The sequence below is a fragment of the Eleutherodactylus coqui genome, chromosome 4 (assembly GCF_035609145.1).
Source record: "Eleutherodactylus coqui strain aEleCoq1 chromosome 4, aEleCoq1.hap1, whole genome shotgun sequence".
Taxonomy (NCBI): domain Eukaryota; kingdom Metazoa; phylum Chordata; class Amphibia; order Anura; family Eleutherodactylidae; genus Eleutherodactylus; species Eleutherodactylus coqui.
The window spans coordinates 111,467,036-111,611,214 of record NC_089840.1 but is presented as its reverse complement, the minus strand read 5'-3'; the positions used below and the strand labels follow the sequence as shown (position 1 = coordinate 111,611,214).

At 44.5% G+C, this 144,179-nt stretch overlaps 3 protein-coding genes across 4 annotated transcripts in view; all 3 read right to left on the bottom strand.

The window, feature by feature from the left end:
* Window positions 1-24,141: 24,141 nt before the first annotated feature.
* SLC19A2 (solute carrier family 19 member 2) lies at window positions 24,142-38,942 on the bottom strand. Its single transcript, XM_066599999.1, has 6 exons — window positions 38,670-38,942; window positions 37,856-38,440; window positions 35,637-35,868; window positions 33,342-33,534; window positions 29,914-30,055; window positions 24,142-27,554 (listed from the first exon to the last, which is right to left on the bottom strand). Exons 1-6 carry the CDS (start codon window positions 38,844-38,846, stop codon window positions 27,432-27,434), a joined length of 1,452 nt encoding a protein of 483 aa, XP_066456096.1. The 5' UTR covers window positions 38,847-38,942; the 3' UTR covers window positions 24,142-27,431.
* A 14,781-nt stretch (window positions 38,943-53,723) lies between these two features.
* On the bottom strand, window positions 53,724-132,978 carry F5 (coagulation factor V). Of its 2 annotated transcripts, none has more exons than XM_066599996.1 (26): window positions 132,672-132,978; window positions 124,249-124,331; window positions 115,299-115,421; window positions 110,547-110,759; window positions 110,000-110,158; window positions 107,410-107,631; window positions 104,324-104,489; window positions 104,072-104,210; window positions 103,325-103,421; window positions 102,865-103,076; window positions 101,726-101,870; window positions 98,042-98,251; window positions 93,637-94,774; window positions 87,491-88,255; window positions 85,699-85,873; window positions 84,068-84,304; window positions 81,647-81,866; window positions 79,962-80,141; window positions 78,351-78,467; window positions 75,244-75,315; window positions 74,883-74,977; window positions 63,928-64,083; window positions 60,895-61,039; window positions 60,175-60,326; window positions 59,012-59,194; window positions 53,724-54,174 (listed from the first exon to the last, which is right to left on the bottom strand). In XM_066599996.1, exons 1-26 carry the CDS (start codon window positions 132,824-132,826, stop codon window positions 54,031-54,033), a joined length of 5,703 nt encoding a protein of 1,900 aa, XP_066456093.1. In that variant the 5' UTR covers window positions 132,827-132,978; the 3' UTR covers window positions 53,724-54,030. The 2 variants fall into 2 exon arrangements, with proteins under 2 accessions (XP_066456093.1, XP_066456094.1); XM_066599997.1 differs by having other exon boundaries at window positions 87,491-87,982.
* A 9,319-nt stretch (window positions 132,979-142,297) lies between these two features.
* The window catches only part of ATG3 (autophagy related 3), a 34,443-nt gene continuing 32,561 nt past the window's right edge, over window positions 142,298-144,179 (bottom strand). Inside the window, exon 13 of the mRNA XM_066599995.1 lies at window positions 142,298-142,531. Within this exon, the coding sequence (XP_066456092.1) occupies window positions 142,450-142,531 (82 nt within the window). The 3' untranslated portion in view covers window positions 142,298-142,449. The remainder of the gene's footprint in view (window positions 142,532-144,179) is intronic.

Sequence of the window (144,179 nt, the reverse complement as noted above, 5' to 3'; positions counted from 1 at the left end):
GATATGATAATAATTTAGCTGCAAGGGGCAAAATTCCCACTCCATACCCCATCAGTTAATGGTTATATAATTCTGCCACTGGTGTAAATATGGACAGATTTGTCGCAAAAACCCAGCAATCATGAAATTTCAAGGATACTAAGTCATTTTACTCGCAAGAATCAACATCATCAAATATTAAAAGCAAAGTTAAATCAGGTACTAGAGTTAAGAAAAACATAATACAAAATATGGCATCACAAAAGGAAAATACATTCAAAGGTCACCGGAAAGAGAAACTCTAGATGACACAACACCACAGAAATTCATAGCGGGATACAGCTGATACTATTGTTTCAGCTGTATCCCACTCCCTGAGCACAGGAGGGGTATGAAGAACACAGATGTCCAGCTGCGTTCTTCATTCCTTGCTCGGAGCGCTCGGCTGTATAACAACCGCGTGCTCCGAGCAGAGAACAGCGGGATGCAGAAGACAAGCGGCCTGGCTTGTCTTCTGCATCCCCAGCTCGGAGCGCTCAGCTGCATACCAACAAGACAAGCTACAGGATCTAGGAAATAGGGATCATAGAAATAATTGGCATTTTATGGGTATCCCAGAGATGGTGGATGGAATTGATCTCCTCTCTTTGCTTCTCTAAAACCTAAGTGCGTCTTATCAAGTGAAAAATATTTTTTATTTTATTCGGAAGTAATTGTGAACCACTCGCCATAATCTTTGAAAATTCCTGGAGAACAGAAGTGCCAGAAGATTGGAAAAGGGCAAATGTTGTCCCTATCTTCAAAAAAGGGAAAAAGGTGGATCCAGGAAACTACAGGCCTGTGAGCCTGACTTCTATACCGGGAAAGATCTTTGAACAAATTATTAAACAGCAAGTATGGAAGTGCTTGGATGAAAATGTAGAAGATCAAATAGAGGATGATAGAGGCTATTACTTGTTACATAGTATGTTAGGCTGAAAAAAGAAATGTCTATTTAGTTCAGCCTATTACTCCCCTTCCCATCCCCAATGTTGATCCAGAGGAACCAATTTTCCTCATTTAAGAGAAAAAATATTTCCTGACTACAAACTTCACCAGCAAGGGGGTGTGTTTCACTGTTGCAGTCGGTTCATCTGAAGCCCACCCTTATAAATAGAATGTCGTCACAGAGCAGAAAGAACACCTAGAAGATGTGAGGAGACTTATGAGGCCATCCATAGGTGGCACTGAAGAGGTATTGTTCCATCTTCCCATTTGCATATTTCCTAAAGGAGCATGGATGTCCTCTTTAAGGAGAAACGATACAGTTCCTGACCCACATCTATAGGCCTCTCACTGTACATGATTGTTTTCTCCTTCTGGAGAAGACTCTGACTATGGCTTACAATTCCCAGTCATTGTTACAAGGCTTATAAAAAACACTGACATTAACTTGCAGGAATGGCGCCTTCCAATAGGTGGCACTGTAGAGGTATTGTTCCATCTTCCCATGTGGAGATGATGACAGCTACGTCTTCTTACCTTCTAATATCTGTAGTTGTTCTGCCTTTGTGACTGGCAATGGGAGAATGTGCTAAGCCTGGACAAGACATTATGCAGTCCCCTCAGATTGGAGCTACTTACCGTCCCTTGGTACTGGGTCATCTCAAATGAGAGTTTTTTTTGCATCTTTTGTAACAAAGGTCTTCATGACCCGAGGGGAGGTTTTTTTGTTATGTTTGCAGAGACACCCGCACTCCTCAATCATAGTAATATTTCCATTCTATTTGTCTGATTAGGTCTTCTTTTTTATTAAGAAAGGAAATGTCCCAATGAGCAGATTCAGTAATGTTGGATAATTTGAAGACACATTAACCTGAATATTTTCTCTTTCATGAAGTGAATTTCTGCCCTTGAATTTTTTTCTAATTTAAGGTCCAAAATTCTGTCCAGATTCATTTCTTAACCCCTTGAAGACCTGAGATTTTTAGTTAGTTTTTTTTTCATTCCTGCCCTTCAAAATCCATACATTATTTTTTTGTTCTCATAGTCCTATGAGGATTCATTTTAGGGGACAAGTTGTATTTTTCGATAATATCATTTAATGAACCATAAAATGTATCGCATAACTTTTTAAAAATATTTAAGCCTGGTGAAAATGCAATTGCACCATAGTTTTTGTTCTTTACAGCATCCATGGTGTAGTAAAAAGGACAGGTTCAATTTATTCTGCGGGTCAGTATAATTACAGCAATACAAATTTTATATAGTTTTTTATGTTCCGCTGCTTCTAAAAATAGAAAAGCCTTTAAGAAAATAGCTTTCTGTCGCCATATTCTAAGCCCTATAACTTTTTTCATAGATGGCGCTGTGTGATGGCTTGTTTTTTTGCAGAGCAAGCTATAGTTTTTATTGGTTCTATCTTTGGGTAAATAAGGCATAAGACTTTTTGATCACTTTTTATTTCCTTTTCTTTTGGCAACGGGGTGCTCGTAAAATAGCAATTCTGTCACTGTGTATTTTTTTATTTTACTGCGTTCACTGTGATGGATCGATAATGAAATATTTTAACATTTCAGACTTTTACAAACATGGCAATACCAATTAAGTTTAACATTTTTTGCTTTGTTTTTTTCCATTTGAAAAACAGGGGAGACTTTTTTGAACATTTTTAAAAATATTTTTTTAAAAACTAAGTCCCCATAGGGAATTTGATCTTCTGGTTATCTGATTGCTTTTACAATATACTGCAATACTTCTGTATGTCATACTGTTAGGGCTGTGGGTGTGAACCCACTGTGCTAATCAACCAAACCTGGGTTTTAGACCAGACCTGGGTATGGCTTGCAGCTGCCCCCAGTGATCAGAGGTACCGAAGCAGGGAAATCCCGGATGGGTAATTTGCCCTTAGCCAAGCAAGAAGGCGGAAAGACCCCTGCCTATAAGCAGGGTAGGCGTTCTAATAAGAACTGCTCCGTGCTGGAACCTTGGGGCTGACTATCCCTGACAGGAAACAGGGACAGTGTACACAAACCACAGAACAGGACTGACTACCACAGAAACAGAAACGATGCACAGACTTGAAACAGAGACAAACACACATCAATTCTGAGGCAAAAAAAGGAGGGTCCCCAGTTCACTTAAATAGAAGGGTAATTCCTATTTAAGCTGCAGCACTGAGAGCTGTGAGCACTGAGAGGGGTTAACGCCCTCATTGTTGGTAGAAAATAGAACAAAGAGTACATTTAAACAGAAGAAGTAGAGCAATGCCCACATCTGCCCGGAATAGCAAAAGGGTGGCAGAAATAAGTAGCAGACCTAACACATACTTACTCGTATACTTCTATATTGCAGTATATTGTACTTTTACTGGCAGCCTGTTAAGCATTACTGCAGGGCTTAATAGTCTGAGACCTGTGGCAGCGGTGGGAACCTTCACTAGGTCCCAGGCTGCCATGGCAATCAGTCAGCACTGTGGGAAGCCGATGGGGTCATATGCAGGAAAACCACCTGAGATGGCTGTGATCAGCTACCTCTGATAGCAGTCAGCTATTGAAATCCTCCAAATACCCCTCCATGCGATCTACAGATTAGAGTTCCATCACAGAACACCCTAAGTCATGATGGTTAGTATACAGTTATTTGTGTAAAGCTCTGATTTTCTATTACAAAGCTTCAAATCACCTGCATACACCTAGGGTACCTCCAGGGATGCATTCAAAAACCTCTTAAGGTATGCACCTGCATCTCAGGCTGCTTTCACAGGAGCGTAATACTACCTTTACCACTTGGCACACCAGAGAAGTGTTAGGTGAACGAGGAAGTCAAGAACTAGTGCAGGAAAGAAGGCTTCTTGAACAACTGGGCTGTCAGGCTCTTCAGTAGAGATGAGTGGCGCCTGAATGGTAGGGTGCAGTTGTATTTGTGGAGGAGATGACAAGAGAAGGTTGGAGAAGTGTTCAAACTGGATTCTGGGCAACTGAATAGAGGCAAGAATAGATCAAGAGTGTCCAAACGAATGCTTATAAGACATAGGCATATTACCTGTGTGTCTTTGAATCAAAGGTGTGTTCCCACGTTATATCCCTTTCACAGGATATGCCATAAATGTTTGATGGGGTTCCACTCCTGAGTCCTCTGTCCCACTATCCTGCCTTGTGAGGCAGCTGAGGGCTAATTCTGGAGAGAGGTGTAGGTCCCAGAGGTGGAACCCAAATCTGTCAGATATTTGTTGCATTTCCTATTGAAGTGAGGGAAATGAACATGTGGAGCCTGTATGTGTAAAAATATATGGTGGGACGTCAATTACAAAATAAAGAGAAAAAAGTTTGGTACCGTGTGAGCCAGTAGAGCAAAATGTGATTGTTCTTAGCAAGAGAAACCAAGTAATCTTGTAGATATGATACCTTTAATGGCTAACAAATATACATGATGTTAATGCAAGCTTTCAAACCTACTTAGGGTTACCTTTCCAAACTAGTGCAGGACTCAACTAGAGGGAGGGTACTCTTAGACGTAATATTAACCAACAGACGTGACAGAATAACAAAGGTGCAGGTCGAGGAGAGCCTAGGAAATAGTGACCATAATATTATATATGTCCACTAGAGATGAGCGAGCACCAAAATGCTCGGGTGCTCGTTACTCGAGACGAACTTTTCGCGATGCTCGAGGGTTCGTTTCGAATAACGAACCCCATTGAAGTCAATGGGCGACCCGAGCATTTTTGTATATCGCCGATGCTCACTAAGGTTTTCGTTTGTGAAAATCTGGGCAATTCAAGAAAGTAATGGGAACGACACAGCAACGGATAGGGCAGGCGAGGGGCTACATGTTGGGCTGCATCTCAAGTTCACAGGTCCCACTATTAAGCCACAATAGTGGCAAGAGTGGGCCCCCCCCAACAACTTTTACTTCTGAAATGCCCTCATTAGCAATGCATACCTTAGCTAAGCACCACACTACCTCCAACAAAGCACAATCACTGCCTGCATGACAGTCCGCTGCCACTTCTCCTGGGTTACATGCTGCCCCCCCCCCCACGACCCAGTGTCCACAGCGCACACCAAACTGTCACTGCCCAGCCTTCAGCTGCCCTCATGCCACGCCACCCTCATGTCTATTTATAAGTGCGTCTGCCAGAGGAAAAGCAGGCACACACTGCAGAGGGTTGGCACGGCTAGGCAGCGACCCTCTTTAAAAGGGGCGGGGCGATAGTCCACAATGCTGTACAGAAGCAATGAGAAATCCAATCCTGTGCCACCTCCATCTGGAGCTGCACACGTGGGCATAGCAATGGGGAACCTATGTGCCACACACTATTCATTCTGTCAAGGTGTCTGCATGCCCCAGTCAGACCGCGTTTTTTTATAAATAGTCACAGGTAGGTACAACTCCGCAATGGGAATTCAGTGTGCACCCACAGCATGGGTGGCTCCCTGGAACTCACCGGCGGTACATAAATATATCCCATTGCATTGCCCATCACAGCTGAGGTAATAATGTCATGTTTAATGCAGGTGGGCTTCGGCCCACACTGCATGCCCCAGTCAGACTGGGGTTCTTTAGAAGTGGACACATGTAGTTACAACTCCCTGTGGACCCACAGCATGGGTGGGTGCCAGGAAGCCACCGGCGGTACACAAATATATCCCATTGCATTGCCCATCACAGCTGAGGTAATAATGTCATGTTTAATGCAGGTGGGCTTCGGCCCACACTGCATGCCCCAGTCAGACTGGGGTTCTTTAGAAGTGGACAGATGCATTTACAACTCCCTGTGGACCCACAGCATGGGTGGCTCCCTGGAACCCACCGGCGGTACATAAATATATCCCATTGCATTGCCCATCACAGCTGAGGTAATAATGTCATGTTTAATGCAGGTGGGCTTCGGCCCACACTGCATGCCCCAGTCAGACTGGGGTTCTTTAGAAGTGGACACATGTAGTTACAACTTCCTGTGGACCCACAGCATGGATGGCTCCCTGGAACCCACCGGCGATACATAAATATATCCCATTGCATTGCCCATCACAGCTGAGGTAATAATGTCATGTTTAATGCAGGTGGGCTTCGGCCCACACTGCATACCCCAGTCAGACTGGGGTTCTTTAGAAGTGGACACATGTAGTTACAACTCCGTGTGGACCCACAGCATGGGTAGGTGCCAGGAAGCCACTGGAGGTACATAAATACATCCCATTGCAGTGCCCAACACAGCTGATCTAACGTCAGCTGTAATGCAGGTGGGCTAAAAATTAATTTGATTACACTGTAGGCGAGGGCCCCCAAAAATTGGTGTACCAACAGTACTAATGTACCTCAGAAAAATTGCCCATGCCCAACCAAGAGGGCAGGTGAAACCCATTAATCGCTTTGGTTAATGTGGCTTAATTGGTAACTAGGCCAGGAGACAGGCCAGTTAAAATGAAAATTGGTTGAGGTGAAAGTTTCAACGCTTTAATGAGCATTGAAACGTCTAAAAATTGTTTATAAAAATTATATGACTGAGCCTTGTGGGCCTAAGAAAAATTGCCCGTTCGGCGTGATTATGTGAGGTTTCAGGAGGAGGAGCAGGAGGAGGAGGAGGAATATTATACACAGATTGATGAAGCAAAAAGGTCCCCGTTTTGGATGGTGATAGAGAACGATGCTTCCATCCGCGGGTGCAGCCTACGTATTGCTTAGGTATCGCTGCTGTCCGCTGGTGGAGAAGAGAAGTCTGGGGAAATCCAGGCTTTGTTCATCTTGATGAGTGTTAGCCTGTCGGCACTGTCGGTTGACAGGCGGGTACGCTTATCTGTGATGATTCCCCCAGCCGCACTAAACACCCTCTCTGACAAGACGCTAGCCGCAGGACAAGCAAGCACCTCCAGGGCATACAGCGCGAGTTCAGGCCACGTGTCCAGCTTCGACACCCAGTAGTTGTAGGGGGCAGAGGCGTCACCGAGGATGGTCGTGCGATCGGCTACGTACTCCCTCACCATCCTTTTACAGTGCTCCCGCCAACTCAGCCGTGACTGGGGAGCGGTGACACAGTCTTGCTGGGGAGCCATAAAGCTGTCAAGGGCCTTAGAGAGTGTTGCCCTGCCTGTGCTGTACATGCTGCCTGATCTCCGCGCCTCCCCTGCTACCTGGCCCTCGGAACTGCGCCTTCCGCCACTAGCGCTGTCGTATGGGAGTTTTACCATCAGTTTGTCCGCCAGGGTCCTGTGGTATAGCAACACTCTCGAACCCCTTTCCTCTTCGGGTATGAGAGTGGAAAGGTTCTCCTTATACCGTGGGTCAAGCAGTGTGTACACCCAGTAATCCGTAGTGGCCAGAATGCGTGTAACGCGAGGGTCACGAGAAAGGCATCCTAACATGAAGTCAGCCATGTGTGCCAGGGTACCTGTACGCAACACATGGCTGTCCTCACTAGGAAGATCACTTTCAGGATCCTCCTCCTCCTCCTCCTCCTCCAGCCATACACGCTGAAAGGATGACAGGCAAGCAGCATGTGTACCGTCAGCAGTGGGCCAAGATGTCTCTTCCCCCTCCTCCTCATCTTCCTCCTCCTCCTCCTCCTCCTCACTGCGCTGAGATATAGACAGGAGGGTGCTCTGACTATCCAGCGACATACTGTCTTCCCCCGGCTCTGTTTCTGAGCGCAAAGCGTCTGCCTTTATGCTTTGCAGGGAACTTCTCAAGAGGCATAGCAGAGGAATGGTGACGCTAATGATTGCAGCATCGCCACTCACCACCTGGGTAGACTCCTCAAACTTTCCAAGGACCTGGCAGATGTCTGCCAACCAGGCCCACTCTTCTGAAAAGAATTGAGGAGGCTGACTCCCACTGCGCCGCCCATGTTGGAGTTGGTATTCCACTATAGCTCTACGCTGCTCATAGAGCCTGGCCAACATGTGGAGCGTAGAGTTCCACCGTGTGGGCACGTCGCACAGCAGTCGGTGCACTGGCAGATTAAACCGATGTTGCAGGGTGCGCAGGGTGGCAGCGTCCGTGTGGAACTTGCGGAAATGTGCGCAGAGCCGGCGCACCTTTCCGAGCAGGTCTGACAAGCGTGGGTAGCTTTTCAGAAAGCGCTGAACCACCAAATTAAAGACGTGGGCCAGGCATGGCACGTGCGTGAGGCTGCCGAGCTGCAGAGCCGCCAGCAGGTTACGGCCGTTGTCACACACGACCATGCCCGGTTGGAGGCTCAGTGGCGCAAGCCAGCGGTCGGTCTGCTCTGTCAGACCCTGCAGCAGTTCGTGGGCCGTGTGCCTCTTATCTCCTAAGCTGAGTAGTTTCAGCACGGCCTGCTGCCGCTTGCCCACCGCTGTGCTGCCACGCCACGCGACACCGACTGCTGGCGACGTGCTGCTGCTGCTGACACATCTTGATTGCGAGACAGAGGTTGCGTTGGAGGAGGAGGAGGAGGGTGCTTTAGTGGAGGAAGCATACACCGCCGCAGATACCACCACCGAGCTGGGGCCCGCAATTCTGGGGGTGGGTAGGACGTGAGCGGTCCCAGGCTCTGACTCTGTCCCAGCCTCCACTAAATTCACCCAATGTGCCGTCAGGGAGATATAGTGGCCCTGCCCGCCTGTAATTGTCCACGTGTCCATTGTTAAGTGGACCTTGGCAGTAACCGCGTTGGTGAGGGTGCGTACAATGTTGCGGGAGATGTGGTCGTGCAGGGCTGGGACGGCACATCGGGAAAAGTAGTGGCGACTGGGAACTGAGTAGCGCGGGGCCGCCGCCACCATCATACTTTTGAAGGACTCCGTTTCCACAACCCTATACGGCAGCATCTCCAGGCTGATAAATTTGGCTACGTGCACGGTTAACGCTTGAGCGTGCGGGTGCGTGGCGGCGTACTTGCGCTTGCGCTCAAACACTTGCGCTAGCGACGGCTGGACGCTGCGTTGACAGACATTGCTGGATGGGGCCGAGGACAGCGGAGGTGAGGGTGTGAGTGCAGGCCAGGAGACGGTAGTGCCTGTGTCCTCAGAGCGGGGTTGGATCTCAGTGGCAGGTTGGGGCACAGGGGGAGAGGCAGCGGTGCAAACCGGAGGCGGTGAACGGCCTTCGTCCCACCTTGTGGGGTGCTTGGCCATCATATGTCTGCGCATGCTGGTGGTGGTGAGGCTGGTGGTGGTGGCTCCCCGGCTGATCTTGGCGTGACAAAGGTTGCACACCACTGTTCGTCGGTCGTCTGCACTCTCAGTGAGAAACTGCCAGACCTTTGAGCACCTCGGCCTCTGCAGGGTGGCATGGCGCGAGGAGGCGCTTTGGGAAACAGTTGGTGGATTATTCAGTCTGGCCCTGCCTCTACCCCTGGACACCGCACTGCCTCTTGCAACCTGCCCTGCTGCTGCCCTTGCCTCCCCCTCTGAAGACCTGTCCTCAGTAGGCGTAGCAAACCAGGTGGGGTCAGTCACCTCATTGTCCTGCTGCTCTTCCTCTGAATCCTCTGTGCGCTCCTCCCTCGGACTTACTGCCCTTACTACTACCTCACTGATAGACAACTGTGTCTCATCGTCATCGGCCTCCTCACCCACTGAAAGGTTTTGAGACAGTTGCCGGAAGTCCCCAGCCTCATCCCTCGGACCCCGGGAACTTTCCAATGGTTGGGCATCAGTCACGATAAACTCCTCTGGTGGGAGAGGAACCACTGCTGCCCAATCTGAGCAGGGGCCCGATAACAGTTCCTGGGAGTCTGCCCGCTCCATAGAATGTGTCATTTTCATGGAGTGAGGAGGCTGGGAGGAAGGAGGAGCAGCAGTCAGAGGATTCTGAGTTGCAGCAGTGGACGGCGCAGAACTGTGGGTGGACGATAGATTGCTGGAAGCACTTTCTGCCATCCACGACAGGACCTGCTCACACTGCTCATTTTCTAATAAAGGTCTACCGCGTGGACCCATTAAATGTGCGATGAATGTGGGGACGCCAGAAACGTGCCTCTCTCCTAATCCCGCAGCAGTCGGCTGCGATACACCTGGATGAGGAGCTCGGCCTGTGCCCACACCCGGACTTGGGCCTCCGCGTCCTCTAGGCCTACCCCTCAGCATGCTGTATTACCAGTAATGCAGAAACAGAACGCTGTAATTAAATGTGCCGCTTATTGGCCTGTGGTTGGAGGCTGACTTTGCTTACGGAACGCCAGGAAATAATTTGGCGCAAGCCTGCTGTAACACTTAGCTGGCTGCGTATGATTTTGTAGAACTACTACACCCAGCACAAACAGACCCAGAACACTAAGCACAGTGACAGGCAGGCCAAATAGATTTTTTGCCCAAATTTTTTTAGCAAAGGCCCACTGCCTATATTCAATCAATAATATTAATATGTCTTCTGTCCCTGCCTACGCACTTCTGTCCCTGGAGTATGTCACAGAACTGCACAGTGTTGCACTGTGAACTGCAACACAGCGGTGATTTGAGAGCCCAGACAGAGCCAGGAAATAATTTGGCGCAAGCCTGCTGTAACACTTAGCTGGCTGCGTATGATTTTGTGGAACTACTACACCCAGCACAAACAGACCCAGAACACTGAGCACAGTGACAGGCAGGCCAAATAGATTTTTTGCCCAACTTTTTTTAGCAAAGGCCCACTGCCTATATTCAATCAATAATATTAATATGTCTTCTGTCCCTGCCTAAGCACTTCTGTCCCTGGAGTATTACTGCAGGGCGCAATGCTCTGCACGGCCGATATACCAAAAAAAAAAATGTGCAACACTGCAAAAAGCAGCCTCCACAGTACTGCACACGGTTAGATGTGGCCCTAAGAAGGACCGTTGGGGTTCTTGAAGCCTACAATAACTCCTAACACTCTCCCTACAGCAGCTCCAACACGATAGCACTGTCCCTCAGCTATGTCACAACGCATCTGAGGCGAGCCGCGGGAGGGGCCGATTTTTATACTCGGGTGACACCTGATCTCGCCAGCCACTCACTGCAGGGGGGTGGTATAGGGCTTGAACGTCGCAGGGGGAAGTTGTAATGCCTTCCCTGTCTTTCAATTGGCCAGAAAAGCGCGCTAACGTCTCAGAGATGAAAGTGAAAGTAACCCGAACATCGCGTGGTACTCGTTATGAGTAACGAGCATCTCGAACACGCTAATACTCGAACGAGTATCAAGCTCGGACGAGTACGTTCGCTCATCTCTAATGTCCACTTGTCTTTAATTAGGATGATTTGTCGTGGTGAAGGGACCAAAAACATTGAGCTTCAAGAAGGCAAAATTTGATCAGCTTACAGATGTCCTTAAAAGGATTATTAAAACTGCCATTTATGCACAACAAAAATTTTAAAAAAAACAGTACCATTGGTCTTTTTGTTTACATGAGGACCGCAGTAATGTTTTATACTGGATTTCCATAATATGCTCCAAGTCTGGATGGAAATTCCTCAAACCTTGGCAGAATTATTCAAATGAACTGATTTAATTTGTGTTAACAGTAGTGCTATCTTAGTACATGGTATGTACATGACACAGGTTACATACAGAGCTACAAAAAAATGTATATTAACCCCTTGAGTGGCACGCCCGGAAATTTTCCGGGCCGAGCTCCACTGCTCATAGCGACATAGCCTGGAAGATTTCCGGGTTATGTATCACTATGGGAGCTTCAGAGCATAATGCCACAAGCTGTGACATTGTGCTCTGCCTGCACAGACCCACAGAGAACAAAGCAAGGGCTTTGAAAAACCAGCAGAAGATATTGCCGATATGCTACAGGTTGCCATAGAGACCATCGGCTTGTCAGAAGCGAGCCAATGGTTTCTGTGGCAGGGAGAGCTTGGTGCTTGGCTGCCAGAGGACAGCTAGGTACCAGCTCTTACAGCAGAGATCAGAGAAAACCTCCGATCTCTGCTGTGTTAACCCTTTACATGCTGCAGTCTATGTGACAGCAGCATGTAAAGGGCTGTCACTGCAGCCTGTAAAGGGCTGTCACCATCGGACCCCCGGAATGTGATCAGGGGGTCCTGATGGGTCCCTGTGGAAGTCCCCAAAAGGGACAAAAAAAAGTTAAAAAAAAAAGTAAAAAAATAAAAAAAATAATAATAAAAACACTTGTCTCCATTTACTTGGGAAAAAAGCAAAAATACAATCACAAATGTGGTATCCATGCGTCATAATGACCCAGAGAAGGAAGTTAATGCATTATTTAACCCCTTAATGACATGGCCCCTTTTTTTCCCCATTTCTTTTTTTCGTCCCCCCTGTTTAAAAAATCACAACTTGTCCCGCAAAAAACAAGCCCTTATATGGCCGTGTCAATGGAAAAATGAAAAAGTTATGGCTCTTGAGACGCAACTGCAAAATTAGTTGAAATTCAATGATTAGACCATTTTAAAAAACCTGCCCTGGTGGGCACAACAGGGTGGTAGGAAACCCGCCACTCAAGGGGTTAAAGGGTTATTTCCAATATATATACATTTATTGCATATTTATCAGACACCCATTCAGGCAGAGAATGAAGAGAGAGATGATCATGTGTGCGCTCGGCAGTTTCCATAGGAGCTACGTAAACATCCCAGCATGCCGAAGTGGTGGGACCCCAATTCTGGTAATACGTGTGGTCCCAAAGATGGCACTCACACCTATCAGAGATTTACCTGCCTTGTACGGAGCAAAAACAGACAAATTTACAGATTTGCTGCCTCAACTACAATGTCCACCCCTGATACATTGGCGCATAGTTTTTTGTTAAGAATGCTAAATTTAAGGTTAAAGGCGTTATCGGCAACCGCAAAATTAATGGCCTATCTGGATAGCCCATAAATATCAATCAGTGGGGTCCAACTCTTGACATCCCCCTTCCCAATCAGCTGATTGAATGTATTGTATACTAAAGCTCTGTACCTCTAGCAGTGGAAATGATTGGAGCTGGGCTTTGATGCCACTACTAAAAGTAAGCTGGCAAACAACAAAGGGGAGTGGCACAGCCCTTTCAAACAGCTGACTAAGAGGGGTGCCGATCGTCAGACCACCAGTGATCTGAAATTGCTGGCCTATTCTAAAGATGGGGGAATCAGGTTTGTAGTCCCCCCAAAAAATGAAATTAGATTCAGTTTTTAATATTTATGTTGAGGATTTAAAGGGTTAATGTGTGTAATTTACTAATTCTGAGTATGTCAAGGGTTGATTGGACGCCAGTGACTACACATCATCCTTGAGAGCTAGATGCTATTTTGACTTGCTGAAGTAGTTGTTGTGGTGGAAATTTAAGTGCTCCACATTTCTCAATGTATTTACAGCAGTTCTTGGCAGAAGTTCTCATTAAAAGTTCAGTTCAGTTTTTTTAAACTTTTCTTCACTCATTACATCTGAAAAACGACAAAATAAAGTGGGTATTGTCTTCAAGGAATGATGTATAGAGTTCACACTTCTTATAAAAAGTAAATCTTTATTGGAATACAGCCATAAAAAAGTAAAAACGCTTGTGTGTGCGAACGGGGGTGGGGGTGGGGGGTGGGGTGTTGAGGTAGGCTAAAAAAACTAAGCTTTTGGCAGAATGCTGAGGATCAAGATTTTTGATCCAATTGTATTTTACCTTTCTTCAACAAAACGGTTTAGGACATATTTATTAGGCCGAGCTCACACAGACATGTCGGTATAGCATGTTTTGTACGCGGAACACACTGTATCAATCTCTCATAGGCAGCCATGTTACTGCTCACGCGAATTGCGTGAAAAGTATGTGCAAGAGAAAAAAAAATCGCAGCATGTTTTGTCTTGGAACATATTACGCATGCATACACGTCAAGATAGTGCACAGCGATTGGTGGCATGTAGAGATGAGCGAACATACTCGTTTCGAGTAATTACTCGATCGAGCACCGCGATTTTCCAGTACTTCCGTACTCAGGTGAAAAGATTCGGGGGGCGGGAGAGGCGTGGCGGAGCGGGGGGTAGCAGCGGGGAACAGGGGGGAGCCCTTTTTGCTCGAGTACGAAAGTACTCAAAAATTGCGGCGCTCGGGCGAAAAAGGGGCGTGGCCGAGTAGGTTCGCTCACCTCTAGTGGCATGCAGCCCGTACACAATGTCCTTGTGTATTTACTGCGTGACGTGCGCGTATATCTTACGGCCTGCACACTGCAAGATACGATCGTGTGAACCCGGCTTTAATAAATTTGGCCCAAGTGTCACCGTCTACCCTCTCTACTTGGACTACTGCAAAATATAGCCCCTGCCTACACAAAATGCTGCTTCGTTGCTTATTCCACTTGAGGTGTATCTGCCTCACAATCTGTCTTTTAGGCCTATTTTAGATGAAAATATAAAAACAGCTCCACAATATGAATCTGCATTACAGGCGCGTTTCAAAAGACATCATGTCCATATGCTATCAATGTTTCATCCATATTTGCCCTAGTATTTTTATTATTTTCTACTGGGCAAATACTACTCTGTATTTGCCCAATAGAAAAAATACAGATATGGGAGCAAGTACGCAAAAAATAGAGCATGCTGTGTTTTCGAAAAATGGCTTTACAAAATACGGTCATTTGATTAGCTCTATGGATTTACATTAACTCCATATTACTTGGTCCTCAACACAGACCTAATGCGGAGCAAAAATACGCTTGTCTAAGAGTGGCTTCACGGTAGGTCCACACGGGCAATATTTCTGTCCTATTTTCAGGCCAAAAAAAAAAAATCGGTTTGAAATTTGGACAGCAATAACACCCATTCATTTGTCGGAAAGTCCCGAGTTTAAAAAAAAAGAAAAAAAATCGCAGCATGACAATTGTCAGGCAAAAATAGTAAATGTACATAATACGGGGTCCAATCCGAATTGCACCTGATAATCTCAGGCGTAACTCTTTTTCAGTCCCTGTGCATGTAGCCTAAGGCCGGCTTCACACAGGCGAAATTTGTGTGTTGCGAGACGCACGACAATGAACCCCATTCTTTTGAATGGGGTCGTACACGAGTGATGTTTTCCTGCATCGCGGCATGTTCTAGCTTTGGACGCGCCATTGCATCGCCCATTGTTTTCAATAGGGCCATGTGCTAGGTCCACGCGATGTGAGGTCTCCCATTGAAAACATGACAGCCGCGGCGGAGGATCACTACTTCCACTCTGTGATGTGATGTGGATATAAAAAAAGCCTTGCATCCACGGGGGGGGAGAAAAAAAAAAAAAATCGCACATTCGCGTGATTTCGGACTGTGATTCACGCCTGTGTGAAGTCAGCCTAATTGCACTTACACATCTGTATTGGAACCTCTGTTCAGACATTCCGCTGCAGATTCGACTCATAATACCAGAAGAAAAAGCGCTGCTCGTAGTCAATATAACAAGCCCTGAACAGAGACTGGAATGTAGTCATGGATAGCCAATGTCAGAAAACCAGAGAATCAGAATGAACTTGATAGCACCTTGAGTGAGACCACAATAAATGTTCCAGTACTCTAAAGGGGAGGGTACCCGATATATCCACAGATAGAAGGTAAGTGGCAGGGGAAGGATAATGGTGTGCGCATGACCCCCCCTCTGGGCTGCTGTGACTGAGCCAGAGGTAAGCTGTATGCACATCATGGCGACCAGAAAGGGTAAGTCAGCTGCTGCAAATTGTAGCAGTGTTATTGGGGTATGGGAGAACATATAACTCCATGCAGATGTTACTCTTGGTTGGATACAAATCCTAGACAAGGTAACTGCGCCAACCACTGAGCCTCCAAGCTGACTTTAATACTAATAAATTGTCGTATAGACGGGAGCCACACGTACTCACACCATGATTTCTGACTGGTTTTGAGCAATCCTTCCTCATGCATCAGAGTGCTTCGTGCATCTAGAATAAATGCACACAATAAGGTCCTGCATAGTGAAAATGACTTCTAACAAGGTAAATCACAATAAAAAATATACACACAGCTCCAGATGTAATAGCAAAGTGCATATGAACTAATAGAAGATGCTGCAACTCGAGCTTTATCTGCAGCTTTTCCTCAAAGGAGGTTGTGCAAAATAGTTCTGCTGTAAGTGAGCATTACAAAAGCCTTATTACCAATGGCTGGGCTGCATCCTCCTATACACTGGCTCAGAGGGCGCTTGCCATCGCTGTGTGAACTTCCTCATTTCAGGCTAAATGCGAGTTACAAATTCTGCCTTAATATTTGTAAAAAAGTTTAAAAAAAAATTATGACAGGAGTTTTAATGTGTGCAAAAAGGAAATAAAGAAAGAAGTCAATTATTGTGTCATTTCCATGCAAATGGCTTATATGATGCAGTTTAGAGTATATTCACATTGGTCGTGTCTTCTGCAAAAATCCCTTATGGCAAGAAAAGTAGGCAAAAGTATTACAGAGGTGATATAATCTTGATGATTAGCCAATAAAGCTATTGAAAAGCTTTCGTAGCACAGAGGCCCCTTCATCAGGTAATTTTCATGCCTGATGAAGGGGCCTCTGTGCCCTAAATACTTCCAAATATAATGTTACTGATTAGCCAATAAAGGTGTGACCTCCGTAATACTTTTGTCATACAAGAGTGCTTAACATCCCACAGATTTTCTGGCTAACACTATTTTTGCAGTAAAACGAGAAAATAGAAGCTTGTCAGGGACATACAGTCATGTGTCAGATACTCCGCTGTGGTATGGCAATCAGAGACGTCTCTTGTAAGGGGTCGTTCATCACATAACCAAGGGAGATTTCTATCCACTGGAAGTAAACAATTGAAGATTTCTATTGAACAACAGCAAGCAGAGTTCTTAAAATCCATGAGAAATTGATACAGAAAGCATAATATAAAAAAGCATAACTCTTCATCATGGGAAAAAATGTAGCTGAAACTGGAAAGGTAAAGAAGTTTTCCAACCATATAATACTGATCATATTAAAGTAGTCAATTTAAATAAGACTCAATGGGTATCATAGCCTTATCAATCAGGTATGCCTAATTATTATTTGATGCATCAGAAAAGAAGAAATACACAAGTGATGTTTCCAAGCTCTTGTTTTATTGTTCCAATGCAAGAGGGTATATATAACAACCCCACAAAGTAAACAATTCAAAGTCTACAGCATGTGTGATACTTCTCTCCTAGTAAAACATTACAAAGGTTAATTATGACAAATCTGCATGCTTAACATCTGAGACCTGTTAGTTAAATTTCCCTATAATGCGTGTCTTTGCACACATACTTCTTGCTACACACACAACACTGCTGCGTAAAATATAAGGCAATACTTTCGCAATCAATATCTGATTGGTGGAATTCCGATGCCCAACACCGCTGCCGATTAGCTGATTTGAAGAAGTTGTGATATCCACTGTACAATTGCCTAGAACGGTATTGCAACTCTCTCCTATTCACTTTAGTGGAAGAGAGCTTCAGTATCATTGCAGCTCACTAGACAATGCTTTAACTCTTCCAGGGCGCCACAGCTCCTTCATATCAGCTGATCGTCAGGGGTGCCATTGCCCTGCCGATTTGATACGGATGCCCTAACTATATAATGGTCCTGCTAAATAATGAAGAGAGGAGATTATAGAGGCACTGTCTCTTAGGGTGCCTTCACATAGGCGTAAAAATCGCGCAAGATTTGTGCATTGCGAGACACACAAATATGAACCCCATTCTTTTGAATTGCCTGATACACATGAGTGATGTTCTCCTGCGAGTTTTCAATGAGGCCAGCAGCATCGCACAATGTGCTATATGCACACAATGCGATATTTCCCATTGAAAACAGCCAGAGGATTGCTTCTTCCCGGAAGTGATGCAAGGCGGTTTTGCCATGAAAATGCCTTGCAACCTCGGGTATTCACATGGTAAGAAGCGCAATATGGGGACGAGATTCACAGGCCCATATCGCGCACGCCCGTGTGAAGTTAGCCTTAAGCTAGCTACATAAATTAAAAATAAAGTAAAAATACTTCACCATTAAAAGAAACACGCATACATTTTTAGGCCTCCTTCCCACGAACGGATTTCCGCCGCGTAATTCGCGGCGAAAATCCGCTGCGTTGCCCGCAGCTATTAGGTTCTATTGAACCTAATAGCACAATGCTCACGATGCGTAATTCCACCGCGGAATTACGCACCGCGATTTCTCCCGTCCTCACCCGCAGCATGCTCTATTTTCTGCGGGTGAGGACGGGCTGTACGCACTGACGGCTTCCATTGCAGTCAATGGAAGCCGTCCGTTCACGCTATCTCCCGCTGTAACCAGCGGGAGATAGCGTGAAAAAACGCTATCCCGCCCACCGCCGCGCGTCATATGACGCCATATGACACGGCCGGCCGTGCACGTGACACGGCTGGTGACGCGGCGGCGGTGGGCGGTGACGGGCGGTGACGCGGCGGCGGTGGGCGGGGAAGCGATTTCACGCTATCTCCCGCAGGTAAGTATAGGGGCTCTGGGGGGCGCCGTGACGGGCTTCGCAGCGGAATATTACGCGGCGGAGCCCGTCACGCTCGTGGGAAGGAGGCCTTAGGGTGGAATTGGAATAAATAGAGGTTAGCCGACAGGTATTGCAAGTGCATGGCCAGATTTAGGCTTCCACACACGGTACAGGAGAGCTGTTGTAAAACTCCTATTGAATGTAAAGGATGCTGTCTGACAGCTCCTTCACACAAGTGTGTTTGCGCAAAATCTGCGTGCGCTAAACACAGAGAATAGAACTCAAGGTTTTCAATGCATTCATTCTCATAAGCACGTTTTGCATGCACATTAAATGCACAAAAACGTAGGAACTGGTCTTTTTGCATTTTGCGCAACGAAAGTCCCATAAAAGTCTATGGGTGGCGGGCAAATACGCAAGAGGAAGGGTGTGACACTCAGCAAAATGCAGGAAAATGAAGACAGCTGAACCCCGTAAGGCTTTAATAGCTACTCATTTCCACGAAAAGGGTGTGTCATACGCGCATGTGAACATGGTCCTGTGGACAAAAATTAGAGTACTATGCGCAGATACGCATGCAAAACCCTGATTATAGACCTCTACGATGCGCATTCCTGCGTACATAGGCTGCTGCAGCAAGTATATTTGTGCAAACACTCGTGTGAAGCCGCTCTTACTGTGATCACCGCTGGGATGGCTTGTTGCTCATCTGCACCTAACAAGTCATCCTGTGTAAGGGTGAATTCCCACGAATGTATATCGTCTCGGTTTTCACGCCGAGCCGATATACGTCGTCCTCGTGTGCAGGAGGGGGGGGGGGGGGGAGGATGGAAGAGCCAGGAGCAGGAACTGAGCTCCCGCCCCCTCTCTGCCTCCTCTCAGCCCCTCTGCACTATTTGAAATGAAAAGAGGTGGGGTGGGGCTAAGTTTCGGCAATTAGCCCCGCCCCTGCCCTTCCCCATTGCAAATAGTGCAGAGGGGCAGAGAGGAGGCAGAGAGGGGGCGGGAGCTCAGTTCCTGCTCCGGCCTCTTCCATCCTTTCCCCCTTGCACGAGGACGACATATATCGGCTCGGCGTGAAAACCGAGCCGATATACGTTTGTGGGAATGCACCCTAAAGCATAGATTTGGTGTTGAACAGAGCAGTCACCACTAACATTTCACTTGGTCAGGTTCCCATATGTGCAAAATAGCAGCTGTGTAGGGTGAAAATGTAGCTGAAGAATTACCCGTTTTGCTGCCCAAGCTCATTTTAGCCAATTTTTTTCCAGAGAATTTTTGAAAATTAAAGCTGCAGTCTGATTGGTTGTTGTGGGCATTAGAATATATTATACATTGTCTGCCGATATACAGCGGTGTCAAGAATTATAACTACTTGGTTGATTTCTTCTTAAAACAGCGCCACATTGGTCCAACATTGCTGCTCAACTCCATTGAAGTGAATGGTGGCTGATCGCACCGTAACCTGTGGACAAAGTGTGGAGTTGGGGCCGTTTTGCACCAGTGTTTTTGCTCTCCGTCTAGCTGTTCTGTCATGGGAGCAGCCAAGTGGAAAGAAAACGTTTCCTTTTTCTGCCCATAGAAATGCATTGCAAGGACCCTTTGTTCCAGTGTAAAAAGCAGACTGAAGATTGAAAATTGAATATTGTAACTAAACAGATGGATTTTATTTTTTACATTGTAGTCAATGAGAGGCTGAAAACACTAGTGTGAACTCAACAGGGCCGCCACTTATAAAAATGGTGTTTCATGATGTGTACTACATTCTGTTTACTAGAGCTACCTTGGAATGTTCTAGAACTTAGTTTGCCGTTCAAAATTGTGACAATCTATGTATGGGTTTCCAGTGCGGCACAATATTAAGCACTTCAGGACTACCGGACTATAAACATACCGAGGTCTTGTAGTGCGTATGGGGCAGGCTCGGCAGCAGAGTCTGATCCATACCTGGTGGCAAACAGCTATTTTTGATAGCTGACAGCCTCTAGCAACTGCCGCAATCAGAAGAACCTGTTCAGGTTCGGCAGTAAAAGCTGACTACATGTGTAAAGTCAGCAGGAGGAGGGTGCACCCTGCAGCGCGATTGAAGGGTGCCATTAGGCTAGCACAGCCGCCCATAGCGGTATCAAAAATCGCAATATACTGCAATACTGAAGTATTGCATTATATGGTACAAGTGAACAAAAGATCACAAGTTCATGTCCTCTGTGGGGACTAAATAAAAGTGTAAAAGAAATGTAAGTTTAAAGAGTTAAAATAAAAACACAAAAAACAAAAAACACACCTTTATGATTTTTCCTATTAAAAAAACAAAAAGAAACACATATTTAGTACAGCCATGTACATAAAAATCCGAACTGTTAAAATATCACAATATTTATTCTGCACAGACAGAATGCCAGAATTGTGATTTTTCTTTTTTTTTGGGGGGGGGGGGGGGGGGAAATGGAGTAAATCGTACTCAAAAAGTGGTCATAAATGTCTGCACATCCAAGTGGAAGAATGCATCAAGTGGGGTGCCAGAAGGCTCTGTCCTAGGCCCAGTGTTGCTCAACATTTTCATATATGATATGGGGGGAGGGAATTGATATGAAACTGATCAAATTTGCTGATGACACAAAGCTAAGAGGGATAACTAACACTAGGGAAGAGAGAGAGTATTCGAAAAGATCTAGAAAAGTTTGAGCAGTAGGTGGTGACTAACAGTATTTAACAAGGAGAAATGCAAAATGAAAAAAGCACATACAGAACGGGAGGAATTGGGCTAAGCAGCATCACGTGAGAATAAGACTTGGGTATACTAATAGATCAAAGACTGAACAAGAGTCAACAATGTGATGCAGCAGCCAAAAAGGCAAACACAATTCTGGGATGTATTAAGAGAAGCATAGAGTCTAGGTCGTGTGAGGTTATTATCACCCTCTATTCTTTCTTAGTCAGACCTCATCTGGAATACTGTGTCCAGTTCTGGGCACCCCACTTTAAAAAAGACATAGACAAACTGGAGCAAGTTCAGAAAAGAGCTACCAAGATGGTGAGCAGTCTGCAAAACATGTCCTATGAGGAACGGTTAAAGGATCTGGCAGGGGCGTACCTAAGGGCTCAGGGGCCCGGGTGCAAAAGTTCAGCTCGGGGCCCCCCCTTGGGCCTCCACCCTACACTCCCCCGTTCCCATACCTAGATCGTGCTGCATACATGATCTCCCCCTCGGCGTATTTTTTCCAAACAGGACACATTTCCTGCACATGAACATTTGTTTGTAGCCCCGCAGGCCACTCTCACACACACCGCTTTTTACTGCTATTAGCGCGGTGTCCCGAGTGCCGTACTAACCACGGTACAACACTCCCAGAGATTTTAATGAGCTTACTTAAACCTGCGCTCGAACACGGTGTTTCTAACGCTGTGATTTTCGAGAGCTGTCTGTTCTATTTTTGCGTTGTCGTGGTTTTTAACACACCTCCTCACAACGATTGGGGGGGGAGCATTAAAAAGCGCTGTCAGACGCTGTAACCTGTCTTCAAAAACGTTGCTCGAAATCCTGGTAAAAATGCCACAATTTCAAGCTGCGTGTTCTGAACACGTGTCTATCTATCTACATATTATTTATCTATCCCATATCTATCTAGATACTATCTATCCCATATCTATCTATATACTATCTATCCCATATCTATCTATATACTATCTATCTGCTATCTATATACTATCTATCTATCTCATATCCATCTATATACTATCTATCTATCCCATATCTATTTATATACTATATATCTATCCCATATCTATCTATATACTATCTATCTGCTATCTGTATACTATCTATCTATTAATCCATCTATCTATACACTATCTATCCCATATCTATCGATATACTATCTATCTATCTCATGAGATGATAGTATATAGATAGATAGTATATATATATATATATATATATATATATATATATATATAGAGATAGTATATAGATAGCAGATAGATATAGTATATAGATAGCAGATAGATAGATAGTATATAGATAGCAGATAGATAGTATATAGATAGCAGATAGATATGGGATAGATAGATAGATATGACATGACATGGGTAGATAGATAGATATGACATAGGTAGATCGATAGAATAGGATATAGAAAGATAGATACAAGCATATAGATAAAGGAGGGAGACAGACAGACACACACACACACACATATGCACTTACCCCAGGGCCGGGTCTACTTCTCCTTCATGCAGCAGCAAGCCAGCAACTCAGAAGCTTCCCGTTCAGCAGGAATCAGGGGGCAGCACATGATCACTGTGCTGTGCTGCCCCATGTGACTTCTTCCCTCCTCCCCTGCCGTCCCATGTGACTTCCTCCCCCTGCCGGCCCATGTGAGTACCTCCCTCCTCCTCCCTGCTCTGCCGAGCCTTCCTCTCACGCTGGCCGTTCTGGCTGCCGCATGATGAGAATGTTGCTACAGTCAGAACGGCCAGCGATTAATGCCCCAAATGTGCATGTTGGTATTGCAGAGGGCCGCCTCAGGGCCCCCTGAGCGCACGGGCCGGGTCGCCATGGCGACCCCAGCACCCCCTGACGCTACGCCTATGGGATCTGGGAATGTTTAGCTTGCAAAAAAGAAGGCTGAGAAGCGACTTAATAGCGATCTACAAATATCTGAAGGGCTGTCACAGTGCAGAGGGATCAGCCCTATTCTCATTTACACAAGAAAATACTAGAAACAATGGGATGAAACTGAAAGGGAGGAGACAAAATTAGAAATTATACAGTGAGGGGAATCAATGAGTGCAACTGGTTATCACGGGTGGTAGTGAGTTCTCCTTCATTGGGAGTGTTCAAACACAGGCTGGACACATATCTGTCTGGATTTAGTAATCCTGCACTGAGCAGGGGATTGGACCCGATGACCCTGGAGGTCCCTTCCAACTTTACCATTCTATGATTTTTTTTCTACTTAAATTTGTAAAAGTCTTTCTGTACATTATAAGGTACCATTAAAAGAAATACAACTTGTCCTGCAAAAAAATAAAAAAAATAAAAACCCTCATACGGCCAAGTCAATGTAAAAAGTTATGGCTCTTGGAAGGAGAGGATGAAAAAGTGAAAATAAAATGATAAATCCCTGGTCCCAAAGTGTGATGTTTGAATTACATTTTTGTATCAATGTAAAATAAATGAAGACTGCTACCACTGCGTTCATGTATGTGCCAGCAAGATCCCCCCACTAACCTACCGGACACACATGATCAGGTTATGCCAGGAGGACACCGGCATACACACCAAATATAGTGTGCGTTGATCCTTACAAAGTTCATAACCTAAATGTTCACGCTAACATCTGTAGAAATGAAACCTTATGTGCAGCCAACCTCTTGTGCTCCAGTCTTCACTTTTTGGGAGTGGAGGTTCAGCAGTTATGTGACACCTACCACTGCCATCCCTTTTATCGCTTCAAGGGTGCATGCACACAACAATGGTGTACTTACGGACCCCAAACAGGGGCAGATGGAACGGCTTCACTTGAAATTCAAAACAAAAAGATGCCTGGAAGACGGAAAAAAAAAAAAAGAGTGAAGACACAAAATCACGTTTGACTGTACGGACCCGGCACTCTGAGGTGTCACTTTTGAAGAAATTTGAGCCACAATTTGTGGATTGTCATAGGTGATCCTACCGCACCCTAGACTGATTAGTACAAAAGAAAGCACTTTCCACTAATAAATGCCCCATCACCTGTGTAAATGTTCAGCATTGGTTTGTAGCCACCATACTGCACGCGTCTCATTCCCTGCAATAAGCCGCCCATGAAGTTACAGAACAAGTTTAGTTTTTAAAAAATGGAATTTTATTTGATCGATTAAGGCTAAATCTGGATAGAAAACCGCCACAGTGTGTAAAAATACACAATTCATTAATGTCTACAGTATATTACAATAAATACACATTTTATAAAACATTTCTCCATAGCAAACAAAGGGCAAATAGATTTGATGACCGTATATCCTTAAACTGACTGCATGCAGATAATACTTTTCGGGTGGTTTCTCACAGGCGTTGTCCCTCCGGCCGGAGGGGCCGTCACAGATATGGCTGCAAATACTGGAAGAAAAAGCGTTGCATGCAGCACTTTTGTTTCCGTCCAAAAGCCGGCCAGCTGAATGGAAAGCGGGCGGACCCCATTATAGTCAATGAGGTCCGCCCGGCGCTGTTTGGTTCCATCCAAACATGAAGCCGTTTGGCCGCTGGGGTTCACCTTTTCTGCTTCTCGAACGGAGAAGGAAAACAGAACTCCCAACGCAGATGTGGAAGCACCCCAACTGCAATTTACTTTCAGCAGTCAGTACCCTTGTACAGTAATCTAAGGCTTTGCACAAGATGGCATTCTATAAGGACAACAGAGCCACGTAAATGGATGCGACCCAGTGGACTATTAACACATTAGCCGAGAATGACTGAATCGGGGTGCAGATTTTGTTAGCACAGCAAATATTACATCCAATAGGTAAATAAAATGATTTGGAACTTTATAGGCAGTCATTTCAACCTCCTTAAAGGGGGTTGTCCGATTGTAAACGATTGATGGTCTGTCCTCAGGATAGGTCATCAATAGTAGATTGCTGGAGATCCGTCACTGAGCTGATGTGCTTGCGAGCAGATTTCTGCTGGAAACAGACAGCTCTGTTCACACAGCAGTGGCCAGGCTTGGTATTGCAGACCAAGTTACCATTTATTTGAGAACTTTGCCTGTAATACTAAGACAGTGGGAACTATCAATACTGGACAACCTCCTTTACAGGTGCTAGATGTTCAACTAGACAAAGCAGTCAATAGATCTCAGCCAGAACTTACCACTGATTGAGCATTATGGAATTAGGAAAGTTTTCGCCTGACCCACTCCATACTTCATTGAAGGAGGGGTAGGAGTTAGGGGGTAACCGAAATGTACAGAAAGTTATGATTCACTTTATACAGGGATCCACATTAGTCCCAAATTAGAGGGTGTGATTATCTATAAAATACTTTCCAGCCAACAGTGTACAGATGTCATAGGGGAATTTATGAAGGGCTGTGCACCCCTACTGTGGTGTAAAACAGTTGCTAATTTTTTGTGCAACCTGTACTTGCGCAAATTTATACAATTTTTAAAGCCCTCTTCTACCATTAATTCGAGCCTTAATTCTCCTCTTAGCGGCAGTGACAGGCGGCGGGCTGCATTGAAGCAACCAGTGACTTCCTCTTCTCAATACTGTACTTTACAAATATATCCCATATTATTAAAATGTGATGATAGTCTATATAGGGGTTGTCTCATGAAGAAAATAGAAGGCCAGCCCAGCAGTTAGCTATCTGGCTTCTCTAATACCCAACAATCAGCTGAGATGGCTAGGCAAACCGACATCTGGCCACACATTTGTGATATTAGACTGGGTTTCCATGCTGCGGTGATCACATGCATCCTAAACACCGTCCACCCATGGTAGTCAATTACTGATCACCACAGCCTGGTTGGGTTTCGGAGGCATGCGGTTACCACAACATGGAAACCTGGCCTTATACGCCGGCCATTCAAATGAATGGTAGACCATTAGAGATGAGCAAGCACCCAAATGCTCAGGTCCGCGTTATTCGAGTCAAGCTTTTCATAAAATTCAAGAGCTCTACTCGAGTAACGAACCCCATTGACTACAATGGGAGACTCGAGCATTTTTGTATGTGGGACGCCGGGTGCTGAGATTTTTTTATTTTTTTTTCTTGGTTCGTGTGTTCTCTCTCTCTCTCTCTCTCTCTAACAAGCATCAGGCTCGGCAGAGTATGTTCGCTCAACTCTACAGACCATATAATGCATGGAAGTCGCTCTTACATGGGTCTTATGCGTATATGGACAGGACATTTTCTGATGGGACAATCCCTTTAAGGCAATGTGAAAAGTCAGCAAGAAAATGATTGTTGGTGCATCAGTTTCATACATATCCCAAAACATCTGCAAGTATAAAAATAACCTAAATAAATATATTCTGAATATTGAGTAAATATAAAATCTGTCTGTAAAAAAGGAGCCATTTATTGGTAATCAGCCAGGCTCCAAATAGTAACCATGGAGTTCTACCTGAATGAGTAAAATGCCCAACTTCAAAATGTAGCAACCAATGTCATCAAGGGCAAAGAACCAGCTCTACCCAATTAAATTAGTGTCCATGGTTTTGCACATCCTGACAGATGAGCAATAGAGATGAGCGAACGTGTTCTTAACGAACACTTACGCACCCAGACACCGGCTTTAGCGAGGACTTCAGTGTCCGCGCGTAAAGATTCGGCCGGCGCCGGGGGGCGGGGAGAGGCGCGGCGGCGCGGGCGGCAGCAGCGGGGAACAGGGGGGAGCCCTCTCTCTCTCCCTCTCCCCCCCACTCCCCGCCGCACCCCCCCGCGCTGCCACGGCGACCCCCGAACTTTTTTCGCCCGAGCACGGAATTGCTCGCAAAGTTCGGTGCTCGGGCGAAAAGGGGCGGAGCCGAACACGTTCGCTCATCTCTAATGAGCAACTATGGAAAATAACCTTCTATATGGATCCATTAACAGTGCAAATAGGGAAGATGGAACAATACCCTCTGTAGCGCCACCTATCGGATGGCAGCATTCCTGCAAATCAATGTCCAACCCTTTATACAGGTTTGGGTGACAATGATTGGGAATTGAAAACCCAAGCCAAAATCCATACACAGACAGCTGTTTCGGGGTGTTTGCCCCTCATCAGTGTGCAGTTGGATCCTGGCTTAGTAGTGAGAGGCTTATGATGTGAGTCGGGAGGGGTATCGTCACTCCTTAAGGAGAGCACCTAGGAGGCGAGTGAGGAGACTTATAAGATTCACCTTCTAGGAGCTCTCCTTAAGGAGTGATGATACTCCATTAACAGTGACATCTACCATAAAACCATTGAGCTATTATGCCAACGTTATCCCCTTTCCATTATTTCCATACACAACACCCCCCCAATTACAGACATGTACACCATCTGCAGGAGGACATGTGCCAGAGTAAGATGCTGTATACTTGAGGTGCGGGACACAGCTCTGCATCCTGAGATATACTTCACTAACAGACAGTCTTTTGAGGCATCTTTCAAGTTTCTGAAGAGTTCGGTTTATCCTGCTTTGGTTTTTGACAATTTTTCAAAATATGGTAGACTCCGCTCACAAAGAAGATGGCTGCGATGACCGCAAAATACCCAGCGTAAATTTTAAACTGCAAATATAAAAAAATATATGTTACTTGTTAATAACTGTATTTAGGACTGTGAAACAATATACTCAGGGCAATTATACGCAGTACAAGGAAAAGTAAAGAAAGCAGGTACGCGTGCATGTGGAATCCGACCCCCCCGTGTGCATGCAGCCTTAGGGGATGATCCAGACCAGATCCCTTCCCCTCAGTAAAGTTCATTAGTTTCCATCCCCAGGTACATTGCATAAGGTAATCTGTTATGATCTATAAATGTACAAGATTATAAAGAACATGTTAGGAAATGACAACCAGTCAGTGGTGTGGAATCAGAGTCACAGTCCCATTTTGGAGGAGTTGTCAGAAATTCGCCACCTCTGGCTTATAAAAAAATTATATATATTTATAATATTTCCTTTCATAGGAATTTAGTAAAGTTTTGAAATGCCTTATAAATATGCGTTCTGTTTATCCAAGCCCCTATTTATCAAAGACACTGATAACTAAGATGTGGAAGCAGCAATAGCACATCAGTTATTGCCTTTCCTCTCCTTATGCTGCTTCTTCAAGGCTTTTGCCAAATTTACAGTTTCATGTTTTTTTTTAACGTTGGATTACTTAAAAAAATAAAAGTCTTTAAGGAAAGAAAAATTACTTTGCTGACGCCTTCTGACACACAACCTTTTTTATTTTTCCGTCGATGGAGCTGTGTGACCTGTGGTTTCTACTGGTACCATTTCTAGGTACATGTGGCTTTCTTTAAAATCTCTTTTAGAATTTTTTTCCCTTGAAGACGGGAGTGACCAAAAAAAGTGCAATTCTGGCCTTCATTGTGCAGGAAGAATAATGTGTTATTCTATTAGATTGCACTTTCATGGATGCAGTAATACCAAATACCGTATATACTCGAGTATTAGCCGACCCGAGTATAAGCAGAGACAATACGTTTACCACAAAACACTGGGAAAACTTACTGACTCGATTATAAGCCGGGCTATACTCGAGTATATACTAGGTAAAAAAAAAACCTCCATACTCACCTTCCAGCCAGCGTCTGTCTGTGCGACAAGCTGCTTGAATTCTCCCTGCTGTCATCCCACACCGTCCTCTCTGCTTGGCTCTGTCAGTGCTGTGTAAGTAAGCGCTGTGATTGGATTGAGTGCCAGCCAATCACAGCTGGCGCTCGATCCAATCACAGTGCTTGCTGACACAGTACTGACGGTAGGGGATTTGAAAGCCAAGCAGGGAGAATTCTAAAAGCTTGATTGGCTGTGAATGATCGAGCACTGGCTGTGATTGGCTGACACTCGATCCAATCACAGCTCTCACTGAATGCCTGTGATTGATTTATAGAGCGCCGGGTGTGATTAGCTGGTGCTTGATCCAATCACAGAGCTTACCTACACAGCGCTGATGGCGGGGGAATTCTCAAGCAGCTTGCCGCACTGCCGGGGGGACCATTGCGTCGGGGCCACAGACGCCGGCTAGGAGGGGAGTATTGCATTTTTTCTTTACCTAGTATATACCCGAGTATAGCTAGGCTTATACTCCAGTCAATACGTTTTACCAGTTTTTTGTGGTAAAACTTATTGACATGGCTTATACTCGGGTTGGCTAATACTTGAGTATATACGGTAATTAAAATAACTTTATTTTACACTTTTTTTTAGTCTAGTGATTGATTCATCATTTACACAATATACTGCAATACTTCAGTACTGCATTATAGTGTATTTTAACAGGAGTTCTATTAAGCACTTCCACAGTCTAATGGAGGGCTAGCTGTTCGCGTTCCCTCCCTCTGCTAGGCCCTTTTAGATGAATAGAGAATGATATCTAACTGTTAATGCCTGCGATCGGAGTAATCTACAATCACAGCTGCTGCAGCCTGGCATCAGCTGTCACAGATAGCCAACAGCCGCCGCATATGGGGCGAGCTCAGCTCCTGAGCTTGCTCCATACAATCTACATGCATGTACACCGTATATTGCCAAAGGCATTAAAAATGTTTATCCCAAGATAGATAGTTACTCCATTTTCTGTAGATGGGCAATAACTATCTAATTGGTGGGGGCTGCCCTGCTGGGACGAACACAGATCACAAGTACAGCGGTGCTAGTGTGAATGGGTTGGTGGTCAAGCATGCATGCTGCCACCCCATTCATCTCTATGGGACTGCAAAAGATAATTGAGTGGTTGTTGGGGCAGCAAGCTAGACCTCTACCAATCAGGCAGTTATCCCCCGTCCTGGGAATAGGAGAACTTTCCATCTTGGAATAACCCCTTTAAATGATGGGATTCATAAAACACATTCTCACCATGAACTGTTGTACACTTTCCACAGATAGAGTATAAACCATGAGCAGCAGAACAAGGAACTTACTTGTGTAAATAAATCTAAGCCAAGGACACTGGAATCCACAACAATCACAGTCATCAACGTTTGTAATAGCAAGGCGATGAAAGTGTTCACTCCGAAAACAAGGGCGTAGCACTCCATGCTGAGATTAGCAGCAATCTGAAATCTATGGAAAGAGATGTTATTGGATGCTTACAGAAATGGTTGGGCACAGAATAACACAGATTTGCTAATTTACTAGTGCAATTAAGTTAGTAACAAAATCGCTTTCATGCCAGGCGCTTGTTCCTTCCTGAAGGTCGCTTGTGACACGGCCAGCTTGGAAAGAATGCGGATTATGTTCCAGTCACACCGAGTGACGTTCGCTGCTCCTGTGATAACATTTATTACGGGTGCGGATCATGTGTCTCCGAGGCTGGAGCACCCGTATACCCCTGAATATAACACCGTTATCTCTCCGAGCCAACTAAGTATGCTGTACGGTCGACTCCGCAATCGCTCCGATTATTCCTGTCCGATCACGTACATAGAGTCATTGGGTCAGTAACATTTCAATCTTAAACAAAAAGTTTCCAGACATGATGAAAAAAGAAAATCTACGGAAATATAGTAACAACCGCAGAAGCCATCAGGTTCGTCATGGAGCGGCATTAGGAGAAAGCACAAGTTACGGTACAGATATTATTAATATAGGCCAACTATTCTGAATATTAAAGGGAACTTGCCCCCATGTTCATGCCGTGTGAGCCGCAGGCGGCGTCAGCTCAGGGCAGCCAAGTTACAGAAAGAGAAACAAACTTTGAAAGACTTTTAGTAACGGGGCTTGGAGCCGTGAGGATGGGCCCTCTCCCCACCCGCATCCCCTAGATACAAACACTCTCGGTGATGTGGGCCATCCCCAAGCCTCCGAGACACGTTCCCGGGTGATTTCCAACGTTTTTTATGAAACCTTGCAATGTTTCAGAATATAACATAGACGACTACAATGTGGGTGCACAGAGTTCGTGCTGCCCGGGGTTCAGACAGCGTTACCTGGTGACAAGTTCTAGTTAGCTCCTTGGCGACACCCACCATACATGTACGCAGGGACTGTAGCGAGCGGCTCCACATGCAAGCTGAGATTGCAGAAAACGGTTTGCGGTTATTATCTATTTAAATACTGCTATCAATTCTGTCAACAGCATTTAAATGACCCAAGAAAGAGAGGGAGTTCCCTGTCAGTTCGCCTGCAATTAGATTGTGGGTGGCCATTCCTAAATTATGGAAGCTTTGGGCCTTCTGAAGTCTCCTTGTGGCAGGGTTTAAAAGAACTCTTGTCAAAATACAGTATACTGCAATACTTTAAGCGGTACTCCCATCTCAGGAACCCCTTTCCAATGTGCTCCAAATAGGAAAGTAAAGCACTCACCAATGTCATGTCTGTTGCAAAAAATTTTTGTGTGTGTGTTTTTTTAGGTTTCCTTTAGGGCCTATTTAGACGACCGTATATCGGCTCGGTTTTCACACCGAGCCGATATACGTTGTCCTCATCTGCGGGGGGGGGGGGGGGGAGGAGGATGGAAGAGCCAGGAGCAGGAACTGAGCTCCCGCCCCTTGCCACTATTTGCAATGGGAGGGGCGGGTTGGGGGCGGAGCTAAGCGGCGGTACTTAGCTCTGCCCTGTCTCGCACCCTCCTATTGCAAATAGTGGAGAGGGGCGGAGAATGGGCAGGGGCTCAGTTCCTGTTCCTGGCTCTTCCATCCTCCTCCCCCTGCAGACAAGGACACCGTATATCGGCTCGGTGTGAAAACTGAGCCGATATACAGTCGTCTGAAATAGCCCTTATACTAAAGATGGGAAAATGTTTTTTACCATTTAATTTTTTTGTGGTAAATAAGCTCCAACTTATATTTTTGTCTCCATAGCAGACTTGAACTTGTGGTTGCTTGCATGCTTATATAGAATATTTAAATGGATATTCCCATCTCAGGAACCTCTTTCCAATGTGCTGCAAATAGGAAAGCACTCACCAATGTCATGTCTGCTGCAAAAATGCCCTGTTTTCTTTTAAAGCTGTAGACTTCCTTAAGAATGTTTACTGGTTGTTGCGAGGGGAACATTTTTAAGATAGTCCACAGCTTTGAATGAAAACAGGGCACATTGTACTGGGCTATCCAACATGGTGAACGCCTTAAGAAAAAGATATAACACCAGTACTACGCTTTTTTTTGGTCAGCCTCTCCCAAGAAAAAAAGAAGTAGTGACTTTCTGAAAGTTGGGAAAGCAAAAACAAAAAAAAAAAAATAATAATAATAGTTGTGTCCTCAAGTGGTTAAAGAGGCATTTCCCACCTTTAGGCCTCATGTCCACGGGCGGATTGGATTTCACATGTAGATTTCCGCAACAAGAGACATGCGGAAACCATTTACGAAGATCGCGGATGTAATGGTTTTACCTTGTGGATGTAGGAGCATGCCTAAATTCAGTTGCGGGTGCCGATGCTTCCCTACGGGCACTTTGAATTGCGGATCTTTCGCATAGGTGACCTGTGCAGATTACGCAAATCAAATCCGCCCGTGGACACTGGGCCTTAACGTTATCAGTGGGGCTCTCCCATCGGAGCCCTCCACCATTCCCAAAAACAACAAGACTGTTTATTTAGCTTCTTCACTGCTCACTCCTGCAAAAGGGGCAGACGAGAGCGCCGCTGTGCAAAGGGGGGGAAAAAAACGCTAAGAACCTAGCAGTACTGCACTTCAGGCTATTGGGGACCGTGACAAGATGATAAAAGGAAGACCCGTCACATCCTTGTGATAGGTGATCACGCCCAAAGGCCATATGCATGCAATAAAGTGTTGTTTCTACACAAAGCCATACTGTATTATGTGTACCCGAATGAGACCTAAGAAAATAGTAACTCATCAAGACCTGAAAAACTCCTTTTGTGTGTAGAGCTGCGATTCTGTAACTTGGAACCAATGATCACAGTTCTTTCTCACAGGCGCACAGCTAAGGACGTTAACAAACAGCAACCCCGTCCTCAGCTTCCTGGAATCTAATGAGCATCATCTGGGAGATCAGAGCCATAACATCACAATCTACAGATCTGGTATTGGGCAACAGTTTTCTAAAGGCCCTTTTACACGGGCCGACAGTCATTTAAATGCTCTGCACGAGTGCTGACGTCACCGCTAAGGTAGTCAGCGCTCTACCACCTATGTGAGCGGGAAGTGTTTACACACAACGAGAAGCCAGCGATCGTTCTTTTGCTGACTGTTAGTCAGCGATAAACAACTGCCAACGAATTGTGAGTAATATTTTCTCGTTTACACTGAACAATTATTGCTCACATTTGTTCATTTCGACAAATTTTGAGTGATAATCGTTACGTGTAAACGGGCCATAACGAATAAAATATTATGACCCGATTGTATATAATCAACGCTTATTAATCTGACAAGGGATTACTTACGTGGCTATTGTGATGAGGATCATGTAGAGGATTCTAAAGAGGACGTACATGATGTAGCAAACCCAGATGTTTCCGATGACGTCCATGATGTACACCGTCACGGCAATGATGAGGTTAAAGGCAGCCAGCAGCAGCTCGCCCCACGTGGACCAGGAGATTTTAACGTAGCCAACAATAAACACGGCAACGGCACCTGGAGAAGACAAACGCCAATGAAAGTCAACTCTTGTAAAAGGCGGTTGGTGAAACGCCAAATTACCCGTTTACGGCATGGCCACGGTGGCATACTGTGAGGCATTTATAGTTTGCACACGTCTGAAGAGACGGAGCAGAGCGGCTCCTCTTCACACACAAGTCCGTCAGTCTGCAAACATTTCTGCAAGCTCCTCAGGGCTCCAGATATTAAAAAATACAGAAGAGCCTCTGGCTGCAAAACTGGAAAATGTAGTCACCAAATAATTATTTCTAGTCACCAAATTTAAATACAAATCCAATGCTGTGCAGAAGTTTAAGGCAGCTGTGGGGAAAAATGATGAAAAGATTTTTTTTGTTCCCCAAAAACAGAAGAGGTCTGACTGAGGTCGCTGTCCTGCCGCAAAATACATTTGGAGCCAAACATCCAGTCAGTGTCAATAAGGGTCATCCTCAGTGTAAAGAAGAACAAGGAGTCCTGGAAGTGATGATACAGCTACAGACCCCTGATCTTAACATCATCCAATCTGGGATTACATGAAGAGACAGAAGGATCTGAGCAAACTACATCCTCAGAAAATCTGTGCTTAGTTCTCCAAGATGTCTAAAACAACCTCCCTGCTAAGTTCCTTCAAAAACTGTGTGCAAGTGTACCTAGAAGAATTGATTCTGTATCGAAGGTAAACTGCCTTAGTCTAACTGATGTGAAATAAACTCTGTGGAGTACTTTGACTACGTTAGATAGAAAACAATCACAAATGTCCCATTTAGACAGGACAGCAGCCGTCTAAGCGACTGCACGAGCGCTGACGTCACCGCTATGTCACACGCTGAGCGGGGATCGTTTACACTCAGCGAGAATCCTGCCATGTTTTTTATGCTGACTGAAAGTAGGAAATAATGAGAAGTGAACTAACAGTAAAAGACTTTTTTGTATTTACACGGGACGATTATCACTCACTTTAGTGTGTTTGAAGGAATTTTGAGCGATAATGGTCCCGTGTAAATGGCCCCTAAGGTAACGCAGCCCCAGATAAAGTGTGAAGATGTTGCTCAGCTGTCAAGGGCTTTATATTGAATAGAAGATAAAAAAACGAGCACCTACAAATAGTAACGCAACAAAGTAAAGCGGTCCCCATGGCGCACACTCCTGCCCTCTCCCGATTGGGACACTTTCTCACAGCCTTGACGCCTCCTGATTTAGCTTGAAAATGACTTGCTGATCTTAAGCATTGCATTTTACGGAGTTGCACAATTAGAAAAAAACAATTTTGCATCACTATTTATGGGTGCTCGCTTTTTCTAAATTCTACTGTTGTGTGTACACAATGTTTTATGGCAAGAGCTCGGAATTCCTTCTGTTGTGACTATTTCATTTCATGCTACTTCGTTTGTCACTGAGGCAAAAACAAACAGGCCTATTTAAAATTTAAAGGCCCTCTTACACGCAACGATTACTGCTCAAAATTCTTCCAAACGGCCAAAAATGAGCGATAATCGTTGAATGGAAGCAGTCTGTGCAGAATCCGCAGGAAAATGGAGCATGTTGTGACTATTTATCCGTGAGCTGAAAAAGCAATTGGTTTCTGCTTGTGTGCATGAAGAATCACTTTTGCATTGCATGCTATGGGCATGCAATTTTCCGTGGAATTCGGTGGCGGTCGCCCACTCTGGATTCCACAATTCAAATCTGCCCGTGTGCATGCACCCTAAGGCATGTGAGAGGTCCTGCTTGTGGCAGCCATCCTCTAAGCTCATGGTCGGTATGACGGAATAGTTGCAGAATCAGCCCAAAAAATTTGCTATAAATTTATGCTACAATACACAAGGATTGGAATTTTAAAAACCTGTCCACATGCAGTGGGGAGAAAAAAAAAGGAAAGAGGAAATCTGCAACATGCCTATGGTATTGCAGGAATGTATCAGCTTGCACCCTTCACAACACATAGAATACTGCAGCTGTGGACATAGTCTGTTAGTGGTTCAGATTACAGTACAATAACGAGCTGCTGAGTCATTACAACGTAGCCTTTTCCAGTCTTGTTATGCAAACATGCCTAGTCATGTAGCTGTAGGTAGGCGCTCAACCTTAAATCAATTTACCTAGGAGTGTAGACACCGCTTCCACGCAGCCATTGTAAATATCGGAATGGGAGGATGGAGCGATCTTCTCCCATAACCCCTGAGAGTAGTTGACCACCTGGAAGTAGCCGCATGTAGACAAGGCCCACCAGACGGACCAGCAGAGGAGCGTGCGGGACGAGTAGCAGTGCAAGAAGTCCTTCCACAATATCCGCAGCACCGTCAGGAAAGTAACGCTCTTCTTCTCTGGCAACTGGGAAAACATTGGAAAAGTACGTATTAGTATCAGAAGTGAGCTTAATAGGAGACAACCGGATGGATGGATTGGCCTGCAGAAAGTGAGGATAGTGAATTTTTTCCTTTGGCCTCCACGTTCCCCGGACCTTACACCTTGTGATATTTCCTCTGGGTGAGTGTTGGAGTCTACATGCCCCCTCACCGCCCACCATGCATGATCTGCAAGGAAGTATCCCAGAAGCCATTGCATCAGTCAGTCGTAATATTCTACACCGTGTACGGGGGTCACATCTAACACCTCTGATGTGGAAAACATTTTGGATGTTGTGCAACAAAACTGAGTTTGTTTCCATTGATAACAAATTTATGTGTCCGAGTGTCATTAAAAGGGAGTCTGAGGGTTCCAAATCAGGTAGATCATTTGTAATAACCCTGTATGTATGAGGCTCAGGGACGAGGGCGCGTATATCAGCCATGTTTGAAGTTGATTGCCAAAACTATTGCTACCCCAAAGTCCCACCGCAGAAGAGACGTGAGATAATCGTTCATGTTGGGGAGTAGACTGGATTACTTTGGGAAAATAACCTGGAAGCCACGATCATATCTAAAAGTCATCAATCAGGAATAATTATTAACTGCTGACACCAGCTTTATTGGTGCGTCAATGTAGTCTTCCATTATCACGGAGCTGTGCACCGTTTACTGCCATAATGCATAGAAAATAGAAAAAAATGGAGTAACTCAGGAAAAAGTCTTCATTACCAATATCCTACCATTTGGGTGTACAGTTCCTACGCAGACCTATGTGTCTCCATGGTTACAGTCTGTAGACAAACCATGTGTAGTCCAAATGTGCAATTCTCTGTCTCTTCTACTTGATAACCTACTTTTAATACCACATTTAATAAAATGTGTGGCTGCCCAGTTTGACAGCGACCACGCTACAATATTCTCCTAGAGGTGGCGGCCAGTGAGTAACTATAAAGTGACTGATGCCTCTGTGGGGTCTCCAGACAAGGCCTGAATACTGGTCTGGGCAAACAGACTGCCGCTACACTGTTCCTGTAATACACTTTTCAGCTGCATGTGAAATCAGATGTAATTAGGAAACATAATCCGTTCTCCTGTAATTGCCATGAACTTGGTAGATCCAGTTATTTATGGAATGTATGTAATCTGATCTGTTGCCAGGGAATTTTCTGCCAATATGTGAATAGTAATGCGGTTCTACTTATTGTATGAACATTACGGGTCACCGTCTTCTTGGGAACAGAACTTTTACACCTCCCAAAATAAAAATGGAAAAAAAATTAATTAATATCTCGTATGATAAAATATTTCCAATCATCCTGTTCGCCATTGTTAGTATGAACAATCATTCGCACCCCCCACCCCATCTGAATCGGACTGTGTAAAGGCCATCAACTTTGATGATCGGTGGTCGACGACTGGCTCATACCGAGCTATGTAAAAGGAGCCTTATTCTATCCCTTATATTCACCATACAGTTGTTATAACCAAAATAGGCAGGAAACTTCTTAGGTCAGACTTACACGACCATGTTTCCCGCATGTTGCTTCGTGCGCCCCCCCAAGACCCCATACTCACCTCCTGCGAGGCCCACGTGATGTGCCGGAAGTGTCATGTGACACAGCCGGTGGTGAAGCGTATTCACACTATACTTCCACTGTGCTACAGCGAAAGTATAGCGTGATGGCCGGCTTCCACTGACTACAATGGATTCCTGACTAGAATGGAAGCCGGCCGCACGTATTCCTGCGGCAAATAGGACACGCCGCGGGTTATTTCACACTGCGGAATTCCACAGTGAAATTCCGCTGCGTGAACATTGCACTATTAGGTTTAATAGAACCCAATACCTGCGGTGTAATGCAGCGGATTTCCGTGGAAATCCGGCCATGGGCATTAGCCCTAAGATGGACTTGTGGGACACTGTGCTGCTCCATCATATTACAATGACATGAATATTCAGGAACGGTTACCTGCTCCTCCGCAGCCTTCAGGGGTACTTGAGCTTCGATCTCCTCAGGCTCAGCGATACACCCAAAGTCACCGTTCTGTTTTTCACTCTTTTCAAAGTCGACTTTCTTACTTTCGTTGCCGTCAGTTAAGTTTTGGTGGAAAAAAAGGCTTTTCATCGGCATTGGTAAAAACCAAGCAGCAGAAAATGCAACGGAAACACTGACTAAGGAGATAATGTTCAGACTGAAGAGAGACCAGTGGGCCACGGAGACAAGAACCTGGCCGGTAATGGAGCCTACGGTGAAGCCGGCTAATGTGGCAGTACGGCAGTAGCTGGTCACTTTCTGGTAGACGCCGGGCTCTACCATGCTGTAAATATAAGAATAATAGGCAATTTCCGTGGCTGTAGAAATGCCATAAAAGAATTCAAGAAACTGGATGGCCAGAGTGCCCTGAGCGTAGAGGAGCATGAACCAGGTAACGATGAGGCTGAGCCCCTGCAGGATGATCACCGGCTTGTATCGTAGGTAGTCTGTAGCGATGAAGACCGGGAAGAGCAAGATCAGGTAGGAGTACGTCCAAACCGGATAGATTTCATTAAACACCTAGAAATAAAAGACATATTAGATGTAATCTCATTATAAACGGGGTCTGGCCATACACAACATATAGGATATAATGTACTGTAAATTATAAGAATGTCAGTCGCCATCCCCTCAGTACTACTGGACCTCCACCCCTGATGTCATAAAGCACATATCAGTGCATGAACACGAACACACACACCGGCAGCTCCCTCACCCGCTGCCCCGCTATGCCCGCCCCGGTACCCACCTGCCTCTCCGTCAGGTTCTTGTCCGGCCCCAGCAGGTAGGGGGTCAGGAAGGGCTCCGAGGGTCTGAGGTTGGCGAAGAAACCGTTAGTGCAGAGCAGACATGTGGGCAGCAGCCAACCTCCGTGGCGGCCAGCCGCCCTCCACCTCACAGCCTCCCTCAGCTCCATGGCGGCCATGTGAGGAGGCTGCGGGGATGTGCTGGAAGCCGCACAAGGGCGCTACTCTCCGGTCTCATGTAGTGTGACGTGCGGGGCGGGACAAGCAGTGTCACCGCAGCCAATGCGGGCAGAGACCCGTGTGTGCCTGTCACCGCCGGCGGGAGCACAGACATGGCGGGTTATAGTGTGAGAGGAGAAGGACATGCGGGGGACATGGCGGGCTATAGAGAAGGACATGTGGGGGACATGGCGGGTTACAGTGTGAGAGGAGAGGGACATGGCGGGTTACAGTGTGAGAGGAGAGGGACATGTGGGGGACATGGCGGGTTATAGTGTGAGAGGAGAGGGACATGGCGGGTTAGAGTGTGAGAGGAGAGGGACATGTGGGGGACATGGCGGGTTATAGTGTGAGAGGAGAGGGACATGTGGGGGACATGGCGGGTTATAGTGTGAGAGGAGAGGGACATGGCGGGTTATAGTGTGAGAGGAGAGGGACATATGGGGGACATGGCGGGTTATAGTGTGAGAGGAGAGGGACATGTGGGGGACATGGCGGGTTATAGTGTGAGAGGAGAGGGACATGTGGGGGACATGGCGGGTTATAGTGTGAGAGGAGAGGGACATATGGGGGACATGGCGGGTTATAGTGTGAGAGGGACATGTGGGGGACATGGCGGGCTATAGTGTGAGAGGAGAGGGACATGGCGGGTTATAGTGTGAGAGGAGAAGGACATGTGGGGGACATGGCGGGTTAGAGTGTGAGAGGAGAGGGACATGCGGGGGACATGGCGGGTTATAGTGTGAGAGGAGAGGGACATGTGGGGGACATGGCGGGTTATAGTGTGAGGAGGGGGACATGGCGGGTTAGAGTGTGAGAGGAGAGGGACATGTGGGGGACATGGCGGATTATAGTGTGAGAGGAGAGGGACATGTGGGGGACATGGCGGGTTATAGTGTGAGAGGGACATGTGGGGGACATGGCGGGTTATAGTGTGAGAGGGACATGTGGGGGACATGGCGGGTTATAGTGTGAGAGGAGAGGGACGTGTGGGGGACATCGGTTATAGTGTGAGAGGAGAGGGACATGTGGGGGACATGGCGGGTTATAGTGTGAGAGGAGAGGGACATGTGGGGGACATGGCGGGTTATAGTGTGAGAGGGACATGTGGGGGACATGGCGGGTTATAGTGTGAGAGGAGAGGGCAGTGTGGGGGACATGGCGGGTTAGAGTGTGAGAGGAGAGGGACATGTGGGGGACATGGCGGGTTAGAGTGTGAGAGGAGAGGGACATGGCGGGTTATAGTGTGAGGAGAAGGACATGTGGGGGACATGGCGGGTTATAGTGTGAGAGGTGGGGGACGTGGGGGACATGGCGGGTTAGAGTGTGAGAGGGACATGTGGGGGACATGGCGGGTTAGAGTGTGAGAGGGACATGTGGGGGACATGGCGGGTTATAGTGTGAGGAGAGGGACATGTGGGGGACATAGCGGGTTATAGTGTGAGGAGAGGGACATGGCTGGTTAGAGTGTGAGAGGAGAGGGACATGTGGGGGACATGGCGGGTTATAGTGTGAGAGGAGAGGGACATGTGGAGGATATGGCGGGTTATAGAGAAGGACATGTGGGGGACATGGCGGGTTATAGTGTGAGAGGAGAGGGACATGTGGAGGATATGGCGGGTTATAGAGAAGGACATGTGGGGGACATGGCGGGTTATAGTGTGAGAGGAGAAGGACATGCGGGGGACATGGCGGGCTATAGAGAAGGACATGTGGGGGACATGGCGGGTTACAGTGTGAGAGGAGAGGGACATGGCGGGTTACAGTGTGAGAGGAGAGGGACATGTGGGGGACATGGCGGGTTATAGTGTGAGAGGAGAGGGACATGGCGGGTTAGAGTGTGAGAGGAGAGGGACATGTGGGGGACATGGCGGGTTATAGTGTGAGAGGAGAGGGACATGTGGGGGACATGGCGGGTTATAGTGTGAGAGGAGAGGGACATGGCGGGTTATAGTGTGAGAGGAGAGGGACATATGGGGGACATGGCGGGTTATAGTGTGAGAGGAGAGGGACATGTGGGGGACATGGCGGGTTATAGTGTGAGAGGAGAGGGACATGTGGGGGACATGGCGGGTTATAGTGTGAGAGGAGAGGGACATATGGGGGACATGGCGGGTTATAGTGTGAGAGGGACATGTGGGGGACATGGCGGGCTATAGTGTGAGAGGAGAGGGACATGGCGGGTTATAGTGTGAGAGGAGAAGGACATGTGGGGGACATGGCGGGTTAGAGTGTGAGAGGAGAGGGACATGCGGGGGACATGGCGGGTTATAGTGTGAGAGGAGAGGGACATGTGGGGGACATGGCGGGTTATAGTGTGAGGAGGGGGACATGGCGGGTTAGAGTGTGAGAGGAGAGGGACATGTGGGGGACATGGCGGATTATAGTGTGAGAGGAGAGGGACATGTGGGGGACATGGCGGGTTATAGTGTGAGAGGGACATGTGGGGGACATGGCGGGTTATAGTGTGAGAGGGACATGTGGGGGACATGGCGGGTTATAGTGTGAGAGGAGAGGGACGTGTGGGGGACATCGGTTATAGTGTGAGAGGAGAGGGACATGTGGGGGACATGGCGGGTTATAGTGTGAGAGGAGAGGGACATGTGGGGGACATGGCGGGTTATAGTGTGAGAGGGACATGTGGGGGACATGGCGGGTTATAGTGTGAGAGGAGAGGGCAGTGTGGGGGACATGGCGGGTTAGAGTGTGAGAGGAGAGGGACATGTGGGGGACATGGCGGGTTAGAGTGTGAGAGGAGAGGGACATGGCGGGTTATAGTGTGAGGAGAAGGACATGTGGGGGACATGGCGGGTTATAGTGTGAGAGGTGGGGGACGTGGGGGACATGGCGGGTTAGAGTGTGAGAGGGACATGTGGGGGACATGGCGGGTTAGAGTGTGAGAGGGACATGTGGGGGACATGGCGGGTTATAGTGTGAGGAGAGGGACATGTGGGGGACATAGCGGGTTATAGTGTGAGGAGAGGGACATGGCTGGTTAGAGTGTGAGAGGAGAGGGACATGTGGGGGACATGGCGGGTTATAGTGTGAGAGGAGAGGGACATGTGGAGGATATGGCGGGTTATAGAGAAGGACATGTGGGGGACATGGCGGGTTATAGTGTGAGAGGAGAGGGACATGTGGGGGACATGGCGGGTTAGAGTGTGAGAGGAGAGGGACATGTGGGGGACATGGCGGGTTATAGTGTGAGAGGGACATGTGGGGGACATGGCGGGTTATAGTGTGAGGAGAGGGACATGTGGGGGACATAGCGGGTTATAGTGTGAGGAGAGGGACATGGGTTAGAGTGTGAGAGGAGAGGGACATGTGGGGGACATGGCGGGTTATAGTGTGAGAGGAGAGGGACATGTGGAGGATATGGCGGGTTATAGAGAAGGACATGTGGGGGACATGGCGGGTTATAGTGTGAGAGGAGAGGGACATGTGGGGGACATGGCGGGTTAGAGTGTGAGAGGAGAGGGACATGTGGGGGACATGGCGGGTTATAGTGTGAGAGGGACATGTGGGGGACATGGCGGGTTATAGTGTGAGAGGAGAGGGACGTGTGGGGGACATCGGTTATAGTGTGAGAGGAGAGGGACATGTGGGGGACATGGCGGGTTATAGTGTGAGAGGAGAGGGACATGTGGGGGACATGGCGGGTTATAGTGTGAGGAGAGGGACATGTGGGGGACATGGCGGGTTATAGTGTGAGAGATGGGGGACATGGCGGGTTAGAGTGTGAGAGGGACATGTGGGGGACATGGCGGGTTAGAGTGTGAGAGGGACATGTGGGGGACATGGCGGGTTATAGTGTGAGGAGAGGGACATGTGGGGGACATGGCGGGTTAGAGTGTGAGAGGAGAGGGACATGTGGGGGACATGGCGGGTTATAGTGTGAGGAGAGGGACATGTGGGGGACATGGCGGGTTATAGTGTGAGGAGAGGGAAATGGCGGGTTACAGTGTGAGAGGAGAGGGACATGTGGGGGACATGGCGGGTTATAGTGTGAGGAGAGGGACATGTGGGGGACATGGCGGGTTATAGTGTGAGGAGAGGGACATGTGGGGGACATGGCGGGTTACAGTGTGAGAGGAGAGGGACATGTGGGGGACATGGCGGGTTATAGTGTGAGAGGAGGGGGACATGTTGGGGACATGGCGGGTTGCAGTGTGAGAGGAGAGAGACATGTGGGGGACATGGCGGGTTAGAGTGTGAGAGGAGAGAGACATGTGGGGGACATGGCGGGTTAGAGTGTGAGAGGAGAGGGACATGTGGGGGACATGGCGTGTTATAGTGTGAGAGGAGAGGGACATGTGAGGGGACATGGCGGGTTAGAGTGTGAGAGGAGGGGGACATGGCGGGTTAGAGTGTGAGAGGAGAGGGACATGTGGGGGACATGGCGGGTTATAGTGTGAGAGGAGAGGGACATGTGGAGGATATGGCGGGTTATAGAGAAGGACATGTGGGGGACATGGCGGGTTATAGTGTGAGAGGAGAGGGACATGTGGGGGACATGGCGGGTTAGAGTGTGAGAGGAGAGGGACATGTGGGGGACATGGCGGGTTATAGTGTGAGAGGGACATGTGGGGGACATGGCGGGTTATAGTGTGAGGAGAGGGACATGTGGGGGACATAGCGGGTTATAGTGTGAGGAGAGGGACATGGGTTAGAGTGTGAGAGGAGAGGGACATGTGGGGGACATGGCGGGTTATAGTGTGAGAGGAGAGGGACATGTGGAGGATATGGCGGGTTATAGAGAAGGACATGTGGGGGACATGGCGGGTTATAGTGTGAGAGGAGAGGGACATGTGGGGGACATGGCGGGTTAGAGTGTGAGAGGAGAGGGACATGTGGGGGACATGGCGGGTTATAGTGTGAGAGGGACATGTGGGGGACATGGCGGGTTATAGTGTGGGAGGAGAGGGACGGGTGGGGGACATCGGTTATAGTGTGAGAGGAGAGGGACATGTGGGGGACATGGCGGGTTATAGTGTGAGAGGAGAGGGACATGTGGGGGACATGGCGGGTTATAGTGTGAGGAGAGGGACATGTGGGGGACATGGCGGGTTATAGTGTGAGAGATGGGGGACATGGCGGGTTAGAGTGTGAGAGGGACATGTGGGGGACATGGCGGGTTAGAGTGTGAGAGGGACATGTGGGGGACATGGCGGGTTATAGTGTGAGGAGAGGGACATGTGGGGGACATGGCGGGTTAGAGTGTGAGAGGAGAGGGACATGTGGGGGACATGGCGGGTTATAGTGTGAGGAGAGGGACATGTGGGGGACATGGCGGGTTATAGTGTGAGGAGAGGGAAATGGCGGGTTACAGTGTGAGAGGAGAGGGACATGTGGGGGACATGGCGGGTTATAGTGTGAGGAGAGGGACATGTGGGGGACATGGCGGGTTATAGTGTGAGGAGAGGGACATGTGGGGGACATGGCGGGTTACAGTGTGAGAGGAGAGGGACATGTGGGGGACATGGCGGGTTATAGTGTGAGAGGAGGGGGACATGTTGGGGACATGGCGGGTTGCAGTGTGAGAGGAGAGAGACATGTGGGGGACATGGCGGGTTAGAGTGTGAGAGGAGAGAGACATGTGGGGGACATGGCGGGTTAGAGTGTGAGAGGAGAGGGACATGTGGGGGACATGGCGTGTTATAGTGTGAGAGGAGAGGGACATGTGAGGGGACATGGCGGGTTAGAGTGTGAGAGGAGGGGGACATGGCGGGTTATAGTGTGAGAGGAGAGGGACATGTGAGGGGACATGGCGGGTTAGAGTGTGAGAGGAGGGGGACATGTGGGGGATATGGCGGGTTATAGTGTGAGAGGAGGGGGACATGTGGGGGACATGGCGGGTTAGAGTGTGAGAGGAGAGAGACATGTGGGGGACATGGCGGGTTAGAGTGTGAGAGGAGAGGGACATGTGGGGGACATGGCGTGTTATAGTGTGAGAGGAGAGGGACATGTGAGGGGACATGGCGGGTTAGAGTGTGAGAGGAGGGGGACATGTGGGGGATATGGCGGGTTATAGTGTGAGAGGAGAGGGACATGTGTGGGACATGGCGGGTTATAGTGTGAGGAGAGGGACATGGCGGGTTAGAGTGTGAGAGGAGAGGGACATGTGGGGGACATGGCGGGTTAGAGTGTGAGAGGAGAGGGACATGTGGGGGACATCGGTTATAGTGTGAGAGGAGAGGGACATGTGAGGGGACATGGCAGGTTAAAGTGTGAGAGGAGGGGGACATGTGGGGGACATGGCGGGTTAGAGTGTGAGAGGAGAGGGACATGTGGGGGACATCGGTTATAGTGTGAGAGGAGAGGGACATGTGAGGGGACATGGCAGGTTAAAGTGTGAGAGGAGGGGGACATGTGGGGGATATGGCGGGTTATAGTGTGAGAGGAGAGGGACATGGCGGGTTATAGTGTGAGGAGAAGGACATGTGGGGGCATGGCGGGCTATAGTGTGAGAGGAGAGGGACATGGCAGGTTGTAGTGTGAGAGGAGAGGGACATGTGGGGGACATGGCGGGTTGTAGTGTGAGAGGAGGGGGACATGGGTTGTAGTGTGAGAGGAGAGGGACATGTGGGGGACATGGCGGGTTGTAGTGTGAGAGGAGGGGGACATGTGGGGGACATGCCGGGTTGTAGTGTGAGAGGAAAGGGACATGTGGGGGACATGGCGGGTTGTAGTCCCTGCAGGTTGTGTGGGGACATGGCGGATTATAATGTGGGGGGGAGGGGGGACATGGTAGGTTGCGCTTCGTCAGGTTGTGTGGGGACATGGCGGGTTGTAGTCCCTGCTGCATGGCGACCTCAGCCTGGGTGTCTATGGCCAACATTCTTCATAAGCGAGGCGGTACGGAGCGGAGAAACTGCGCCGCAAAATACACATCAAAAACACGGTGAGGATTTTGACTCAAAATCAACTGCAGATCCACAACTGAGTTCAGCCGGCCGCTCCACTCATCGTGCAAACAGCAGCCCCCACATCCCCCGGGGGGCGCTCAGACCGGGGTATTATGTGGTTCACTGTAAGGGCCTCGTCAGATGGGCGCATGCACTAATACTGTCACCGCCATGATCCGTATCCGTGCATTTACCTCTCAAAGGCAATGTTCATCCACCCATGTGAGTGCGCCCTCCTACAGCAACCGCTAAGTGCTGCGCGCTCAGGTCAGGTGATGCACTCCGTTCTGCATTATGTGACTGGTGGCTTCAAGTCCAAATCCACAACGAGGGAGCCGATTTTGACTATTTTTGTTGCGGAATTTGCAGTGTAAATTTCCGCTACATGTGAATGTACATTTAGGGCTGTGTCACACAAACATATTGGTACAGTTTTGCGCACGCAATACACAGTGAATGGCGATTTGATTTCAATGGGTTCTTTCACATAAGCATATTTCACGCAAAAGATATGCAGCACGATCTATTTTTCTATGCAAATTGTGCACAAAAAAATAGCACGTATGGAATTAATTACATGGGGCATGGTCGGGCGCCTTTTTTTGCGCACGCAAATAGTACAGTAAGGCATATGCAACGCCCATTGTGCAAACCTGTGGCTGATGCCCGTGTGACACCGGCCTTAATGCAGTTTTGCATTGTATGCCAGCCACAGATGCTGCAACACAATCGCTCCCGCTGCAGACATTGATCCCTTGGATGAATTGAGAGGAGATTTGGTATAAGTATCGTAGGTTGTAGCTGCAGTATCTTATCTGCTCTGGGCTTGTAGTAGGAGGACACATAGATCCGCACAGGGGCTGTATACACAAAATGGACCCCTTAAAATTTAACATATTCCAAATTGCCATTTTTTAATCCTACATGAAATAGTAGAAAAACTGTATTAATCGGTGTGCACACAGTATTAGGCCGGGGTCACACTTCGTGTTTTTGATACATTTTTAAACTGCAGGAAATAAACCTGCATCAAAAGCGTTGTTAAAACGCATCAATATGTGTTGTTAAAAACCATCAGCATTTTTTTTTTATCCACGTGCCTTGTTCAAAAATGCATGCATTTTTTTTAAAGGAATAGTGAAACAAAGATCTGGTACCGTGTTAGCCAGTAGGGCAAAATGTGATTGTTCCCAGCAAGAGAAACGACGTAATCTTGTAGATATGATACCTTTTAATGGCTAACAAAAAGACATGATGTAATAATAGCGAGCTTTCGTACCAACGCAGGGTTCTTCTTCAGGCTTATGGATTGGATCTGAAGAGGCATGCATATTTATACACACTTATAACATACATACTTATGACAAGGCACAGATATGGATGTGATTGGTTCGCACTTAAAAGGAATTCTGCAGCAGCAAACAAACTTTTTTTGTCTAGGCACTGATAGCGGAGTGAAAGTTTTATGGTCCCTAAATTACTGTTGGAGGGGGGGGAGGTCAGCAGGCTTGAATTGCTACAAGAGATACACAAACATTTTTAGCTAAACGCTGATTAGGGAGTGAAAGTTTATGGTCCCTGAATTACTGTTGATGGGGGTCTTATCTGTATAATAAATGTCTCACACTTCCCATTCACGCATAAATCCTGGGGAATAATTTAACCCAGTATTCAGCGTGGCAAAGGTCGTTATCAATTTATATTCCCAAATTCTTCTGTGATTTAGTGACTTGAAACCACCCTTCAATATCAAAACTCTCATATCTCCTATGTCATGTCCATGGTTAGAGAAGTGCTCGGCCACAGGCAATTCTCTTTTTCTGTGTTCAATCGTGTGGCGATGAGATCTCATCCTTGCTTTCAGTTTCTGTCCTGTTTCTCCAACATAAAGACCCCCAACAGTACATTTACTGCACATGATCAGGTACACAACATTGGACGTGGAACATGTATATGTCCCTGGGATCTTATAGTCCTGCTGTGTGTTGGGGGTCCGTATCCTGTCCGTAGTCAGTATATGTGAGCAGGTCTTACAGCTCCTTACATTACAGGGATAAGTTCCTTTTTGTGTGTCAGAGGGTAATGCACTCCTGATTATAAAGTTCCTCAAGTTAGGAGGTTGCCTGTAACACAGAAGCGGAGGGTCCGGGAATATGGTTTTCAGACGGTCATCCTTGTGCAGGGTATGGTGGAGTTTTCTTGCGGTTTTCCTTAGTACCTCTAGTTGCGGATTGTAGGTCACTACTAGAGGCACACGATTGTTTCTTTCCTTCTCCTTGTATTGGAGTAGTTGATTTCTGGGTATCCTGGTGGCTCTGGTTATTTGGTCATTAATTGAGGTGGGATGGTAGCCCTGATTTATAAACGTTATAAACTCTTCAGATCCAATCCATAAGCCTGAAGAAGAACCCTGCGTCGGTTCGCAAGCTCGCTATTATTACATCATGTATTTTTGTTAGCCATTAAAAGGTATCATATCTACAAGATCACGTCGCTTCTCTTGCTGAGAGCAATCACATTTTTAAAGGAACACATGCGTTTTTTTCTCTTCTTTTGCTGCAGTTTCAAAAACATACCAACAAATTGCCAAATGTGAAGGGCTAGGGCTTATTCACATGGGCAAGAATCTCGCACGCGTTCTGTGCATTGCGAGATGCACAAAACTCACACGAATATGAAATCCATTCTTTTGAATGGACTTATTCACGTGAGCAAATTTTTTTCCCCCTCACAGCAATGCTGCGAGGAAAAAAAGTTGCAGCATCTCTGGGCGTTCCCACAGAACAGCTCACCCATTGTTTTCAATGGGACCTTTTTCCCTTAGTGGCCAAGCCTATTTGCGCCATAATGACCAGACCAAATTTCAGAAATCTGACATGTAACATAGAATAACTCTGTAAAGGTTTTGCATATTCAAGTAATTCTGAGGCTGGATTCAGACGAACGTATATCGGCTGGGTTTTCACGCCCAGCCAATATACAGTGTCTCTCTCTGCAGGGGGGGTGGGGCTGTAAGAGCCAGAAGCAGTGCTCAGCTCCCGCCCCCTCTCTGCCTCCTCTCTGCCCCTCTGCACTATTTGCAATGAGAAGAGGTGGGACGCAGGCGGGACTAATTCACAGAATTTAGCCCCGCCCCATCCTGCCTCCTTTCATTGCAAATAGTGCAGAGGGGGTGGAGAGGAGGCAGAGAGGGGGCGGGAGCTCAGTTCCAGCTCCTGGCTCTTCCATCCTCCCCCCCTGCAGACAAGGACACCATATATCGGCTTGGCGTGAAAACCGAGCCGATATACGGTCGTCTGAATCCACCCTGACATTGTTTTTTCGCCACATGTTGTACTTCATTTAGGTGGTAAAGATAGACCGATAGAATTTGTGTTTATTTATTAAAAGCTCCAAATTTGGGAACATTTAAAAAAAATTTGTAATCTTTTTCACATTTTCATTTACAATATATCAAATATCTGTAAGCATACTGTACAAATATTGATAAGATATATATTTCTGTTAGAGTCCGCAGTGCCATAAAAAGGTGTAGGCAAAAAAATAGGGCCCATTAGAGACCACCGTAAAAATAAAAAAAAAAGGTATGGCCGGTCACGGAGTGGTAGAGGTCACACATGGTGAGTTTACTACAGATTTTCCACAGCAGTAAAAAAAAAAAATATATGTACAAATTTACATAAAATCCCCACCAAATTCTTCACCATTTGGTGTGGATATTGTCTGCTGATGACAATCCCCAGCAGATCTGCTACGCTTGAAGACGCCCTCAGAGGTGGTTTGACAACTCCTTTTTTTCTCTTATATGTTAGTAATGTGAAGAGTCATCAGCAGTGAACTTTGAGGCCCAGTGGGTGCAGCTCATTTTGGTTTTTCCAATCACACGATATCAAGTGGCTCCAAACTGCTAATTTTCACATGCTCGTTTTTCTAATAATAAAACAGTGTTTGTGGTGGCACAATGTCTACTACTGTGTATTCGCCATCGGTAAATCGCCGGCGAATCATGCAGGCTGAAGCTTTCCATAGCGTTGCTATGGAAAGCATCGGCCCCCTGTCCACAAGCGGAGAATCATTGTGAATCTCTGCTCGTGGCTGGCAATTCGCAGCATGCTGCGAATGGCCCCGATTCTCCGCGGTCAGCCTATCTATTAGATTAGGCTGACCGGCAGAGATTTGTGTGCGGCTCCTGCTCCCGGGCGGCAGCTCCCGCGGCGGAGATCTGCCACGGGACTTCGCAACGCCCGTGGACACCCGGCCTTACTAATATAATATAGTGAAAAAGATTGGAGTTGGTCAAAATATTTCCATGCAAGATTTACAAACTTCAGCTGGTGGCTGAGGTGACATTGTGGCTTGTCGCTGTGACATGTTGCTGCATTAGCTTCCGGGGGCATTGAACCCTCTGTGGGGACATGTTTGCATGACAGCAACGGTTTGTTACAACGCTGGACAACGGTTGGCGATTAGATGAAGGCTGGAATGGTGTTGGCAGCATTAGCACTTGAGATGACATGAAATCACGTTCAGGAGATGTGAAGATAGTGGGAAAGGACTATGCTTCAATATGCACTGCTGGCTATGCATCAGTTTCTTCCCGATAATAAGCCCTACCCCGGATTTCTGGGGAGGCTTGAAATATACGCCCTCCTCTGAAAATAAGCCCTAGCTAACCTACATGAAAAAAAGACTAGAATTATTTCTTACCGATAATTTCTTTTCCATGAGTCTATCATGACAGCACACATGGAAGTTGCCCCGCCTGATAGTCCAGATCCCAACAGCCGGGACCTTACAAGATCTGAGATCCTAGTTTAGGGTTAGACAGCCTCTATGAACATCTCTTTGAGCCCCGTACATTCAGTATCACGGAAAGACCTATCCGTCAAAGTAGCCTTGCTGGTAGTTATTGCAACCCCTGGGTGGATTGGTGAGATATAGAATTATCCTCTAAAGGTGCTTGATGACAGGATAGTCATGAGACTAGACTTATTTATCTTTCCTAATGCGGTATCGACGTTGCACATGAAACAGGAAATAATTCTGCCTTCCTTCTGTCAGGTTTTTAAAATGACAAAGAACGGCACTTGTGCAGTTTAGACGTCAGACGTGCAGTCCTGACCTATTCACATGTCTCAAAAACCTTAAAAAAAAAAAAAAAACAGGTAACTTATTCTTTAAATGTCAGAATGTCAAAAACCAGCGTCTTAGGATACCATCGCTGGATGGATTAAAACATCATTTCAGTGAGCATCTAAAGCCAAAGATCTGCTTTCCCTTGAGGGGTTGAGAGCCCACACTACAAGGGCTTTCGCTTCCTCATGGGCTGAATGTAGTGAAGCTCTACAGAACATTTGTAAAGCTGCAACATGATGTAACATCCACACATGGTCTAAGCATTATCGCCTGGATCTCTATACTGATAGGGCACTGGCCTTTGGGCAGAAGGTCCTCCAGGCAGTAGTCGCCCCCCCAAAGCTTGATGATTTGGTATACCTCCATGTGTGCTGTCAGGATGGACGTGATGGAAAGACTAGAATTATTTCTTACTGATAATTCTTTTTCCATGAGTCCATCATGACAGCACATGCTTTCCCACCCTTGTAAATTACTGTATATTGTGCATGTAAACATAACAGGATGTTGTTTTTTTTCAGCAACAATAAAAGACTAGGCCACGTATTCGTTGTGATGATTTGAAGTCACCAGAGATGGATGGTGGGAGGTGGCCTTAAGAACTCTCCCTCTTCCTGTCTCTAGGAACACAGGCGGGGCAACCTCCATGTGTGCTGTCAGGATGGACGTGATGGAAAAAAATCAATACTCACCTGATCTATGGTGTCCCGATGCCTCGCGATGGTCTGCGGCAAGCTTCAGTGTCCTACTCACTGACGTTTCAGTTTCTTTTTGGTGATGGGGCTTTAAATACCCCGCCTCCAGCAGAGCAAGTGCTGTGATTGAATCGAGCACAAGCCAATCACAGACGGCGCTCAATCATTCACAGCCATTCAGTGAACCAGGTGAGTATAAGCCCCACCCTGAAAATAAGACAGTGCCTCTTTTGGGGCAAAATTAATATAAGACAGTGTATTATTTTGGGGGGAACGCGGTATGTGGACATTTGTAAAATGTCATTTATTGGAGTCTCCGCACAGGTGTGCAGCTGTCTAACTACAAACTGCCAGATTGTGTACTGCTGTATCCATAGCAACTGAGGCCAGGGGGATTTGTGGGGGATCACAGGGACACAGGACCTGTTATGACATCATTGTCATGAGATCAGGGGCGGAGTTCAGAGCCCCAGTGACTGATGCCATGATGATGGCGTCTTCACATATAACTCACACAGTTACTCACTTACAGACAGGTGGTCGTTAGTATTTCATAGCAACTGAGGCCGCACAGGGTTTGTAGGGAATGTAGTCCGCCCGTAATCTGCACAGGAAAGAAGGACCTGTGATGATGTCACTGTCATGCGATCAGGGGCAGAGCTGAGAGCCCTGGTGACTCACTGCTATTACTTGGCATGCAAATAGTATCTCTAGACCACCAGGAATATTATTTATTAAACCACTAGATCCTCATGCATGTGATTTAATACAGCACTAGACTCCTAGGAAAGTGTGAATGACCATAGGGGGTTGTTGTTAAGGTACTAGTGGGGTGCTTAGGTACGCACGGCGCGGGGCTCCCTGATCTAAGCCCACGCCACTGTCCCTTCCTGGAGATAGCCCTGATGGTGGACACGTCCAGGCCGCCAACTCTGACCCTACGCTTACTAAGGGGGGGACAGGCAGGGACCGCAGTACCTATGCAAGAGACTACTACCCACTAGCACCTATAGGAAAGGCTGATGGTAAGGCCTGGCTGATAACAGCGAGGCCTAGCAGACAAACTGACAGAAGCAGGACACGAACACAGGCGGACTGGAAAACCCGGACTAATAACAGGGAGGTCTAGCGGACCAAGATGGAACAGGCTAAAATAACCGCAGACCGAGGCGGATGAAAAGACCTGGCAGAGCTAGCAAACAAGCTGACAAACAGGAGACTGACAGAGGCAGGATGCAAGCACGCTGACAAAAACCAATAACTGGCAGTAAATGTACCTCACTGCCAGCCTTGTCGCGATTTAAAATCCCCGCCTGCTGAGAGAGCTGAATGTGAATTGCTGAGGTGCTCAGCCAATCACAGGCAGCTCTCGCCCGTCATTCATTCAGCGATAGAGCTGCGGTTCCATTGAAAACAATGCACGGACCTGCATTCACGCGTGTTTTTGCACGTACATGGGTGCTCACTTATGTATGCACAAAAACACACTCGTGTAAAGCCACCCTCAATGTGATTGGTTCATCGATCGCTGCAGTGATTGGCTGAGACGCGTTGCTTGAGAATCAATTAGATCTAGCGCTTCCTGGAGGCGGGGTTTTTGAACCTCTGACCAGGAAGCGTTGGCTGAAAACTACAACCAAGTGTGCAGTGGACCTGTGGAGAAGAAGTGTGCCGGAGCAAACAGCACCTGATAGGTGACGTATTGTTTTAAAGGCATATGGGGCTTATTTTCAGGGTAGGGCTTATATTTCAAAGAGCGCCACAAAGTCACGATATCACCATGAGAAAACGCAGCAATATCCCATAGAACACAGATGTGATATCACTCATTTTTCTCATGGCAATATCGCTATCACCAGTGTGAAAGAGGCCAAAAATGAATAAAAAGCAACTGATTTATCTTCGTCGTTGGCTGCGTTTACATTGAATGATTATCGTTCATTTCTGCTCGTTTGAACGAATATTTGAATGATATTCAATCATAGTCAAGATTATAATCTTTCTATATAAAAAGTCCTTTACTGACATATTCCTGATGGAGCCCCAAGGAATATAATAAAATGAACTCACAATCATATGTATTCACAGATTTTATAGCAGAATAGCGATTTATTAAAAAATATTCAGGGTGTAAACCGTAAAAACACAGTGAAATACATTCGTCTACAGAAAGATGGCTTGTTGATGTAGAAAAATAGGTACAAATTATTAATATGCATTTTTAGGAAGAAGCGCTAAAATAACAAACTACTCAAGAACAAAAAGGTATAAATAATAAACTCAAAAAGCATAAACAGCGTGAACGTTCAGAACCTTCAATCCACCGAAAAGGTCTGGAATCCCGCTAACTTCCACCATTTTTAACTCTCTGATGGTACCAATAAAGTCACTACAAACAGTGCATTGATTTATGCATCACAGCCGTAGACTTCCAGCCTCATCACAATGGATTTATTCCAACTTTTAGGAATTATCCTCAGATATCGTGAGAATATTGGCGGATTGAATTCATTCTTGATGTATCCGTAGCTGTCGCTGTTTCCTTTGAATATCTGCAGTAGTAAGAATAGAGCGCAGGTTAGTTTTCAATTAGTTGTTATACACATGTACCTTCACAGTTTAGACATAATTTAAAATAATTCCTTTTTATTAAATAACTTTAAAAAACATAAGACAAAAAACGGGGCACTACAAATAACCCTCTAAGTTGCCAGAGGGTTATTTGACCTTAGTCAAGAGGTAAACGACTATGGCTACTTGTTTACTTTTTCATACCCTTTCAATATTCAGGAAGGGCCGTATATTCGTACGATGATGCAGTAGCTGTCGTTATATCATAAAACTCGGATTCGCGTAAGAGCAGGTTTATTTCTTACGCATTTCTTCCCATATTTTGAGCCTTATGATAAAGATTGATCAAGACTTGGATTCGATACAGATGTCGCAACAACTAGTCTTGTATCTTTTCCAATATGATAAGACGGAAGGTTTTCGGATACAGAGGGTGTGTGCCCTTGAACTTGGTAATACAGGCGTATAGCTCTTGTTTCAGATAGAATTCAAGTGCATGAAGGCTCATCACCCATTTGTATCTTTATAGTTTCAATTGTAACATCATAATCTCCAATTTTTAATATTTTTCGTATTTATTTAAGTCTCGACGCGTTTCGCCGCTTATTTTAGCGGGTCATCAGGAGATTTTCTTAGAAAAGATTATGGCTTTAGTTGCAATTTGATGCCTGTTCCAGAGTTTTATTAGCTCTATTTAAAGGAGATACTTATAACTCTGTCAGAGATAGAATAGGCAGTGCAGATAATACTTTCTAAGTGTAAGATTTATAGATTCTTATAAGAGGACACCTTTGATATGAAGGTGGTCTCTATATTTAGAATCAATATGAGATCTATCTCTTTTTCAGAGAGCGCAGTATTGTGATGGTCAAACTGCTACTCTATATAGTACAGGTCTCGTACACTCAGGTTTGCATAATTGTGAGAGGACAGCCTTTGATATAGGCAATCACTCTATATAATACAAATCTGAGATCTGTGTATTTTATAATGTTTTTATATATATATATATATATATATATATATATATAGAGAGAGAGAGAGAGAGAGAGAGAGAGAGAGAGAGAGAGAGAGAGAGAAAGCAGCCTGTAGTGAACAAGGAGCGTCTCTATAAAGTTTAGATCTTAGTATTTTGGGCAATATGCAGTCAGCCGCAACCATATATATGGATAGGGGGTATCAGTTAAAAGTTTCCCCAAGTATGGTTAGAGCGGGTTGACTGCTATCGCTTCTTTAGTAGCACTGCCTAATGTTGATATGCGTGTTTTTGATCAAGAGTAAGAGCGGTAGCGCCTCTGGCCTTGATGGTAGGTCAGGGCTATCTGAGTGCTATGGAAGTGTCTTCCCTTATAAAGCAAGCTTTCTCCTCCCAATAGGGCTGTATCCAAATTTTCTGACCAATAGTATCGCTTCATGGGCGGACCTGTTTTATCTTACATATGATCGAACTTTATTTGTGTGATATAAGTGATGGTTAATTACTAAAACTGCATGTTAAGACTAGAAGTTTATTCGGCCCGTTCTTGGATTCCTATTGCCGATGACCGATCAGTAGATCACATCGTAATAGCAATGTATGCTATATACGATTCCGTATGAGATCCTCCTATTGTGGGTGTTGTTCCTATAAGCATGATATAATTGGATAAGGTGGGGGCGCTGGCTGCGCTACGGCGTGCTTCCGTCATCAGCGTGATAACGTCACCCCGTCATAGGTTACTCTGTGGGCGGATCTGGAAAATGAGTCACTGTTTAGACAGGGCGAAAAACCCAGCATGGGGGCACGAGTACGTCCGGGTAAAAGGTTGTTCCCAGGACGTAGCGGCGTAATGTGGTCATCAGCGTGATGACGCAGCGTCGCAAAGAGGCCGCTCGGATGCTGCGGCGTAGTGACGCTGAGGACGTAATGACGTCTCAGCGCCGGAACGTCGTGGAAAAAACCTAGCGATGCACCGTCGTCATCACTATGGTGACGCTACTCCGTCTCAATAGGTCCGATAGCCTCTAATAGATCAATACGGAATGCAGAATATGTCGGCACGATCTGTTATAGTGATAGATAAAGGAGGTGGGGGTTGAATTCTTCAATAATCTAGTCAGTTGTCAATCATTCGAATTCTTCACTAGGATATTGTTAGAGGGCATAGGTGGCAAATATGAATTGCATTACATTCCATACCAATAAAGAAAATTATTCTAAATATTCTGTGTTATGAGTTTATGTGTCAAGCCATTTATTAGGAGCATATTATACTGGTAGTAAACAACTCTTGTATATATCCTAGGAATTTGCATTGTACATGTATGTGTAATACACATATATATGTATACACACATATGTATTTGTTTTTCATGCAGGTAAGTAGATGTTTTTTGGATTCATCGTTATGTCGATCTTCCTTTATGCTCGTTTTCCTTTTTGGATGTTTCCCTCTTAGGGTATTTATCGGACAATTCTGGTCATTTGTACTTCGACCGAATTGGGTTGGTTTATCATATCATATAAAGCAGTTAAAAGTAAGTACACATGTACTATTAGGCTGCCTTCACACACGTAGGATCTGCTGAAGATTTTCTGCTGTGGGAATCGCTGCGGAAATCCCGCAGCTTTAGGGCTGGGTTCACACTGGGCATATTTGCCGCGGAAATTCCGTCCGGAATTTTGCCGCGACAAATCCGCCTGCAGCCGCTAATCCCGGGCCATGTGGACGAAATTTCTCAGAGATCTCGTCTACACGAGATGGCGAATCCGCCGTGGCAAAGCCGGCAGGAGCTGGTGCTGCGGCGCGGATTTGCCGGCTGCAGCATGTTCATTTTTTTTCTTCTTCTGCTGCATCTGCGCTCTTCTCTATGGGCCAGGCCGCTTAAAAACCCGCAGCTAAGGCGGGTTTTGAAGCAGCGCTTTTCCTGGCGGAAATCTTGCGTTTTTTTCGCTGCGGCTGGACCACGAGATTTCCACCGGGATTCCGGTGTGTGTGAGCCCAGCCTTGCAGTACAAGACAAGTGAATAAGATTTTCAACATCTCCTTCAGACATCGCGGATTTTGTCTGCTGCGTAAAAACTGTGGATTACGAATCGCAGCATATCTGTTTATGCTGCGGAAACTGCACAAATGCAGCAGATCTTTGCCAAAGAGATCAATTGAGAACATAAAACCCGCATCAAAGTCTGCAAATACACTTTTGTTGAGGATTTTGAAGAGTTTCCGCACTGATTCTTTTTGGAATTCCGTGTTTGTTGATGTTTGGAAATAAAGTTTGCTAGCGTGACCTCCATGCATGAACTACCAGTACCATATCACAAAAATGCAACACATTCTGCAGTAGAAAATCTGCACGTAAAAACACAATTGCATATATAAATAACGCAACAAAAACTGGGGCAAATGCTGCGCAAGTCGTTAGCTCTGGCCACCTGCAAAAAACAACAAAGTCTGCGGCAGAATTTCCGCAGCAGCTCGGTCGTGTGTGAAGGTGGCATTGGGGTACTTTCATACGGGTGGGATTATTCTGTAATTCTGTAACGGTCTTGTGGGATAACTCCATGTGAAAGCACTCTTATGTATTCTATTTGAATTTTTTTTTAATGACAACCATAAGTGGGTCCTTGAATGCGGGCTATTACCTGCATTCAGCTAAAGGCTTCATTTGCACGCTAATAAGCTATTAGGTAGCTCATTAGCTACTTAATAGTTTATGCAAAATGATCGCTTAAAACTGTCACTCAAACTGTCATTTGAGCGATCATCGCTCCATGTAAATAGGCCTTAAGAGGACATGGGACAACTGTGGCTCAAATAGTCGCTTGTAAGTGACGGTTGTGCTGTGTGAACACGGCCACCAACTGGACGATGAGTTGGAATTCATTCACTAGTCACTTTGTTTCGGCTTACCTAAAAATAATCACTGGTTGATTAACTGTTGCCTGGTATAAACAGGTAAACGCTGTCTTTCAATGACTAGCCAACAAGTTTGCAGGGAGGTGTGTGCCTGTTAGCCTCACATCTCCCACTGAACGCTGATTGGCTCCCACATCTTGCCCTCGGACTTAACGCTCATGGATTGCCAAGAGCAGTCCCTGCTGGTCTTCGAAAGAACACTTAGTGCTACAGTCTCTGGCTAATTTTGGTCCAGCTAGAGACCACAGTAGTGAGTGTTCACTCGAAGACCACTCGTACGTATCTATGTGCGTTCAGTGGACTGAGCTAGTGTGCTTTAGGAAAAGAATGGAAACTTCAAATACTCGTCCACCAAAGAACCCTCTCCACCTCTCACTAGGTGATGTACAATATTTTGCCTGTGTAAATGCTCCCAACAATTCGTCCAATGATCATGAAATTGAACAAGTGAACAACAGTCGTCGTTCACAAGTTCAGCGACTATTTTGAGCAACTATTCAGATAATAGTCGTCCCATGTAAAGCCACTTTACGGCTACACTCACAGGAGTTTTGTGCATTACGTTGACGCACAAACTTGCACGAATATGAACTCCATTCTTTGGAATGGGCTCATACACATGAGCTATGTTTTCCCTACAGCGATGCTACAAGGTAAAGAAATGTTTTATAGTGTTAGCGGCGTACCAGACACTGTACTGTAATCTGATCTTGAAAATCTAGAAATAAATTTGTCCCACAGCATTACAGAATCTTAGCTAAACTGTCAGGATTGTGTCTGACAACAAGCTTGTTGACTGTTTCCAGTGTCTATAGGGTGTGTTGCCCATGCGCAGTCTGCGACACAACTATTAATACAAGTAATGGTAAAGTCCACGAGGATTGTGCATGTCTAGTGATAATTACTAGTCCATAGTTACCTTCTCCATTGATGTGGAAGTGTCCATGTAAGACTGCCACTTCTTTCCATTGTCGCTGGATTGAACAATGTAGGACGTCACATACATCTCACTTCTAAAGGATCTGGCACCTTGGGTCATAATTCCTGTGATTCTCTTCGACACAACAAAATCAATTTGCAGCCACTGTTGGTTGTTGCTTGACTACATGAAAAAGATATGGGTGAGAATTAAATACAATTTATTATAATTTTAGAGTATCATTAATGCCAGTGTGCAGTACATATAAAGTACCTGGCTTGAAGGGGTTGACCAAGATTTTAAGCTATCCCTTAGCCACAGGGTAAAGAATGGGGATCCCATGTCTTCAACAGCCTGTGACTGTAGGAGTCGCTTCCCCCCTGCAGTGACATTAGAATGAAGGGAGCGCTGACTGAGCATGCACGGTTGGCGCTCCATTTATTTTAATGGGACTGGTGGAAATACCCGAGTGCTTGCTGCTCAGGTATCACGGCGGTCCCATTGAAAGGGAATGCGGTTCTTGCATTTTTCTTTTTCATTGGGGGGGGGGGTGGGATTGGGGGGGGCGAGAAGTAGGGGGAGATGGAACCCCCACAAAATGTTGCCATTGTTTCTGTATCGGTAAAAATAGCATTATAATTTTCTCATCCGGATCAGCATGATTATTGTAATACCAAGTTTATATTAATGTTTTTATTTTTTTTAATTCTTTTGCACAATAAAAACATTTTTTTAGAGAAGAACAATTGAATTTGCATTACCAGATTCTAAGATCCGTAGCATTTCGGTTGGAATTTCGCGGTATGGGATTCCCATATCAACCTACGAATAGACCTCTGTGTTTTTACGGCAGCCTACCTTAAGGCCCCTTAGTGACCGCTGTTAATAGGCTAATCACATGCAGCTTCTTATTACAGAAAACAGGCACAGATATTGGCTCATGTCAGTAATATTGCTGGAACTTGATCTATTGCCCTAGGGAATTCATTATGGAAACTTCTAGAGCATCAGGAATACTGTTCAAAAAACAAGCACTGAGCCACCAAGACTAATATTTATAAAACCACTAGACCACCAGGAGCATTATTTATTAAATGCTCAGATCCTCACGCATACTATTTATTAAACCACTAGAACTCTTGGAAAATGATGTACTTCCATACCTGTGCTTGCCAAGCATTAACATTGCCAGCCTTATTAAGACGTGCCAACGATGGCAGCCATGGAGATGTGAAATAGGAAGACTTGTGTGAAGAAGCTGTTATTTGTGCATCTTTGATATTATAGTTCTCCATACCAAGTGGTGCAGAACAACCTTGAAAAAAAAACATTTTTTGACATTACATTGCACAAACATAGTAAAGTACTGTAAAAAATATGAAACAAGAAGTATGTATGATTGATGTGTGCCTTCTGTCCATGTAGACAGGGTATTTTCCTAGAAGGTCACTAGGCTGAGGCCTCTCTGCTTCATCTACTTTAAAAATATATTTACAGCTCAATACACAGTTACCAATGTGAAATCTTTGAGTAACCTTTTTCTGTGCCAATTGGATAGCTATAGGGGGTGCAGAGGTTGCAGTTGCACTTGGGCCCTGATACCCAACAGGCACAAAGAACAATAACTTGGGTAAATTAAGTGTGTAATTTGCATTAAATAACATGAAAAAAATGTAGTACCATGTCAGTGAGTGATCAGGTGTATATGTATTTATGGAAATGCATTTTCAGATCTATTCCATTATGTCTGAGGAAGAACCCTGAGTAGGTTGGAAAGCTCGCTATAACATCATGTATTTTTGTTAACTATTAAAAGGTATCATATCTACAAGACTACTTGGTTTCTCTTGCTGAGAACAATCACAATTTGCAATAAATGTTACCTTGTATTTCACATCCAAGCAGCTCCATACGAAGAGAAGGCTGGCTGTTGAACTTTGTTGGAAATACCCTGATGTATCGAGCAGCAATTGGTGGATTAAAGTGGTTTTTTTTTATAGTAGATGAGTCAGAATTGCCTTCAAAGAGCTACAAGAGTAATAAAAATGGATTAATATTTTATTATACTAAACTGGTAATAATACCAATGGTATTTCATCTTGTATACACCCATTGTCACAAAAATCAAGCACCTAGAAGGAGTTGTTGGAAGCCAATGGAACGTTTTTGTGTGATTGTAACGTTGATATACGTAAGTGATTACAAGATCAGAGCAAAAGGAGAATTTATTTGGAAAACTGACCCCTTGAAGGGAGGCTCTAGTACACTGTTGTACCGCCTCTAGCTTGGATAGAAGATGTGATACGGACAGACATGGAGGCTCTAGTATCCTAATGGGCCACCTCTAGCTTGGATATAATATGTGATATAGGCAGAAATGGACGCTCTAGTACCCTGTTGTACCACCTCTAGCTTGGATACAAGATGTGATACGGGCGGGCATGGAGGCTCTAGTACCCTGTTGGGCCATCTCTACCTTGGATACAAGATGTGATACAGGCAGCATGGAGGCTCTAGTACCTTGTTGTGCCACCTCTAGCTTGGATACAAGATGTGATACAGGCAGGCATGGAGGCTCTAGTACTCTGCTGCACTACCTCTAGTTTGGATAAAAGATGTGATACAGTGGGCGGGCATAGAGGCTCTAGTACCCTGTTGCACCACCTCTAGCTTGGATAGAAGATTGTGATACGGACAGGCATGGAGGTTCTAGTGCCCTCTTGTACCACCTGTAGCTTGGATAGAAGATGTGTTATAGACAAGCTTTAGCTAGGATGCAAGATGTGATATGGGAGGGCATGGAAGCATACAGGTACCATATTGTATCGTGCAGCATATCTCCCCACATTTGCTCTATATTGTGCATTACTCTAGGCAGGGAAAGCTGGCATCCCAGATACTTTCATACATGTTCTTTTAGCGATAAATCTGGTGACTGAGCAGGCGATGGAAGTGTGAGAATCTTGTGAAGGCAAATGAAAAGACAGGGTCTGTGGCAGCATAAAATGGTGCAAATAATATTAAAATATTTATTCTTCCATAGCCATTACAAAGACCTCTTTTGGGGTTGAAACGTAGCATGTTTGTAATGGTTATGGAGGAATAAATATTTGAATATTATTTGCACCATTTTATGCTGCCACAGACCCTGTCTTTTAATTTGCATTTTTTTTACTGGAACAATGGCTCAAGTTTCTTACTGTGGCTATTGCATCCAGCAAGTCCTGCCTTGTTTGGCTTTTATGGAGTTCTGCTGATACATCTGTCCTGAATGCTGTAGGGACATTCCTGTGACCCCCTTGTGTGCCCGGCCAAGTATTATCCTGCTGGAAAATGCCTCTTGGAAGCCCTTCTATGAGAGGAACACATATGGCTGCAGATTGTCCTGAACATATCACTGAGCTGTCATAGTCCCTCGTACCACTACTGGGGGTGACTGACTGTCATATGAGATGGCCCTTCAGAGCATCATACCAGCAGTGGGGGCAGTGTGCCACTCCACAGCAAAGGCAGGATTGAGGTGCTCACCCCTAGGTCTACAGACACGAACACGGCCATCGTCAGCGCCCAAACTAAACCAGGATTCATTGCTGAAGACAACCTGGTTCTACTTCATAGCAGCCCAGTTTCATCGTTCATGACACCACTGTAAATGAAGGCGACAGTCGGTGGATGTCAAAGACTGTACATGTAATGGGCGCCATGACACAAAGTGTCATTCAGCCAAGCACCTGAAAATTCTTTTGACAGACCCAGGGGTGTAAGGATGGTGCCACCTGTCTCAGGATGGTGGACTACAAAGCTGCTTTTAGTTCTAGGATAATCAGATGATCCTCCCTACTGGTGGTCTGTTGAGGGCATCCTGAGCCCGGTTACCTTATGTACGTGCCCTCACGCATCCACTGGTCCAATACCTCCTAACAGTCTGGTCAGAACAGCCCATTTGCCTATACGATCATCCAGTTTCTTGCATTCCAATATGCTCCTCTCAAACTCTGTTGACTGGGTGAAATCTCTGATTGTATCGTAAAGGGGTCTAGTGGTCAGCATTCTCCACACAAGCGGAAAAAGAGGTCACTACACACAAGGAGCCTCTGAGAGCCTTTTTAAGTATTCTGAAGAAAATCCCTGTCTTTCAGCTGCTCTTAACCAACCAGCATCAACTAATGTGTTTTCAGTAATCCTAACGGACTCAAAACAACTGACTGGACTGTTTTTTTAATGCTTCTCCCAAATGTCCTTTTCAGTTGAATACAGCCTCATAGCATTTCAGCACAAAATTAAAGTAGTTGTAGACATTCAGGACGTAACCAACTTTTTCTGTTGTTTACTGAATATTCATACGTTATTCTGCTTACCAACTAATTGCTATTAAAAACATTCAGCAGTTCCCAGTCTATACCATCACCACACTGACCACAGCTACATGTAAAGAGTAGAGCTATGACTAACTCTGTATAAGCTTTTCCATCATAAAAGTAGGGAGGTTGTGTATACCTTGCCATATGATTGTTATGAGTAATAGAACTGGTACTATACAAATATACTGGAAGAAGGAGTCACATGGCTGTCATAATGTGGGGCCTATACAGAGGGTGAGCATATATTGACTGGGCCATGGTCGCATAGCCATGAGTTGTAGTCTTATGTCAAGTGCAAACAGTTCAACAATTACTAGATCTACCTTTCGTAGCACTAGAAAAGCTAGGTAATAAAACTATGGAAGCTACAACATCAACCATAACCATTTATTCATACTAAGAAATTTTCAAAAGATTTATTTCTTTTTGTCAGAAGTGGAGAACTAAGAAAAAAATAAAGTGAATATCTGGCATCGAAATTACTGTAAATATAAATTATGTCCTAACATTGTTGCATCAAATAAAAAGTAATAAAACAATTTAAAAAACTTTTACCTTATGTATTGCAGTGCTGTTTCCTTTGAAAACATTCCACTTTTTCTTGTCCTTACTATATGCAATAAAAAACTCTTGAATGTAATACTGGGTGAAATATTTTTTTGCTCCTTGCGTTTGTATTCCAGAGATTAAAAAGATTTTTTGCAGATCAACCTAGAATATACCAAGGGCACACATTTATGTTTACACTATATTTCCTAATCGTCCTATAGCTGCATACCATCCGGATATATTCCCCTAGATGATTCTAATTAGAATAGACAGGTTAATCAGCAATAATTTAAGTAATTAAATAATTAACTACACTTGTCTATAAAGGTTAAATGACACACACCATCCTCATATTGTATTCTTCTTTACACAACATTAAAAGAGTTCAGGTGGCATGCTCCGTGGAGTTACTTCTGCTGGGCCATACACTGGAAGGTGTTCCAGTCTCTCATTCCGTAGGGGAGGTATGGCCACCTTGCAAACAGGTTTGCCACTCCTTTTTGAAGTACTTGCATGAATTGTTCTACTGACAGGCTAAATTTTTTTAATGCCTGGAATTGTTCCAAAGCAACCATCTGTTTTATTTCTGCCCAAGCCAAAGATATGGCCTGGAGCATATGCAGATCACTTACAGTCAATGCACATGTGCTCAAATCACACAACAGTGCAAGGCAACCTTTTGCAGTTTTTCCACCCGAGCTAAAGTTGGTGACCAAAGCATGTGCAGATTGCTCACACTCAATGGATATGCATGAGATTGCAGGACACTTGTACAAATTACGGGGTTCCATGGTGGGTATTTGAACTATCTTCCTGTCCAGTTCCAGTCGCACTAATGCCGAGCAGCAGACCCTCCTATCAAACAAGATCAGCCGCTTCTCTGCTTCATTCCTCTCAGAGGTTTTTGTAGCAAGATGTGAGTGTGTTCTGGTACCCCTGCAAGTTTGAATTCAATAATAGGAGGCCATTTGCATTTTTTTCTTTTCATTATCACTAGTTGCCTACTTGAGATGAGCGAATTTACTCATTTAGGGCGTTTCTGCACTCGAGCACCACATTTTCCGAGTAACTGACTACTCGGACGAAAAGATTCGGGAGGCGGCGTGGTAGAGCGGGGGGTAGCAGTGGGGAACAGGGGGGAGCTCTCTCCCCCCCCCCCACACTCCCCTCTGCAACCCGGCGCCCGCCGAATCTTTTCGCCCGAGTAGTCGGTTACTCGGAAAAAGCGGTGCTCGAGGTCAAAAACGCCCTAAACGAGTAAGTTCGCTCATCTCTATTGCCTACCTCTATGAATAATGAGAAAAGGAAATCAAAACCTAAACTCTGCAGTAAGTGTGAATAACCTATTCGAGCGGTTTGTGTAAAGGATGTTTGTGCACTGTGTTGTTCCGCATTGGAATATATTCTTTACAATGAGAAAAATTTTCTCTGGTTCAAAGGACAACTTGCAGAAACTTTTTAAGAAGTTAGAGCTGCACACAAAACCAAAAAAAGTTCTGTTAATGCACCCACTTAACGTATATTATATTCCTCTATTTTTGAAGGGAATACATATCTGAAGATGAGGTTGATGAGGTATCTGATAATCAGTACCTCCTAAAAATGCTAGAAAGCCTCATTTGCTTAAAGAAGTAAAAAGCAATATGGAGTCTTACAAAAATCTAGTTGACAGACCTGAAAAGAAAAAAATGGTATTTCCCCAGAACAAAGAATAGGATGTTACCAGGGCACCTACACAACTCCTTTTGGAATGGTTGCAACATGAATGGGGTAAACCTGACAAAAGGTTTGATTTATCAGCAAAATTTAAATCTCTGTACAATATGGATCCATTCTACTAAGCAGGATAGGAATCAGTGCCAAAGGTTTATCTCACTGTAGCAAAACTGTCAACAAAATCATTGTGTCCTTCTGAAAAGTCATCCGTTTTACAGGATCCGAGGGATAGGAAAGCTAACAATGCCCTTAAGAAAACATATGCCTCCTCATCTGCAGCATGCAAAGTAGCTTTGGCTTCCACTACAATAGCAAAGTCTCTACAAATTTGGCTTAGTTAGCTTACCCAGGATCTCAGAGAGAAGATACTTCAAAATGTACTACTCATGAAGAATGCGGCAGAATTTTTATTTCCCCCTTAGATGTTATAAAATTCTTATCCCAGTCATTAGCCTTCTTGACTATCTCGAGAAGGGCTCTGTGGATAAAACAGTGTTGTGGTAAAACTCCTTAAAAAATACTTCTATAACTTGCTGTTCCAACCAAGCTGCTGGTTTGATGCACAATTGGGGAAAATTCTACAGTCTATGAATGAGGACAAAGGTCACACATTTCCTCAGTAAAGCAAGAAATAAAACCCTCGAACCTTTTGTTTTTAGCATAGAAGATCACCCAAGTTCAAAAGGAATCCAAGATTACAGAACAGACAAAAGTGGTTTCAAGCAATGAAGTGATTCTCCATCATTCATACAGAATACAGGAAACCAAAAGAATTAGGACACCAAAATCCCAGATCTTCCAGTTGGAGGCAGATTAAGCTTCTTTACGGGTTTAGACCTCCACAATACTGAAGGGTTATGCTCTATAGTTAAGAGAATTTTCTCCTGGCAACCTCTACGTAAACCAACTCAACCAAATTCTTCTTCAACGTTTCCAAGAGTTAAAAGAAAAAAATATATATAAGAATAATTCCTTGCCAGCATAGATCCATAAGAGTGTATTACAGGATATTCCCAGTGTCATATCTTGAAAACAGCTGGTGAGATTACTCAAAAAGAAATTCAAAATGGAAAGCATCCATTCAGTTGTGTCAATCCTACAAACAAACAGCTTTATGGCATTGGTAGACCTTACCACTGCATAGTTTCATGTGCCCATACTACAAGCACTCAGGAAATTTCTGAGGACTGCAATCCAATATCAATCAGATCTCCAGTCCCAGTACAAATATGTACCATTCGGCATCACCTCAGCATCATGGATCTTCATAAAGATATCAGTTTCTTTCACATCAACAATTCATGTTCATGATGTGACAGTTGTACCATACCTCAACAATTGGTTAGTCATAGCACCATCCAAGCCAGACCTGCTATGTTACCTTGGGTTACCCCTTGACACCCTAAAAAAAACATGGTTTCCTGATCAACAAACAAAAATCTCATCTTCCTACTTAGGAAATAACATTTTTGGACTTTATTCGTCGTCGCCATCAAATATCTCTAGAACTTGCTCTGGTTTATCTCACTTTATCTTTGCTCCCAATTAGTGATGTGTTTAGACGAAAAGATTGAACCATGAACGAAAATCATGAGGGAATGTGAAACACTGAACAAGAAGTAAAAGAGAACTGCATAATTCTCAATGAGAATCATGTAGTCTAAACAGGCCGTACGACCGTGAATGAGCTGGTTACTCTGTTCGTCAGATGAAGGTATTAGCTCTGTTAACCTCCCTATTAGATAAATTGTTTACTTGCTGCATAAATACAAGGATAGCGTGTCATTCAGCCTTTAAAGGCAGGTGCAGTTACTTGTTTAATAACTTCATTTATAAATGTTAGAGATGAGCGAGCACCAAAATGCTCGGGTGCTCGTTACTCGAGACGAAATTTTTGCGATGCTCGAGGGTTCGTTTTGAGTAACGAACCCCCATTGAAGTCAATGGGCGACTCGAGCATTTTTGTATATCGCCGATGCTCGCTAAGGTTTCCAACGGATAGGGCAGGCGAGGGGCTACATGTTGGGCTGCATCTCAAGTTCCCAGGTCTCACTATTAAGCCACAATAGCGGCAAGAGTGGGCCCCCCCCTCCCAACAACTTTTACTTCTGAAAAGCCCTCATTAGCAATGCATACCTTAGCTAAGCACCACACTACCTCCAACAAAGCACAATCACTGCCTGCATGACACTCCGCTGCCACTTCTCCTGGGTTACATGCTGCCCAACCGCCCCCCCCCCCCCCGCCCGACCCAGTGTCCACAGCGCACACCAAAGTGTCCCTGCGCAGCCTTCAGCTGCCCTCATGCCACACCACCCTTATATCTATTTATAGGCGCATCTGCCATGAGGAGGAACCGCAGGCACACACTGCAGAGGGTTGGAACAGCCAGGCAGCGACCCTCTTTAAAAGGGGCGGGGCGATAGCCCATAATGCTGTACAGAAACAATGAGAAATCCAATCCTGTGCCACCTCCATCAGGAGCTGCACACGTGGGCATAGCAATGGGGAACCCATGTGCCACACACTATTCATTCTGTCAAGGTGTCAAGGTGTTTTTTTTTATAAATAGTCACAGGCAGGTACAACTCCGCAATGAGAATTCCGTGTGCACCCACAGCATGGGTGGCTCCCTGGAACCCACCGGCGCTACATAAATAAATCCCATTGCAGTGCCCATCACAGCTGAGGTAACATCAGGTTTATTGCAGGTGGTCTTCGGCCCACACTGCATGCCCCAGTCAGACTGGGGTTCTTTAGAAGTGGACACATGCAGTTACAACTCCGTGTAGACCGACAGCATGGGTGGCTCCCTGGAACCCACCGGCGGTACATAAATAAATCCCATTGCAGTGCCCATCACAGCTGAGGTAACGTCAGGTTTAATGCAGGTGGGCTTCGGCCCACACTGCATGCCCCAGTCAGCCTGGGGTTCTTTAGAAGTGGACACATGCAGTTACAACTCCGTGTGGACCGACAGCATGGGTGGCTCCCTGGAACCCACCGGCGGTACATAAATATATCCCATTGCAGTGAGCTGCTCAGCAGAGCTAACGTCAGGTTTAATGCAGGTGGGCTTCGGCCCTCACTGCATGCCCCAGTCAGACTGGGGTTCTTTAGAAGTGGACACATGCAGTTACAACTCCGTGTGGACCGACAGCATGGGTGGGTCCCAGGAAGCCACCGGCGGTACATAAATAAATCCCATTGCAGTGCCCTGCTCAGCAGAGCTAACGTCAGGTTTAATGCAGGTGGTCTTCGGCCCACACTGCATGCCCCAGTCAGACTGGGGTTCTTTAGAAGTGGACACATGCAGTTACAACTCTGTATGGACCGACAGCATGGGTGGCTCCCTGGAACCCACCGGCGGTACATAAATATATCCTATTGCAGTGCCCAGCACAGCTGAGGTAACGTCAGCTTTAATGCAGGTGGGCTAAAAATTACTAGGATTACAATGTAGGCGAGGGCCCCCAAAAATTGGTGTACGAACAGTACAAATGTACTTCAGAAAAATTGCCCATGCCCAACCAAGAGGGCAGGTGAAACCCATTAATCGCTTTGGTTAATGTGGCTTAATTTGTAACTAGGCCTGTAGGCGGCCCAGTTAAAATAAAAATTGGTTCAGGTGCAAGTTTCAACGCTTTATTGAAATGAGAATTGAAACGTATGAACATTGTTTACAAAAGTTATATGACTGAGCCTTGTGGGCCTCAGAAAAATTGCCCGTTCGGCGTGATTACGTGAGGTTTCAGGAGGAGGAGCAGGAGGAGGAGGATGAATATAATACACAGATTGATGAAGCTAAAAGGTCCCCATTTTTGATGGTGATAGAGAACGATGCTTCCATCCGCGGGTGCAGCCTACGTATTGTTTAGGTATCGCTGCTGTCCGCTGGTGGAGAAGAGAAGTCTGGGGAAATCCAGGCTTTGTTCATCTTGATGAGTGTAAGCCTGTCGGCACTGTCGGTTGACAGGCGGGTACGCTTATCCGTGATGATTACCCCAGCCGCACTAAACACCCTCTCTGACAAGACACTAGCCGCAGGACAAGCAAGCACCTCCAGGGCATACAGCGCGAGTTCAGGCCACGTGTCCAGCTTCGACACCCAGTAGTTGTAGGGGGCAGAGGCGTCACGGAGGACGGTCGTGCGATCGGCTACGTACTCCCTCACCATCCTTTTACAGTGCTCCCGCCGACTCAGCCTTGACTGGGGAGCGGTGACACAGTCTTGCTGGGGAGCCATAAAGCTGTCAAAGGCCTTGGAGAGTGTTCCCCTGCCTGTGCTGTACATGCTGCCTGATCTCTGCGCCTCCCCTGCTACCTGGCCCTCGGAAATGCGCCTTCTGCCACTAGCGCTGTCGGATGGGAATTTTACCATCAGTTTGTCCACCAGGGTCCTGTGGTATAGCATCACTCTCGAACCCCTTTCCTCTTCGGGTATGAGAGTGGAAAGGTTCTCCTTATACCGTGGGTCGAGCAGTGTGTACACCCAGTAATCCGTAGTGGCCAGAATGCGTGTAACGCGAGGGTCACGAGAGAGGCATCCTAACATGAAGTCAGCCATGTGTGCCAGGGTACCTGTACGCAACACATGGCTGTCCTCACTAGGAAGATCACTTTCAGGATCCTCCTCCTCCTCAGGCCATACACGCTGAAAGGATGACAGGCAAGCAGCATGGGTACCCTCAGCAGTGGGCCAAGCTGTCTCTTCCCCCTCCTCCTCATGCTCCTCCCCCTCCTCCTCCTCAACGCGCTGAGATATAGACAGGAGGGTGCTCTGACTATCCAGCGACATACTGTCTTCTCCCACCTCCGTTTCCGAGCGCAAAGCGTCTGCCTTTATGCTTTGCAGGGAACTTCTCAAGAGGCATAGCAGAGGAATGGTGACGCTAATGATTGCAGCATCGCCGCTCACCATCTGGGTAGACTCCTCAAAGTTTCCAAGGACCTGGCAGATGTCTGCCAACCAGGCCCACTCTTCTGTAAAGAATTGAGGAGGCTGACTCCCACTACGCGGCCCATGTTGGAGTTGGTATTCCACTATAGCCCTACGCTGCTCATAGAGCCTGGCCAACATGTGGAGCGTAGAGTTCCACCGTGTGGGCACGTCGCACAGCAGTCGGTGCACTGGCAGATTAAACCAATGTTGCAGGGTGCGGAGGGTGGCAGCATCCGTGTTGGACTTGCGGAAATGTGCGCTGAGCCGGCGCACCTTTCCGAGCAGGTCTGACAAGCGTGGGTAGCTTTTCAGAAAGCGCTGAACCACCAAATTAAAGACGTGGGCCAGGCATGGCACGTGCGTGAGGCTGCCGAGCTGCAGAGCCGCCACCAGGTTACGGCCGTTGTCACACACGACCATGCCCGGTTGGAGGCTCAGCGGCGAAAGCCAGCGGTCGGTCTGCTCTGTCAGACCCTGCAGCAGTTCGTGGGCCGTCTGCGTCTTCTCTACTAAGCTGAGTAGTTTCAGCACAGCCTGCTGACGCTTGGCCACCGCTGTGCTGCCACGCCGCACGACACCGACTGCTGGCGACGTGCTGCTGCTGACACATCTTGATTGCGAGACAGAGGTTGCGTAGGAGGAGGAGGAGGGTGGTTTAGTGGAGGAAGCATACACCGCCGCAGATACCAGCACCGAGCTGGGGCCCGCAATTCTGGGGGTGGGTAGGACGTGAGCGGTCCCAGGCTCTGACTCGGTCCCAGCCTCCACTAAATTCACCCAATGTGCCGTCAGGGAGATATAGTGGCCCTGCCCGCCTGTGCTTGTCCACGTGTCCGTTGTTAAGTGGACCTTGGCAGTAACCGCGTTGGTGAGGGCGCGTACAATGTTGCGGGAGACGTGGTCGTGCAGGGCTGGGACGGCACATCGGGAAAGGTAGTGGCGACTGGGAACCGAATAGCGCGGGGCCGCCGCCGCCATCATGTTTTTGAAAGCCTCCGTTTCCACAAGCCTATACGGCAGGCTGATCAATTTGGCTATGTGCACGTTTAACGCTTGAGCGTGCGGGTGCGTGGCAGTGTACTTGCGCTTGCGCTCAAACACTTGCGCTAGCGACGCCTGGACGGTGCGCTGAGAGACATTGGTGGATGGGGCCGAGGACAGCGGAGGTGAGGGTGTGGGTGCAGGCCGGGAGACGGTCGTGTCTGTGTCCTGAGAGGGGGGTTGGATCTCAGTGCCAGGTTGGGGCACAGGGGGAGAGGCAGTGGTGCAAACCGGAGGCGGTGAACGGCCTTCGTCCCACCTTGTGGGGTGCTTGGCCATCATATGCCTGCGCATGCTGGTGGTGGTGAGGCTGGTGGTGGTGGCTCCCCGGCTGATCTTGGCGCGACAATGGTTGCACAACACTGTTCGTCGGTTGTCTGCACTCTCAGTGAAAAACTGCCAGACCTTTGAGCACCTCGGCCTCTGCAGGGTGGCATGGCGTGAGGGGGCGCTTTGGGAAACAGTTGGTGGATTATTTGGTCTGGCCCTGCCTCTACCCCTGGCCACCGCACTGCCTCTTCCAACCTGCCCTGCTGCTACACTTGCCTCCCCCTCTGAAGACCTCTCCTCAGTTGGCTTAGCGAACCAGGTGGGGTCAGTCACCTCATCGTCCAGCGGCTCTTCCTCCGAATCCTCTGTGCACTCCTCCATCAGACTTACTGCCCTTACTACTACCTCACAGATAGACAACTGTAGCTCATAATCATCGACCTCCTCACCCACTGAAAGCTCTTGAGACAGTTGCCGGAAGTCCCCAGCCTCATCCCCCGGACCCCGGGAACTTTCCAAAGGTTGGGCATCGGTCACGACAAACTCCTCCGGTGGGATAGGAACCATTGCTGCCCATTCTGGGCAGGGGCCTGAGAACAGTTCCTGGGAGTCTGCCTGCTCCTCAGAATGTGTCATTGTAATGGAGTGAGGAGGCTGGAAGGAAGAAGGAGCAGCAGCCAGAGGATTCAGAGTTGCAGCAGTGGACGGCGTAGAACTCTGGGTGGTCGATAGATTGCTGGATGCACTTTCTGCCATCCACAACAGGACCTGCTCACACTGCTCATTTTCTAATAAAGGTCTACCTCGTGGACCCATTAATTGTGAGATTAATCTGGGGACGCCAGAAACGTGCCTCTCTCCTAATTCCGCAGCAGTCGGCTGCGATACACCTGGATCAGGAGCTCGGCCTGTGCCCACACCCTGACTTGGGCCTCCACATCCTCGCCCGCGTCCACGTCCTCTAGGCCTACCCCTACCCCTCAGCATGGTGTATTACCAGTAGTGCAGAAACAGAACGCTGTAATTAAATGTGCCACTTATTGGCCTGTGGTTGGAGGCTGACTTCGCTTACGGAACGCACAGCAGAGCCAGGAAAGAATTTTGCGAAAGCCTGTAGTGAGACGTAGGTGCGTATGACTGAGCTAGTGGAATTCACAGCGCAGAAGCAGTCAAGTGTCCAAAGGCCACTAGTAGGCCTTAAGTATTTTGCTTCTATTTTTTTAAAGGCTGAGCTGAGACAGCAGACAGATACTGTAGGCAGCTTATATATGTATACTGTTTCCCTCTGGACGGGATGACGGCGGTGATGTAACGGGCAACGCAGAGCCAGGAAAGAATTTTGCGCAAGCCTGCTGTAACACTTAGCTGCGTATTAATTAGGACTACTACCCCCAGCAGAGACGCAGTACACTCAAGACGGTGACAGGCAGCCCAAAGATAGTATTTTTCCCAAATTTGTTTGAAAAAGCCCACTGCCTATATAGACAGTATATCTCTTTCACCTTTCCCACTGTCCCTGCCTCACCAGTACTGGCCCTATACTATGTAAAATTACTGCAGACTGTTTCCCTCTGGACGGGATGACGGCAGTGATGTAACGGGCAACGCAGAGCCAGGAAAGAATTTTGCGCAAGCCTGCTGTAACACTTAGCTGCGTATTAATTAGGACTACTACCCCCAGCAGAGACGCAGTACACTAAAGACGGTCACAGGCAGCCCAAAGATAGTATTTTTCCCAAATTTGTTTGAAAAAGCCCACTGCCTATATAGACAGTATATCTCTTTCACCTTTCCCACTGTCCCTGCCTCACCAGTACTGGCCCTATACTATGTAAAATTACTGCAGACTGAGGATGCAATGCTCTGCACGCCCGATATACAAAAAAAAAAAAAGTGCAACACTGCTCACAGCAGCCTTAACAGTACTGCACACGGTCAGATGTGGCCCTAAGAAGGACCGTTGGGGTTCTTCAAGCCTAAAATAACACCTAACGCTCTCCCTATAGCAGCAGCAGCATCACCAGCACTTTCCCTGATCTCTGTCAGAACGCATCTGTGGCGAGCCGCGGGAGGGGACGATTTATATACTCGGGTGACACCTGATCTCCCCAGCCACTCACTGCAGGGGGGTGGTATAGGGCTGGAACGTCGCAGGGGGAAGTTGTAATGCCTTCCATGTCTTTCTATTGGCCAGAAAAGTGCGCTAATTTCTCAGAGATGAAAGTGAAAGTAACTCGAACATCGCGTGGTGCTCGCCTCGAGTAACGAGCATCTCAAACACCCTAATACTCGAACGAGCATCAAGCTTGGACGAGTACGTTCGCTCATCTCTAATAAATGTCTATGCTGAGAATAGCCCTCCAATCAAGGGATGTACAACTTTTTATGGTCCAAGGTCCAAATCATAAAATTGAACCAATTTCAATGGATTCAATAAACATGAAAGGGGTACTACAATGTGAGACATTTATGGTATATCAATATAATATGTCATAAATGCCTAATAGGTGCCAAATTCACTTCCACAACTCCCAACTTTTGGAAGAATAGGGAATCTTTTCTCTTGCATTCGCTCTCATGAAAAGAGAAGACCATGCATGCATGTGACTATCCCAATTGTAGTTTGTCAGATGCTGAAACAGCCGAATGTTTCACTACTGCTTTGTATTTTAATGAACAGAGCCACACGCATACATGTCCACCTTATCTACTCCATTTCTTCTTTTCTGAAGTTTCATCCGTCCTAGGAGGACTTTTACAAGTCTAGAAGGAAGGGAAGGGAGACAGTAGGTGAGCTGCTCATCTGATTTTGTGGTGGCAGTTGGGATTATTGTAGGCTTTTCAGAAGAGGTGGGTTTTCAGGTTGGTTTTGTAGGTTTTGAAGAACTAGCCAATTCAGATCACACTATTTTAAAGGATATTACTGTCACCTACAGCAAGTAGAAGTCTTAAGAATGGTTTAACAATAAATTATTTCAGTAATTAAAGATACCTGAATCCATGGCAGAGAGGATCTATTCATATGTGCGCTCCATGCATTGTATGAGCCTACGTTGTTTATTCTAGCTAATTTGGGCTCCCAAGGATCTATGATAGACAAAACGATAAAATTATCAATACATTTACATTACAGATATTTATCAAAACTACAGAATTTACTTTTTTGCACTGCTCACAAGGTGGATCATGACTTTTTTCCATAGTGAAAGCTGAAGTTATATCTGCTGAAATTTTACCACAAGTGGCAGGCAATTCAGTGCTGCCGTGGAGCCTAATAGACCTTTTACATTCTTGGCCAGCAGGCGTTTGCATGGGCAGATGAGCCTTAACCTGAGTGCAAAATCATATCTCACCTATATAATGTGATGCTGTGATCTGCTCATCAGATATTATTCTGCTTTCCAGGCCAAGTGGAAAATTACACCCTAAAGTGAACAATAATAATGTAACATTTAATTTTAGGCAAAATATGGTATAACTATGTATACATTTTGTATAAATTGATTAGTTGCATTCTAAAATAGATATCAGAATATAACCAGAGAGATAAATATCTAATTCTACGTTACTATTACACTAAGTTGCTATATAAAAATATGAACTCAGAGCAATTCATAAAGATAATAGTGCGAAATTATATAGCAATCAGTCATAACATTCAAACATCTGCCTAAAATTGAGTAGTTTCTTCTCATGCTGCCAAAGCAGTTCTGACCCATGGACTCCACAAGACCTCTTAGTGTATCCTGTGGTATCTGACACCCAGATATTAGCAGATCCTTTAACTCTTTATAATCCACTGTCTGACCTGTGAAGACATTATGATTTAAAGCTGTACAGCTTTGATGTTGGAAGACATCCGTCAGGGTTCTCTTACTGTATATTGCCAGCCTGTCTGCTGTCGGAGCCTATCCAACAAGTCAACTCATGCAGTACTGACTTTAGCCAGCATATAGCGCCGTTGTATAACGGCAGAAAAAGAGTAAGCCCCCTAGGAAAACCAATACAAATTGGACTGGAAAGGGTTAATCCCTTCCCACCTAATGATGTACATGTACATCATAGGAGGGATGCAAATACATGTACGGCATCTAGATAATTACATGCCAACCAAAGTGGAAGCCAGCTGAAAGTGACAGCGTCCTGCTCTATTATCCAGGATCGGAGATCAATGTTGATCATTACATGGAAGCGGTTAGCAGAGGGAGGGAGCTCCCTCTGTGACATCAGCGGCCCTACGCCATCCAATTGTAGAGGGTTGATGAATGGCTATAGCAATTGGAAGCCTAACTGGGGACTCCAAGTCTGCCATTGCTTGCAATGTGAAAGATAAGAGATAATATACAGTATGGCAGTACAGAAGGGTTGCAGGCTCAAGTCTCCTACAGAGACAGAAAAACGTAAAGAAATAAATACAAGTGGTGAAAAAATATCCAAGTTAAAAAACCTTTTTGTGCTGTTTTTTTTGTAAAAAAATCTACAAAAAACCCAACTTTTTTAGTATAGCCTTATCCGTAATGGCCTGAACACTGTATTGCACACACTTTTACCCCGCATGGCAAACACTGATTTAAGTAAAAAAAATACAGGCATAAAGCTGTTTTGTTCATTTCTCCTTACAAAAAAAACGCAATAAAAGTGATAACAAAGTTGTATGTACCCCAAAAATGTAACAATAAAAACTACAGTTCAACATGGAAAAAAACAAGCCCTCCCACAGTAATGTTCATGGAAAAATAGCAAAGTTACGGGTATTTGAATGCAGCGATGGTAAAAATAAATTAATCTCTAGTCAAGCTGTGTGCACTCCAACCGCGCTGGGACACAATGAAGGAATAGGGTACTCTGTGAGTTGGAAACACAGCTCCCCGGACTCCATGTTGCTTCACCTTTAAGCTCCATAACGTAGTTTATTGGGCTCAAAAGTCATGACACGTTCCCTCTTAAGGTGTGTTGTAAGTTGTGAAGTGGGACCTTCAAGGATTGGACTTATGTGTTGAAACATTTTACAGATGCTCAATCAGACTCAGATCTTGAAAATTTGGAGGCCACGTCAACACCTTGATTTCTTTGTTATGTTCCTCAAACCTTTGGGATTACAATTGCCATAAAGGGGTGTATTTGGTCTGCACAATATTTTAGGTCCTTGAGTATGCCCAATGTCATAGAGCCATGTTAGACCAAACTACTGCTAACAAAGGCAGCGCTTACTCTAGCGAATCCGGCTCCTTCATGTATTCCATTTTGTTTTCAGAATCAATCTTTAAATGAAAAAGGGGTTCTCTAGATGAGAAATTTACAATAAAGCCGGTTTTACATAAACGTATTACCGCTGCATTTACTCCTATGAAAATTGGATCAAAATACCCACAATCTGTCTGGGACTCTCGTACGTATGTATGCTCACACAAATGCAGCCATACTACCTATGTGTGAAAGCGGCCGAATGAGGATTTAAAGAGGTTATCCAGGCCACGCGCAGCAGAATGCACCAGCGTTGGAGTGAAAGCGCTGTTCCGACCCCCTGTGTTTTGGCCAAAGGTCGTAATTACAAGCGCAGCTCTCATTGAAATCAATGGGAGCTGCATTTGTAATCGCAGGCTGGGGTCCCATTGATTTCAATGAGAGCTGCGCCTGTAATTACAAACACCAGCCGCTATACATGGGTCAGAGCAGCAGCTTCGGCTTCAACCCTGGTGCATCCCAACGGGAACTGCCTGAATAACCCCTTTAGGCTATAAAGCTGGCCATATATTAGTAAATTGGAGGTTATAACACTTTGGTAATCATATTTAGAGATGAGCGAGTATACTCGCTAAGGCACATTACTCGAGCGAGTAGTGCCTTAGCCGAGTATCTCCCCGCTTGTCTCTAAAGATTCGGGGGCCGGCGGGCGGCGGCGGGGGAGAGCGGGAAGAACGAAGGGGAGATCTCTCTCTCCCTCTCTCCCCCCCCGCTCCCCCCACTCCCCGCCGCAATTCACCTGTCACCCGCGCCGGTCCCCGAATCTTTAGAGATGAGCGGGGAGATACTCGGCTAAGGTACTACTCGCTCGAGTAATGTGCCTTAGCGAGTATACTCGCTCATCTCTAATCATATTCTATTTACTTAGGGATACCAGCAATTTTCCGTTTCAGTAGTTGTTTTTGTATAAAAAGACAACACGCATTTCAGCCATATTGGAATGCAGCCATATTGGTTGTCGCCTTTGAATTAGCGGTTCAGAAACCGATGGGAAAACTGTCACATTGTTACGGACAGAACATCATTGATTGTACTGACAGGTTCCCTCAGTTATTGACACCTAGTTGTTTTCAGTAACTAAAGTCTGGAAATTAAAGCTGGGATCTGATTGGTTGCCCTTGGCAATACCTTGACTGTGTGCATTTTGTTCTGCTGAGTATTTCACAAAAGCACCTCAGTAAACCAGATGACAATTGCTAGGATTTTCTTAATTTACCTTTTTCTACAACATTGAATAGTGTTTGCATTCCTGCTTGCTGATATTCTGCAACTTCGGTATCAAGCATCCAGATACCTACCCTTGCTGGCTTCATTTCAACTGTGGCAAATGTACCTTAGAGAACACAAAATACTTTAATATGTCATATTGAAAATTACAGCTACACATAATGGATTAAAAAATAGAGAAATGATGCAGCAGTGCAGCTACTGAGGGGCAGGGTGCTACTAAAATGACAGGGGTGACAGAACAGGTGTGAGAGGAACCATAGTGTTTGAACACCATTATGTTCTGCACTCCATTCTCTGTAACTTACTTGACACGTATTCATATGAACAGGACAATCAGAAGTTTACAAGGCCTAACGAAGAAAGCTGTAATTGACCTTCATTCACACAAATGTGTGGCCAGACAGCTGACTAAATATGGACTTTGTTGTAGGAATGTATTATGCTTAGCAAATAAGAACTCTTTATCATCTGGTTTATTTTATTTGCTCTTCTATACATACATATATTTAACTATGTAAATCTTAACTAAGCTCAGGAATGCTTATAGATTATCAATTAATGACCTCAGAGAGCTGGTAAACAGTGCGTGAACGAGAGACTCAGAGACTGATGTCACGGCATGTGCTAAGTTTACTAATCACTAATAAAGAGGAGTAACAAGTTATGTATATGCTAATTCAGGTGACCTTTTTAATGTCCTTGTCTTAAAGCACTATAAATTCTTTGGCTGGTTAACAAATAAATGCAATCATTTGCGATTTACACAAATGTAGTGTGTGTGACCTGTGATTTTCAGAGCAGCTCATACTAACCCTGATTTGGGACACAAGAATATACCTGTACCACTCCATTGTGCTAACGCAGGCAATCAGGAAAGTTGGTTCAGTAAAGAAACAGACATCCCCTCTTAGACTGGGTTAAGTGTAAGATTCAGAGATAGAACCTTGTTGTTGGAGTTGGTATAGAAAAGGGCAGGGATAATGAAGCTTCTTATGCTGTGTATATACATGCGCAAAAACACGAAGAATCGCCGAAATATGCAGGCATTATGCGATTTTCTAGTCATGTAAATAGGTTGCGTATTATGCCACCAAAAAACTAACATCCATGTGAACGAGCCCATAGTGTACCAATGCATAGTAATTCATAGTGTGCATCAGGTAGTCAGTGACACAAGCAGTATCTTTGCTTGTCCAGGCCCAGAATGTTGCATTAACTTTGTAAGTTTTGCAGTGAGGACCTATTATTTGCATGTACCCCATGATATTGGTTAAGTAAAGACAGATGATAGAAATAGATACATACATAGTAACATAGTATGTTAGGTTGAATGAAGACAATGTCCATCTGGTTCCGCGTGTCTCAACCTCCTAGAGGAAGGCAAAAAACCCCAAGAGGCAGAAGCCAATTAGCCCCATCGGGGAAAAAATTCCTTCCCGACTCCATAATGGCAATCAGAATAATCCCTGGATCAACCTGTGATAGTTCCTACCTGTCTGTAAGACCCGGAAATACAAACCCACTGATCACTTAATGTCTATATCCTGTAATATAAATGTACATAATGATTCTACAGATACTATATGACTCGACTTACCAGGCATTAGGGGGTAAGTTGGATGCTGAAATTCAGCCTTTATTTGTTCTGTCATCGTTTGACCATGGAAGTTAACTACATGAATATCTTTTGGTCCTCCCATGTTCAGCAGGTGCAATCTCACTAGTTCATTTTGATACATATTGATACCTTGAAGGTTGTATGTAATTCCATTGATGGCTGGAATTGAATAGAAATTCGATATTATTTGTTTAAGCAATATTATACCAAAGCAGATGTAATTTCAAAAAGTCTGAGTGAAAACCTTTTGCGTTAATCATCTATTCATAAGAGGAGAAGCATAGGCTTCCTTGTGGCATAGATGCTACAGAAAATCTGTAGCAATTCAGTGTTGTGGGAACATACTCTAACGTTGGTTTTACACAGGCAATAAAATTGTGCGATTTTCTCATGATGCAAGAGTGAGTGAAAACGCAGAATTATGAAACCAATGTTTGGCTTCATTCTCATTTGTGATGTTTTCATTCACGTGATGTTGCGTGGAAAAATAATCGCAGCATGTTCTATATTTTTCTATATTGGAGATGGGAGAACTCTGTGATCCTCTGCCACGGCTGTGACAGCCGCGGTGGGGAAATCCCTTCAGCAGCAGCTGAGGGAATCCCTTGAGCTGCGGCTGAGGGAATCCCTTCATTCCTGTGGGGATGTAGGGATTCCTCTAGTGATGGGAAGCTTTTTCACATGAAAACGCCTCGCATCCACGGGCTCTCACATGGTGGAAAGTGTGATATTGGGGCGTGACTCACAGCCCGATATCGCCCTCACCCGTGTGAAACTAGCCTAAATGTTAAGTCAGTGGAGGTCCAACTGATGGAAGTATTTGGATTGTTTCCTTATCTCCCATACAGTTGTATGAAGTGAATTCAACTCCATAGGCTCCTCTCCATTGTGGACGTACTAGCGGGTGGGGGCAGGGACTGGACCCCACAATTGAGTGATTGTTGGAAGTGCAGTAGTCAGAACCCCCACCAGTCTAACACTCATCACATATCCCATTTACCATTATGATGCCTGGAATCATGGCCAGCTTAACTATCTGCAACCTGTGCAGTCGCACAAGACACCGGGCACCAGATAGCTGAAGGCCAAAAGCCATCACCCCCATTAGGTAAACATGGCCAGATGTTTTTCCTTAGTGTGGCAGCATCCTGTGGAGCTACATCACTCATCAATGGCTTAATTTTGATACTGTATTAATATACTGAGCTTGGTTCTGCTGTTGAGCTTATGTACTGAGCTTGGTTCTGGTATAGTATTTATTCACTGAGCTGTTCTGGTATGTGTATACTACTATCTTGCGGTTTTCTGCACAAGTAGAATATAGGCAGACAGCCCATCAGTGCAATATATGTTGTTATTTTTTTCTTATGATGGGGGGAACAAAAAACTCCACATTGGTGCCATCTAACCTAAGGCCGGCGCTGTCTGGAATACAAATTTAGTCACAATAGCAGAAAGGCATGATTTAATAAAGCACTTTCTAGTCTGAATCCATAACCTGCAATCTATATTTATGCATGGCCTTTTTTTAGTATACTCTTTCTGTTGTGACTTTTAGAGATAAGTATGCTGGTTTCCATAGTGTGAGCAGTATGGTTCCATTACAATATACATTGTATTCACTTTTTTACGTATGCATTTTTCCATGCCCTCATTCATCTCACCATGAAAGGTGTGGCAATTCATTCCATTTGATGATTTTTCAGTTATGTCTGCACATGTTTTCTTTGAGTTCTTATTAAAGTACCAGCTTTTTTCTTCTTCAAAGCTCATAAATAGCAATATGAATTCCCGAGCATCCAGTGGGCGGTTGGTTTGCTTGTCAAGCGTTCCTGGTTTGCAGATAATCAGGGGTCCAATAAGGCCAGAATGAATGTCTTTTTCCTATTGAAGTAACAGCAGATAGATAAATATTCTATTTCTGTCTGTGGCTCCATGAAAAATGCTTATGGCCATGAATACCCACATGGATAGTTGTGAGTATTCATGGATGTGGGCATTTTTCATCCGGCCTGTAGGTCATCGGCCAGGCAGGTCATTAAGGCCAGTATTTATTTTTTTGCTCTAGACTCAGACTTTCACAGACAAAATGACCTGGTGTATCAATAGGCAATCATGCCACACTGGCCTATCAAAAAATGGAAACAAGAGTCCAGGGTTGCAGAGAGGCATTGGAAGAAAACCCATTCCCAAGAAGACTTTACAGTGTTCAAACAGGTCGTCCTCAACTTCATAACTGCACTAGCCTCTATCAAACAGCACTACTTCAACACTCTCATATGCTCCTTCTCACACAACACCAAGCAACTATTTAACACATTCAACTCCCTTTTCTGTTTCTCGATGCCACCCACCACAAGTCTCATCTCCACTGAGGACTTTACCACACACTTCAAAGACAAGATTGACAACAATAGAGAAAGCTTAAAACTACAGCTACAGTTCCACACGTCCGCTGTCTCAGTGTTACATATATGCTCTTACCACGTCCAGCTCAAAAACATCTCTCAGATATGATCTTTCCTAAACTTTGAGTCAATAAAAATGCGAGTACATGCCCTCATCATCTCCCACTTAAACTATTGCAACATTCTTCTCTATGGCCTCCCTTCCAAAGCCATTGCACCGTTTTAATCAGTCCTCAACTCTGCTGCCCAGATTTTCCACCTCTTCCCCCATTACTCCCTTGCTTTTGCTCTCTACCAATCCCTTCAATGGCTGCCCATTACCCAGAGAATTTAGTTCAAGTTATTATTAGAGATGAGCGAGCGTACTCGGATAAGCACTACTCGCTCGAGTAATTGGCTTTATCCGAGTATCGCTGTGCTCGGGGCTAAAGATTCGGGTGCCGCTGTGGCTGACAGGTGAGTCACAGCGGGGAGCAGGGGAGAGCGGGCGGGAGAGAGGGAGAGAAAGATCTTACCTCAGTTCCTCCCCGCTCTCCCCTGCAGCTCCCCGCTCCGTGCCGGCACCCGAATCTTCAGGGACGAGCACAGCGATACTCGGATAAAGCCAATTACTCGAGCGAGTAGTGCTTTTCCGAGTACGCTCGCTCATCTCTAGTTATTATCAATGACATACAAGACTGCCCACAACATGTTCCCTCCATACATGACCTAATTTCCTTATATCTCCCCACACGTAACCTCCAGTCCTCGCAAGACCTCCTCTTCTACTCTCCCGCAATCTGCTCTTGAAATAATTGTCTCTTGGATTTCTCCCATGCATTACACATACTCTGAAACCTGCTACATCAACTAATCAGACCCACAACCACCAGGGAATGCTTCAAAAGGAACCTGAAAAGCCACCACTTCAGACATGCCTACAACCTACCCCCTGGTGCCCCCACAAGATGAGAACTTTCTACCCTTCTTCCCCATTACACTGTAAGCCCTTAAGGGCAGTGCTCTCTCCGTCTGTATCAATTTGATTGCCTATTTTACTGTTCCAGCTGTATGTATGTATATAATATATAATATATGTAGTAGTATCTGCAGTAGAGTTGAGCGAACGTACTCTGCCGAGCTTGATGCTCGTTTGAGTATTAGCATACTCGATGGTGCTCGCTACTCGAGTGAGCATCACGCCGTGTTCGACCCCGCCCCAGTTTTGGCCCCTCCCCACCGCTGCGCACATCAACGATAGTTTGTGGGTTTGTGGCTGGCTTGGGGGGGGGGGTAAGGGGAGAGGAGAAGAAGAGAGAGAGAGAGAGAGAGAAAAATAAAAAAAGCTCTGCAACCGGTGGGTCACATACAAAAATGCTCGAGTCTCCCATTAAAGTCAATGGGGTTTCTTACTCGAATAGAGCTCTCGAATTTTATAAAAAGCTCGACTCGAATAACGAGGACCCGAGCATTTTGGTGCTCGCGCATCTCTAATCTGCAGCTTATATTTGGTGCAATGTAGTTTAACTCATATACACTTGGACTGCGCCTAGTGGCGCTTTAAAAATAAATAATGACTAATATCTTGTGCATTATCACTCTACTAAAGTTGGTAATGGTGGAGTGAAGCACCACTATATAGTCTCCTGCATGAGAGCTCTAGTTATAGGTTGGTTGTTCATCATATATATTGCTTACCGTGTTAACACCTGAGTGATAGGCCCATGTTTTGCATGCAGAACCGTCTTGCTCAGGTCCTGACTGCTGTGTTGCATACCACACATACACATTGGATCCGTGAGGCTGAATAACTTCATCTTGTTTTAGCCAGTCTTGAGTTTCATCATCGTACCTGTATCCCTCTGATGACTTTTCATAAGACACTCCATGCGCATGAATAGAGTACGGCTGTGATGCTAAATTTTTAAAAGTCACCTACAGACACAACACATGCAGAACAGGTAACTGTGTGAAGCATAACAGCAGGAATAAGTCTAATATTACACAGATTTTAAGAAGAGCAAAATAGATTGTGAAAATAGAGTTAAATTGCTCATACATGTGAAACTTCAATTGGCTGCAATGTGGCCTGTCAGCCATCCACAGAACCATTCGTACAAATGATCCCTCCAGCAACATGCCAGACTCAACTGACCGAATGGGCAAAGTATTAAAAAAGTGTTAGAAAACATAGTGGGCTTGTGCAAAGTGGCAAATGATTGACTGAACTCACATCTATTTTCAACTGACGACAGCCAAAAATTTTCCCTCTTGATTAGCCATGATCGTTCACACTTTTGTTTTTTTTTCAAACTACAACATAGTTGACCAAAATGGTTGATCAAAGTCTTATGCGAATGGACAGCTCTAGAGCCCTGAACTATTCATGATGGCAATTACTAAAGGTACCACTACAAAATAACAGACACAAAATATGATAAGTATCATGAACAGCTACCTATATTAAATAGCGTAAGACCAAGAGTACTTTGGGTTGTGTTTGACTTCAGGAACACCTAGTGTTCAAAAACAGACTATACACTGAGAAGCAGAAATATGTAAAGATCTATTAAAATAGGACTTCATGGCATCATATACACAAGTTTTTTTCCCAAAGGAAAACAGTGTAGTTGCAATATTACCACAGTTTTACTGTGACATGTAGGTGGCACTATGTAGCCGTGGAGCTCTAGGTTCAAAGAACAACATAGTGCAATCAATCCCATTTTAGTGTGGGAGCCTTTGCTGTGATCACGTAGGTCAGCTCCTAAGACGCCATGCCAAAAGCTGATTTTGTCATAAGAATTATAGATAGCCAGACACACTGTACTACCGGGGGTGGACAAAAATATGGATACATTGTACAAAATGCATGCCTTAAGTTACATGGGATTATAAGTCATATTTCAATAAGACATATAGAGACCAATTTTAAGTGGAAGTAATATGACACAGATGCTGCAGGGACAGAAGTGAACGTTTGCCGTTCCATTGGTCAGGGGTTTGAGCCACTCAGTTGCTGTTACCAGCTGGCTCCCAAAACCACCAAGAGCAGGCCAAGAGGTGAAGTAAACACAAATTTGGCTGGAAAGCTCACAGTCAAGCAGGGGTCAAAAGGGCAAGTCAGTTCCAACTATCAAAAATCCAATGCATTTCGTATGTTGTTTCGATATTCTTGTCCACCCTTTGTATATAGCAGCTATTTTTATGCTCTTTTGCACACTGGCGTTTTGCCTTTCTGTTTCCCTTAGACAGCAATAGCACTCCAACTGGTCGAATGTTATAGCCCATCCATACTAAAGAACAATGCAGTGGAATCGGCCTCCTACCTGGATAACATCCTCAACTTCAGCTCTAATTACAGGGCCCAGTATACCAAGATGTTCTTCATATTCACCCTCTACATCAGGTTTTGTAAAAGTGTTGTCGAGGTACTGTCGAAATACAACTTTTTTATACATGGTCTGTCTTGTTTCACCAATAGGTTTCTGATTTACTTGGTTCCTGTAGTTAAAACAAAATAATATGATTCTCTGCACAATGATTTTCGAGGGATGCAATCTGTGAAACTTTACTCAGGGCTCTACAACACACTTTCTCAATTCCAGTCCTCAAGTATCTTCAACAGGATATGATTTGATGGTATTCCTTAGAGAGAACGTTTGTGCCAAATCTCAGTGAAATCTTGAGACCACGACCTTTTAGGGAACTTTAGGACTGGAGTTGAAGGGAATATGTTACCACCATCTCACCCCTAAAACGAACTTTACTAGCCTACAGGGGAGAAGAAATTGGTTATATTTAACCCTTTCCAATACACTGTCTGACATCTAAAGACATTCTGATTGAAGGCTGTACAGCTCCAATCTCGGAAGATGTCCAGCAGGGTATTCTTACTGTAGATTACTGGCCGCTCTGTGGTCGGGGGGCCTCTCCAGCATGTCCCATACCACAGTACTGGCTCTAGCCAGCAGCTGGCGCCATTGTATAATGGCAGAAAGAGAAAGCCCCCTAGGAAACCCTGAATCCAAAATTGGATTGCAAAGGGTTAATATCCTCTCTCTTTCCAATGAACCCATTTACCTCTGCAAGTAGGTTGCAAAGTTGTCCTGTGCTACATGTAAATTAGCAGAGAAGAGTCATCTGGCCAAGAAGAGTCATGCTGATTCATGAGCTGCTGAGCTATCCATGCCCCCTTTCTCTTATGGACACGTTTTTCTGTGTAAATGTGGGTGCAACAAGCGCTCTGTTAAGAGAAAGGAGGAGTTTCTAGCTTGGCAGCTCAAGAATCAGCATGACTCTACTTGTCCAGATGACTCTTTTTTTGCTAATCTGTATATGGTGTAGGATAACTGTGGAACCTAACTGTGAAGGTACATGGGCTCAATAGGAAAAGAGAGGGCATTAGTTTTTGATTTTTCATCCCCCGTTGGCAGTGAAGTCAGTTTTAGGGATAAGATGCTGGTGACAGGTCACCCTTTAAGAAGCACTGCTCTGAGACACTAAAGGCCGCCTGCACACGCGCAGATTTGCTTTGTGGAATCCGGAGCTGGCGTCCGCCTACGTATTCCTCAGCAAATACTGCCCATAGCATACTATGCAAAACACGATTTCCTGCCTACGAGCAGAAATTCATTGCAATGTTCCACTCGCGGAGGAGAAATCGCAGCATGCTTCAATTCTGTGCGGATTCTGCACCAACGGCCTCCATTGAAGCCATTGAAAGCTGCCCAACCCACAGATCTTTTGCAATTGTCATTGCAGAAATATTTTGGGATCCAGCGATGTCACGGCAATATCTGTACGGCGCATGTGCGCTGGCCGGCACATCCGCAGCACAGATTAAAAGACTGCGGACAGGTACGCAGGACTCACCAGCCGGGCACAGGGTCAGATTCCTCTGTGGGATCCCACATGCGGAATCCGACCCATCCGTGTGTCTGTGGCCTAAGTAGTGAACATTACATATCAGAGTGTCTGGTAAATGCAGAGGACCAATAGCCATGATAAACTTGAAATGCACATGTTCTAGCAAAGACGTAATATGATACCATTAGCAATAGCTACATTACAGTAAGTAATTACTGTATAATTGAGAAAGAACACAACATAACTATGTACCTCCTTGAGCCTCCAGTGTAGTCCCACTGCACCTCCTCAGCCGCAATATAGTACATCCTTTTAGTTCCTTTCGAGGTTCGCATAAAATTTGCAGCAATTCTGTCAGGATTAGTATAGCGGTTTACATCATCTTCTGTCTCTATTTTATATGGCTCTTCAAATAATAGATATTGCGGTTTGGCTTTGTCTTCATCCATGAAGAAGGCGGCATCATGGTCGTACTCTTCATAATCACCTTGCATTCCTTTGGATATTCCAATAACAATTTCAGGTTTGAGTGCAGGATTATATCCTCTGGGTTTTAAACTTGTTGGATTATGTCCTCTTGGACTAAACCCTCTTGGAGTAAATGTCCCATTCCCAACCTCTCCATGTAAAGAATTATTTGGCGCCGTGTGTTCATCATATAAGGTCTCGTTTTCCCTGAGGCCATGTATATTGTTGTTCACAGCAGTTCTTTTCTCTTTCATATTCCTCACTTTCTTTTTACTTCTGCGATACATAACAGACGATGTCTGATTAGTACTTTGGTGAATTTCAAAAGTCTCCATCCTTCTTAAATGCACCTTTTTGTGTTCTTTAGCATCAGTATTATTGGGATTTTCTACTGTCATGTGACTATTATTTGTAAGCGATTCATTTAGAAACTCCTCAAAGTTGTTTTCTACAGTTTCATTAGATAATTTTTCCTTCACTTTATTGGCTCCTTCATCATTTTGTTCCCGTAAAAAAATATTTGTGATGATATCTTTAAATGCATTAGCACTGCAGAAGAAAAAGTATTACAAATTAACCTACAATGGGGTCTCAGAAAACATTTAAAGCCGGAAGACCACAGTTGTCTACTAATTTTACTACCCTTCTTAGAGGAGCTTACCGGGACATAAAAAAAAAATTATAAAGGATTAAAATGAAGAAAAATGTACCATTCATTGTACATGTAACCGTTCAGCCAGTCTCAGGCTTTAGTGGTGGTTCTTCTATGGCCACTGAAGCCTGTGAATGGCTGAGCAGTCATGTGCACAATGAACGGCACGTGATTGCCCGCTGCCTTTTCCGAGTTCTGTACAGTAGGCACTGGGGCTTTAACACTAGACAGGAAATCGCCAGGATAGGCAAGTATTCAATTTTTCTTTATTTTTACCCTTTATAATTTGTTTTTAGTGTCCAAGGAAACCCCTTTAATGGTCACTAATCTCAGTTAAAGACCTACTAAAGACTCTGCTAAAATAAACTGAGCTATTTTGTAATTTTAAAGTCTCTGTTCTCTTGTATGATTTAGTAAAATGTCCGTATCTGTATGATTCTTTATCATTCTTTTCATGAACTTCCACTTTTAAGGATTAATATTATGAACATCAACATTGTGCAAAAAAACAGGAATCTGATTAAGTGATTACAAAGCTTTACAAAGGAAATGATGGAATTTTTACAACTGAGTCCATAAAAAAGGTTTTCCAGGCATTTAAACCCCTTATAGTATTGAGGTCCAAACCTCAGGCTAGGTCATCAATAGTTGATTGGCAGCGGTCCCCCACTTGAGACCCTTGGCAATCAGCTGATCTCAGCCTCTACACTCACGCGAGGTCGGATGTCCGCATTGGGGTCGGAGCCAATGGTATAGCTCCCATTGATTTCAATGGGGGAGGAACTCTAACTACAAGCAGCATGATATACTGATAGAGATGAGCAAGCACTGCTTACTGGTTCGGGGGGAGGGGGGGACTCGGGGGTGAGCGTAAGAAAGACCCCCCTCTCTCTACCCCCCGCTCACCCCCGCCACCCCCCGAGCCTGCTCGGACCAGTAAGCAGTTACTCGAGAAGAGCGATGCTCGCTTGAGTAACTGCTTTATCCGAGTGTGCTCACTCATCTCTATACACTGACTGATTCAAAGATTACAAAGAATTATGTGGGATATACAAACACGTCAACAGATACTGTCCAGGGAACATAGCCCTTTGACGCCATTGTTTAATAACCCAGCTTTCCCACCGGGGAGGGAGCGAGAAAGCTATTTGGGTTGGGAGAATCGGGAGGATACCAGGGTCCAGCAGGTCCTGGGTGGGCAATCAATTCCCACTCTGCAGGAACTCAAACACCGATTCGGAGACATTCGTATCTTCTGGCTCGAGTATTTTCAGTTACGCTCCTTCCTCACACCTTGGGAGGGAAGCGACACCCCGGGCCTGGAATTGACACCCTTCGAGAGGTTGTTCAAGTTACGGTTGCCTCCGGAGCACGTGCTATCACAAATATACGGCCTTCTGATGCATGAGCTTAGTTGCACAAGCCCGGGCTTCAAGTGGGCTTGGGAGCAGGAGTTAGGAGAGGAAATCACACAGAGCGACTGGCAAAAATCATTTATTTTCACACACAAACTAACCATGGCATGCGCTGCTCAAGAGAAAGGGTACAAGGTGTTGGCTAGATGGTACAGATACCCGACGCGACTACATGCGATATTCCCCTCGGTGTCGGACATGTGTTGGCGCTGTGGGACTGATAGAGGCACTCTGTTACATGTCTGGTGGGGTTGTGATAAACTGCGGCCCTTCTGGAACAGGGTGTTTGCCACATATAACTCAATGTGCAGAAAATCAATTAGCAATATGCCGCAGATAGCCCTCCTCTCCATCCTGCCGGGCTCCATTAGTGCACAAAAGGGAGACTTGCTCCGGTTTTGTATTGCAGCAGCCAAAGCAGTCATCCCTCGCCACTGGCGATCCACACAGGTCCCCTCAATGAGGGAGTGGCAGCAGGAGATGTCATACCTTAACCAAATGGAGGAGCTATGTGCGGAGCACTCTCGAGAGCCCGAAAAACAAAAGGAGAAATACAGAAAGACCTGGCAGCCCTGGATTATGTTTAAATCCTCAGCAGAGTTTGCCAGCTTGTTCTACTAAACGTACTCGCGAGCCCTGTAGGGGACACAAGGCCTTTGGAGTTGGGGACCGACTGGAAGACGCTCAGGGTGCTCCCGCCCCGCCCCCCCCTCCCCCCACTCCTTCACCCTTTTTTCTTAAATTTTTTTTTTGTTTGTTTTCTCTTATTTTGTGTGTGTGTGAGTGTATGTGTGGTTCTGTCTGTGTAGAGGTGCTCGGCGTGCTATAGTCAAAGTACCTCGTCTTTCTGCCCTATTTAATTAACTTGCTCAGATTGTTTCTATATCTTTCCCCCCCCCCTTTTTTTTTTCAAATGAAAAGGATTCCCACCACATAAACCATAATATTCATCACGACGTAGACCCCACCTTTACCGTCAGTTAAATATGCGTTGATATAGTAAAAGAACAGTGGATTGGGGCAAGGTGGTCCGGCGATCATCTAAGGGCTAGACGAATTGACTGTTTTATTTGTTGTTTACAAGAAGATGTGCCAACAATATGAACCATAGGCCCTGCGAGGCCTATTTCCATTTTCCCTTTTATTGTTTTTCCTTTTTCCTTTTTACTGATATTTCCTAATGTTTGTAAAATATTCTGAAAAACTTAATAAAAAGAGATTAAACACAAAGAATTATGTGAACTTCTCAAATGCTGTTGTATTTCAGAGAAAATGAACAGGGTTCTCTCTATTTATATATAGTGACCTGTCAAACAAGACAAGGCAAACATGAAAGCCCGAAGGGAAGCTGCCCAGTGGTTACCGGCTTTGTGAGCTACACCTTATCACCATTTGGTCTATGCAGAATGCTGGTGTCTCCCATCACAACAGTATCCAACAGCAGTTATCAATCCACAGATCAAGGTCCGATTTCAATCTCTTTATATCACATGTTAGTATTGTGCTTTACACTCTTTATACTCCAAAGCTGCAGACTTCATTTACTCCTTTAGGGCTCTTGGTCTTAAAATAGTAAATTCAGTAGGTTTCCCTCTAGAGTATCCGGACTTAAAAAGGGGCTTTCTTGGGACTTCAGACATCTTTTCTATTGATAAACTATCCTCAGGCTAGGTCATGAATAGATGATCGGTGGGGTCGGCTCAGGATCCCTATCGATTGGCTGATTCCCCCACTGCTGTCAGTAGTATATACTGCAGCGGCCCATTTTGGTAAGTGCAACCACAGCTCACATTGAATTCAGATTCATGGGAGCTGCACCTCCCGCAATCATGATTCCATAACCATGTGAAACTATGGCTTCATTACGTGGATAATGTCTTCCTATTGTGCTTAGATAATTAAAGAACTTTCTGAATTTATGGACTATTTGAAGGAATGTCATAATCTCATCAAGTTTTCATTTGAAAAAGATCCATCTAAGATTCATTATGTAGGTGACTAAAAGTTATATAGGTTTCAATAACATTGTTTTCCAACCCAACCTATAGAAATAACTTGCTGAAACATGACAGTCACCATGCCTTAAACCTTCAGTGGAGCCTTGAAAGGCCAATTTCACACAGGATTCGTAATGAATTTTTCATTCAAATGGAGAAATTCCTTAAGAAATTTGCCCATTGGGGTTACCCTGAGAAAGACATTCACAATGTGGGCATTAAAGTTGGTGTTCTCCCAGGTGATGAGGCAAGGAAACCAAAAGAGATATAAGAAAAATAAATGTGATAGTAGACGTTTGTTTATTTCGACATATGATTGTCATTCAAACATATGCAGGAGAATGAACATGACATATTGGAATATGGTGCATAAAGATACCGAATACGGTTTGGTGTTTCATGAGCATCCCAGGCTGATACTTCGGAAGGGAAAATCATTATCCAATGAGTTGGCTAGAACGGATTACCTGGTTAACAAACCAATCTGAACACACAGAGAAAATTATGAGTCTTACGTGTCAGAATTGCACTTCATTAATTATTGGTTCTACAGTGGATTATCTCATGAAATGTACAGCTATTAAAATACGAAAGCCGAAATGTTATTTATATGATTAATTGCCAATGTTGCAAGGTTTACATTGGGTAGACTATGTGTGTGGTTAAATTGGGTGTACATTGCTCTTCTCCCCGAACATCTGCCCAACTAACAAGGAAGATGGTCAATAAAGCTGTTCATGACACAAGCTCAGGTAAAACATATATTAAAACTAGCTCACTTTTCTGATTTTGGGTATGTTTGTGGTTCGAAGTGCTGTATTATAGAAGAAATCATGGGTCCAGACGAGGAGCAGATTAAATTCTGGGAAACCTACTAGATTTACTATTTTGAAAGCAAAGGTCCAAAAGAGTTAAATAAACTCTGTAACTTTACATTATTCTTGTTAGGGCCCCTCCATACGAGCGCAGGCGTATTTGCGTGCATTTAAGCACTGTGTTTTTGCACAATGAAAGTTGTGTATTCGTGTGCACAACTGCATTTGGTACCATCAAAAAGTACAACTCATTCTTAAAAAAAAAACCTTTCACAGCATTGTTGTCAAAAATAAAAAAATGTAGGGGTCTTTGAATGCAGTGATAAACAAAAAACAATTTTTTTTAAAAAAGGTGTGAAAAAGTTGCAAAAAAACCCCCCAAACTATTTTGGTATTGACATAATCGTACCGGCCTGCAGAATTAATTTAACATACTATTTGTACTGCACAGTGAATGCTGTTAAAAATAAAATACATGCCAGAATTGCAGATTTAATCTTGCCTGCAGAAAAAAAATGGAATAAAAAGCAATCAAAATGTTATATGTTCCCGAAAATTAGATAAATGAAGACTAGAGTTCATCTCACAAAAAACAAGCCCTGATAGAGAGAGATTCATCGATGGAAAAATAGAAATGCTCTGTCTCCTGGAATGTGGCAACATAAAAGCAAATCTTTAAAAAAAAAGAAATCATTTTTGTGTACAAAAATTGTAAAACATAAAAAAAGCTATATAAACTTGTTATCACCGGATTTGTGATGACCCAGAGAATAAGGTTATCTCACTATTTATTTTGCACCTACAACTTGTCCTCCAAAAAGTAAGCCCTCATATGGCTCTGTCGATAGAAGAATTAAAAAGTTATGGCTCCTGGAATTCAAAAAACTGAAAAATTAGTTGGTCATTAATGTGAAACAGGCGCTTGATCACCAAGGGGTTAATGTGATGCAACCTTTGAATTCTAAACCCATTTCCAGGTACTGTACACACAATGACATACATATTCTTCTGCAGTAATGTATAGCACAATAAGAAAATCAAATTCACTTACCCAAATATTTCTTCAAGTTCTGGATCATGAAAATCATCAATGCTGAACGGAGGTGAAACTGATGAGGTCATTGGAGTTTGGGTATGTGCACTCTCATGTGTAATAGTGACGTTCTGGAGATTGTTGGGCGCAGGTGATGCTGTAGTGGACATGTGGTTCCCTCCATTACCGGGATCATCGGACTTAGTGTTATAGGTTATTGTTACCTGAATGTTGTCATCAATTTGTTCCATAAAATATGGTGTTTCGCTTGTGACTTTACCTAATATTGGTAAATCTGTGCTGTTTTCAGGTTTCTTTAATGAAGAAACAGATTTCTGGATATCACTAGACCGGAGGCCCCGCGTGTCCGAAGTAGAATTCTGTAATCCATTATCCTTAAGGACATATTCACTGGAGGAATTTCCTGCATCAATCTCTGCACGTCTTTTGGTCACGTTTCTAGACGTTTCGATATCTGAGCCATTGCCATGCGTCTGCATTGATTTTCTATCTTCCTCCTCTACAGAGGATTCTTGGAGGTATAATGTGGAATTACCTTCATTATCATCATTTGGTAGAATACTATTTGATTCACTTTCCAAGTCTGTGCTATTGCTTGGAATCGAACTATCAAACTCTTCTTTTTCATTTAACTTGTTATGCTGATCAAAATGGACATCTTGTAAGACATGTTTTCCCTTAATGCCTTCACTTGCATTACTTTTAAGGAAAGTATCATTTTTTGAGACATACTCACTGCCATCTATCCTAGAAACATCTTCTTCACTGGACCCAAAGAAATCATATACATTCAAGTCTGTTTGGTTAACAGAATCTTGTCCATTATCATCATGACTTCCCAAGGCTATAGCAGTAAGATTTTCAGCTTCTTCTATTGCTCCGGTATTGTTTCGAAGTGATCGAATCATGAATAAATCAGCCAACCTATCACTGTAGTCGTTATCGTCACTAGCATCCTGAATAATTGTTGGGGATTCTTCAGAGCTTTCTTCTGAAGTTCCTTTTTCCTCTGGAGTGTTTAAAACAATTGTTGAATATGGTACATCGTCGTAATAATCCTCTTCATCTATACATTTTGCGTTCCTAAATCTCAGAGTTGTGACTTTCGAGTTATAATTTCCAAATAGCCAAACACCTGCAAGAAAAAAAATAATGGGGCACATTAAATATTGAAAGTTCACCAGTTTTCCGGCACAAATTGCAGAAGAAAACGGTCTTACATAGTTTGCACCACATTCATATGTGTTTTTAAGACACCTTTTGACAGTTTTTACATCAGGTCCGATAAGGAGGCGTGGCTTTGTGAAAAAGGGGGCATGACCTAAATGCAACAGTGCATCAAAAATTTGAACAAAAGTTGCGCCAAAATTTTACTGCAATTTTTGTTGTAAATTAAGCCCACTAGTAGGCGATAGAAAAGTTAGATTAGATAGTTTAAAGATACAGTTGATATAAAGTGATAGATGAAGAGGATTATTCTTACGACTTCCCAGCATGAGCCTCTGTGATAAAATGTAGGGAATTTTAAGACTGTCTATGGGCTTCTTCACATGGGTGTGTTTTAGTCCCGTTATGCGGTCATAATAAGCACGGCCGCATAACAGGATGAAACAAAACCATTGATTTCAATGGTTTCGTTTTCAGTAGCGGTATTTTCACTCGTTAATAGTATGAGCAAGAAAAGATAGGACTTGCCCTATCTTTCACACATCTAGTTAATACTATGTGCGGAAAACATAGGCCAGGGCCTATCTTCCCTTGGTTTTTTCAAACTTGTGCGCTATGGCATGGCGTGTCAATGGCCTGAGAAGAAAAAAAAACTCCATTCATGCACAACTACGCTTTGTAGTGACGAGCGTAGTTGCGCATCCGGCCATGTGTTTTTGCCCTAGGTTTGCACTGTCTAACTATTAGACATAGGGCTTCTTCACATGGGCATAATTTCATCCTGTTATATGGCAGTGATTATCAATTATTGATGGGACAAAAGAAAACCATTGATTCCAATGGTTTTGTTTTCATTAGCGGTGCTCTCGCCTGTTTATAGTACAGCTGAGAAAAGATAGGGCAGGACCATCTTCCCGCTGTTTTATTCAAACTCGCGCGCTATAGGGTAGAGTTTGAATACTCCGAGAAGAAAGAAAAAACTTGTTTATGTGCAAAAGCCCAAAAGGGCAGATTCAAGAATATTAATTAGACATTGCAAACGTAGAATAGACAGAGTTAACACACAGCATTTTTTCACAGTGGCTCATGCAGGATAATAACTTTGGTTGATCTTTAGATTGTCCAGTCAAACTTTAAACCCCCTATGAGTAGGTTTAGTTTATGCCAAAAAAGCTAGGTTCAATCACATTATGGTAGGCCACACTTTACCGTTAAGTGTTGCATCATAAAACAATTATTAGAATGTAATGCACAAACTCAAACTCACATATTTTCGCCATTAGAGATGAGCGAGTAATTACTCGATCGAGCACCGCGATTTTCGAGTACTTCCGTACTCGGGTGAAAAGATTCGGGGTGCGGGGGAAGGCGTGGCGGAGCGGGGGTAGCAGCGGGGAACAGGGGGGAGCCCTCTCTCTCTCCCTCTCCCCCCCACTCCCCGCTGACGACGAGAATCGTGCGCTTTTCGTTCATCATTCAGTTTCAGCCAGCATAAAAATCATTGTTGGCTCGTTGGCTTCTCGTTGCATTTAAACACTGATCGTTTACAGCTTCACATAGGAATGTTAAACACCGAACAAGAAGTCAACACTTTCCAAGGATGATTTGGCTGTCTAAAGAGGCTGCACGAGCGCGAATGAACTGGTGATGACGGCAACAACTTGTTTACTCAGGCAAACGAAAATCAGGAGGTTTTCGTTAGATGGAAGAGGGCCATAGGATGACTTTATTAACAGTTATTACATTATTGTGCAATCATCATCAAACACCTTTACAATACTGCTGTAATTTTGTGACCAAGGGGCCTTTGGATGTTCAAAAGTTGCAATTTTGACAAGTGCCAAGATTGCATCTTTTCAAGATTTAACTCCAAGCCACAACACTCTTTCAAAAAGTGGCATTAGAGGGCATGGCCTATCACATTTACTATAATGGAAGCCAGATCACATGTACAGTGTAAATGCACAAAAATCGCTCACTTTTCGTTCACAGGTTGTTAGGCTGACTCCTCAGTCAGTGCAAAAACTATCGCTGGATCGCTGGCTTATTGTTCCGTGTAAACGCTCCCTGCTGAGTGCATCACATAGAAGGTGAAGCGCTGAGCGAGAAGCCCGTGATCCAGCAATGAAGTCTATCACTGTTAACGCTCTACACGAGCACTGATGACTTTAGCAGTGACATCAGTGCTCATGCATCCGTTTACCCGACTGTCAGCCCGTGTAAATGGGACATTAGCCACCACAAACGTATGATACACTTTTTTGCATTGTTTTTGCATTGTTGCCAATGGACAGTGCATGCCACTGTATGGCTATACAGTTGCCTCTGCTGGGGATATATATCAGGGAATACTCCCAATATATACCTGTGACATACAAGCCAAAGTGTGCAATGTGTGCAGAGCAGGGGCGTAACTATAGGGGATGCAGTTGCACTCGGGCCCTGGAGCCTTAGGGGGCCCATAAGGCCTTTCTTCTCCATATAGTGAGCCCAGTAGTATGTATAAAGCATTATAGTTGGCGGCCCTGTTACAAATTTTGCATAGGGGCCCAGAAGCTTCAAGTTACGCCTCTGGGTTTACGTATGGGTACAGATGGGGGAAAAGGCCCCACCTTAACATTTGAACCCGGGCCCCTGAGCCTTTAGTTACGCCCCTCGTGCAGAGTGCTAGTGGGAAAGACAAGCTGCATATCAAAACCCTAAGTACCTGACCCTATAAATACATAAATTAATCCATACATCAATAATTCATTATAATGACAATGAATGCGGCCACACGCTGTAATTACTGGCATCGCTGTTGTTGCAGTGACTGGCTGCCGTGGTCACATGCCTTTACAGAACACTGTGTGTAATGGTGGACCCAAGTTTAACTTTTGCACCACGGCCCACGAGTCTTTATCTACGCCCCTGCATGCTTCCTCTATGCCCAAGAGTATGTGTAAATAAAATAAATAAAGCTTGTTATTTGTATAGCACCAACCTATTCCGCAGCACTTTCAAGTACTTTCCCAAGCTGGGCACTCATTTTACCAACTCAGAAGGATGGAAGGCCGAGTCAACCTTGAGCCGGCTACCTGAACCACACAAGGATTGAACTTGCAACCTTCAGGTCGTGAGCGAGAGCTTAGGACTGTATCTCTGTTGCCTCAGCACTTTGTATCACAGTCCTGTACACAACACTATTTCCATTTCTTGATCCACTTAGTTTTAATGAGCAAAAAAGTTAAATTACCTTTATTATCCATTTCTATAGAAATACTTTCACCAGTCATCGGAAAGAGCGTCAGCATATCCCCATATCCCAGTTTGTACCGGAAAGTATGGCCGGTAAGCTGTAATGTAATGGTTTCATCTTGCACCCCTACACTTGAAACATGCCATTGAATAACATGACCATCACAAAATCCCAGAATTGAATTTTCATAGCTATTTCCATTGATGCCTATAAAAATAAAAATACATTAGACCAATAAAATAATGTTTAATTGCTCAGTAATAAAACCTAACCAGGAATGAATAATTGGATCAAAGGAACATATAATACAAAAAGACAGGACTAATTGTTTATGCTGACCGGTTGGGAGGAATGTATTAGATGACCACGTACAGCCGCCCTGATGTTCGGATTAATACCGCTATAGTCAGATGATTTCCAGTAACCGTTTCAGCATTACAGGTCAACTTCAATCGAGCAACTGGACAGATGGGGTAATCCACTACACTTAATGCCAGCAGAGAGTGCGGACTTTTATGTCTTTGTCTACTAATATTGTACATGTTATCTGTTTGCGGATCTAAAAAAACTATTATACAAAGTAGCATCTATCGATTTTACACTTTAATGTAGGAAATATGTATTATAGCTTGCATGCCTATTTTTTTGTAAATAAAAGTCACATTTTGGCTCACACACCAGAATTGCATCTTTTTTAGCTTTTACACCAGGCCCCGACACTTTTTCAAAAAGTGGGTGGGGCCTAGCATTAGAGCATATGGATGCCCATTTAAAAGGTCCTTAACATATACTTTAACAAGGGAAGTAATATATTCTTCATCCAGATTCTGTACCCCTTTCCCTGTAGAAGAATTGCAGGTTTGTGGAGATTCAGGGATGCAGATGATACTTTCTAAAATCATTAAACAAATATGCTACATATCAATGTCTAATTCTTGCTAAATGTAATCCATAATATGGCTTTATTTGAGAAGCATTCCTAAATGGTTAACTGGGGGAAAAAACACTGTTATTGTAGTAAATAACTTGAACTATAGCAGCCAAGTAATCCCGTCTTGTTTTATTCTTATTTATTTTGGTTATAACTAGAGGTGAGCGAGCATACTTGGTAAGGCGATATACTCGAGAGAGCATCGCCTTTTACGAGTATCTGCTGGCTTGTCCGTGAAGATTCGGGGGGGGGCCGCGGGGGTGAGTGAGGGGTTGCAGAGGGGATCAGGAGGGAGAGAGAGGGATCTCTCTCACTCTCCTCCCCGCTCCCCCTCGCTGCCCCGCGCCGTCCCCAATCCCCCCGAATCTTCAGGGACAAGCCAGCAGGTACTCGAAAAAGGCGATGCTCTCTCGAGTATATCGCCTTACCGAGTATTCTCACTTATCTCTAGTTATAACTATTGTTCTTACAGGCTTATAGAACAGCCAGTTCACAGATCTGTGCAAAGTGCCCATGAACATAATCAGAAAATTCTCACGCTACTGAGTGATACAGGAGAAAATACACACTTTTAGAGAATATCATCTTTATGTATATATATTCTGTTTTCTCTTCTCCCATACATCACCATGCGAAAACTCCGGTCTCGACATCAAGAAGCATTCCCATACATGTCCCAAGGCTGCTTTCACATATGTGTTAGGAATCTCTGTTCGGAGGTTCCTTCGCAGAACGGGTACAAAATTTTGGAAGAAAAAGTCCTACATGCAGGACTTTTCCATCCAGTAAAATGCCAGACAGTTGAATCGGGATCAAACGGACACTATTAAAGCCAATGAAGTCCGTTTGGCGCCATTCGGTTCCACCATAAGACCAATCTGTTCGGCCAGTGGATTCCTTATTCCTGCTCTCATAATGGAGCAGGAAGACGGAACCCTTGAGCACAGGCGTGAAAGCAGCATTAGAGAAGGTTTCTGACTTCCTTGAGAAATGATCCTTATCATTTTAGTTGTTAATGCGATTGTATGTGTCAGGGCTTATTCACACGAACGAGAATCTCACCCGAGTTTTGTGTGATGCGAGATGCACAAAACTTACACGAATATGAAATTCATTCTTTTGAATGAATTTATTCACATGAGCGATGTTCCCAATCACAGCATGTCCTATATCTGGGCGTTTCCTCAGAACGTATGGGTCAGAAACGCTCTTTTCTCCTTAGGGAGAGCAACTATATACTATAAATAAGTGAGGAGACTCAAATGGCCACGCACACTCCTCTGGGTAATATGCAAATAAGGGAGATGGAATAAATCCTCCACAGTGCCACCTACTGAAAGGCAGCATTCCTTCGAGTCAAAGTGGGACTTTTTATACAAGTCTTGCTACAATGACTGGGAATCAAAAGCAAAGCCAGACCCCATGTACATACAGCTGTTTCCGGGTTATTGCCCATCATCAGTGTACAGTAGGAGTCTGGCTTTTGCTAGTGAGAGGCCAGGGACAGGGGTCAGAAACGCTCTTTTCTCCTTAGGGAGAGCAACTATATACTATAAATAAGTGAGGAGACTCAAATGGCCACGCACGCTCCTCTGGGTAATATGCAAATAAGGGAGATGGAATAAATCCTCCACAGTGCCACCTACTGAAAGGCAACATTCCTTCGAGTCAAAGTGGGACTTTTTATACAAGTCTTGCTACAATGACTGGGAATCAAAAGCAAAGCCAGACCCCATGTACATACAGCTGTTTCCGGGTTATTGCCCATCATCAGTGTACAGTAGGAGTCTGGCTTTTGCTAGTGAGAGGCCAGGGACAGGGGTCAGAAACGCTCTTTTCTCCTTAGGGAGAGCAACTATATACTATAAATAAGTGAGGAGACTCAAATGGCCACGCACGCTCCTCTGGGTAATATGCAAATAAGGGAGATGGAATAAATCCTCCACAGTGCCACCTACTGAAAGGCAGCATTCCTTCGAGTCAAAGTGGGACTTTTTATACAAGTCTTGCTACAATGACTGGGAATCAAAAGCAAAGCCAGACCCCATGTACATACAGCTGTTTCCGGGTTATTGCCCATCATCAGTGTACAGTAGGAGTCTGGCTTTTGCTAGTGAGAGGCCAGGTAGGTGGCACTGTGGAGGATTTATTCCATCTCCCTTATTCTCAGAACGTATCACTCATTGTTTTCTATGGGACCTTGAAAGAAATCACATGGCACGTGATGTGCATGCAAATGTAATGCAATTTTTCCCATTGAAGTCAATAGGAAGCACTTGCCATCTTTTAACGCGCATTTTACGTAAAAACACATCGCCTCAAAAATCACAAGTTAGCAAGTGCATGAATAGATGGGATAGCGCCTTGGAACCGAAGAATAAACGTAATATTCCCGGGGAAGAACTTAAATATCCTCACACGATCCACCTCGGTGGGAAGGGGCATATGAAGAAAAAAATAACACCCCCCCATCAGGAGAATGGGGGTAAAGACAATCAATAAGTACTGTTCATACGCTCGGACACTGAGTCAAGAGGATAAAACTGAACTCACCCGGCAGATGGGAGGGAGATCAGCTGGATGCCCATAACTCTCTCCCCTCTGATTATCCAGGAATACCTTGGATCCAGCACAGTGTCCGAGCGTATGAACAGTACTTATTGGAAGTTAGCAAGCGTGATATCGGGACAAGTTGTGCGCTCGCCCATGGGAATGTAGCTTTAAAGAGAAGAAAAGAAAAGACGTCTTACTGTTGATGACGTAGGAGTTGTATAGGCTCTTTGAGTCTTTGTTGAGCACTTTGTTGCAGGCTTTTGGCTTGTTCTGCTCATAGTACCAACTTTTGTTCTCATCAAATACAGTAAACATTGCAATTTGTTCTTTATCAGTTTTGTCCTAGGAAGAAAACAAAAAATACATTACTTTGAATTCCAGGTACGTCCGGGAAGATCAATATCCCGTGCAGCAACAAATCGACAGTATTTCTATGATATGTGAACGCACCTCTACACTAGTTGCTGTATAGGGGGGCACAGATCCCTCTAGTCCTGCCCCCTCCACCCACACTCTTGGGGGAAGCCCTGAAACCCTGCTCCCCTCTCTTTCCCGACTATAGGGAATTCCCTTGGGGAGAGAGGTGGGGGGAGTCCCCTATTGCCACCCACTGCCAAGGAATTGCCCAGCAGGGGGGCAGGAGGAATACCCCGCTGCTTACAGCAAGAAATTTAAAAGGTGCTGCCTGGAAGTGCCTTTTAAATGTCCTGCAGTAAAATCCTGTCAGTCCCCGCGGGGATTAACAGAACCCTTGGGGAGTCCCCTCATCCCTGCCGGGAATAACAGGAGTTAACGGCAGGACATTTAAAAGGTGCTTCTGGAAAACACCTTTTAAATTTCCTGCTGTAAGCAGCGGGAAGCTATTGGCAGTGCAGGAGTTTTCATTCACTTCTGCTCCCATAGGAGTCAATGGAAACTCCTGCCGGTGCGCACCTAAGATAGTGCATGTTCTATCTTTTTTAGGTCCGCGCACTTTTGTGATGCTAATTCCTCGCATATGAACTTAATAGTTGTTTTAGAGGTGTTCATTTTCAATGCACATAAAACACGCTCATCTGACTGCGCCCTTACCATGTCATTTTTTAATGCTGTGTATTCTAAATACAATTTTCAACAAACAGCACAAATGCAACCTAGCCTGTTATGTTTGCTTTTAGCTTTGCATTTCGTTTTTGGAAATTTTATTGATATTCTCTTTAAATATAGTGGGTTTTTTATTTTAACCATTCTATCCTAATTGTGCGTTTTTTCATTGTCACAATAATTCTAAAAAAAATATCTACATGCAGTGCCGTCCTCGATCATTGAGATATGTTTGCTCTCCTGACATGTTTACCTGCAGTCCTCTAGTATTTAGTGTCATCGACTTGCAAATAAGAAGTGTACCAAGAAGTCCAGAGGCCAAGTCCTTCACTATGTTAACAGTACTGTGATAGATTCTCGTCAAGCACTGTGGGTCACTTTTTGTAGGTTCATCAGTGTTCAGTATAGTCCAGTAATAGGTAGCTGTTTCCCCCGGCATCACTGTGCTATTCTGTGTCTCAGTACCTACAGTACAATCCAATAATGATTAGTGTGCATATTAAACTGTGATTCAATACCTAAATATGTCCAATAAAGGACAACTTTTACAACAACTCTTAACAAACGATATATATAACTATTTGTACTACTCGTATTACTCGTCTCACTGCTGAGGATTATACTGCAATGACTTTACAGGTAAAAAAAAACACAAAAAAACAGAAAAAGTAATTTCAATTAAACATAGAACACAAAGTAAATCAGCCATGTACCTTTTAGGTCTGGAGCATAGCCCGTAAAGAATCTTTGTAATGACACACCATGTGGATATATGTTGTGGGGTTGGCTAGCCATGTTTTTAAATACAACCTGGAAATACACATAACAAGACGGTTCAAGCCTTCCTGTTCCTGAACATCACTCCTAAGATGCCACTGGGACCCCCTATCACCTTGGGTGTTTCCCAACTTTAGTCCTCAAGGTACCCCAGCAGGTCATGGTTTTAGGATATCCTATAGTAAGAACACCTGTGGCAATGTCTGAGGCACCAACAATAATTACATCACCTGTGCAATACTGAGGAAGTCCTGCAAACATGACCTGTTGGGGGTCGTGAGGACTGGGGTTGGGGAACACATAAGATCTGGTATAAGTAGCCTCATTCACTTGTATTCACTCATATCACTTGAATGGGGTTGTGCTTTATTACTAACGTCTTATGATTGTTGGGGTTCCCAGTGGTCAAGCTTGCTGATCACATATTGAGGGCATTTCTTGGCAATTACTATTTGAGCAGAACCCCTTTTGATCATACATCCAGCCCTCTTACTGTATTTGTAGGTGCAGATTACAAAGTGGTCAACAATTGAGTGGGCAAAAAGACAATAGCAATTATTGTATTGATGCATATTATTGATTTCCATCATCAACGGCATCCAATAGCCGAGCTTTCTGAGCAACAACTATGTTCTCAAATTCTATAGAAACTCAACATAAACAACAGAGATGTCCATACGTACCATAATTGTATCCTTGACCTGAGCACGGATCACTGGTCCAATCAGTCCTAGTTCTCGGGAGTTGTCTATGGTCTCTGTGAAAGTGCTATCCGTGTATTTCTTATAGACTACTTTCTTAAATGGATGATGGCAGTACGTCCTAACAACAGAGGCGAGAGAGAAAGTCATTATTAAACAGTAAGACAATGCGTTATATTCTTGCTATTATGCAATGTGATATGGTATAAATCTTTTTGCTGCTTGGATACTTACTTCTCAGAGTTCTCTGAAGTCCCAGATGCATAATCCCAGTCAACCTCAACTGCAGCTACATAGTAATCCCACATTTGAATGTGTCTTGTTTGATGAACAGACAGTCTGTGCTTGTTCTGTGCTTTTCTTTCACATGAATTTACCTCCAAATAACCATGCATGCTGACTGATAAAAGAAATACATGAAACCAGTAACCAGTAAATTCATGCAATCAGGGCACCTTTATTATTGTATTATTTGGAGTTTAAGAAGTAACACCCGGAAGTATGAAAAACAACAGTTAAGACTATCGTTTTAGACTTCCCTGGTGGTCTGGGTTAGTGTAAGGGTTAGTGTTAGCTTCTCTAATAGCTTAGGGTGGTGGAAGGGTTAATGTCAGTTTCCCTGATGGTCTAGGAATAGGTTAATGTCTTTTTCCCTGCTAGTCAATGGTAGTGTAGGGATTAATATACACATCCCTGCTGGGCCGGAGTCGTAAAGACTTAAAGGGGTCTGTTGGGATCCTTACTGATCCAGAGAAAATGCCCCTGGCAGTTCTTGAAATTCTGACAGCGGTGGCAATGCATGCATGCCACCACGTCATTTGCTTCAATAGGAACTGGCTGAGATAGCTGAGTTCAAGCACTCTGCATTCTCCAACGATCCCATTCAAGTGAATGTAAATAATAATATATTAGGAACAGCGCTCAGTTGTGAATACACATGCCTAATTCTGAAATGCATCTAATGGGGAACTCACCTGGTGCATACTGTCTGACCCAACATAAAGAGGTTGACCATTGCACCCTGAGGAATGCCCATTGTATGTCAAACGGACTTCAGGTGAACCTGAATGGTGCGCTGCTGCATGCCTTCACCGGATGCAAGAAGGGACCTCCCACACAAGTAAGTGACACAATTTTGGATAAGGAAAGCATATTGCTCTTAAAGAAACGCAGGACACCTTTTTATACCCATTTCTCTATTCAAGTGAATGGCACGCATGCATGGCCACCCCGTCACAATTTTGGGACCTGCCAGGGGAATTTCTCTAGATCAGTGAAGATCACAGCGGTCGAACCCCCATCCTGTGGATAGGGCATAACTTGCTGACATAGGAATATCCCTTTAATACCTACTCCTTTTGTGATCTAGAGTACTCAATGGTTAATTCCTGTTGTCCAGTGGTTTATTCTCCATCCTAGGCTCCATGAGTGTCTTCTGTCTCTAACAATAAACTGTGGAACTTACTGCCGCTGTCGGTGCCTGCCGATCATTTGACACGTCATCCTGGATCAGGAGGCGCCTGCACATACGCGCCTCCGTGAAGTAAGTTAACATTACTTACTTTTCTACTTTACTACTACTTCACATGGTTTGAGCGCTGAGGAGTTTTTCTTTTTTGTTTGTATCTATTTCTTCTTCATTTTTACATGATTAGAGTCTCCTCTAGCTGCTCTCTCATATACTTATGAGATTCTCCAAGCATCCATGATTATCTTGCTACCCTCTGGATCAGAAGCTCTTCATCTACATTTACTCCACCTTCGAATACCCTTCTAGTGAGCGCTTTCCACTAATTCCAAGGAAACTAAATGCAATGTACTGGTCATGTTCTGTTTCACCGTCCTGCCCTTACCTAGTGCAGCATCAGGACTGTACGCCTCTTCAACAATATCTACCAGATATTCCATAAATGCCTGATAGTTGTGAGCAAGGGCGCTATCGGGCTCTGGAGCCTTAGGGACCTCTATCATATAAGAAAACGTCAGTATTATATGGCACATAGATGGTTGGGGGGCCATGTTAAAGATTTGCATTGGGGCCCCCTACATTTAGCCTCTGCCTTCTAGCAATGTCCATCCACCCACCCCCCTCCTGCTAGTGTTGCATCAATGGGCTCCTTAAGAAACCCAACGATGCAAAGAAAATTTGTGGGAGGGCCGCATGTTGAACTTTTGCATCCGGGCCCATGGTTGTGAGTCTCACCTATATGACATTCAGTGTGGGAGAAGCTATTGTGAATCAGCAAACGCAGGGTATAGTAAGCCCCTTTATCCCGATCAGTGAGGATCACAGTGGTGAGAATCATGTCTCTTAGACATTTTTCAAGTATTCTGTGAGTTTGCTCCTTCAATGAAATGGCTGGGCGGGGGAAGGGGGGGAAGAAGAGTCTACTGCCATCAGGCCTCTTTGACCTTAAGCTATATGCACGCACTTTTTAAAGTAAGGTTTTTACTTCTTGTATTCCAAAAAGAAAAATACAGTGTGATAGCGCCTTGTGCAAACGGCAGTAGATACAAATAATTATTGATATTAGATAAATGATAAGGGTAACTTACCCGATGTGGACAGTCTTCCAGGAACTGTCACTACACCTGAAGTCCAAGTCTGCAAAAAGATACGAGCCTTGTGCACATGGGCATCCAGAGGTAATAGGAAAGCCGCAGGACAAATCCAAAAATCCCATTTTTTTGGTCAAAGCAACAGAGGAAAGAGTAGAAAAAAAATCCCGCGCTCAACAAGAAACGTATTTAGATAGAATTCAACCAAAACAACCATAATTTTATAAAAGGATATATATTTAATATATATCAAAGAATACATAAAGACATAAAGGGTATTAAATGCAATGCGTTTCGGCAATACTATGTTGAGAAAGGCGACACAGTATCGCCGAAACACATTGCATTCAATACCCTATATGTCTTATGTATTTTTTTGTTATATATTACATCTATAACCTTTTATGTAACGACAGTTGTTTTAGTTGAATCCTACTCAAATACGTTTCTTGTTGAGTGCGGGATTTTTTTCTACTCTTTTCTTTGTTGTATTCCAAAAAGAGGATATTCTATCAGGGAAATCAGGTGGCTCACCGGAGCAAGTATTAGAAAGTTTAAAAAAACTATACAAATTATAAAACTATTTCTAGGTGTATCTGACATTGCCTAATGGCCAAATATCTGGTATTTCATAATAATGCACAAAACCCATATTCATATCCATTTCTCAATCCTTTGGGATTTCATCAGTGTCTTTACCATGCGGCAGCAGATTGCTACATTTCACACCAAGAATGTCTTGCACCGGTTGAGAATCTCACCTTCTAGATGTTTTTCGACAAGAGAAGATATCTTCCATTTGCCACTCTCTGACACGGTCATGTTTGCGGTTGTGGTTGCCATGCTGGCAAGACTTATTATAGAGACTTTATGATGGTTTTGCTCCAGGGAATGTTCAAAGAAATGAATGGAGAAAAATTCCGGCTTGGAACTCAAACCCAGTATATGCCAACTAATCTTGTCACCAACACAGGCTGTGAACGCTGAAACACAGATACAATTATCCGACAATTACATAAGCATCAACGTAGGACCGCGCAGCAAATAACGTGCCCAGTCATGTTTTCTATATCCTACTTAAAGAGGTTGCCTAGGGATTAAATAAAATTGCCCCCATTTGTACAAGCCATGAGAAACCTGACTTGAAAGTAGCTGAGACGTGAAAGGAAGGGGGAGGGTGGAGCCTAGGGCCGGACTCACGTGAGCATGGGCGTATTTGAAAACATTGCTTTTTTGCTCAAACATCAGCGGAATTTACTGTACTTTTTATGTGTACAAGTTGTGTACAATTGCACACGCACGCTGTGATTTTTTTTTTTGCGTGACCAAAGTGCGCAAGAAAATACACTTATGTGAATGAACCGATTGAAATCAATGTGTTATGTTTATTGCGTATTATGCATGAAAATTTTGCATGCGCGAATACAGTCGTGTGAATCCGGGCTTACACTACACTGTTCATTCTGTCACACTGATAGGAACAAACAGCATACTGTTAGGCTGCGTCCACCCACATGTGGCACCCCTGCCCGTCCAGTCTATAGCTGCACTGAACCCATCCTGGAAGGAGGCCATTTTGTTTAACCTCTTTAAAGGGTTTTTCCAGACTTTCTTTTAAATTGATGACCTGCTGTTTCCCAGAGCCACTGTCCTCCAAATGTAGCAGAGCTCTGTACACTGGGCAGTGGCTGGGAATGGTACTACAGGCAGTCATACTGAAGTGAATAGAAGACAGCCACAGTACCAATCCGGCCGTTGCACAGTGCACAGAGCTCTGCTAGTTCTGTCGTGCAGCAGCTCTAGGAGACCTCTGATGGGTGAGGGTGCTGTGGGTCAGACCTCCGTCAATCTTTTATTGATTACCTATCCTGAGAATAGGCTATTATTTAAAAAAAGCTCAGAAAGCCCTTTGAAGTCTCTTTTTTCAAGATATGTATTTTGAGGGTACGTTTTCTAAACATTTTATTTTTTTAATACCGTATATACCGGCGTATAAGGCGACGGGGCGTATAAGACGACCCCCCAACTTTCACCTTATACGCCGGTATTACAATGGAGAAAAAAAAAATCAGTACTCACCTCCCCCGGCGTTCTGTCGCGCTCCGGCAGGATGTCGCTCGCTCCTCGTCCCCGGCGCAGCATTGCTTTCTGAATGCGGGGCTTGAAATCCCCGCCTCAAGAAAGCTAATACACACGCCGTCAGCCAGTTACATCCATTCAATTACATCATTGAATGGCTGTGATTGGCTAAAACACACGTGGCTTCAGCCAATCACACTATTCAATGACATCATTGAATGGGTGTGATTGCTAACACACGTGCGCCTTCAGCCAATCACAGCCATTCAATGATGTCATTGAATAGTGTGATTGGCTGAAGCCACGTGTGTTTTAGCCAATCACAGCCATTCAATGCTGTCATTGAATAGCTGTACCGGCTGACGGCGTGTGTATTAGCTTTCTGGAAGCGGGGATTTCAAGCCCCGCATTCAGAAAGCAATGCTGCGCCGGGGACGAGGAGCGAGCGACATCCTGCCGGAGCGCGACAGAACGCCGGGGGAGGTGAGTAATGATTTTTTTTTTTTACACTTTTTTTTTTGTATTACCGGCGCATAAGACGACCCCCGACAGCAGAGCAGATTTTTCGGGGTTCAAAAGTCATCTTATACGCCGGTATATACGGTACATGTTTTGTTTAAATGAGTCCATTCTACTTTATTAATATGCTTTTTCCCTCTGATAACATTATATAGCAATTAATGAAAGCCAAGAGTTTGCATCTGTATAAGGAATAAGTCCAGGTGCATGTGGCTTGTTGCGGGATTAATCCTACTTTGGTGAAGTAGTCAAAGGATCAGATTTCCACTTCCAACAATCATGGAGAGCAGAATAGAGAGGGGAGTACAAAATACCTTTACATATGTGCATGACGTTTCTGGGGCCAGGCGACAAAATACAATTCTCTATTGTCCCCTGAAATAGCTGTATATGCTTGTGAGGCTAAAAGGGCATTTGCCATCTGGCAGGTGAATGGAGCCCTATGTATACTCTTAATAAGTACGCCCCAAGCTTTTACTGGCACACATACTTGTAAGATGCACTGTATATGTGAACATGTTCCCTTTCATCTATAGGTCTCTTAGTAAATTCTAAATTGTAAGACTATAAAGACCATATACACATAGACTGTATACATTTACACCGCATATAGCACTAATATCGTTGAGGTGCAAATGGCAAAAAACTAAAGTTGGTTGGAAATTCTTTTCTTTGCCTCTTGAATAGTCATACTCATATACTAATGTTTCTTCAAGAACAGGCTAAACTAGTTTACAGAGAAAGAAGTCATACCTGGTACGGCTCCCTTCACAAATCCATTTACAGTATACATCAGAGGTGTCTCCTTTGGTGATAGACTCTTTTGCCAACTTTTACTTTCATCAAACACGCCAAACATCAGGACATAATCTTTGTTGAAGTTTTTCTGTGTTCCATCATCTTGTAGGCTTCCTAGTAGTTGATGGGGGACAGATAGGTAAGTCTTACAAGTGTACAACAATCTAGCACTATTACAAGCTGGTAGCGATGGCTTCAGAAACCTAGCCCCACATATATATATTTATGCAAAGCATAATTTGAGCCCTTTTCCATATAATCTTTGAGGGCACATGTAAGGGGATCCTATATTTGATACTTCCTCTCTATAAGTGGAGTGATACTGCTATGATAGATTCAATAAAGCCATGTATTACATAGTCGTCCCTTCATTTTAGTGGTAGCCATTTAATGCTACATTAAAGAAGAAATGTTTTTTGAAAGAAAGCAGCCATAGTTTTTTGAAGCCTGCACTACCCCTTTAACATCACAAGAAAGAATGAATGAATATATTAATCGTTACCGTTTTTACATATCAGCAATGCACCAATCAATCCAGAATTCACATCTTGTACGGGGTTTTCCATAGAATAATAACTACTTGTTAAACAGTCAGGATCGGCTTCTTTAGGCCCCACGTCCATTGTAATATCCCATTTATAGGTGTACATTTCACCTGGCCGAACAGAATCACCCTCTTTTTCCAAGGAAGATGTACCATCAGCATATTTTGCCCCTAAACAAAATTAAATATAAGGCTTAAACAGCAGGAGAAATCTTTTGCAAATTGCAGTAATCATTTTTGCTGGATCCTTGCACACCCAGAAGAGATCTGCTTTCTGTTCTTCAAATGTATTTCTACTGTGAAGCCATGTTTACGTTATAGGATTCTGGCAGGATTTAGGCTGCGTTTCTGCACCAATGTCCCAACAGAATGCATTGATATTCCACCAGCAATGCATATGTGAATGTTGTATTTCATACCTGGGTCACATGCTCTGAAAAAATAAAAAACTGTGGCGAATAATGAGCTCACTGCTCATCTTATAACTCCCATCATGTTTATTATTGCCGCACATTCTGCCCACACAGAGGCTATGGATTAGCTTAATTGCATTACAAGGTGGTTAAGGGGCTAACCACACTGTCTTTAGCTCTGTCCGTTTCACCAATGGAGTTCCAAAGTGTGTCCCGGCCTGAGTGCGGGTCTCCAGACCCAAACTCAGAGCATCATACATCATCGTATGATGCTTCAGGTTCAGGTCTGGAGACCCGCGGTCAGGTCAGGAGACACTTTGGAACTCCATTGGTGAAACGGACAGAGCTAAAGACAGTGTGGTTAGCCCCGGGCGGCTGTCACGGCAGTCAGGCAGTAGAAAGTGCTGATCACTGCGCAGCTGCCTGGATTGTTAAACAGGTGCAATTCTAATTGAATTCAATAGGAGCTGCGCTGCAGTGCCAACCCGGGTCGCTGCACTGTGCCCAGCTTTCAGCTTCCTCGCCTGACCATAGTGACAGCAACACAATGAATCAACTGATCGTCAGGGATCTGAGCACCAAGTCCCTATTGGTCATCAATAGCAAAAATAAAAAAAGTCCTGGAATATCCCTAAAAAGTAATAGAGCCCACCTGTGCTGTTTTAATGCTAGAGGCCCCCATGTTCCCCTTTAAGTTAATAGAGCCCCCTGCACCATTATAAATAGAGCCCCTGTGACTATATAGTGTAGTAGAAGCCCCCTGTGTCACCCCCCCCCCTCCAAAAAAAAAATTGTCGCTACCCCCCGTGCGGCCAAACAATTAGTGCACAGTAAAATCTTTTTCATACATTTCAGCGCGGCACACATGCTGCTTGTTGCTCGACTGCTCCGGCTGCAGCGCTGCGCATTCTCATGTGCTGCCCATCACTCGGTTCGGTAAGAATGCAGCACGACTCCTCCCTTTCTATGTTTCTTTTAGCTCAAATACGAAGACCTGGTAATATTATTTAGGCAGAGTCATTAGTCTGCAGCAGTGACCTGCTTGATATCTTATACAGCTACTACCGTGTTTCCCCCAAAATAAGACACTACCTTATATTAATGTTTGCCCCAAAAGACACAGAGTGTTTCTATTTTTGAGGGTGTTTCATACTCAGCTCGCAGGTGCCGTCCCCATCCCTCTCTCTGTTCTCCACGCATGCCGGCATTCTTCCCTGTTGCCCTTTGCGGTGAATGAGCATTCTCTTCCAGGTAACGTCACTTGAATACCCCACCTCCAGTAAGAGAATGCTGTGATTGGTTCACGACCGCAGCTTAAGCCAATCACAGTTGGCGCTTGATGAGCCAATCACAGTCATTCAGTGATGTCATTTTTTAAAGTTTTTTTCACCAGTATATTCACTCAGGAAAATGAAATGTCGGATGAGATGCAGAGTGATAAAGTAAACTCTCTCAATTAAATATCACCAGTCTAAGGCCGGTCTCATACAACCGGATTTGAATTGCGGATTCTGCGATCGTATGATTCGCAGTAATACACAGTTCGATCAAATACATTGGATTACACAATTACGCTCACATTAGCGGGTTGTAATTGCATAATCCACTGACGGAAAATAAAAGGCAGCATGTTCTATTTTACCACGGAATCTACGATCATAGAGCCCATTGTACTCAACGGTTGTGGATATACCCACAGCCCATACACAATTACATTGTGTATGGGCTGCAGGTACCCGCATCATTGCTAAACACAAGCAAAAAAAAAGCTATACTGCGCATGACCACCTACGTGCGTATGCAGTAATACACAATACATTTAGATGCCGTACACAGGGTCACCAGCTGGGCTCGCAGATGGAATCCACTGTGGCCCTCCCACATGTGGAATCTGACTTGGTCGTGTGAGCACAGCCTAACCCAGGGAGAAGTTCAGAGTCGCTTTAAAAATATTAAAACAAAAAAATCGCCAGGTCCCGATGGCATACACCCCGAGTTCTAAGGAAATTAAGGAAATGTGATAGACTGTTTCTTATATTTTAGGACGCTATAGTAATGAGGTCTGTTCCGCATAGCAAATGTGATGCAAAAAAGGGTCAAAAAGTGAACCTGGAAACTACAGGCCGGTAAGCCCTACTTCTACTGTGGGTTTAATGCCTGAAGGGTTCCTAAGAGATGCTATCCTGGAGGACGTGAAGGAAAATAACTGTATAACTCCATATCAGCATGGGTATATGAGGAGTCGTTCCTGTCAAACCATCCCGATCTTCTACGAGGAGCTAAGTTATATAATGGACCGAGGAGAGTCACTGGATCTCATATTTATTGATTTTTCCAAGAGTTTGATACTGTGCCACATAAAAGGTTGGTATATAAAATGAGAATGTTTGGTCTGAGCGAGAATTTGTGTAAGTGGGTAAGTAACGAACTCAGTGATAGGAAGCAGAGGGGGGTTATAAATGGTGCATACTTTGATTGGGTCACTGATACTAGTGGGAAACCACAGGGGGCAGTACTGGAGGGGTCCCTATTACTAGTGGGGTAGCACAGGGGGCAGTATTGGAGGGATCGCTGTTATCAATGGGATACCACAGGGGCAGTACTGAGCCCAATTCTTTTTAATATATTTATTAATGACCTGGTAGAAGGATTGTGCAGTAAACTATCAATATTTGCAGATGATGCAAAACAAATAAAGAAATCAACAAACAGAGTACACAATGCAGTTGCAAGAGGATCCGGATAAGTTGGGGCAGAAAAGTGGCAATTGAGGTTTAACACTGATAAATATAAGGTTCTGCACATGGGCAGGGAAATACTTGTCACCATTACACACTAAATGGGAAACCACTGGGAAACTCTGACATGGAAAAGGACTTGGGGGTTTACGTTAACAGTGAGCTAACCTGATGCAACCAGTGTCAGGCAGCTGCTGCCAAGGCAAATAGGATTATGGGGGGCATCAAAAGATGTCTAGGGGCGCATGATAAGTACATTGTTCTTCCTCTTTACAAGTCACTGGTCAGACATGGAATATTGTGTACAGTTTTGGGCATCGGTACTCAATGAGGACCTATCAGAGCTTGAGCGAGCTCAAAGGTGGGCAACTAAAGTAATAAACGGAATGGGCAGACTACAATACCCAGAGAGATTATCAAAATTGGGGTTATGTAGTTTAGAAAAAAGGCGTCTGAGAGGTGTTCTAATAACTATGTATAACTATATCAGGGGACAATACAAAGATCTCTCCAATCTATTTATACCCAGGACTGTGACGGTAACAAGAGGGCACCCTCTACGTCTGGAGGAAAGAAGGTTTTATCACCAACACAGAAGGGGGTTCTTTACTGTAAGAGCAGTGAGACATTTGTTTCATGCTCCTAAGGAAAATCAATGGATGATTCTGGAACAACGATCGCCCAAAAATAGGACATGCAGCGATTTTTCTAAGGGACCTTTCACACAGGATGGAATAACCCACATGACACACCGCAAGTTGTGGTAAATTCTGAACCAAAATCCGCAATCTATCTGTGGATTTTGATGCAGAATTGTAAATGGCTTAAAACCTGCCTGCAATTCTACATCAAAAGCCGCAGTTTTACCTGTGCATTTTGGTACGGAATTCTGCACCTGCGGATTTGGCTACATCCTATGGTGTAATTCAGTTGAGTGCGAATGGTCCCTATCTTGGACTATCAGTTCAAGAGAAAAATCTTTCTTGTGAATTAACCCATTCAAGTGGATGGGTTCTTTTCCTGTGCGAGGTCTGTCCATCTTGTAATTGGACAGAACTCGCACAGGAAAATCATGCATGTGAAAACAACCTTTTTTTCCGCAAAAAAACCCTCAAGGAGCGCCAAATTTTTTTCTATAATTGTTTAGCAATACTTAGTGAAAAATGAAGCGCACACAGATGTCCTCCATGTGCGCTCTTTTAAAAAAAAAAATTGTGCACCCATCGACTTGAATGGGTGACTATTCTCCGAGAAGATAAACAAGAATAGGACATGTAAAAATACTGCATGTCTGTATACACCCATTGACTATAATGGGTCAGTGTGCTGTCCATGTTCAGTCAGTTGCAAGTACATGGATGTGAAAATCACTTGTGAATAGGCCCCAATTGGTTGTGTGTGGGTAGTTTTGGCAGAGGTGTAGTTAGGGGAAATTGGTAGGGTAGGTGATCCTGGTGCGACTGTATATAAAGAGTGCAGACACAATGGCATTGGACTCACATGTCACGTAAATATGGTTTTATGTAACTTGTACATTTAAGATTATGATAAGTTGTTACCTTCAAATGCCTTTCCATATGAAATCCCTTGTGGATGAATGGTAAGAGGCTTACTAGCCATATTCTTGAAATGGACTTTTAAAGTATCTCCAACTTCTGCACGCAATGTCGGTCCCAAGATACCTGAAAACAAGAACATATGAAACCATTTGTAACGGAATATTTTAAGAAACTTATACAAAAAATATACTAGAACTGCAATAAGTTAGTTAATTTCCAAAAGTAACAAGTTGTGAATCATAAAGTACACCCATCACAATGCAGTACCCAGTACTGCGGTCATCACTACTGCCCTCACTTCTGACTGCATCATACAATTTACACATATGCACAGCTCTCAATGGGTGATATAATGTAACATTTTGAAGTAAGCACCTATTCTGTATGATGTGAACACTGCCAACCTCTGTACGGTACTGCAGAATACAGTATGTTGGCGCTATATGAAAAACGTGACACAAATGACTTTTTTATGTTGTTACCTCCCTTTGGAAGAATATCAGAATTAGAGAATTGCTTAAAAAAACTCCGTCACCTACTTTTACCCCTATAAACCAAGCTTATAGGCTAAAAGTAGGTGATCTGCTGAGTCTGGGAATGCAAGGGCAGCTTCAAACCGGCGTGTTTGCGTGTGCAATACGCAGAGAATAGAAGCCATTGATTTCAAAGGGTTCATTCACATTTACTTGTTTGGTGCTCGCATTTCTTGGGCATGCAAAAAAATAGGACCTGTTTTATTTTTGTGAAATTTGCGTACCACTGGACTTCATAGAAGTCCATGGGAGGTATGCAAATGTGCATGCAGTGCGGAATACACTGCATAACTCAGAGAAAAAAAGGACACATTTGCAAACATTAGGCTAAATAGCCATGTAAATTGGGTGTGTTTGTCTGCCGCACGCAAATGAACATGCCCTGCATGCGCAAAGAGCACAGTAAAATGTGTCAAAACACACGCAACTATGTTGCACTGAGTTGCGTGAAAAAACGCATGTGCCTGTGTGAAGCAAGCCCAAAGGCCCATTCACACACAACGATTAATGCTCAAAATTAGTTCAAACGATGGCATATGAGTGATAATTGTTGCATATAAACACTGCCATCGTTCACTCTTCGGCTGAACGATAATTTTAAGGTGAGCTTAAAATCCATCCTTCAGCTGGAGAGAGATAACAGAGACCACACGCTGTGTTCTGCACAGGAGTCAGAGATTACATTGTATTCTGCTGGCAGCCCTGATGAGATCAATGCACCTGTATGCAGAGGCCAGCCCACAGGCTGGGCTCTACAAACAGCTTCTGGAGGCCCTTTTACACACAAATGAAGCTCATAAAGTGTTTATGGACATTAGTGTTCATTAACACTTCATGCAAAGTGATTGCTAAAACTGTCAATCTTTTAGTTGTTTGAAAGATTGTCTTTGCGTGTCAATGGACCATAAGTGTTTGTGCAGCTTCACATGGATGTATTTGCATGCATAATTGTGCAGTGAATGGAGCCCATTGTTTTTATTGGGTTAGTTCACGTGTTTATTTTGAGTTAGCAAAAAAAGCTAGAATATGTTCTATTTTTTGTGTATTTGTGTACCGAAGGTCTCCATAGAAGCCAATAGATACTGTATAATCCCACTAGGAAAAGAACTCGTCTGGAACTCATTAGCCATTTCCATCAGTGCCATTGTTTGCCGCTCGCAAATAAACATGTCCTCCCGGCTGAAAAAGTGCAGTAAAGTACGCCAATACTCGTGCAATGAAGCCTCATATTGTGCTAGGGCACACGCAACTGAGCTTATGCCTGCGTGAAGCCACCCTTATAGTTATCTCCTCCCATCGTTCCCCTGTTAGTCCTGGAGGCCTCTGCTCAATGCATTGAGTGACATGCTAAGTAGTTCGCCGGCTCTAGTCTTATTATGGGCAGCCTACTTAGCAGCGCCGCTCAATGCATTTCAGCGCTGACACCAGGAGAACTATGGGAGAAGGTAAGTATATCACTTATATTCCTGGACTCAGCGGGTCACCTACTTTTAGCGCATAAGCTTAGCTTAAGTAGCAATGCGCTGAAGTCATTAATGGCATTGCTGCCTGTGTCCGTGGGAATGCTCTGATAACAGGTCAGGTACAACGCCAAAATCCTGCAAAACCAGTTAGCAAACCTGCTGTCGTCTGGTTTATCTTGTTGTAATGGGGTAAACCTGATTCAAAAGGGAATCATCCTGTTATTCACAGCATATTATAGAATTGGTATTGGCTCTGTTCACATTTATGACGCGTGCAGCACTGTTCTTCCATCTGAGGGAATCTGGGATGGAAAGTGAAACTTCAGTGCAAATGTGAACATAGACTAACACATACTGATCAATGCAACACATGTGGACCTCTACAAGCCAGGGCATGCCAGGAAGCCGGACCTCTCAGTTTACTGTTGTTGTGGGGGCGGAAGGAGGACACTTTCCCTTAACATTAGCCTCATTTGCTAGGACAATAGTATTACACAATATCTGCATGTCAATACCTTTGGGCTGAATAGGATATTCCAGCTGTCCAAACATCTAACCATAAGCCCCTGTTTCAATATTACGACTTCCTCACCGCAGCACATAATATACACTCATTGTCAAAAAAAGTCCCTCCCCTAGAAGTTGTCAGAACCTAATGATACTTTCTCTGTGTGATTGTAACGTTGATATAAGTAAGTGATTACAATATCAGAGCAAAAGGAGAATTTATTGTGAAAAACTGACCCCTTGATGGGATCTAGTGCCCTGTTGTACCGCCTCTAGCTTGGATACAAGATGTGATACAGACGGACATGGAGGCTTTAGTACCCTGTTGTACCACCGCTAGCTTGGATACAAGATGTGATACAGATGGGCATGGAGGCTTTAGTACCCTGTTGTACCACCTCTAGCTTGGATACAAGATGTGATACAGGTGGGCATGGAGGCTCTAGTACCCTGTTGTACTGCCTCTAGCTTGCATACAAGATGTGATACGGGTGGGCATGGAGGCTCTAGTACCCTATAGTACCACCTCTAGCTTGTATACAAGATGTGATACAGGGGACATGGAGACTCTAGTACGCTGTTGTACCGCCTCTAGCTTGCATACAAGATGTGATACGGGTGGGCATGGAGGCTCTAGTACCCTGTTGTACCGCCTCTAGCTTGGATACAAGATGTGATACGAGCAGGCATGGCGGCTCTAGCATCCTGTTGTACCACCTCTTGCTTGGACACAAGATGTAATAAAGGGGACATGGAGGCTCTAGTAGCCTGTTCTACCGCCTCTAGCTTAGATACAAGATGTGATATGGGCAGGCATGGAGTCTCTAGCACCCTGTTGTACTGTGTGCAGGCATGGAGGCATACAGGTTCTGTATGGTATCCTGCAGCATATCACTCTACATTTGCTGTAACTGAGCCTCTAGATCATGCAAACTCGTAGGCTGTTGAAGTTGGCATCCCAGATGGTCCCATACATGTTCTATTAGCAACCAGGCAGGTGATGGAAGTGTGACAATGTTGTAGAGGCATTCTTGTGACACCCTTGTGTGTGCGGCCAAGCATTATCCTGCTGGAAAATAGCTGTTGGAAGCCCTGCCATGAGAGAAACACATATGGCTGCAGGATGTCCTGAACATATCGCTGAGCTGTCATTGTCCCTCATACTACTACTATGGGTGACCGACTGTCATATGAGATGGTCCTCCAGACCATTACACCAGCAGGGGGGGCAGGATTGAGGTAGGTCTGCAGACACAAACACAGCTATCGTAAGTCCCCAAGCTAAACCTGGATTTGTTGCGGAGGACAACCTGATTCCACTCTGTAGCAGCCCAATTTTGCCGTTCATGATACCATAGCAAAAGGAGGTGACAGTGGGTGGGTGTCAAAGGCAGTATACATAATGGACGCTGTGAGACCAAATGTCCTTCAGCCAAGTGTCAGGAAATGGTTAAGACAGAAACAGGTGCCTGTAATGATGGCGTCACCTGTCTCTGGATGGTGGACAACTAAACAGTTGGAGGTGCTCGTGCTTATCGGACGATCAGATGATCCTATCTACTGTAGTCCATCCAGCTTCTTGCATACAATAATGCGCCCCTCTCAAAACTCTGTTAACTGGGTTAATCTCTTCACTGCATTATAGAGGGATCTACTGGTCAATAAGCTCTACACAAAGGGGAAAAAGACGTTTCACTACAGAAGTAGCCTCTGAGAGCCATTTTAGATGCCAAAGATGGAACCACTTTTAGGGCCTCAGGTGACAAGACCGTTCATCTAATCACACCACAACTCTGATCATTTTCATATCTGCCTGGGATGTAGCTGCATGCCGAGTTTTGCTGGAAAATGACAACTTCTAGGGGCTTGATTTTGTTTTTGCAAAGAGTATATAAAAGCCAAAAATTAATAGATGCCCATTAACTTCTAGAGTCAAAGGCCATCGCCTTACAAAAAAACAGCAGCAGGGGGCGCAGAGCAAAAATAGTTCCGGGATTTGAGCAGCAGGAGATGCTATTTTAAGAAGAAGTGGCGGCTTCACACAGCAGAAAACAACCTGCCAATTGTTTCCCTCACAGTTCACAAAGCAAAGTGCATAACTCAGAGTTTAGGAGAACACACTGTATAATTGCAAGTCACTGAAATAAATGATGAAATAATTGCAGTGGTGTGCACAATGAATTAAAGGCCTGCAAACAAATATTTTAACATTCCACAGAAATAATTTTAAAAAGTTGCATGAATGTAACTTTTGATCGAGATTCAGAGCTCTATACTTTAGACAATCCCTCTTTCCTTCTTTCTAAGAATTATCATTTGACGATAAACAGATCGTCATGTTTTCCTCTGTTGGGAACTCTAGGAATCAGCAGTTATCTGTAGGGAAACCTGACAGTAAGGGCTCCTTCACAGTGGTGAGAAAATCGGGCAATTTTCTTGCATTGCGAGAGTGAGTGAAAATGCATGATTATGTATCACAGAAATATAAAAACAAACAATCACTGAAAACGGCCATATACTGACTAACACAGGAGGGCAAACATGTGCATCACCTCAGCATGCAGGCAGCCATACTGCCAAATGAGGGAACCAATTACACCTGTGGAGGACACCAATGAGACAGCTCCTCACACAACCTCCTATATAGAGGGGGGTGGCTGCTTGGTGTATACTCCTACACAGAGTAGATACAAAGTGCCAGACCATTCTGATATATGTAGTTCACCATGCAAACAAGCAACCTATTAATGATGCCATAAAAGTTTGGTGGGCTGCCCTGCACCTTAAAAAGTGAACCACATTGGTACTGCCACCCTGGGCTCCTACGGCGTTTAAAGCCGCACTGCATGTGAGTAATACATAATAAATGCGAGGTATGATAATAAATGTGAGTAAATACCGATCTAGGTGCATAGAGCTGTCCGCTTCCAGCTCTGTCTACAAAAACAGCAGACCTGGCGAACAACAGATCAGCAGGAATCATGAGCAGAAGACCCCACGATCAATAACTGATGAAATGCTCTGAGGACAGGGGGGGGTAAAGATGACTGGGAAAGGCAATGGCAAACCACCCAACAAAAACAGTCTGCCAAGAAAACGTCTTGTAGAAGTCAGTCATGACTCAGTGCTTGCACCCGGGGAACTCTACGTTTCCTAGGTCATCAATAATAAAGTACCGGAAAACTCCCTCAATAGTGGGAACTCAGTGTGAATCATATGGTCTACAGGTGTTATGCACAGTTATCTGGCCATGTTACGACTCTGTGCAGGAGGTATATATGATATTTACGAAGCTTATTATGGGAAATTGTTTTGTAATCCCACCAGACAGGATTGTGAGTCAGACTTACTGGCAGTGGGGAAAGTTGTTCACATCAGTGACATTTTAATTGAGGTTTTCCTTTAATGATAAGTTTGTTGATAACCTCCTTAGATTTGTTGGTCTACTAAAGGATTTGGCAATGAATCTCCTTGTCTTATGAAACCTGTACCAGGCTCAGCTTCATACATACAAAAGAATGAATAACAAGTTGGATGTTATCCAGGAGAATCACTCTATCTGATGAAAATTATTTGAGGATGTTACACTACCCTAAAAAAACAGAAAAAACATCTTCATATATCCACGTACAGTCCAAAGACACAAGACATTTCTGGTGTTTGACACAAAGCTATTGAAAATTTTTCTTCCTTCTTCTAACCTATAAAGAAAGCTGTCTGACAACTAATATGACTACCATTATAATTCTCAAGACGTTATCATAAGGCTTTTTTGAGCTATTAAACCACAAACCTTCCATGTTATTAAAGAATACATCTCTTGCTCCGTTTCAATATACAATTCTCATTCTAGACCAGTAATGGTCAACGTGACATTTTGTGAGGGCCTCAAATTTGGCATGTGTACAAATAGCTTTAGGCAGTGCCCCGAGGAGGTTAATAAAAACAATATTGTTGTGACAAAAAAAGCTGACTCACCTGGATCGAACAATAAACGCAATACGAACCCAAGTGAGCAAACATCGTTCAAATATTACTAGTATCTCCCAGCACTTTCCACATCACCATAGCAAGGACACCTCACTGACGCCCCTGATCCCATTGGAAAAAAATCCCTGACGGGGAATTCATCAAGCTACGGATGAAAGAAATGTTTTGGATCTTCCGTCTGGAAACCCTATCACCCAAAGGACTAAACAAAGTAGAAGAACACATCTCCTGGTTCTCCTAGCCCACCTCCCTCCTTAAAAATCCTTTATGGAATCTCTAATATTCTATAACCTCAATGATAATCTTGTTTTTAATGTTTTTATATAGTTTCATTGCCTTTTCTGAAACAGTCCTAGCATTTTACAAGCTATCCAATATAATTTTATTGAATAAATATGATCTTTTATGTATGATTTTATATGCTTTTAAAAAAACTTTTCATTTCTACTTTTATTCTACTTTTACTTCACTTTTATTCTTCAATTTTATATGTATTTTTATATTTCTATATACAATTTTAATATAGTGAACAATATGTACATATTTGACTTTTAACTGTATCATGTGGTGCGTTTTTTGGATTGCATTTTTGTGACATACCCTACAATATAGTACCAAATCAGGTTTATCCATGTGGTGCTGGTTCATTAATGAATGCGTTCAACATCCTCAGGAAGGACATATCAGAGCTTGAGTGGGTACAAAGGCAGGAAAGTAAAGTAATAAATGGAATGGGTGGACTACAATACCCAGAGGGGTTATCAAAATTCTGGTTATTTAGGTTAGAAAAAGACAGCTGAGGGGCGACTTTATAACTATGTGTATATATATATATATATATATATATATATATATATATATATATATATATCAGGGGACAATACAGAGATCTCTTCCATCATCTGTTTATACCTAGGACTGTAATGTAACAAGGGGGTGCCTCTACGTCTAGAGGAAAAAAGGTTTCTACACTGACATAGAAGGGGGTTCTTTACTGTAAGAGCAGTGAGACTATGGAACTCTCTGCCTGAGGACGTGGTGATGGCGAATTTGATAAAAGAGTTTAAGAGGAGCCTGGATGCCTTTCTTGAGTGTTACAATATTACATGTTGTAGTCATTAATAACTTCAGAAGGTTCAGTGTTTCAGGGATTATTCCGATTGCCAGATTGGAGTCAGGAAGGAATTTTTTTCCCTTACATGGGGAAAATTGGCTTCTACCTCATTTGGGGTTTTTTGCCTTCCTCTGGATCAACATTGGGGATAAATAGGCTGAACTAGATGGACATATGTGTTTTTTGGGCCTTACATACTATGATTTGATTATAACATGTGCATGGAACTGCGTGTCAAACGCGTACAAATCTGATCCGCAGCCATATTCTTCTGGCCACATGTAGTTTTGGCACATGGGCTTTTGATGATACGCACGCCTGCACTCACACACTTTCTATAAGAAGCCCATCATACTGTTAACATGTTTCTGTATGATATACTTGAGAAAGGCGGCAGGTGTGTCAGTAACACCTCCGAAATACGTTGCATTGCTGTACAGTATCTTCTGTGAAATAAACATTGGAGGAGTACCTACCCTCCCGAAAAAGCAAACCTGAAGAATAATGTGTGGTAATTGAGAAGCAATCATGGATTATTGAGGAGGTTCGCTGAGGACCGCCAACCCGTCACTCAAGTACGTTATTCTGTTTACACACAATTTCTACCTACTATCTATCCACACACTTTGGAGCGCAGCGTCTTTTGTAACTTGTTTCTTCAAATTAGGCCTTTAATGCCATTAAAAGGAAACATATTACTTTCAGACAGGGGCTGCATCAAGGGGTAAGCAATCATGCACAGATATTGCATGTACAGGACTGACAGCATACTGTCCCCAAAAAGGAAAGTTAAACACGAACTTATACAAATGGGCCAGTTCTATGTAGGTTGACCTTTATGAATTTTTACACAGCTGTATTTGAGGATGGCATTTACTCCAGGCACTTTTTTTAGGCTAAAAACAAGTTGGACAAAGGAAAAAAAATCTTGCTTTTGCCAAAACACAGATCATAAATACAGGTATATAAAAAGCCTATATACACATGAAAAGATTCCACAGAAGAAAGTAGATGACTTAAGCAGTACATTGATATTAGATGTTTTATTAGTGGACTCTCCTGATTTTTATGGCTCTGCAGAAAATAATGTCTATGGAAATTAGCGGTGAGCCCCTAAAATGATTCCATAGGTTCATATTTGAACCTGTCTAATCCTTTTGTTTTCCTCACGGTTACTGACACCAGAGATGTCTGGCATCTACTTACAGTTCAACCCTTTCTTTATTGGAATAACAGGCAAATTGAGTCAATACAAATATTGGTCAAATGGTCATCTGGCAAACATTGATCACACCTCTATGGATGTAACTTCTATACCAGTATGTCGCTGTGGAGAGTCTTACCTGACAGCTTAGACGTGGGCTTTGCTTTCTGAAAACCTTTTTCATATTCTTTAAAAATGATTTTCTTAAAGACATATTCAGAGCTGTGTAAGAAAAACAAAAACTTATAGTTGACTTTGTATCATGAACACTGAAAATACAACCATATGTGTTATGATGATATATGTAAAATATACTTGTACATTGTAGAAAACATTTGGAGCATCTCATGCATGTCGGACAATCAGACGATCCTCTCTACTGGTGGTCTGTAGGGGGCGGCCTGAGCCGGGTAACCTTGTGTGTCCTCACACAACCACTGGTCCCAACACCTCCTAACAGTCTGGTCAGACAATCCTCTCTACTGGTGGTCTGTAGGGGGCAGCCTGAGCCGGGTCACCTTGTGTGCCCTCACAGGATGAATAGGAGAAATGCCAACAGCACAGCTTCAGAGCTAAATATAGCCGGACAGATATATGCACAGCCACCGTGACAGGCCCTGATCCAAAAAGAACCCCAATCGTCAATCCATATAGATAAGAAAGATGGCAGCATCCGTGGTGCAATTAAAAAGTTGATTTTATTCCTCCAAACGTCATACAACGTTTCGACCCTTTACAGGTCTTTTTTAACTTACTTGAAAAAGATCTACAAAGGGTTGAAACGTATGTCGTTTGGAGGCATAAAATCAACTTTTTAATTACACCACGGATGCTGCCATCTTTCTTATATATGGGTTGTGTGCCTTCACGCATCCACTGGTCCCAACACCTCCTGACAGTCTGGTCAGAACAGCCTAGGTGGCGGACAATTCATCGATACGACCATCCAGCTTCTCACATCCCAATAATGTGCCCCTCTCAGACTCTGGTAAAGGGGGGTGGGGGGTGGGAATCTCTTCTCTGCATCGCAGAGGCGTCTAGTAGTCAACAATCTCCACACAAGCAGAAGAAGAGGTCACTACACACAAGGAGCCTTCGAGAGCCTTTTATAGGCCAAGGGTGGGACCAGTTTTAGGGCCTCAGGTGACGACTGTTCATCTAATCACACCACAACTCTCATCATTTGCATATCTGCCTGGGATGTAGTTGCATGCCAAGTTTTGCAGCAAAATGACAACTTGTTCTAGGAGCAAGAAATGGGGGCCAGAAATAGCGCCTTTTCAAGGAAGGCGCGAGTGTGGTATGGCCACACCTCCTCCTCTAGCAGGCCGAACAGCGCTATCTTAGGGTCCAGGTCAATGAATAGTGGGGGCAGTAGGAGTAAATTTATAAGGTCAGTCACATTTTTTTTTTATAATCAGTTGTATTTGATTTTTGTTGCATTATACAAACATACATGTAACTTGGCATATATACAGATGAGTTTAAAGCCTAGTCCTACTGGGCTGGGAGCTGTATAGCAGTTGTAACAATTAACAACTGTGAGTAAACATATAGTTTAGCACCATCTTTTACCCTTACACAGGGTATTGTAATGTCTCTCATATATAGTTCTTGGTGCATAGTAGGCTACTAGACAAGACAGTAGACAAGACAGTGGGGGGAGGGTAAGTGGGGGGAGGGGGGCTGCAGAGGTGGGGTAGGCAGGGGAGGGTGGAGGATGTGGGAGGGGTGGGGTGATTGGCGTCCGAGGTTGCTCGGATATCTGTTCCACGAGGCTCTCGGTGTTTCCTGTATGTAATCTTAGCACGGCAATCAGATCATCTCTTCTATATATCAGACCTCTCTAGAGGTGTATTTTGGTTTGTTTGCTTATGTTAGGTCATCTTTATATGTATGGGGTGACCCATCCGGGGGGGTCCTCTGAGAAGGCAGGGCACAAACCATCCTCATATGTCCCACATCAATCCCTCCACACCAGGGCCTTCCACAGGTTAGTCACTTTTGACCAGAACTCATTAACAAGAGGACAACCCCAAATTAAGTGCCAGAAGTCCGCCTCAGGTTGGCGGCATCTGTGGCAAGAATCTGAGGATGTGGTACACATTTTGTGTAAACGGCTGGGGGTAAGATAGGCTTGATGTATTATGTATAGTTGGATTAATTTGTTATTTACGGCCGGGGAGACTGACAAGTGGGATTCGGAGATGTTCTGCCACTCTTGGGGGGGAAGGGATGGAATAGCATGTTTCCATTTGTCATATGTTGAGAGTGGATTGAGGCCTATTTTAGCCGAGAGGAGGTGTGTATACAAGGCCAAGATTAGCCCTTTAGGTCCTTGAGATTTGAGGACACCGATTGTGGGGAATTTGGATATACGAGTTGAGGTGGGTGGAACTTGAGAGTTTAGCACATGTCTTAATTGAAAAAATCTGAATAGCTGGAGATGCGGGGACTACAGCCTGTTGCGCAGTTGCGTGAACGTAGGGAGTGTTTCGTCAATATATATATCTCTCAGCGTGTGTACCCCCTGAGCCATCCAGTACTGCGGGTCTGGGACTGACTGCAATGCAGTGAAATCAGGGTTATTCCAGAGGGGGAGTTCAGGCACTATATCTTGGTATCTCTGCAGTGTCTTCACCTCCTTCCACACGCCAAGAGCTAGTTTATGAAGCGGGATTGTGTCAGACATGCCACTCTTTTAGCTTGGTTACTGATAGAAGCCCTAATATAGACTGCCAGAGGTACCAGAAGCCATATGGGTTTTAAATTCTATTATTTTGCAATTCTGACTGTGTTAAACAACATCTACAACCAACAACAACCTTTTGTGTTATCCGATGAGCTGAACTGCGGCATCATTGCATATACACAGATTTCTTCGTATTGCAATGAGTGGCGCCAGTGTTAGACTATAATCAGTGTTGTACAGAATTGGCCAAGTTTGCATCTGCGCTGGAGTCTCCGTTAGGTGGTTCTATCGCACATCTGGCACGAAATACCAGAAGAAGTAGCGATGCATGCAGCGCTTCTTCTTCTGGTAAAATGTCGTGCAGCTGAGCAGAAACTGAACAGACCCCATTATAGTCAATGGGCTCCATTTGGTGCTATTCTGCTCCATCATAAGACGGATCCATTTTGGCCAGGGGATTCCCCTTTCCTGCTGCAGATGTGCAAGCAGTAAACCCAACCTAAAACTGTGTATTTCTGTTCGGTCTGATCTGTCACACAGGATCAAAGGTCGTACAATACACAGAGAAGTGGACAAACTAAAAAATTAAAAGGACCAGGAAACAGGAAGGTGGAAGAGACAAGCCAGCTGGATAAGCACCATCGGGTTCAGTAACATCCTCTGACGTCGGAGACTGTCAGCTCCATGCTGATGGCATAAGAACTTATCAGTCATCATGAAACGTCTGTGTTTTTTGACTTCTCCATTAATGTACAACTAAACTCTCCAGCTTGAAGTAAATAATATCATTCTATAATAATAGATATAATTATATATTCTAATTCACATATCTCATATTTTCCAAAAATCACCTAAATAAAGCAGCTTTTTGGGGTAATATATTAGTTTATGGCTGGTTTCAAAATAAAGGCTATTCCATGGACCATGAAACTTGTGTGATGTGTTTCCCGGTCCAATCAAAAACAATATGCAAGGCGTTCTGAGGGAATGCCCAAACATAGGACATGCCATGATGTTTTCCCGCACCGCCATGCTCATGTATATGACCCAATTCAAAAGAATGGGTTTCCTATTTGGGCGAGGTATGTGCATCTCGCAACAGACAAATCTTGTCCGATTTTCCAGGCTGTTTGAAAGCGATCTAAGAGAAGACAGTTCTAAAAAAAAAAAGACAATAGTGGTCTGGGCCCATCTGGAATGATAGTGATTGTCCCCTTAATGACCAACACTGTAAACCCCTTAAGGACCAGACACTTTTAAGGGATTTTAGAGGCTTTCTGGGCAATGTAGTCCGCCCATTCCATTTATTACTTTAGTTGCCCGCCTTTGTACCTGCTTAAGCTCTGATATGTCCTTCTTGAGTACCGGAGCCCAAAACTGCCCAAAAATATTCCATGTGTGGTCTGACTTGTAAAGCAGAATGTGTCCGAGACTTCTTTTGTACCCTATAGTCCTATTTGCCTTGGCAGCAGCTGCCTGACACTGGTTGCTCCAGTTAAGCTTACAGTTAACTAAAACTCTCAAGTCCTTTTCCGTGTCAGATGGATCTGATGAGTTGTGGTGTATGTCTCACTTTGTAGATTTTTAGCTGTGTACAAAATTATGACAATTAATTATTATGTTTATGGCAAAAGTAACCAGGTTCTGATAAAAAATGAAGATCGTCTTTTGTTTCCAACAGTCTTCTTTAAGTTCTTCTCATTTCCTTTTCGAATTATGTATAGTTCTCTTGAGGAAGCTTATGTCTGGCATTTTTCATACTGACTCAAGGACAACCTGCTGACTCAGGATGGCACAATGTATGATATTTTTAAGGTTGAAGCAGTAACAGTTCCTATAATGTGTAAATGTTTCTCTCCTTAGGCATTTATGACATATATTGATGTGCACGTGATAATTTGAGGGGTACTGGTGCATTATGTCTCCACCACCAAAATGGGTGGAGACAAACTGCACGCCCACAACTACGTCCACAACTTGAGATTGGTTGGCCACCAGAATGTGTGGAGGCAAACTACACGCTCCCAACTTCTGATTGAGTGGACGACACATTGAGGACAGACTGGCTGTATACACAAGTAGCAGGCCGTAGGCAGCTTACTGGGCGCCTACTGCTGCTTGGCCGCAGACGTAAAACCCGACTGCTGCAAACATACCGGGGGAAGCAGTGCCGGATGGTTGGTGGCGGGGGCGTCCTGAAAGTGTCCTTGCCGTCCAGATAGTAAAAGCCGCTCTGCCAGTCCTGGTGCCGCTGTTCCTGCTGGTTACTTCACGATGCTTTTCGGCGGTGACGACTCTGCCGACACAAAAAGCCACGGAGCGGGGGACCAACAACAGCTGCTGTCAGTCCTCGGCAAAGCAGCCCAGCACAGCACCGGAGCGGGGAACCAACAACAATAGCTGTCACTCCAGTCCTCCGCATAGCTGACCAGCACAGCGCCAGGTTGGGTTCCAGTCGTCAGTTCGGTCCTTGGCAGAGCCGGCCAGTGTCAATCCAGTACTTGGCATAGCTGCCCAGCACAGCGCCGGAGTTGGTTCCAGCTGGCAGTCCGGTCCCATGGCATTGCCCCACAGCGGCGGAGTGGGATTTGATGACATATAACATGCTACTGGGGCGTTACGTAGGTGTTCCCTGTCACTGTAGCTGGCCAACCCATGGCTCCACCCATACTTCTGGTGGAGATATAATGCACCAGTACCAATTTGAGGTTCCACCTAGAAGGAGAACTTCAAAAGTAATGCACAAAGGTATATCCCCATGACTATGCTATAAATATGGTAATACCCTTCTAAGGATCAATTCACACTCTGCCAATTATTGCCATAGTGTAATTTGAAAACTAAGCAAGTATAGCAATTTAAAAGATGATTTCAAATTCAGAGACCAAACTCGGCATAAGTCAGTGTGCCCCAACGAGGTTCTGTGAAATCAGCGGTTCCTGGAACTCGGTCACTTGCACAGATGATTAATTTCATTGCAGGAAACAAATGTGCTTGCTGTGAGAAAAAAACAGTCCCTATGAATGTGAGATGGCTGAGATTGGTGCAATGCGCACTAGTGAATCTGTCTCCATAATGTCTTGTAGAACACATTTTTTTTGTCAAAAATCTCGCCCATAGAAGCTACAAAACTCTGCATGCAGTTACATCTCAGGCAGATATACAAATGATTAGAGTTGTGGTGTAATTAGATGAACGGTCTTGCTACCTGAGGCCCTAAAAGTGGTTCCACCCTTGGCCTAAAAAAAGGTCCTCAGAGGTTACTTGTGTGTAGTGACCTCTTCCACTTGTGTAGAGCTTGTTGACCACTAGATGCTTCTACGACGCAAAGCAGAGATTTCCACCAGTTACCAAAGTCTGAAAGGGGGCGCATTATCAGAATACGGAAAGTATTGGGCCATTCCAATCAGACTGTTAGGAGGCGTTGGGACCAGTGGATGTGTGAAGGCACAAACACAAGGCAACCGTGCTCAGGATGCCCCCGACAGACCACCAGTAGAGAGGATTGTTTAATCGTTCAACAAGCAACTTCAACTGTTTCGGTGTCCGCCATCCAGAGACAAGTGGCGCCATCGTTACACCCATGTGTCTGTAGGAACAATTTGTTTGACTGAAGAGCATTTTTTCTGACGGTGTTCATTATGTGTACTGCCTTTGACACCCATTGTCACACCTCCGTTTGCAATGGTGTTATGAACGATAAAACTGATCAGAAAAAGGTGGCCTAGAAGCTCAGCAGGGGTCATAAATGACTTACAGTAAAGGAAATGATAAAGGCATAAACCCCTATAGACAATTCCCTAAAATATAACTTTTATTAGATATAAAATGAAATTCACTTGCTAAAGGTTAAAAATTGCAGGCTGCCTGAGACAAATAAGCACTCATTAGGTAAATCTCCCATATGAGACTACAGAGCTGTCCTATTTCCCAGAGACATGAGTGGAATACTCCAACTTCCGCCTCCATATAGGAAACTGCTTAAAAAATATATGATGACAATCAAGGGCAAAGGAATATATATAAGAAAAAGAGGAGAACTCATCAAGTGATACCCCCATATACAGGTAAAAAACTGCCCTAAGCTCCCTATGAACCAAGAGGAAGACTCAAACTCCCTCCTCAGTATCAAAGGGAATCACAATAATAATTAGCCTTGATTTTCCCCGAGGATGCCAGGAAGATGGTGAAATATGTTGGGAGGTTAACAGCATTGTTTTTAGCACAGTTTGTTTGGCTGCATTATGCCATTTGCCATGAGTGCTTGTTTTAAAATTCATCTCAACACTGTGGAGGGAGTTTGAGTCTTCCACTTGGTTCAATGAATCTAACATGCCTATTTATGCTGCGGGTTTCTGGTGTGGATTTCTTGAAATCCGCAGCATTTCTGCAATTAAAACACAGCCAAATCCATACCATTTAAGTGTGGATTTGGCCACTGCAGATTTAAAGTGTATTTTCTTGGGGACATTTCCCACAGGACATAATGTTTTGCAACAGTGTTGCAGAATATGCCCTTCCTATATTTCGCACCAAAATCCACATGGCTAACTGCAGATTTTGCTGCAGAATATTTTATTAAAATTTGCTCGTTAGCCTATGGATTTTGGTGCTATATATTCCACAAGAGGGCATATTACACAATGCTGTTGCAGAATAATCTGCCCTGCATGAAAGGTCCCTTAGGGTGAGTTCACACGCAACAGAATTGCTGCAGAATTTTGGCAGTGAAATGTGAGCTGGAATTCCACAGGAATCTACAGTACAATGTAAGTGAATATGATTTCGACAAACCCCATTCACTTAAAAGGGGTTTTCCAGTTAAATATTATTGTTGACCTATCATCAGGATAGGTCAACAATAGTTGATCGGCTGGGTCTGCCACTCGGGACCCCGACCGATCAGCTGAGCGGGCGCATGCTGTCAGAGCCACAAGAACACAGAAGTTGGAGCGGAAGCCTTTGCGCCAACCTCTGTGTAGTGGCCGTCGCTTGTAACTGCAGGCACAGCTCTCATTGAAATCAATGGGAGCCGTGCCTGCAGTTTCAAGCGCCGGCCAGTACATGGGAGGTCGGCGCAGAGACTTCCACTACAAATACACAGACGTCGGAGTGAAAGCCTCTGTGCCGACCTCCTTATAGTGGCAAGTGCTTGTAACTGCAGGCATGGCTCTCATTGATTTCAATGAGAGCTGTGGCTGCAGTTACAGGCACTGGCCACTACACAGAGGTCAGCGCAGAGGCTTCTGCTCCGGTCTCTGTGCTACTGTGGCGCTGACAGCAGAATACGCCCTCAGCTCATCAACTGGCATCCCGAGTGATGGACTCCGGCCAATCAACTATCGATGACCTATCCTGACGATAGGTCATCAATAGTATTTCACTGAAAAACGCCTTTAAAGTGTAAAAAAAAAAAATCTATCTATACCATATCTATCCATGTACAGTATTAGGGTGGATTCACATAGGCGAGTTTCACATATGAGTTCCGTCCAATAGCTACATTGATTTCAATGTGTTTAATCACAAACAAATTTTCTCTTGCAGTGATGGTTGCGAAATTGAAAAGTTGCTGCATGTGCTTTTTTTTGGCGATTCCTTATAAGAAATCGCTGATTATTTTCTATGGGAATCTTTAAAAAAAAGAAAAATAAAAAATCTCCCATGCCATAGAATTAGCGATTTTCCCACTGAAAACTATCGGAAGCACTGAAAAACACAAGTACATGGATGCCTTTTTTAAGCAAAAACATATTGTGTTTGCATCCAGAATTGCAATTTTACAACGGCTCACCCGTGTGAACGCACCCTTACAGTGAGGCAGCAGTACATAGCATTGCATATATACAGATCATCCTGGAGGTCATTACCTGTCAGCCTGTCCATTGCTGTAGTCCCAATCACTGGTGACAGCAGCCACATAGTAGTCTCTGTCCCTTGCAGTCACATAGGGGGTGATGTGAGTCAGTGCCCCCAGCAGCAGTAACACGTCCAGGGCTCCGGGGTGATGCATGTGTAGCCCCATGGTGCCCTCCACACAAGCTGCTGTCCCTCAGAGTCCCAAATCCTCTCTGTCAACAGCGCCCTGAGTACACGGATCAATAAGGGCGACCTCTTGTCCCAGGCATTGACATCAAGCCCAGGAGATGATGAGCTCTGCTGTACACCCACCCAGGACTGCAGGCTTAGATGTACAGGAAGCTACTGGGCACCTCTTATATATCCTGCATCCCTTACTCACAGCTGCACTCACTGAGAAAGGGGAGGGATGGGTAACGTCTACTTCCATCCCATCCCTCACTCACTCACTCTATTCTGCATCTACAACTGTAAGAATGACTTTTAGTAGGATATGCGCTGCCCCTTGTAACTATACTCCTTCTATTAGTGTCGGTATCATTGAACATGTTCATATCTGTGTTGGAGGCTCTGATGCACATTTCATTACGTTTGTCCCCCCCCCCCCCCCCATCTTCCTTCCCAAAATGCTGCACTATTTTTACTGCTAAAATAACAGACACCATATTAGAAACCTATGGACCTCGTTATATGCTAATAGGGTTTTCTGTGTACCTCTGGTGTCTGATGCATCACAGCTTGAATTCCATTGCTCTGCTTTTACGATCGAACCACAAATCTGAAACCTGTGAATGTAGCCTAAGAATTCCCACAGAATTTCGACAGCAGAATGTGAAATTAAATCCCACAGTAATGTATAGTACAATGCAAGTGAATACGTTTTCAACAAACCTCACTTACCGTATAAAAATCAACAGCGGAAGAAAATCATGCTGTGGATTTTTAAATCCACTGCATACTCTATTGGTTGTGAACATGTAGCAGATTGTCACCATGGAATTCCACAGCGAAAATCCGCAGATGCATGATGGTGCGGATTTTACCCTATGAAGAAGGCTGGTCGGAAAGGCGCGTCAGGGGTCTAGTCCCCACATTATGGTGGACCTCTGGGGAGCCTTATGTTTTAATAGGTATTTAAAACTCTTTGAATTATCTGTGATATGCACTTTACTATATCCTCCTGAATGGGCGTTATACTAGTGATGCATTGATGGCTATTGCCCTGGACATATCTAGAGATATACATCTATTTGTATTATGATTTGTGTATATATATATATATATATATATATATACACACACATACATATTGTGAGGGAGTAGCGTTAGGATCGGTAGCAACCTCGGCATAAGCAGTCAGAGGCAGTGACACATGGGATAAAGTCTTTAGTCCAGGCTTTGCCTGGGTTTATTTCAGTACAAACAAAGCAAAAACACGGGCCTTAACATCAGGCCAACATAAAGTAACTCCTGCTCGTCTGAGCCCTTACTAGACATGGATCGTCCCTGTCTACACACTTGTAAACCAATGGTTCCTGCGCACAGCCAGCCAGGCTCTTAGACCTGCAAAGGTCTCAGCTCTCCTCACCAGCACCTGCAGGCCCAGGCTTTATAGGGCCTGGTACCAGCCTCACCTGGTACGTGGGAGTGGCCATCCCATCCTTCACTTTGACCACTCCAGGAAAAGCCGGCCCGGATTATGTGGCTTGGAGCCACTTACACACTACAACGTGTCAGTAACTTAATGTTACTGACACCCGACTGCCGGCTTCCTCCACCGAGCCCAGGCTACTCAGTGGCACGTATCTGCCCAAGTGCTCCTCAAAGCAGCATAGGAGAGCATCCTAGGCAAAATATATCGGCCCTCCAGCACTTTGCAGGTCACTGTCTCACTATATATATATATATATATATATATATATATATATATTTTGCTTTTCTTCTGTTTGATATATATTATAGGAGGTACTTTTTGCTCGCTCGCTCTATATGAGTTTTACGAAATACAATCTACCCCTACTGTATGATTCATGATGCCCTTCAGCTTGCTTTTGTTAAATCCCTTTCATACTTACGATATTTGATTTACACTCATTGTCAAAAAAAATCCCTCCCCTTGAAGAAGTTGTCAGAATCAAATGAAACTTACCGTGTACGATTGTAACGCTGATATCAGTAACTGATTACAACATCGGAGCAAAAGAAATTTATTGTGGAAAACTGACCTCTTGAAGGTAGGCTCTACTACCCTCTAGCTTGGATACAAGATGTGATACAGGTGGGCATGGAGGCTCTACTACCCTGCTGTACCACCTCTAGCTTGGATACAAGATGTGATACGGGTGGACACGGAGGCTCCGATTCCCTTGTTGTACCGCCTCTAGCTTGGATACAAGATGTGATACGGGCGGAGGTGGAGGCTCTAGTACCCTGTTGTACCGCCTCTAGCTTGGATACAAGAGGTGATATGGGTAGGCATGGAGGCTCTAGTAACCTGTTGGGTCACCTCCAGCTTTGTTGCAAGATGTCGGGTGGGCTTGGAGGCTCTAGTAGCCTGTTGGGTCGCCCCTAGCTTGAATACAAGATGTGATACGGGAGAACAAGGAGGCTCTAGTACCCTGTTGTACCACCTCTAGCTTGGATACAAGATGTGATACGGGCAGGGATAGAGGCTCTAGTACCCTTTTGTACCACCTCTAGCTTAGATATCAGATGTGATACGGGCAAGCATGGAGGCTCTAGTAACCTGTTGGGTCCCCTCTAGCTTTGATGCAAGATGTCGGGTGGGCTTGGAGGCGCCAGTAGCCTGTTGAGTTGCCTCTAGCTTGAATACAAGATGTGATACGGGTGGGCATTGAGGCTCTAGAACCCTGATGGGCCACCTCAAGCTTAGATACAAGATGTCATACGGTTGGGTTTGGATGTTCTAGTACCCTGTTGGACTGCCTCTAGCTTGGATACAAGATGTGATACAGACGGGTATGGAGGCATACAGGTTCCGTATGGTATCCTGCAGCATATCGCTTTATGTTTGCTGTAACTAAGCCTCTAGATTGGCAAACTTGTAGGCTGTTGAAGTTGGTGTCCCAAATAGCCCCATACATGTTCTATTGGTGATAAATTTGGCAAGCCACAGAAGTGTGGCAATGTTGTGGAGACATCGCTGTGACACCTTGTTGTGTGCGGGTGAACATTATCCTGCTTGAAAATGTATCTATTTCTTTGATCCCCGTCAAGCACTACAACATCTTTCCTGAGCACCGGTGTCCAGAACTGTACACAGTATTCCATGTAAGGCCTGAGGCCTCCGCTTGTGTGGAGCTTGCTGACCACTAGACACCTCTGTGATGCAATCAAAAACATTTCACCTCGTTACCAGAGTCTGAGAGGTGCGCATTATTTGAATGCTGGAAGCTGGATGGTTGTATCAATGAATTGCCCACTATCTGGGACGCTCAGGCCAGATGGTGGGAAGTGTTGGGACCAGTGGATGTATGAGGGTGCGCACACACACAAGGCGATCAGGCTCAGGATGTCCTCGACAGACCACCAGTAGAGAGAATCGTCTGATTGTCTGACAAGCACAAACAGCTTCAACTGTTTCAATGTCCACCATCCAGATACAGGTGACACCAAGGTGGCAGCAGGACATTTTGTCTCACGGCCCCTATTATGTGTACTGCCTCTGACACCCATCCCGTTTGCAGTGGTGTCCTAAACAATGAAAGTGGACGCTACGGAGTGGAACTGGGTTGTCTTCAGCAACATATCCAGGTTTAATTTGGGCACAGTCGACGGCTGGTGGGGGTCCCAGATTTATCACCAATAGAACATATATGGAATTATCTGGGACACCAACTTGGACAGACTATGACTTTGCACAATCTATAGGCTTAATTACAGCAAATGGGAACAAATATGCCGCAGGATACCATACAGAACTTGTATGCCTCTATGCCTGCGCATATCACATCATGTTTCCAAGTTAGAGACGGTACAACAGGGTACTAGAGCCTCCATGCCCACCAGTATCACATCTTGTATCCAAGCTATAGGCAGCCCACCAAGCTACTACAGCCTCCATGCCCACCCAAATCACACTTGTGTCCAAGCTAGAGATGGTACAACTGGGTACTAGAGCCTCCATGCCCACCCATATCATATATCCAAGCTAGAGGCGGTACAACAGGGTACTAGAGCCTCCATGCCCCCCAGTATCACATCTTGTATCCAAGCTAGAGGCGGCCCACCAAGGTACTAGAGCCTCCACGCCCAACCCTATCACATCTTGTGTCCAAGCTAGAGGTGGTACAACTGGGTACCACAGCCTCCATGCCCACCCTATCACATCTTGTATCCAAGCTAGAGGCGGTACAATAGGGAACTAGAGCCTCCCTTCAAGGGGTCAGTTTTCCACAATAAATTCTCCTTTTGCTCCGATATTACAATCATTCACTTATATCAACGCTACAATCACACAGAGATAGTGTCATTTTATTCCGACAACTTCAAGGGGAGAGATTGTTTTGACAATGTGTATATTAGGCTATCAAACAGTAGTATCAAAAAAAGGCAATACACGTCATCTCACACCGACAGAATAAATGGAATAAGCCAAACAACGTGTAACGTGACCTGACTATGCTAACAATATCTGACCGTGCCACCAATTTTTGTGGCACGTATGGTATGATGAAATTTACAATTTCTATTGATTTTCCTAGAGTTTCCCCTGGCCAAGTGTGACCGTTCCCACTCGCATCGTGGGTTATTCAAGTTTCTTATCAAATGAATCTGATGGATCTCAGTAAGCTTGTCGCCATTACGTTCCACAATGTGAATCCTTTGATATTTTATTCTTGTGTTTTAATCAAATCAAGAATTTGATGTTGTCTTGGATTTGGATCCATGTTGCTTTAACCCTTTTAGGAATTTATTTATTTTAAACCAGTTTAAAAACTATAAGACAATTATAACCCTTGGTCCTCCAAGGATAAATGGTTCATTTACGATACAATATTTTTCCTAATCTAAGCATTATGAAAAAATGTTTTCTTTTTTCGTTATCTGGTGGAGGGTGATTGCTGGGAATGGTATGTCATAACACAGAAATTCCATTTTTTTTAACCTAAAAATGAATCACAGTATCAAGAAACTGGAAAAAGTACATATTGTGATTTCCCTCCTTTGATTAACTATTAACCGCCTGTTTAATAGAGCAAACATTGTGCTGCTTACTTAGTACAACATGTCTTTTAAATAAACAGAGTATGTACAGGGCATCTACAACGGCATGGGTTCTCACCAAAATTACGTATCAACGAGAAGCAAGTCAATACTTTGTCATAGAATGTCCTGCTTGTAATCTTATTGACAAGTCTACTCTCTACCGCGGTCTCATCATCCATCATACACTGTGCAACAAGGTCCAACATAAAATACTTCATTGTTGTCAATAGTCACTCGCCTGAGCAGAACAAAACCAGCATCACTCATCCCACTCAGCTCAGTCCAATGGAGCTGAACTACAATCCCAAACCCGTCCCTGGATGAATGGAGCTGCATCTGCCTCCTTTTCAGTAGGGTTTTATCAGACATTCATGCAATATCCTGGCGATTTAGATAATAGGCCTTGAGTGTAGAACATGTCACATGTCAAACACAAGGCCCAGTCTAGTTAGTATGACCCTCCAGCTTTGCTGTAGCAGGGAACCCCGGCAGTCACATGACCCCAGGCTCCCGTAGTGAAAGCTATACTTTACTTTCACTTTCTATTACACAGTGCTCATTGAGCGCTGTGTACTCGGGGAAGCAGAAGGCAGAAAGGGTTAAACACCCCTCTTGCCTTCTCCTCTGGGTTATCAGCTGTCACTAACAGCTGATAACCCGTCCTGCCCTCTGATTGATTGCAGAGACTGGAGGCTTAAAGCGCCACCGTAATTTTACATACGGCTAAGCTTTAAGCCCAGGACCAGGCGCTATAAATTTACAGTGCCTGGTCTTAAACGGGTGAAAGCACCTCCACAGAAGCTGGAAGAGTTTTCCCCAGTACTGGAGAAGACAACAAAGAGGGCGCCAGCCATGAGGGCGAGTGCTACTACTGCCATTACGGAGGCAGGGGAAGAGGACAGAGGATCTGTGTACTCTATGTCAGAGTCACAAGACAGTTCTCAAGCAGAAGAGAAGGATATTTTATTGTTGGGCACAGAGAAAAAAAGTGACAGTGATGTGATGCATTTATCCAAGATGGCCCCGTAGCCGAATCTACGTTCTAAGGAGACTCCGCTCACGTCTTCAAGCCATGCAGAGCTACCTCACCAGAGCTGCAGAGGGGGGGGGGGGGGGGCGGGGTTCTCAAAGTCTCCTGTCACCCCTGCCAATGTGCAGATACAAAGCCCAGGGGGGCAGAGTGAACTGTTAACACACACATTACCTACCTGTCCTGTCAGCTCCTGCAGTTGCAGAGGATATAAGTCAATTGCAGATGTCTAAGCTACCATCTACAGAAAATTTTATTAAAGAAATCGTTTTGGCTTTGAGGGATTCAATTAAAGCGGACCATAAAAAAAATTCGAATTTCTCTGTACTACTAAGAGGCTATCTGTGAGACAAGCATGATGGGCCCGATTCTTCTCCAGGTTTAATTTTGTTGTATCCTACCACTCCGGTTCCCGAAATGGCAAGGCAGATGCATTGTCCAGGATATTTTCAAAGCCTGAAGAAAAGCCAAATACAGACCACATAATTCGTGTCCCCCCCCCCCCCCCCCCCCCAAAAAAAAATAAAAAATTTTTTTTTGGGATATCCCGATTCGGAAGACTTTCTAACAAGGCTTAAGGAAGGATACAAAAAAATGACCCCATTCCGAATTGCCCTTCTAAGGATGTGAGGCTGTCTTTCAAGGATGCAGATTGTAAGGAAAGGAGAAAGCCCTAGGGATTTATGGAATAAATATATAAATATAAATTAAAATATACAGGTTATAATACACGGAAATGAAAGAACAGCAACCACTATAGCCTACCTGAGCTCCCTTGATAAAGCCTTGTAGTGAAACATGTTAGGAGGGCAAGCGTTATAGGTTTTTTAGATTAGGTTTAGGGATGGTTCCACTTTACAATATAGGTTTATAGATAGCTAGGCTTCTAGGCAGTCCCTCTAGGCAGTATGGTTTAATAAGATACTTCTCTGACTGCCAAAAGTCACACCATTTCCCAAAATACTGCAAGCCGTGTGTAAACTAGAGACCAATCTGTGCATTGAACACAGTTGTGATAGAAATTAGCAATGTCAATCAGCATAGCGGCATACTGGATAACAGAGTAGAACAGCAGCTCATATACTATATGAATATACAGAGATCTCTCCAATAGCATATTACAGGATATTGTCATTAAATACCCAGAAGGGTTGTTCATCCGGGTCTTGGAGGTAGGTAGTAACTCAAACGTTAATCCAGGGATTATTCTGGCTGCCATTATGGAGTTGGGAAGGAATTTTCTCCTCCAAATGGGCTAAATTGGCTTCTGCCTCGGTTTTTTTTGCCTTCCTCTGGATCACCAAGGGGGGGGAGGGGGGGGGGAGGGGGGGGCGGGTTGAAACAGGCTGAACTAGATGGACATGGTCTTCATTCGGCCTAACATACTATATTATATTTCCAGCCTATGTCACAACTGTGATTAAGATATAATTAGCATAGAAATGTACTGAATCTTATATTTTGGCTGCTTCTTATAGCCCGTCTATCAATTAGTGTACTGGAGGTTTATATTTTGGCTACTTCTTATAGACTCTCTATGAACTAACAACCTGTGCATCCTAGTATTGGTTGCCCTTTCAGCTTACCTAGGAAACTTAAATCATGCTGCTTGCACACTACCTCTAGTAATTCAGACTCTTGTATCATACCTTTTCAGCTTGCCTAGCTAACATACATTTAGTTCCTCTACGGACATACTCCAGATCTGGTTCAGCCACCTACTCCTTTATTTTAAAGGGTCTTTGTCCTTTTTTGAGTGCATATATGTTAATAAAGTATACATTTTATTATTTTGCGTTTGGGAGGGTATAACCATTAGGCTATTCTCTTGCCTCTGGCAATTTTCTTTGTAATAGTCTTTCAAGGGTGGACTTTGAAGGCGAGAACACCAGCTATAATGTTCCCGAGGCTGGTCAACTCGAAGTCCTTAAACAGGTTCATAATTCCAAGCTGGCTGGCCACCTTCGGGTCACAAAAACTTTAGAACTCTTGCTTTGTTCCTTTTGTTGGCCCGACTGCAGGAAGAATGTGATAAGGCATGTCCTGCCTTGTGAAGTAAGAAAAAGACACCACAAACTCGCCCTCTGGGTTTCCTACAATCCAGGCCATGGAGATCTATAAAATCGATGGACGTTATAGTGGCTCTACCCCCCTCAAAAGGAATGACTACCATCTTCGATGTCGTGGACCAACTCCTGAAGATGGCTCTCTTCATCCCCATAAATAAGATTCCTACTGCCAAGCACATGCTGGAGTTGATGATCCGGGAAACTTTCTGACTACATGGAAATTCCTGATGATGTTGTCTCAGACAGAGGGGTTCAGTTCACCTCGAAATTCTGGAAACATTTCTGCACGGCCCTGGAAATAACCGTATTTTTCCGTGTATAAGACACACCCGCTACTTTCATAACATCAGTGAATGGCTGTGATTGGTTAATCCATCGCCGGCTTTCATCGGCTGACGCGGCGCTGAATTAACCAATCAGAGCATTAGCTTCCAGGAAGCAGTGCTGTCGGCGTGAAGGAGGACATGGCAGCCGCAGCAGCACTGCAGGCCATCGTGATGAACCCAAACGCCGGCTACTAGGTAAGTATTAGACACCCCTCGAGCCAGCCTCTGTGGATAAAACGCAGGTTAACTTTTACCCCGAAAAAAAAAAAGTGCAAAAAAACGCGTCTTATACACGGAAAAATACGGTACCGTAAGTCTATCCTCTGCCTTTTATCCTCAGTCCAACAGCCAGACCGAGAGAATCAACCAGATTCTGGAGCAGTATCTCTGCTGCTTCATCTCCCATCTTCAGGATGACTGGGTGGATTATCTACCAACAGTGGAGTTCACGTATAACAACGCCCAGCTTACTTCTACTGCCCAGAGCCCGTTATTTGCCTACTACGGGATCCACCCAGTTTTCATTCCTGGCCTTCCTGTCAACACTCCCGTCCTGACGGTCAACCACAGATTGGAGGATGCTCAAATGGAGTCCTTGTGGGAAGCTCAAGAGGCCTACAAAGAAGTACCAGACCGACATCGTCAAGAGTCTCCCTTAACATTGCGAAGTAGGAAGAAAAAAAAAAATCACGTCATATCCCATCTTGGCGTGCCCATGCATCATACCACATGCTATGTGAACACGGTCGGTGCAATGCATGGTTTCCCATTGAAAACAATGGGATTAGGGGATTTTAGACAAATCTTGTTTTAAATTGCATCAGTTTTGTAATCCGGGGTTAGGATATAAAAAAAACATTGTCTACCTGCTGGAAACTTTCTGGTCTTTCAAATGCTCAGCTGTTCAACTTCTATTTATATTAACATACACTAAGATTTTGACATTTCAGGTTTGTGACTAGAAAAGATACAATAAACCAAGAAAATGTTTAAATGCAGAATTTTAATCAAAGAAGCATATTGTACATTACAGAAATGTTGCAGATTTTGTATGTATGGAAAAACAAACAAGATATTTATGTATTTGTCATTAAAAATTGGAGCTTGAATGAGGCTTGCAGGTAGACAATAGCAGTTACATTGTAAAATGCCGTGTGTAATCGTATTCTATAGTGGGAATGACGGCCTGTACAAATTTTAGAAAAATGAGAAGGTACCTGATAAGATCATGTTAAGGAATATAAGAGATGCAGACACTATTACACACACCGTCAGTCTTAGGGAGCGTCCCCACTACGCTGCGGGATTCCGTAAAGGAAGCGGGGGAGGGGTTTAGTCACAGCCACGAAAAACAGCACTGACAGGGAACCCCTCAACAGAATGGAACCACCCAATGTCACTAGTGAAACGGAAACCACTTTGGTGTCTGTTTCACAGGGTTTCCGTTATATGTAGAGTATAGAATAGTGTAGTCAACTAAATTATTATATACTCACAATATAAAGGACACAAAAAGAAACCCTGTTAAATGGACACCAATGGGGGATCCATCCCACTAATTACAGTAAATTATTCTGCTACTTTCCAATAGGGGGTTCCGTCACAGTGCTATAGTCGGTGCCTCAGACAAAACCCCCTAGACTGAATCCCACAGCGTAGTGAAAAATGCTCTGGAAACTGTCCCTAACACTTAAATGTAGCTACATGTTTTCTGGCTAAAATACTCCTAAAAGACATAAGGGTATAGCACTTGGTTGGATAGTATATGCATAAGGGGATGAATAGAATCTAAATAAATGTGCTCACCTTTATGTTGTTGCACTAACAACCAAAAAACAATATTCTCCAGGCTATGCTCCATCTGTAGCTCAACACTCCTACTATGGATAAGCCCAGAGAATCCAGAAACAACTACCAAAATTGGGGACGGGATCCGCAATGGAAAAAAAATCCTGAAATTCCAATCTTTGGGGGACATGGCGGTGTTCTTTCTACGGTATAAACATATTTTCTTAGAGCTGGGGTGACCAAAAAAAGCACAATTCTGTCTTTTTCTCCCCTCAACTATGTTTACTATGTGGGGAAAAGAATATGTTACTTTGATAGATTGGACGTTTATGGACTCAGTGATACAAAAGGTTTGTATTTTAATTTAGATATTTATATTAAAAAAAATTATGGTAAAAGTTGTTTTGTTTTTTTTTACTTAACAGCTTTCTTGTTTTTTTTAAATTAATAAAAAACTTTAAACTGATTTTTACATTATTTTTTCTTTAGTCCCCACAGAGAACAGTTTGATCACTCCTCCAATAATTTGCAATACCATAGTATTGCATTATACCACAGTCTGATTTGGAATGCATTAAGCCACCGCACAGGCATGGCATAACAGGCAATCTGCAATGGCAGCCCTGGGGGCTTTCAGAAGGCCCCCGGCTGTCATGGCAACTGAACAGCACTACGCAATCTCATGTTTGGGACCTAAATTCCAATTGTGGCATTTAAACAGCTGTGATGAACAACGGTCCTGATTGGAGCTGCTGTGGGCGTGTGTCGGCTGTGAGAAACAGGCACTTGCATTGTATGATGCGGGATCGACCCCTGATCCAACTGCATATAGACCCTGAACCTCTGTGATGTAAATCTAAGTCCGGGAGCACTAAGGGGTTAAAAAGAGGTTCTGCTGCAGCTGGTTTGAGCATTATAAATACTGTAAACTGCTATTAAAAGTTATTAAAGTTATTAGAAATCACCTCCGCATTCTGTAACCTGTGTAAATGCACTTGCTAACTGTATATCTATAGTTCCAATAACTTACAGTAGGGGGCACTGTATATTGTCCCACAGTGATTTTATACCTCTCTG

What these genes read in the sequence shown, in the direction of transcription:
- SLC19A2 (XM_066599999.1), bottom strand. Translation starts at nt 38,846, where the DNA reads ATGGCCGCCATGGAGCTGAGGGAGGCTGTGAGGTGGAGGGCGGCTGGC. An exon ending in AGCGGTGTCTACACTCCTAG is followed by an intron (nt 33,535 to 35,636) that starts GTAAATTGATTT and finishes TGTCTTCTCCAG; the next exon opens with GTGCCGTTGCCGTGTTTATT. An exon ending in ATCCTCATCACAATAGCCAC is followed by an intron (nt 30,056 to 33,341) that starts GTAAGTAATCCC and finishes CTCTTTCCATAG; the next exon opens with ATTTCAGATTGCTGCTAATC.
- F5 (XM_066599996.1), bottom strand. Translation starts at nt 132,826, where the DNA reads ATGGGGCTACACATGCATCACCCCGGAGCCCTGGACGTGTTACTGCTG. An exon ending in AAGTTGAGGATGTTATCCAG is followed by an intron (nt 84,305 to 85,698) that starts GTAGGAGGCCGA and finishes TTGTGTCTGTAG; the next exon opens with GTGACTTTTAAAAATTTAGC. An exon ending in CACAGCATCACATTATATAG is followed by an intron (nt 74,978 to 75,243) that starts GTGAGATATGAT and finishes TGTCTATCATAG; the next exon opens with ATCCTTGGGAGCCCAAATTA.